This window comes from Oncorhynchus clarkii, chromosome 22 (assembly GCF_045791955.1).
Source record: "Oncorhynchus clarkii lewisi isolate Uvic-CL-2024 chromosome 22, UVic_Ocla_1.0, whole genome shotgun sequence".
Classification (NCBI taxonomy): Eukaryota; Metazoa; Chordata; class Actinopteri; order Salmoniformes; family Salmonidae; genus Oncorhynchus; species Oncorhynchus clarkii.
Window position 1 is genome coordinate 9,941,873 of NC_092168.1, and position 133,908 is coordinate 10,075,780.

The 133,908-nt window shown below is 42.4% G+C and overlaps 1 protein-coding gene across 2 annotated transcripts; it reads right to left on the minus strand.

Moving 5' to 3' along the window:
- Positions 1–21,710: 21,710 nt before the first annotated feature.
- LOC139380323 (polypeptide N-acetylgalactosaminyltransferase 13) lies at positions 21,711–106,562 on the minus strand. Of its 2 annotated transcripts, XM_071122923.1 has the most exons (12): positions 106,070–106,562; positions 97,994–98,252; positions 74,743–74,911; positions 70,584–70,750; positions 69,919–70,126; positions 67,065–67,235; positions 65,857–65,974; positions 65,530–65,710; positions 48,994–49,133; positions 47,857–47,955; positions 47,516–47,650; positions 21,711–29,947 (listed from the first exon to the last, which is right to left on the minus strand). In XM_071122923.1, exons 2-12 carry the CDS (start codon positions 98,133–98,135, stop codon positions 29,807–29,809), a joined length of 1,671 nt encoding a protein of 556 aa, XP_070979024.1. In that variant the 5' UTR covers positions 98,136–98,252; positions 106,070–106,562; the 3' UTR covers positions 21,711–29,806. The 2 variants fall into 2 exon arrangements, with proteins under 2 accessions (XP_070979024.1, XP_070979023.1); XM_071122922.1 differs by lacking the exons at positions 21,711–29,947; positions 106,070–106,562 and adding an exon at positions 42,463–42,677 and having other exon boundaries at positions 97,994–98,227.
- Between the last annotated feature and the right edge of the window lie 27,346 nt (positions 106,563–133,908).

Here is a 133,908-nt window from a genome sequence, read left to right on the forward strand (position 1 = left end):
CCAATGGCTAGGATGCGGGGATGGAGCTCGGGCCGATTCCGGTGTGAGTTATCTGGCCCAAATGTATTACTTTGTGCTCGGACCGATTCTAGTGAGAGTTATCTGGCCCAAATGTATTACTTGGGGCTGCTTTATATAATTAACATTTCATTATTTATTTATTTTTTCCACATTTTCTCATTGTTTCTGTGATCAAACATTACAATTAGCATTTCAATTAAATTCTTTATGATTCCTGTTTAAGTAGTATATTAGTATTTTGATACTTTGTGCAAGGCAATTGATAAGCATTAAAAGTGGTGCAATGGTCTAAGACACTGCATCGCAGTGCAAACTGCGTTACTACAGATGCTGGACCCATGCCGGACGCGACCGGGAGACCCATGAGGCGATTCTGGTAAGATTCCAGCAAAGTTGGCTGAATTCCGTTTAGATGGAAACGTCCCGATGTACTTGGGCCGATTCTGGGCAGTTATTCTTTTTTGATTCTGGGCCAAGTCCGACACCCGATTCCGGGTCGATTCAATCAGTTCCGCCCCCCTGGAAGAGGGCCGAATCCTCATTGCTAGCTGGGAAGGTACAACTCCGATATAAAGTTTTATTTTTTCTCAAAGCTGCTGGGATGTCACGTGTCCTACTTATATCAGGACACTGTTAACAACCTAATCACTACGAAATTTATGTTCAATCAAATAAGCCACATGTAGCAAATAAGCCATTACATTTTTATTTACCAAATTCGACACTATAGCCATTGAACTGTAGCTGACTTCCAATAAAAAACGTTCTGCTTGGTGAGCGTTATTTTATTTTTACACCACCAGCTGGAAATGTGTGTGTGTGTGTGTGTGTGTTTTAAGGCACTGCTGGAAAAGACAGATTTTGGGCCCAGTTATCCCTCTCACTTCGCTGCTTCCTCTCTGATTCTTTTAATTTTTAATTTGTATTTTTATTAACAACAAATCAATACATAAAGCACATGAAGGAACACAAGCATACATAGATTACAAACAATGGACAATCGAGCTAGGGGGTACAATATCACATTACAATTACATACACAAGGATCTTAAGGGACTTGCATATACTTACAATTCTAACAGCTTTTTTGTTAGTATAGCATTTAATCGTCTTAAAATACAGTTTAATTTCTTTTTGTAGGGTACGAAAATGTGGTTTTCTGTTTGTAAATTTACATTTGTGTATATGAAATTTGGCCAAAAGAATAATGAAATTAATTACATAAAAATGTTTCAGCTTATTTCTATTGTATGTAAAGAATCCAAACAGTACATCTCTCCACAATAGTGTAAAATCTTCATAAATGTGTTCAATTATAAACCTACTGATGTCTTGCCACAGTTTTCTTACATGCATACAATGCCAAAAAAAAGATGCACACTGTTTCTGGGTGGTCATTACAAAAGGAGCCATTTGAGTTGATGTTTTCCTTCAACTTCTTCATATAGTGGTTGGCAGGATAATATTTATGAATAATTTGAAAGGAAACTTCCTTAATTTTGTTAACAAGTAGGTATGTGTGTGGCAACATCCACATTTTTTCCAACAGATATTATCAATAAATCCATTCCAATAAGGCATGACATAAGGTATAGATACAACATCCTGCTGAAACAAGGTTCGTATCGCTCTGTTGTTGAATGGACCAAAAGAGAAACAAATCTTTCCTACTGATGAGTCAACAGGGTCAACAGAAGGTAGGCTCTGAGGGTCAGGTCTTGACATGTTCCTGAATAACATGGCAACACCTGAGGGAATGTCATCTAAAACAATTGCAAAATCTTTAGATGTTACAGGGACCTTGTAAAGTGATAAGAATTCTTTATAACTGAGTAAAAGACCCTCTGCATTTACCAGTTGGCTCACCAATAGGATATTATTTCGGAACCAATATTCTAAAAACAAAGAAGTATTTTTATACAATATATCCCGATTATTCCATATATAATATCTGTGTGAAGAAAAATTGTGTTTATAAATTAAGGACCATGACAAGAAAACCTGCCGATGAAAAGCAGAAAGTTTCATGGGAATTTTGTCAATATTATAATTGCAAAACAACATGAAGTTAAGGCCACCAAAAGTAGAGAAGACATGATGAGGAATAAAATTCCAGATAGAAGTGGGTCTTCTTAGGAATTGTTTAATCCAATTGATCTTAAAAGTCTTATTTAAAGTAGTAAAGTCCAGAAAATGCAGTCCACCATTTTCATAAGTGTTCATTAAGTGTTCTGACTCAACTATGTTGAATTGGCACAAAAGTGCGTAGAGCTATGTGGAGCGCTATGCAAACGAAGCGCCGTCGGGCTTATTACGGAAACCTCGCGTAGGCTGTGTGGAGCGCTATGCAAACGAAGCGCGGTCGGGCTTATTACGGAAACCTCGCGTAGGCTATGTGGAGCGCTATGCAAACGAAGCGCCGTCGGGCTTATTACGGAAACCTCGCGTAGGCTGTGTGAAGCCCTTTAGCCAACTTGTTCTAGCTAGCTAGCTTACTAAGAAATAGGGTGTCCAATCAAAAATCTTTTGACAAATTGGTAAAATAATGTTAACTGTGTAGATAATCCTCTAAAAAAAACATTGGTTCAAACTCTGTCTCTATCATAATCCACTCAATGTAGACCAGATAAAAAAAGTGGTCTAAATCAGGAAAATTGCATTGTGTCAGCAAGGCTGGATTCTGTGCAAGAATTAAGGCTACAGTCTACTTTTTTTTTATTTAATTTTTTTATTTCACCTTTATTTAACCAGGTAGGCTAGTTGAGAACAAGTTCTCATTTGCAACTGCGACCTGGCCAAGATAAAGCGTAGCAATTCGACACATACAGTACAACAACACAGAGTTACACATGGAATAAACAAAACATGCAGTCAATAATATATATATATTTTTTAAACATACAGTCAAGAAAAAAAAAGTCTATTTACAGTGAGTGGAAATGAGGTAAGTTAAGGAAATAAATAGGCCATGGTGGCGAATAATTACAATATAGCAATTAAACACTGGAATGGTAGATCGGCAGAAGATGAATGTGCAGGTAGAGATACTGGGGCGCAAAGGAGCAATATAAATAAATAAATACTAGTATGGGGATGAGGTAGGTAGATATATGGGCTGTTTACAGATGGGCTATGTACAGGTGCAGTGATCTGTAAGCTGCTCTGACAGCTGGTGCTTAAAGCTAGTGAGGGAGATGTGAGTCTCCAGCTTCAGAGATTTTTGCAATTCGTTCCAGTCATGGGCAGCAGAGAACTGGAAGGAAAGACGACCAAAGGAAGAATTGGCTTTGGGGGTGACCAGTGAGATATACCTGCTGGAGCGCGTGCTACGAGTGGGTGCTGCTATGGTGAAAAGTGACCTGAGATAAGGTGGGGCTTTACCAAGCAGATACTTGTAGATAACCTGTAGCCAGTGGGTTTGGCGACGAGTATGAAGCGAGGGCCAACCAACGAGAGCATACAGGTCGCAATGGTGGATAGTGTATGGGGCTTTGGTGACAAAACGGATGGCACTGTGATAGACTGCATCCAGTTTGTTGAGTAGAGTGTTGGAGGCTATTTTATAGATGACATCACCGAAGTCGAGGATCGGTAAGATGGTCAGTTTTACGAGGGTATGTTTGGCAGCATGACTGAAGGATGCTTTGTTGTGATATAGGAAGCCGATTCTAGATCTAATTTTGGATTGGAGATGCTTAATGTGAGTCTGGAAGGAGAGTTTACAGTCTAACCAGACACCCAGGTATTTGTAGTTGTCCACGTATTTTAAGTCAGAGCCGTCCAGAGCAGTGATGTTGGACGGGCGAGCAGGTGCGGGCAGCGATCGAATGAAAAGCATGTATTTAGTTTTACTTGCATTTAAGAGCAGTTGGAGGCCACGGAAGGAGAGTTGTATGGCATTGAAGCTTGTCTGGAGGTTAGTTAACACAGTGTCCAAGGAGGGGCCAGAAGTATACAGAATGGTGTCGTCTGCGTAGAGGTGGATCAGAGAATCACCAGCAGCAAGAGCAACATCATTGATGTATACAGAAAAGAGTCGGCCCGAGAATTGAACCCTGTGGCACACTCATCGATACTGTCAGAGGTCCAGACAGCAGGTCCTCCGATCTGACACACTGAACTCTATCAGAGAAGTAGTTGGTAAACCAGGCGAGGCAATCATTTGAGAAACCAAGGCTGTCGAGTCTGCCAATAAGAATGTTGTGATTGACAGAGTCGAAAGCCTTGGCCATGTCGATGAATACGGCTGCACAGTAATGTCTCTTATCGATGGCGGTTATGATGTCGTTTAGAACCTTGAGCGTGGCTGAGGTGCACCCATGACCAGCTCTGAAACCAGATTGCATAGCGGAAAAGGTATGGTGGGATTCGAAATGGTCAGTAATCTGTTTGTTAACTTGGCTTTCGAAGACCTTAGAAAGACAGGGTAGGATAGATATAGGTCTGTAGCAGTTTGGGTCTAGAGTGTCACCCCCTTTGAAGAGGGGGATGACCGCGGCAGCTTTCCAATCTTTGGGAATCTCAGACGATACGAAAGAGAGGTTGAACAATCTAGTAATAGGGGTTGCAACAATTTCGGCAGATCATTTTAGAAAGAGAGGTTCCAGATTGTCTAGCCCGGCTGATTTGTAGGGGTCCATATTTTGCAGCTCTTTCAGAACATCGGCTATCTGGATTTGGGTAAAGGAGAAATGGTGGGGGCTTTGGCGGGTTGCTGTGGAGGGTGCCGGGCAGTTGACCGGGGTAGGGGTAGCCATGTGGAAAGCATGGCCAGCCGTAGAGAAATGCTTAATGAAATTCTCAATTATAGTGGATTTATCGGTGGTGACAGTGTTTCCTAGCCTCAGAGCAGTGGGCAGCTGGGAGGAGGTGCTCTTATTCTCCATGGACTTTACAATGTCCCAGAACTTTTTTGAGTTAGTACTACAGGATGCACATTTCTGTTTGAAAAAGCTTGCCTTAGCTTTTCTAACTGCCTGTGTATATTTGTTCCTAACTTCCCTGAAAAGTTGCATATCACGGGGGCTATTCGATGCTAATGCAGAACGCCACAGGATGTTTTTGTGCTGGTCAAGGGCAGACAGGTCTGGCGTGAACCAATATTTATTCCTAGTTCTACATTTTTTGAGAGGGGCATGCTTATTTAAGATGGTGAGGAAGGCACTTTTAAAGAATAGCCAGGCATCATCTACTGACGGGATGAGGTCAATGTCATTCCAGGATACCCCGGCCAGGTCGATTAGAAAGGCCTGCTCGCAGAAGTGTTTCAGGGAGCGTTTGACAGTGATGAGGGGTGGTCGTTTGGTCGCAGACCCATTACGGATGCAGGCAATGAGGCAGTGATCACTGAGATCTTGATTGAAAACAGCAGAGGTGTATTTGGAGGGCAAATTAGTTAGGATGACATCTATGAGGGTGCCCATGTTTACTGATTTGGGGTTGTACCTGGTAGGTTCATTGATCATTTGTGTGAGATTGAGGGCATCAAGCTTAGTTTGTAGGATGGCCGGGGTGTTAAGCATGTCCCAGTTTAGGTCACCTAGTAGCACAAGCTCAGAAGATAGATGGGGGGCAATCAGTTCACATATAGTATCGAGGGCACAGCTGGGGGCAGAGGGAGGTCTATAGCAAGCGGCAACAGTGAGAGACTTGTTTCTGGAAAGGTGAATTTTTAGAAGTAGAAGCTCAAATTGTTTGGGTACAGACTTAGAAAGTAATACAGAACTCTGCAGGCTATCTTTGCAGTAGATTGCAACACCGCCCCCTTTGGCAGTTCTATCTTGGTGGAAAATGTTATAGTTAGCAAATTGCACTAGGTTAGCTTCCTATTAATTTCATACAAAGTGACTAGCTTAGAGCTACATTAGCAAGCTAATGGACAAATTTAAGCTAGGTGCCATGCTCATTATCAAACTCCAGAAATACTGCTCATTCAAGCACCAAACTTCTTAGCTAGATATAAAATTGAACGACTACGACTTCCTCAACAACAACAAAAAATCACAATCAATTACGGATTAATTGTTTTAGCTTATATTAATTTGGACGATTTGAGGGTGAAATTTGGGTCATAAGGCGATGTCACCTAGGTAATATTTTCAAATGTAATGGCAGCCCATTGTAGCCAGAGTACTTTTGAGCTATCTCATTACCTTTTGCGAGATACGAGACAGATCAGTGCACAGGGAATTTATGTGCTATCTGATATAAGAAAATGGATCCATTTCTCAATTGTGTTATATAATACATACGATACACTGAATGCATTTACATTTTAAATTCACACAAACCCTCTGTAATGTCTGGGATTTAACAAGGATAAATGAGGATATGAAAAAACTCTGTGGAATGTCTCTTTCTCTCCAGTCACACTGTAGCTATTAGCTAACTGGAAAGCAGACCTGGGAGTGTATTCAGCAACTCAGAACCTTTTATATCATAATGGACAGGGAGGACCTGATCCTAGATCAGCACTATACTCTGAGGCGCATGACAAATACAGGCCCTGATCTCTACATGTACTTGGTCTTGGGAGACAATGATTGATATCTCTTCCATTCGCTATTACTCTCAGTCAACTCCACTAACAGGCACTGACAAACCCTCGCTCCCCCTCAACCCCATCCTTTCCACTTTTATTCCCAGATTGCTTTTCTTCCTCGCAAGAGCTGCGGAAAGAGTAACAGGTTATGCAGACAACACCACCTGCTGAAACTCATTGCAAACTGTTGTTCCCCAGAGACGGAGAACATAGAGGGAACACAAGTCACTATTCAAAACTGATGCACTGCTCATATCCCCCCCCCCCCATTACACACACCACACACGCACATAGGTATGCAGGCATGCACACACGGACGAGTGCACGCACACACAGACTCGCACGGGCACACACACATGCACACACGTGCACACACGCAAACTGGCACCACCACACACGGAGCCAAACTGCCATATATACTGTACAACCCTTTGGAAAAGAAAAGCCATTCAGAAAAAGAGACACCATGTTAAAGTGGAATGGAATGTTCATACATAGCTGGAATGGAATGTTCATATTCTGTATATTTGACTGTGATATGTGTCTCAGCTAGCTACTGTATCTTAAAGATGAATGCACTTACGGAAAGTCGCTCTGGAAAAGAGCATCTTCTTGACTAAAATGTGAAATGTAAATGTTTTACATACAGATCTCATATTGCTGTATTGAGGAATAAAAATACAATTGTTTTTTATATTGATGTCACAAATGTATCATTTGTAAATTTCTTTATTAATACTGTAGTTATTTGTTTCATTATACTGTGTAAAACCTAGCAGTAAACTGATTTCTCTGAGAGTTTGCAAAAAAAAAACGTGATTATTTGAGTTAATAAAGCCGCATACAAACATACAACATCTCTTTTTTGTTTTCTTGAGTCAGGCAACTCCAAAATGCAGGTGATTCAGCCTAGTTCAGTGCTTTTTGTGGTGGTGGGGCAAGCCAGCAGAAAATACGGAGCGTTGCGCCGGAATTGGGTCAGTTTTCTGTCACTCATGGGGACACTATGTCACGGCCAAGTCTAAGGGTAGAGCTTTCAAATTCTAGCCCCTTGAGTGCTGCCACAGAGTTACATTAGAAGTGCCCATCCAAGAAGGCTACAGGTCATTGGACCCAGATGAAATGACGTCAAATCACGGTATATCTACATTAGCTTTGATTGGACATAATTTTAAAATCTTAGCTAGCAGTCATCATCATGACTCAAGTCGACAATCAACTGGAGAATCCTTTTTAATCCTTGTCATATGAATAGAAATAATGAAGAGAAATTACAGATAAAACGTATCGGTGCTCATTGGCCATTGGACAATAACATTACACAACAAGTTGGAAATCGCAAATTCAACAATGAGAGGTTTGGAAGGAATCAGTGGCTAACTGCAAGCATTGCAAAGCAATCATTAGCCTGCTATTCAGTGGAGTGGTTGTCTAAGATTAAGGGTCTCTTTTCCAAGTTTAAAATTATAAACATTCAACATTGGCCATGCTGTCAATGAAGCATGATTTGTGACACGCTAAAAACAACTGTTAACTCGGAACTGCAAAATCAGACTTTAGTGAGTTCAAGACAACTGGGAACTCGGGAAAAACAAGCTACGACTGGGAAAATACGCTTTGAACATTCATCCTACTCGGAATTGTAAATCGGGAACTCGGGCCTCTTTCTTGAGCTACAACCTGAAGATCACTGACGTCATTATGATTCAAAGCACCATAAATCCAGAGAATGCCAGTCTTTGATGACAAAGTATGATGACAACATTTTCTGACGAAGGACATCCGTGCCACCTTCCTGTTCAAGTGAGCACAGCACAAAAATGTATTCTATGCTGCTGCATAAATTATGTAATATGCCAAGAAGATATGAATACTGTAGCTAAGAAAGTAATACTAAGTGTATGTTGTTAGTAAGCTGTTAGTAGCCCATGTGCCTCACCATAATAATTTGGTCTATTTTCACCTATTAATTTTGTTCTAACTTGGTGGTGCCTATAACCTATTTTAGAGAAACGTAATCATAGAATATTGTAAGAGTTTTCATTGTCTGCTTATTTAGCCCCTTTATTTATCCTACGGTTCTGACTTGGTGTACAGGGAGTACACTTTAAGAACGGCCCATGTTCTGAATTCTGTCGCTGTACATTTCAAAAGTCCCGAACAAATAGTTATATTGACTACGTCCGTCGTCACTCGCTCCTTAAAGTCTTAATCAAAATTACGGATTGCCTCTTATCCAATCGTCGTGAATTAATGCCATAGTTTGAACATCTCAATTGTCAGTAGAAACCACATTTGTTTCAGCAAGTCAGCCATATCAGCTATGCTTTTTTTAAAGGCAGTAAACGAGTCTAAATACACTGTTTCGATGCCAGACAAGGCTCCGCTGATAGCCAGGTGTAGCAGTGGTAAGGTGTTGCGACTGCTATTGGGACAGCTTTATGTAGGGTCTAACAGTTTGTGGGCACCATTTGTCACCGTTATAGTGCAATTAATGTTTTGTTTAGTGTTGTGTTGTGTAGTGGCTTTGCTGGCATGCATCCGACATTGTTGTTTTTGCCCCACCAAGATTTACATGCTAAAATCGCCACTGATTTTGAAAAATGTATCATTTGAATTGAATGCCATTTTAACATATATTCATTGAATTATTGATATCGATAATCCTTTGTATATCAAAAATACTATTACTGGTATAAAACGTTCTATGAATGTACAGTATGTTAACACGTCTTTCCATACACCTCGTTATAGTACAAATGAGTACATTCTAAAAACAGCACAGAGCCTGGGGCTGCCTAACACCAGCATACAGTGCCTTGCAAAAGTATTCATCCCCCTTGGTGTTTTACCTATTTTGTTGCATTACAACCTGTCATTTAATTGGATTTTTATTTGGATTTCATGTCACGGACATGTTATGTGTTGCATGAATATCTATCCACCCCCTTTGCTATGAAGCCCCTTAATAAGATCTGGTGCAACCAATTACCTTCAGAAGTAACATAATTTGTTAAATAAAGTCCACCTGTGTGCAATCTTAAGTGTCACATAATCTGTGACATGATCTCAGTATATATACACCTGTTCTGAAGAAATATTTGGCATCTTCATAGTGGTAGGCATGTTGTGTAAATCAAATGATACAACCAACCCCCCCCCCCAAAAAAAACAAATCTATTTTAATTCCAGGTTGCAAGGCAACAAAATAGGAAAAATGCTAAGTGGGGTGAATACTTTTGCAAGCCACTGTAACACTTGTAACAGCTAACACTGGGCCGGATCTGTATGTCAGTGCACTTATGATGTGCCTACAATAGCAGCATGTGTCCGAAGCAATAGTTCAAGCCTCTCGAGGCTAGACAGCAGCCACCAATGTCTTCATTATACCAAGGTAGAAGATGAAGAAGATTATTTATCTTATGTTTGTTGTGCAGTAAATATTTCTGCTTTTATTTTCATTGCTTTTGATTCGTTTTTTTCCCCCCTGTAAACCACATTGTGTTGCATTCCGTGTCTGAAATATGCTGTATAAATAAATCTTGATTTGATTTGAATTGTTTTGATTTGAAGAAAAAGAAGACAAGCTAACTGCAGCATTCTGTCGTTTTATAATGACTATGGGGTGACATATTCTTCCCCTCATTATGAGGAATAGGCTACTTAAATACTTTTCTGTGAAAAGACCAAAGCATTAGCTTTGGCTGGACAAAGTCTGCTCTGTGCTGTGAGCTAGAGATTTTTAATTGCTATATTTTCAGACACAGCTAAAATTAGGCCAGACATCCTTACACTGTCTTGACTATGTCTACACTTTTAGTAGACAACATGCTACATAGGCCTAACTGGATAAATGTGTGTCCTTGTTTATTGAATCACTATTTTACCCTATTGTGTTCTTATTACTGTGTAACTGTTGTTGTACAGTGTATCAACAGTGATCATGATATTTGTTGCACTGTGTAAGAATAGATACACAGTAAGATGATCATTAGCAGGAATAAGAAGACTGTGAAGTGTTACCCTCTTCTGTCATATTGTTTCTGTCCAATTCAGACTGTGTTAGGATAAAACATCTGCTCGTGGATGAGGATTTACTCTAACCACACAGACATCAGAATTAACGCAAGTCAATTACACAGCTAGCATTGGCTTTGTGGTGCAAGGGAGTCTGCTATTGCATGGCTATTTATGGCCTGGCCCCGGCTAGATCAGTGACAAGGAACAATTTGAAAATGCCGTCTGAATAATCCCTTTAATTGTGAGCAATCCCTTGAACCCTCACACTCACTCACACACACACACATGATTAGTTTTCAATTTCAAGTTTCACATTGCACGTCACTCAAAAGTACTTAGAACATGTGGGTTAGAGGTTGATCGGAGTCTTTTCACAGAACACACTGAAAGGCTGTCGAGCTCTGCAACATTGTGCACTTAACTGGAAGATGTGCAGACTTGTTCTCGTCTCAAGATGATCCTAGATGGGTGATGGGTTGAGAGTAATGCACATTGCAAGAAGGACAGAGAAAAACGTTCGCTAGTTGTGATCGCACGTGTAAAAGGATGATTGATATCAGGGTTGGTATTTCAGATTCACATCATAGAGGAATCCTGTGAGGGTATGTTATTCTTGCTACTGAAGATACTTTGATTTTTTTGGGGCCAATATACCGTCTCCCATCAGAGTTTGATGTGCTTATGTCCCATTTAACAAAAATAGCCTGGGCCTGATAGGAGGGCTGGGATTGATTTAATAATCTAATCAGAGAGACGTAGGGGAGATGCACTTATTGTGCACTTTATATCAGCAGAGATGGCACTTGAGGTCATTCGCTGGGAGGAACAGCCAATCACTTCACAAGACATTCTCTAATTTCCCATCTCACCCCATAATCTCTCCGATCAGGGACACTGCATGGGCCGTGTTGCTGGTTTAATATTTGCTGGTTGATGGATTTGGAGCCTTGTTTCTCACCAATGCCGTTTACCTCTATTTGAAATACTATACAACCTTGTTTTTCGTTGGGACAATATTGATTTCCTAATGGAGCTCAAGGTTGATCAAAAATCCTCTATCCATGAAAGAAATGGGCTGTGATTTTCTCAGCGAAGACGGCGTTTTAACATTATCTAGGACATAATCTCCATCCCGAGTGTCACACTATTCCATAGCGCAGTACTTTTGACCAGAGCCCTGTGGACCCGGGTCAAAAGTAGTTCACTACCTAGGGATAGGGTGCCAATTAGGATGCAGCCATGGCCACTCCATATGGAAGCAATAATAGGCCATCGCACATTCTTCTGTCATGTAACATGAGAGCATGTGGTGGATACTATAGTATCCCTGAGTGATTCCATGGAGCATCACAACTGGGTCAAATGGATAGAGCAACTGAGACAGACAAGAAACTGTCAACATATTGTGGTTATCAAATAACATCTGTCCAAGAGTTGGGATGATTTTGTTATAAAGATCATCCATCCTTCATTAACATAACATCATGCATAATATGCTCTATATAGTATGCATTGTTGAATACAGTGAATAATTACTGTACTGCAAAAAAAAGTGATATCTAAGCAAGACTACATATCTTATATTGAGGGATAATTAGCTTATTATTTGAGTTTCTTGTGTGTTTTTTCTTACCAAAGCTAAATTATCTAGCATCATTTGCAGACGATTTTGTTTTGCCAGTCATTTATTTTATTTCAATAACTGTTTCAATATATTTTATCTTAATGTGACGACTAAGGTAAAATATCTTGAAAAATATCTTGACATAAGATACATTTTACGTTTCATATATCGATTTCATATATCAGTTATCATACAAAAAACTGTATCAAGACATAAAAAACCCCGGATGATACTAAAGGAAATCATACTTTAGTAAACAGTCATTTTGCAGGGATGTCTTATATGGAACAGCTAGTCATATATGGAACAGCTAGTCTTATATGGAACAGCTAGTCATATATGGAACAGCTAGTCTTATATGGAACAGCTAGTCTTATATGGAACAGCTAGTCTTATATGGAACAGCTAGTCATATATGGAACAGCTAGTCTTATATGGAACAGCTAGTCATATATGGAACAGCTAGTCTTATATGGAACAGCTAGTCATATATGGAACAGCTAGTCTTATATGGAACAGCTAGTCATATATGGAACAGCTAGTCTTATATGGAACAGCTAGTCTTATATGGAACAGCTAGTCATATATGGAACAGCTAGTCTTATATGGAACAGCTAGTCATATATGGAACAGCTAGTCTTATATGGAACAGCTAGTCATATATGGAACAGCTAGTCTTATATGGAACAGCTAGTCTTATATGGAACAGCTAGTCTTATATGGAACAGCTAGTCATATATGGAACAGCTAGTCTTATATGGAACAGCAAGTCTTATATGGAACAGCTAGTCTTATATGGAACAGCTAGTCTTATATGGAACAGCTAGTCGTGTATGGATTTTGTCATTCTCTACAATGTCATCACAGGGCTTGTTGCTAATGTAGCAGTTTCTGGGCCCAGTTTTTTAGTTATCTGTTCGGATTTCAGCAGTCAGATAGGATTAAATGCATAGAAGTAGAATGAATATACCTTGGCATCATTCTCTTGAATGGGGACTCCGGTTCTTTTAATTTTATTTATATGAATTTAATCCTATTTGAATGACAAAATCTGATCAGATAACTTTTGAAAAACTGGGCACTGTTGACGATTGAATACCACACAATAACTGTAGTTAGAAGCATGACTTCACTGCCTAATCATTGCTTTACTGTTTAAATGCTATGATCACAAGGCTCCTCCTCCTGTTTTACTGTTTAAATGACTATGATCACAAGGTTATTCCTAATCACTGTTTTACTGTTAAAATGGCTATGATCACAAGGCTCCTCGTTATGATCACTTCCATTCAACATGTCAATATCCAGGATGCACCAAGGATTGCAAAACCACGTAAATTGCAGGTTATCTAGCAGCTGTGTCCCAAATGGCAACCCTATTCCCCTATATAGCGTGCTACTTTTGACCAGGGTCCATGGCACTAGCCCTATAGGCCATTTGAATTGGGACGCAGCCAAGTTCTGTACATTTTAATTGATGTACTACTACAGAGAGACACCTCTCCTGTGGCAATGGATCAGTCTCCCTAGTCTCCCACAGAGTCTAGCCTCACCATCTCTAATTAAAGCTACTTTTCATTCCGGGCACAGTGGAAGCGCAGGTCCCCATAACAATTAAGGGCAGGCTTCTTCCTCTGGTCCTCTGTGAGAAGAAAGGGGCCCTCCAGGGCACTGATTATCCCTCCACTCTCCCCATTATTGGATTCACTTCTCTGCCTGAATAGAATCCCATATATCGAGCACCAGCAGGGAGAGAGAGGCTGGCAGACCCACACACAATCAAGCATATATCAGACACAAGGAGATAGAGAGGACAAACACATACAGTGCCTTGCAAAAGTATTCATCCCCCTTGGCGTTTTACCTATTTTGTTGCATTACGACCTGTAATTGAAGTGCATTTTTTATTTGGATTTCATGTAATTGACATACACAAAATAGTCCAAATTGGTGAAGTGAAATGAAAAAAATAACTTGTTTAAAATTTAAAATTAAAAAAGTAAAACGGAAAAGTGGTGCGTGCATATGTACGGTATTGCCCTCCTTTGCTATGAAGCCCCTAAATAAGATCTGGTGCAACCAATTACCTTCAGAAGTAACATAATTAGTTAAATAAAGTCCACTTGTGTGCAATCTAAGTGTCACGTGATCTGTTACATGATCTCAGTATATATACACCTGTTCTGAAAGGCTCCAGAGTCTGCAACACCATTAAGCAAGGGGCACCATGAAGACCAAAGAGCTCTCCAAACAGGTCAGGGACAAAGTTGTGGAAAAGTACAGATCAGGGTTGGGTTATAAAAAAAATATCAGAAACTTTGAACATCCCATGGAGCACCATTAAATCCATTATTAAAAAATGGAAAGAATATGGCACCACAACAAACCTGCCAAGAGAGGGCCACCCACCAAAACTCATGGACCAGGCAAGGAGGGCATTAATCGGAAAGGCAACAAAGAGACCAAAGATAACCCTGAAGGAGCTGCAAAGCTCCACAGCAGAGACTAGAGTATCTGTCCAGAGGACCACTTTAAGCCGAACACTCCACAGAGCTGGGCTTTACTGATGAGTGGCCAGAAAAAAGCCATTGCTTAAGTAAAAAAATAAGCAAACACATTTGGTGTTCGCCAAAAGGTATGTGGGAGACTCCCCAAACATATGGAAGAAGGTACTCTGGTCAGATGAGACAAAAATGTTGCTTTTTGGTCATCAAGGGAAACGCTATGTCTGGCACAAACCTAACACCCCTCACCACCCCGAGAATACCATCCCCAGGATGTTTTTCATTGGCAGGGACTGGGAAACTGGTCAGAATTGAAGAAATGATGGATGGCACTAAATACAGGGACATTCTTGATAGAAACCTGTTTCAGTCTTCCAGAGATTCAAGACTGGGACGGGGGTTCACCTTCCAGCAGGACAATGACCCTAAGCAGCTGTAATTGCTGCAAAAGGTGGCTCTACAAAGTATTGACTTTGGGGGGCCGGGGTGAATAGTTATGCACGCTCAAGTTTTCAGTTTTTTTGTCTTATTTCTTGTTTATTCCACAATAAAAACTATTTTGCATCTTCAAAGTGGTTGGCATGTTGTGTAAATCAAATGATAAACCTACCCCCCCAAAAAATATATATTTTAATTCCAGGTTGTAAGGCAACAAAATAGAAAATTGCCAAGGGGGGTGAATACTTTCGCAAGCCATTGTATAGGACCGTGGCCTTCCTTCCATACATTAAATTGTAAGGGTGTTTTTGTCTTGCCATACAGTAGTCATTACACCCACTTGATGTTTGGAAGAAAATAAAATGAATCATGTGAATAGCGGCACTTGTTATAAAAAGAAGCAAGCATCTAGTTATTTCTATGTGGGAAAGGGGATGGTGAATCTAGTAGTCGAGTGCTGTAGTAGCTAATACACTGCCCTTTCTTCGTACCCCTGCACATTGACTCGATACTGGTACATACTTCCTGTACTGTATATACCCATGTTATTTTTAATCATTATTTTTATTGTGTATTCAATGTGTATTTCTTCCTTGTGTCACTATTTCTTTCTTTTTTCTTTATCTCTGCATTGTGTCACGCCCTGACCTTAGAGATCCTTATTTATTCTTTATGTTTGTTTGGGTCAGGGTTTGACTCGGGTGGGAAAATCTATGTTTTCTATTTCTTTGTTGTTTTGCCGAGTGTGGTTCCCAATCAGAGGCAGCTGTCTATTTTTGTCTCTGATTGGGGATCATATATAAGTTGTGATTTTCCGTTTGGGTTTTGTGGGGTGTTATTTTCTGTTTAGTGTCTGTGCCTGATGGAACTGTTCGCTTTCGGAGTTGTTATTTTTGTTTGAGTGTTTCTTGTAAATAAAGATCATGAACACTTTCCACGCTGCGCTTTGGTCCACTCTTCCTTCCACTGACGACGAGCGTTACACATTGTTGGAAAAGGACCCCTAAGTAAGCATTTCATAGTTCGTCTACACCCGTTGTTCACGGAGCATTTGACAAATAACATTTGATTTGATTTTGATATGATTCAGGACACTGGATGTGAAATGTCTCTATCATCACAACCACGGAAGCTGGTGTATAATGGTCCATGAATCGTGTGAGTATTGAGGCTTTTCCAAAGCAGGCATGTCAGAATTGCAATCCTTTCTGTGTTAGTCTGTCCCTGATGGTACAGGAGACAAACGGGAAAAAAAGTGTTAAATCCATGGCTGTCTCCATGGTGAGGGGCACTGATCATGCAGTGGCTCCCGAGTGGCGCAGCGGTCTAAGGCATTGCATCTCAGTGCTAGAGGCATCACTACAGACCCTGGTTTGATCCCTGGCTGTATCATAACTGGCTGTGATCGGGAGTCCCATAGGGCGGTTAACAATTGGTCCGGGTTAGGGGAGGGTTTGGCCGGGGTAGGACATCATTGTAAAATAAGAATTTGTTCTTAACTGACTTGCCTACTTAAATGAAAAATGCTCTACCTCTTAGAGCCACAGCAAGCCCAGTCAGATAACGTTTCCATTAGGCCATTATTTTAAACCATCTCACCCTGTAATGGACTGGCAGCCCTGGTCCCTGTGTGGCTATCTTATCCCCATGTGTCCAGATCTGTCTGTCCAGGCCCTGCAGCTGCCCAAAGGTGTGAGCCTGGCTGATTGCTGCTGGCTTAGTGTGCCTGCCTCAGAGTGCCTTGCTGCCTACCGCTGTGCAGAGGTGCTGAAGTGTTGCTCAGCCTAACTCAGATTGGGCCCCATGAGGAGTCGTTAATTACACTGGAGTGGTTGCCTTGGAGAGGTTTACTAATGTTTATTTTTTTTCTCTGATGTGGGCGGGGAAAATAGAAATATACCGTAAAGCAATTAAGTTGTGGCATCGAAATGTTACATACCAATTATGCAAATGTCCTTTGAGACAGTTATACAGCCATGTACGGCCTCTATAAACCAAATTGGTGTGAAATTGTTTGTTGTCAAGAGATTTGTTGTCCCGGCCCCAGGTTTATCTGGACTTCATCCATAGCCTAACCCCTAACACCTAACCCCTAGCCCTGACCTAACACCTACAGTATAATGAGCCTATTATTGAGCCATAGTTAAAAGCGCTGCCAGCTTCCTAGTAGCAGATATTAGGGTTGAGTCCCAAATGGCATTCTATTCCCTATATAGTGCACTACTTTTGACCAGGACCTAGATTCCTATAGGCCCTGGTCAAATGTGGTGCACTATATACGGAATAGGGTGCCATTGAGGATGCATTCCCAGTAGATTAGAGATAAGAAGGAAGACACACTGGGGCCTTAAAAGTTTCAACAGAAAGGTTTAATCAACAACAAATGTATTGTTGTTCACAGTTTTATTCATGCGCATCATCACCAGTAACAAAATGCGTGATTCCATCTAGCCTTTTTTTAAACATTTTTTTATTGCTGCTTTTTATTTGACAAAAATGTACGAACAGGTAACATACATCACTTTAGACCAATAAATGTACAGTGTAACAGTTCAAAGTTGAAACAATCTGTAGTACATTCCTATTGTAGTACCATGCACATATATATATAACCTACAGTAGGTCAAAATATAAACAATAAATATATATGAAGTTCATTCAATTCGAGTCTGAATGCCAAACAAACAATAGGCATAGATATGACAGTGTTCAAGCATTGATATAGTTTCAACATAAAAACAAATGAAACAGAGTAATAATCTCTTGTGTACAGTAATGTCCATTAGGTCATTTGTGGGTTTGTGTTGATGGGAGAGCTGATGAACCTCATAAACCCCAAGAAAGCATTATGTGTTTCATTGATATTTCTAAACGGCGCACAGCAATGCCTTCAAATACATAACCATGCCACGTTTTACATTTCAATGGGGCTTTCAAGTTTTACAGCGTGTTAGAAAAATAATTGGTTCTGTATGTACAGTTACTGTGATGATTGACAGCGTTAGTTATTTACAGTACACATGTCAGCTGCTCCAGGTCGACAATCCATTGAAGAACAAATAGTTGTTCCACTTTCTTAAAGGAGCTAACACGTTGCCCATATCAAGCCATTTTGTGTGCGTCCCAAATGGCACCCTATTACCTATATAGTGCACTACTATGAGACCTGGCCAATAGTGTGATATATAGGGTACGATTTAGGATACACATGTTTGACTGATGATCAAAATGGTACAGTAAATTGGTTAAATAATATGATGAGTTTATATATACCATTATACTGTTGACATTGTTCATATTGATTTATTCACTAATGCTCGATGTTTCGGAGATCTTTATACTAAATATGACTCAATTTCACAATAGCTTAATTCAATCAACTAGAAACTTGATATTCAGTCAACATTCTAAAATAATTCACTACCTTTATATGTCTTAGGGTCATTTTTGCTTTATGTTTCGATCGGGCAAAAGATTTGCCATAAAGAATCCAACATTTCGGGGAGCTAACAATGATATAGTGCATTAGGAAAAAAAAAAAAACTAAATATTTCCATGTAAAAATGGTCAAAACAAATAACTGCATTCTGTGATAAATATTCCGCTTGACTTATTGAGGGAAAGCAAACTGATTTTCTTGGCAGCTACATGCATCCATACATGAGTTCTGTATCACCTCCAATGTTTAGTTTTTTCATCCTCTTAATGTACCCATCAACAACAACGAGGCACGTGCACAGCTAGGGGTATACCTATGTCAGACCCCTGGGACTTTGCTTTTCAATATTGGGTGGTCACTCATTCTTTTTTTTTTTGTATACAGTTCTTGTGGTTGTTGTTCTGAACCCACTGCCCCCCAAGTCCTCAAGTTGGCCACCCCCCACCCATCCGTTGGTCTGCCCTGTATGGAGCTCATGTGCACCTGGTTGTGCATTTTACCCAGTCTACCCTGTACGGATATTGCGCGCGCCCGGTATCCAAACATGCATGGCTTGTGATGCGGCTCACCAGTCGAGTGTGTGTAGCAAGCTATCTAGTTTAAATATCAACAGTACTGCCACACCGTAGCAGCATAACATTTGATTAACACTTGATATCGCTTGATTTACATCATCATCAATATTCGGTCTGGTTGGCTGATATGCAGCAGCAGTTCATCATTTATTTCCTCATAGAATCATAGCCACGGGAAGGGTGCTGGAGGTGCTGCAGGACACCTGATACATTTAAATACATTTGGCAACGTTCTAGAATTACTGCTGTCTGTTCAGAAATAAATTAAATAATTCAGAATAGCCTACTGCACCAAGAGTAGGCCTATAATTTAGCCACAAAGGATCAATAGGACATTTAAAAAAAAATGTTCAGCTGTTGATTGTGTGTAGCCCAGTCATAGTCTACAGTCAGGAACGCGCTGCAAATCTGTCTGTGAACAGCATATACAATTGCGGGAAACACAGGCTGGAAAGCAAATGGCTCCTGCTGAAAAGAGAATACTCAAATCTGTCTGCTGTAGGCTACCACAACATTTTATTAACTTGCAAATAGGCCATTTGAGCAAACATTATTTACAAGAGAGGGATCAGCTTTTGGCACGAGTGCATCAGCCATCATTGGGTGAGTCAATGACACTGGAAAGCTTTTTTACGACTATAATGTCCTCCCCATATAGTAAATATGTGTGTCTCCACACACCTAGGCCCAGGCTATTGATGGGTTCAAGACAAAGTTGTTTTTATTGAGCTCAGATTCTGTTTGTCAGTGTCAAAAGTAGCCTGTCTTTTGGTAATTTGTGTGGCATTAAAAAAGATTCTGCCAAAAGTCTCCATTCATGTAAATTTACATAGAGTTGCATGACATGCATTTCTAAAAAGGCCCAATTGTTTTCGGACACTACGTTACTAAAAAATGTTTCCCATGTGTGCAACTTCTGTAATCACCTCTACTCTACTGCTCTATGCCACTAGGGAAATGTCCAGAGAGGACATATGAATAAAAAACAATTCCCTCGTTCTGTCGAGAATCACAACTTATTTCTCTCATGATCACTACATAACAACAGTTGTTTTGTCGAGATCACGAGATAAACTTTACAAATAGGAGTGGACGTATTGATGATAGATTGACAGTATGGCTGAGGCGTCAGAGCCCACGGTGGATCAGCGCATATGTTTTTATTGATTGCTACACTAAGGGATGGTACATTTCATGTTAACATCATGCTTTCATTTGTATTTGGAGCTCATTATCAGTTTATAAATTGGAATGCTAGTAAGCTCAATGTCCCTTACCTTGAGCTAAGCCCTCGTGGGGCATTTAAGCCCTGAATGATGCCTGACAGGCAGCCCAGACCACTGCAAATCGCATGCTAGCAACAACGCTAATCTTGTGAGCGAGCTAGCTAGCTAGGTAGTGTTGTTAACTATGCTGGTTGTGAGTTTGCATAATTGATATGTGTATATTTGTAAGGGACACTTATGGATAATATAGAAATGTACAGAGTGGATGAGCTCCATTCCTGACAGGCAATCAGATTCAATAGCAGCCTCAGAGGCTGATAAATCAGCATGCTGTCTTGTAGGCAGTTTCATTGGTGAAGCTCCTTGCAGGCAGATTAACAGTCAGTCCATTATATATATGATCAAGAGCTTTGACAGCTAATCTGCCTGCACAGAGGCTTAACTATAAAACAGCATACAAGGCAGCATCCTGATTTTACCAGCCTCTGAAGCTGAATTATCTGGTCAGCCTGTCAGGAATAGAGCTCACCCACTGTCAATTGTAAAATGATCCACAAAACATGAAGTGACCCATATAATTATATAGATATCAGTTGTGCAAGCTAACAACCAGCATAGATAACAAGCTAGCTGTCTAGCCAACAAGACTATCTAGCTAGCTCACAATTACTAGCCAAGTTAGCTGCGTTGTTTCTTGCATGCGATTGGATGTGGCACACAGCCTAGGAGACAGTGCTGCCTGTCAGGCATCGTCCAGGGCTTAAATGCGATCAATGCAGCCATAGGGCTCCTTGGTGAGTTGGTTATTGTTTACAGCGGCACTGCCAAGGGATGGCCAGGGGGGACCACGGCCACCCTAATACAATTGCTGGCCCCCCAACTTGTCCCCCCTCGCAAGTCGCATATGCTTCTGAGTATGCATAATATGCTTCTGATATTTTACATGAGGTACAAATCATATAAATCAATCATGTTTATTTTTCATAATAGTTCATGTGAAAGAAAATAACAAATAAATGGCCAGCCAGCCGCTTTTGACCATCTGTCACTGCGTCACACTTCGACCCCTGTTCCCCCCCATTGTCACGCCCTGACCTTAGTATTCTGTGTTTTCTTTATTATTTTGGTTGGGTCAGGGTGTGACATGGGTGATATGTGTTTTTGTCTTATTCTAGGGTGTTTGTACTGTCTACGGGTTTTTTGTAGATTTATGGGGTTGTTTTCATCTATGTGTAGTTGTGTAGTTGTGTGTCAGCCTGTGTCAGCACTCGTTTTCATAGCGTCACGTTCGTTTTGTTGTTTTTGTTTAAGTGTTCTTTGTGTTTTTCGTCATTCAATAAAAGAATGGATTCACACCACGCTGCGCTTTGGTCTGCTTCTTACGACGATCGTGACAGAATAACCCACCAACAATGGACCAAGCAGCGTGGTAACGGACAGCAGCAGCAATCAAAGGACTTCTGGACTTGGGAGGAGATTCTGGACGGCAAAGGACCCTGGGCACAGCCAGGGGAATATCACTGTCCCAAAGCAGAGCTGGAGGCAGCGAAAGCAGAGAGGCGCCGGTATGAGGAGACAGCACGGTGGCGCGGCTGGAAGCCCGAGTGGCAGCCCCAAAAAATTATTGGGGGAGGGCACAGCAGGAGTGTGGCGAGGTCAGGTAGGAGACCTGCGCCAGCTCTCCGTGCTTAACGTGGAGAGAGAGGGCGTTGTACCGGGCAGGCACCGTGTTATGCGGTGGAGCGCACGGTGTCCCCGGTGCGTGTGCATAGCCCGGTGCGGTACATTCCAGCTCCTCGTATCGGCCGGGCTAGAGTGGGCATCGAGCCAGGTGCCATGAAGCCGGCTCTACGCATCTGGTCTCCAGTGTGGTCTCTTCGGGCCGGCATACATGGCACCAGCCTTGCGCATGGTGTCCCCGGTTCGCCTGCACAGCCAAGTGCGGGCTATTCCACCTCGCCACACTGGCCTGGCTACGGGGAGCATTCAACCAGGTAGGGTTGGGCAGGCTCGGTGCTCCAGATCTCCAGTGCGCCTTCTCGGTCCGGTCTATCCGGTGCCATCTCCACGCACCAGCCCTCTGGTGGCAGCCCCCCGCACCGGGCTCCCTGTGCGTCGCCAGAGCCAGGTTCTCCCTGTTCCTCCTCCCCGCACTCGCCCTGAGGTGCGTGTCCTCGGCCCAGTACCACAAGTGCCGGCACCACGCACCAGGCCTACAGTGCGCCTCATCTGTCCTGAGCCGCCAGAGTCTCCCGTCTTTCCTGAGCTGCTAGAGTCTGTCCTGAGCCGTCAGCCAGCCAGGAGCTACCCTTCAGTCCTGAGCTACCCCTCAGTCCTGAGCTACCCCTCAGTCCTGAGCTACCCCTCAGTCCTGAGCTACCCCTCTGTCCTGAGCTGCCCCTCAGTCCTGAGCTGCCCCTCAGTCCGGAGCTGCCCCTCAGTCCGGAGCTGCCCCTCAGTCCAGTGGGGCCCTTTAGTAGGGTTATCAGTCCTAGGTTGGCGGCGAGGGTCGCCGTTCCTAGGAAGCCACAAAAGCGGACTAAGACTATGGTGGAGTGGGGTCCACGTGTTTTTGTCTTATTCTAGGGTGTTTGTACTGTTTAGGGCTTTTTGTAGATTTATGGGGTTGTTTTCATCTAGGTGTTTATGTTGGTCTATGGTGGCCTAGATTGGTTCTCAATTAGAGGCAGGTGTTTATCGTTGTCTCTGATTGGAAACCATATTTAGGCAGCCATCTTCTTTGGGTATTTCGTGGGTTATTGTCTATGTGTAGTTGCCTGTGTCAGCACTCGTTTTCATAGCGTCACGTTCGTTTTGTTGCTTTTGTTTAAAGTGTTCTTTGTGTTTATCGTCATTCAATAAAATAATGGATTCACACCACGCTGCGCTTTGGTCCGCTTCTTACGACGATCATGACACCCATGGCCTGCTGCTGCACAGTGCACTGCCAGATGACAGTCTGCCTCATGGACCGCAGCATCGGAGCTCAGCCTTGTGTCTCTGGTGGCATCATCAGAAGCTAGCCTAGCTGGCAGCTGCCTGCAGAATTGAGTTGAGACCACCAGACTGCTAACGGGTAAGTAAGTCATACAATACTACTTATAGTAAAAAAAATAAAAATTATTCAGTAAACTGTTTGTTTTTTGACAGCGTCGAATTACCTAGCTAGCTAGCTTACGTTAGTTAGCTAGCTAAGTTAGCTAGTTAAATTAAGTATTGGGGGGCATAGCTAGCTAGTTTATACATTAATAAGGTTACTCTGCAGCATAGAGAGAAAGTATTAACTCTATAGTTAGAGTTATCGTAGCTTTCTAGAATGATTTTTAAACCACTTGATGAACTTAGGACTGCCAGAGCATCTAGCTAGCTGACGTTATGGGCTGGTATAGTGTTAGTTACAGTGACTAATCGTAGCTAGTAAGCTATATAAACTTGCAAACAATGAAAAAGTCCACAGATATCTCTTCTTTCTTTGAGAAGAGGAGTAGTACAGGGGAGCAGCAGCAGAGGGTTAACTTTAGTGAGGATGCAGTCGAAGATGATGATAACATCATTGAGCAAGCCAATGAACAGGCGGAGGCAGCGAGAGAGCATGACAGAACAGAGGCAGAACATGACAGCGACGAACAGGCACAGGCAGCATCAGTGACAGAGCACAGTGAAGAACAACAGACAGCAGCATGGCACAAAAGTGCAGAACAGGCAGCAACAACAGTTTCTCAGGTTATAATTATTATTGTTATAAAATCAGAATAACTGATTTTGCCTCGTTTCATCCGAGATATATCCCAGTCAAGAGCAGAGAGGCCCAAACAGCCATATCTGAAGTTTTTCGCTCTGACCCTTCAGGGGGATAGAAGATGGGGCTTCATGAAAGAGTGGTACAGTAAGCATACAGTGCCTTGAGAAAGTATTCACCACCCTTGGCATTTTTGCTATTTTGTTGCCTTACAACCTGGAATTAAAATTGATTTTTGATAGATTTTTTGTATCATTTAATTTACACAACATGTCTACCACTTTGAAGATGCAAAATCGTTTTTTATTGTGGAACAAACAAGAAATAAGACAAAAAAAACTTGAACTTGAGCGTGCATAACTACCCAAGTCAATACTTTGTAGAGCCACCTTTTGCAGCAATTACAGCTGCAAGTCTCTTGGGGTATGTCTCTATAAGCTTGGCACATCTAGCCGCTGGGATTTTTGCCCATTCTTCAAGGCAAAACTGCTCCAGCTCCTTCAAGTAGGATGGGTTCCACTGGTGTACAGCAATCTTTAAGTCATACCACAGATTCTCAAATTGGATTGAGGTCTGGGCTTTAACTAGGCCAATCCAAGACATTTCAATGTTTCCCCTTAAACCACTCAAGTGTTGCTTTAACAGCATGATTAGGGTCATTGTCCTGCTGGAAGGTGAACCTCCCAACACCTCTCAAATCTCTGGAAGACTGAAACAGGTTACCCTCAAGAATTTCCCTGTAGTTAGCGCCATCCATCATTCCTTCAATTCTGATCAGTTTCCCAGTCCTTGCAGATGAAAAACATCCCCACAGCATAATGCTGCCACCACCATGCTCCACCATGAGGATGGTGGGGATGGTATTCTCGGGGTGTTGGGTTTGCACCAGACATAGCGTTTCCCTTTACTCTCATCTGACCAGAGTACCTTCTTCCATATATTTGGGGAGTCTCCCACATGCCTTTTGGTGAACACCGAACATGTTTGCTTATCTTTTTCTTTAAGCAATGTTTTTTTTCTGGCCACTCTTCCATAAAGCCCAGCTCTGTGGAGTGTACGGCTTAAAGTGGTCCTATGGACAGATACTCCAATCTCCGCTGTGGAGCTTTGCAGCTCCTTCAGGGTTATCTTTGGTCTCTTTGTTGCCTCTCTGATTAATGCCCTCCTTGCCTGGTCCATGAGTTTTGGTGGGTGGCACTCTTTTTTTATAACCCCACCCTGATCTGTAGCTCTCCACAACTTTGTCCCTGACCTGTTTAGAGAGTTCCTTGGTCTTCATGGTGCCCCTTGCTTAGTGGGGCCTTTCAGAACAGGTGTATATATACTGAGATCATGTAACACTTAGATTGCACACAGGTGTACTTTATTTAACTATGTGACTTCTGAAGGTAATTGGTTTCACCAGACCTTATTTAGAGGCTTCATAGCAAAGGGGTTGAATACATATGCACGCACCACTTTTCCGTTTTATATTTTTGAATTGTTTTTAAACAAGTAATTTTTTTCATTTCACTTCACCAATTTGGACTATTTTATGTATGTCCATTACATGAAATAAAAATAAAAATGCATTTACATTACAGGTTGTAATGCAACAAAATAGGTAAAACGTCAAGGGGGATGAATACTTTTACAAGGCACTGTAAATGGCTGGAATACTCTCAGACTAAAGACTGTCTACTTCTATGCCTACCGGCACTTCAGTCTCCCCTCCTCAGGTGATTCGGTGTTTACATCTCAAGAGGGGTTAAGAAATTGGAAAAAAGCAACTTACAAAGATGAGGGATTTGTAGGCCATGCCAAATCAGAATAACATGCTATGTTAACATGGGCAGAATATGAAAAGTCGACTGCAATCAAATGCTCTCTCTCAGCCGCCTTAAATGCAGAGTATAATAAATTAGTGAGGGAAAATAGAGAGTACATTAAAACTGTTGGAGAAACCCTGCTCCTCACAGCTATGCAAAACTTTACACAGAGAGCACATAAAGAAACGGAAGGTCAGAATAAAGGACATTCCCTCTCTATTATGGAACTGCTAGCCAAGCATGATCACACAGTCAAAAGAAAAATGAAGTCAAAGAAATCAAAGAAATGTCAAAGAAATGCAACATACTTTGGGCATAGTACACAAAACAAAATAATTGATTGCCTGGTCCGAAATGGTCCGCACCTCAATAATTAGTGAAGTTCCACAAAGTGAGGCTTTCAGCATTATGGTTGACGAGATCAAAGACATTAGCAAGAAGGAACAGATGTCCTTAGTATCGAATTGCAATTACAATGGGTCAATATGTGAACGTTTTCTCACCTTTGAAGCAGCAGAGCGCCTGGATGCTGCAGCACTTTCACCGAAATTTGTACAAATACTGCAAAAGTATGGCCTTGACTACAGAAACCACCTAGTAGGGCAACTATATGATGGTGCCTCTGTCATGAGCGGAAACAACACAGGTGTGCCAGCACCCATTAAATCAGAGGCCCCATTAGCTTTGTATGTTCACTGCAATGCACATTGCTTAACTGTAGTATCAGTGTGAAATGCATCCCTGAAGCATATTGCTTCAGTTTCTTTTCTCTTTTGCAGAAAATGTATGTCTTTGGGTCAGGGTCATATGTGCCACAAAGGTGGCAAGAGGTACAGAGGGAGATGTTTCAGGGGGCCCCGAGAGAGTTACAAAGGCTGAAGAGAATATTTCCTAAAGAAAATTGTGTCATCATGCAAGGGATGCAAGCCTTGAATCTCTGCAGTCACACATTTTGTGAGAAAAATGTAGTGTTTCCATTTGCCTCATAATACAACTGCAGCACTGAGGATCTGGAATATGAGATCCCTCAGCTTAAGCGAATTCTTGATAGGAACCAAACTACTGGCTTGGAAACACCAACTCGTTTAAAAGAGCTCACAGTCTTCCTTGAGCCATATAGGGAGGTGTTCCACAAGATGTTTAAACTGCAAAATGACACTTGCATTACCTGTGAGCACTGTAGCATGTGAGCACAGTTCAATACAACAGCACAATACAACGAGTGACGAGCGATTGAGCAATTTGGGGGTGTAGAGTCAAGAAGGGCGAGGGCCATAAATCTTGAGGATTTTGTGGATGTGTTTGCCAAAAGACACAGCAACAGGCAAATAAATCTGTATTGAAAATAATGTAGCCTAATAAAGCAGGGATATGAATAGGTTGTGAGTAGGCTATAGTAAAATAATCCATAATTATGTTTTTTGTTTTGTTTTTCATTTTTGGACATATTTCATATTTTTGTTTATAACAAGACACAGCAACACCCAAATAAAGCTGTATTGAAAATAATTCTAGGCGTTTTTAAACCTGAGTAGGCTTGTTCCCAGTAAATGTTTTGCTCCTTGCAATCAATGTACTGATTTCAAATTAAAGCTGTATATTTGTCTTTCTAAGGAAAAGGGCAACTAGCCCATTTGAAGAACAATTGCCTAGCACATGTATATACAGATACATAACACATTAAAACAGGATTGTTGTGGAACTTAAAATGTTAACTGTACTGGTGTTAGTCTATGCACATCAGATAAATAGTCACATTTAACTGTGAAATAAGAAACCAAAGTATATCAGTATGCAATTCCTTAACTCTAATATTGACATAGTTTCCAACTAGCCTATATACTACAACAGCATAATAGAATTCCTCAAATTCAGTGACGGCTTTTGGTTTTGGTGTGCCACCCCAAGATTTTCAGTGGCCCCAACCGGCCACCCACCCCTATGAACAATTTCTGGGGGCGCCACTGATTGTGCGTCTGAACAAATGAATGGGTGATGCGTGGTACTTCCGATTATCTCGTGATCTCGACAAATCAACTTTTGTTATATAGTGATCGTGAGATAAGTAAGTAGTGATCGCGACATAACGAGGGAATTCTTTATTTTGATTAATATGTCCCCTCTTGACTTCCGTAATGCCATGCTTTATTATAAAGAGGATTTTTTCTTTCTCATGAGTTCTGGTACTTCAGAGCTCCACTGTTCACCCCTCTCTCTCGCACTCACTTTTTGCTCCGGCACCTCAAGATTGACAAATTAAGCACTGAACACAGGTAGTATAGAATCTGGCTAACCACCATATACTAAAATATACACACAAACCACCAGCCAGCCAGCCATACACTGAGTGTATAAAATATTAGGAACACCTGCTCTTTCCATGACAGACTGACTAGGTGAATCCAGATGAAAGCTATGATCCCTTATCGAGGTCACTTGTTACATCCACTTCAATGAGTGTAGACGAAGGGAAGGAGACAAGTTAAAGAAGGATTTTTAAGCCTTGAGACAATTGAGACGTGGATGGTGTATGTGTGGCAAGACAAAATATTTAAGTGCCTTTGAACGTGATATGATAGTAGGTACCATGCGCACCGGTTTGAGTGTGTCAAGAACTGCAACGTCGCTGGATTTTTCACGCTCAACAGTTTCCTGTGAGTATCAGGAATGGTCCACCACCCAAAGGACATCCAGTCAACTTGACACAACTGTGGGAAGCATTGGAGTCAAAATGGGCCAGCATCCGTGTGGAACGCTTTCGGCACCTTGTAGAGTCCAAGCCCTGGCGAATTGAGTCAAAATGTGTGCAACTCAATATAAGTAAGATGTTCCTAATATTTTGTACACTCAGTGTACATCACGAGTTAGATTATATATATTATATTATGTAGTTATTATTTAAGAGAATTGAAGATAAATCACAATTTGTAAAAAAAAATAATTGAGGTAGCTAACTAGCAGATTTACATCAATCATCAACATCCCTCTTTTCCCGATGTCAATCATGTCTTTCGGAGGCACTGTAGCTAACTAGCTCGCTTACAATTTGTGATGGGTGAGTGTGTTGCTGAAATAAATAGGCCTATGCTCAAAAATGTTTGTTATTCATTTTGAGATCTGAATTATGAAAGTCTTATATTTGGGGTGAGAGGGGGTTGGCTTTGTTCATTTTGAGCACCTGCTCCCTGAAAGGTCTGTGCATGGCACTGACAACAACCCTTACCCTTAGACCCTTCATCCTCAGATTTACAGGTGGTTCTGACATAAATATGAATTGGGGGTGTCCAATATCACAGAACAGAATAATCGACCTTTATACAAAACACTTATGTTTTGTATAAGAGAGTAGATTGTCTATGAGGCCCCACAGACGCATACTACAACGCTCTGTCTAGGAAATGCTATCCTGCTATTGGTGCTTCTGCTGTACTAAAGTCTGAACACTGACCTCACACATGACCAGCCCTGAGAGCCATCAGACATATACAGTATCACTGATTCCAGCTTCCTCCACGTGTAAAAGTGTTAGTCACCATCACTACAGACGCGCCCAGATGATTCAACCATACAGAGAGCTCTGGCTGAGAGTGTGCCAGTCAACCTCTAGGCAACCACTTTGTGTAATATTGACTGAATGGGAGGAGCAGCATCTCAGATAAAGCCCTTGCAGAGCCTCAGAAGCCCCATAATAAAATACTACAGGCTGCTGCCTGCCTGCTTCTTCCCCACCCGCGAGTGCTGAAGGAGGCAGGAACACGTGCATGACAAAAGACACCTGGTGGAGCGAGGTGAGGTCGTGGCCAGTTTAGGTGGGGGCGAGTCTGGCCGGTGTGGTGGTGAGTGAATGTGGAGGTCCTACTCCTGGGTCAGATCAGAGCGTCAGTGTCATGTTGCGGAGGAGCCACTGCTGGGAGCGGCTGCCTGTGCAGTCTCTCAGGGTGGGCACCATCTTGTCCTCCTCAGTAGGCATGTCCAGACATTGGTTACTGTTGACATGCAGCAAGGTCAGCCGCTGGGGAGAGAGGCGCAGGCAGACAGGCAGAAACAGGCACACACACACACACACACACACACACACACACAAACACACGGGTGAATGAGCATTACGCACTAAACACATGGGCACTGCAAAAAGTGAGCCGCGATTCTGGCCTCTGCTCCACCTGCAGCCAGAGAGATGGTTTCTGGGTAGATTAGATTACAGATGAGCACCACTTCAACATATTTTAAAATGGATGTTTTCCACCCACTCATACAGATTTTGCAGTATCTTCCCCAGCAGCTTGTATGTGGATTACACTTCATTTACATAAACGTCATCACTGGGTATTGAAATGATGCAGACTTGTGTTCGGCCAAATAAATGTCAAACCTTTCAAAATAAATGTTGTGATTAAAAAAAACAGATGCTCCTGAATGTACCCAAGGACTTTCACCTCAGGAGGATTCGTTTGGTAGAAATCAATCTTTTGAGTGCCGTCACAACGATGCCTGTATTCCCCACGTCGATACCTAAGCCCCAAAACGAATGGCAAGGAGAGGAGACATAAAAGCTCTTAATTAACCACTTATGGCCACTGTCTCTCTCAGAGGTAATGTACTTAGCCAGTTTATACCTCCGTTGGCGGTCGTTACTCTTGTCATAATGACCATACAGAGTGCAGACGGCAGAATCCAATTCTTACCGTTATGGCCGCGTTTTACTTCTTAAGGACGGAAAATGCAATTCTCTTTCCAAGAGCCATGGCATTCATTGTAAAACAACATCAAAAAAGTATGTAGGTCTGTGAGGGGGGGGGGGGGGGGGGGCAACAGCCCAACCAGTAGTGTAACCCGTCAGAACAGATTTCCCCATTATGAATCTCCAGCTCATTGTGTGTTGTGTTTTCTTCTTGTTATCACCATTTCAATTAAATTCAGGCCAATTTCTCTCATGAGATGACCTATTGGTAACAGAGAGGGATTCCCCCCATTTACACCTTGTGTTCTGACCTGTAAGCCCGTGGCATATGAGGCTGATTCTCTTGTTCTTCTCACATACTCAATTTCACACGGACAGATTCTGTGAGAGGGGCCATTGATTTGAAAATCAATAGGTAGGCTACTGAGAGGAGATGGGAGGAAATGGTTGGGAATCAGACCGACTTGAACGGTGTCAGGTGCTGCAGGTGTGTGTGTGTGTTAATGTGATACAGCTCTGTGTGCGTTGGGACACCAGTCGTCGTGCAGAGCCATTGTAGAAGTACAGTAGAGAATGCTCAATCTGCAATCTGTCCCTCCTTGTGTACCGTACAGTAGAATAGCAATCAGATGAGCTCGCAACTTTAAGGTAATAGAGTGTTTGGCATCAATAGCTAAACTTTTAATAGGAAGACAGACTATTTTATGTTCTTTTGGCACATCATTCACACATCCCAGGAGGTGTTTTCCAAAACAATGTGTGACTGGTACACACTAAATCAAAGTGACACCTTGAGACCAATGAGACCAATGAGGATTGATTTTGTATTATAGGTTGACAGAATGCTAGAATCCTTATTCCCCATTCCTATTGCTTAAGGGTTTGATTAAATGCAATGAGTTTCCTTCCAGGCAGTTTTTCCTGGCCATTGTGCTCTCACCTCTGCTTTGCTCTTTGGGGTCTAGGCTGGGTTACTGTAAAGCACTGCGCGACAACTTCTGATGTAAAAAGGGCTTTATAAAATCTATTTAAATGAATGAATTAATACACTTTCCTGCAGTGTAACTGAGAGGCATAAGCATTGTTACCGTCAAGTTAAATGAAAATCATTAGTAATATGAGGTTTTAGTAATAATCAATAAATGAATACAGCACATGACTAAGAACACACTGATTCAACGATATAAAATGGTATATATGTAGACTTTGCAGCAATGATTGTCTTTGACTTTGAGGCAGTAGTGGTGCGTGGGTAAAATCACCAGGGAAGTCAAACCAGAAAAAAAAGCCATATTAAAACCTGTGTGTTGTGATAACTGCGTTGTTTGCTCTATAATCTGTTAGTTCCTATACCTTAACACCGTGATATGTAGGCCTAAAGGCCGAGACAATAAAACGACACAGTGGCAGAATAAATTCTAATAGTACACATTTGTTTCATTACAAAACCGGAGAGCAACATTTATCCGGGGAAGTCCACCAAAACATATTGCATGTAACAAACAGTTACATGACCTACAGCATGGTCAAGCAAGTTAATGTTTCTGACATTTTCAGACTACTAAACAGCTATTGAGTTAGAGTTACGGCAAGTCGTAAAGAAAACAGGAGCTGCCTCCACTACTCCAGCACCATTTTAACTTCAACTTTTCAACATCTAATCACCTATGCTTAGTCTAGGACAGTGACAACTAAAAGATACCAAAAACTATTCAGTCCAATCAACGTAAGCTAAATATGATGTGGCTGTCCATGGCACTGATTTTTGTGTGAGTGCATGCAAGTAGAAAAAACCTGTTGACTCACCCTACTTACAGAGAAACGGTAATGCCATCCTTCTCTTTCATGTTGCCTAAACGGTCTATGACTCTGTCATACAGTGCACACTTTTAGTTTTTGTTGTCCTAAGCTACCAGGCTAAAATACTTGCTCTCTAGCCTAACTTCCTTTCATGGCCAACGATACGCCAGGCCAGCTAGTTAACATTAGCCTACTACATCTAGCTACATGTTGAACTTCCATCTTCTCAGGCCAGGAGCACAATGTATGAAATTATGGTTGGATCAGAATTGCCATCATAATCATTGGCAGTACAAAGGCTTATGTAAAACCACAAGTTCCTATCTCCAACGGTGGTTAATTTAGGAAAGGGATGAGGACAACAACACAACAATTCAATTTTTTTCTGTCAATAAGGATGTTTGGCTTGTGATGTGATTGGTCTTAAACCAAATCCAAACTGGCTTCCCTTGACACTTTTTTTTTTGGTGCGCCAGGACCACACACAGCTGAGCTCACGTAGTTTAGCTCAATGCTGATTGGCTATTATTTTATATATTTTTATCAAGTGAGGCCAAATGCTTGCTGGCTTCCCTTGCATTCAATGCTACGGGCGGCAACAATGCCATACACTTTCTGACCAGACAGCATCAGATAGACACTCTACACATACTGAGACAGAGGGGCGCTGTTTCGTTCATTCGAATGCTTTCTCCAATGAGATACATACAGCCGCTTGTGAATTGAATTTTTTTAATGAAAGACAGAGAGCCCAATTTTTTTTTATTACTTTTTTTGGGGAAGCCTGGCTTCCCTTGGCATCCATGAATACACCGCCACTGCTTTCAGGTAAGTTTGTCCTGAAGCTGTATAGGGCATTTTCAGATCCATATACAGCCTTTATATTTTGAATGGGTAGCACAAACCAAGATGGTTTGTTTGTGATTGTGCATATTTGAGCTTGTGCTTCCTTCAATGCAACAATACACAGAAGGGTCTCGCATTTACTCTACCTACAGTGCCTTTGGAAAGTATTCACACCCCTTGACTTTGCCAACATTTTGTTGTGTTACAGACTGAATTTAAAATGGATTAAATGTCACTGGCTTACACACAATACCCCATAATGTCAAAGTGGAATTAAGTTTTTAGAAATGTTTAAAAAAAGCTAAAATGCTGAAATGTCTTGAGTCAATAAGTATTCAACCCCTTTTTTTATGGCAAGCCTAAATAAGCTCAAGTGTAAAATGTGCTTAACAAGTCACATAATAAGTTGCATGGAATTTATCTGTAAGGTCCCTCAGTCTAGCAGTGAATTTCAAACACAGATTCAACCACAAAGACCAGGGAGTTTTTCCAATGCCTAGCAAAGTAGGGCACCATTTAGTAGGGTAAAAAAGAGAAAGCAGACATAAAATATCCCTTTAAGCACGGTGAAGTTATTAATTACACTTTGGAAGATGTATCAATATACCCAGTCACTTCAAAGATACAGGCATTCTTCCATACTCAGTTGCCAGAGAGGAAGGAAAACGCTCAGAGATTTAACCATGAGGCCAATGGTGACTTTAAAACAGTTACACAGTTTAATGGCTGTGATAAGAGAACTGAGGATGGAACAACAACATTGTAGTCACTCCACAATACTAACATAAATGACAGAGTGAAAAGAAGGAAGCTTGTACAGAATAAAATATTCCAAAACATGCATCCTGTTCGCAACAAGACACTAAAGTAAAACTGCAAAAAATGTGTCATAGAAGTTAACTTTATGAACTTAAACTGCACTCAACGAGCTGTATACGGCCATAAGCAAACAAGAAAATGCTCATCCAGAAGTGGTGCTCCTAGTGGCCGGGGACTTCAATGCAGGTGTCATGACTCTCCTGGTCGAGGATCCAAGGCCTCAGATCAGCTTGGCAAATGGCTGACAGATAGCCATACCCATCTCTATCCCACAAGAGGAGAGGGGGGCTGGGCCAGTTTTATGACACCTCACGGCAATCGTAAATCTTATGCAGCAGAGAACCCTTGCCTGCTCTTCAGTATCAACCAAAGGAATGCCTTTGTCTAGAGAGACTGTTACCCGCTCAAAAAGTGAATATTGGAAAAATATTTCTAAGATAGGAATGTTAGGAATGGTCAGTGGGGATCTAAAGAATAATCATGTCATATTGTTGTTCATTTTGTGATGTCATTAAAAACTGTATAACAAAAATACTGTAACTTGAAGAGCTTTCACACTGTATGTCAGGTTTACATCCTTTACGCTGTGTAGGAAATATGAAGAACAATGAAACTGTTTTTTATTAAGATAGGAATGTGATTTTATTTTTCTAAAGAGATCATAGTTTTCATGTGTCTTGCACATTAACCAAGCCACGCCCCGAATGAGGTCAGAAGAGCATGTCAGTGTGATGAAACTGTCCTTTTCGACCAGAGTGCTTAAAAGGACTCGCTAAGAATTAACATATCAGACCAGCAGACGTGAAGCGTGAGCTAAACGTTACAAATGCTTGAAACTCCCAGACCAGAAAGCGTGCAGCTGTGGCTACACGTTGAAATGGTTGGAAACTCAAACTCAACACGAGGTGTAGAAAAGAAATTCACTTTACACACAGCTGTGCATGTAAAGTGATCTAGAACCTTGACTATCTACCCGAGGAAGAAAAGAAGCTAAAAGCTCACCTCAGACAATCAATGGTACATCCGATTAGCTGTCTTACGTCAGATATCGAGAAAGGGGAATCTAAATTACTATCCTTCTACAATCATCACCATTGGAGACCAGACCACTAAGAAGAAAGACATTGTGACCTCTGGTGGACAACCAAAGCCTTACACCTATCGAGCCATTCCCCATAGAAGGATTGATTGGTTTCAACAGAGAGACGACGAACAAAGACATCTACACATAAATACATTGCATTTCTTACCCAAATGAGCCGCGGCTTGTGTGTAAGGTCTATGGTTACTGTGAGCGTAGTTTCCAACTGTACGATAAATGTCCCTTTTTCCCTATCTCTCTATATTCCCCATCCCCCTTTCCATCTCTGTATAATAAGCCGTCATATCTTGTCAGTCCACTAGGGACATTTGCCTCATGTAAGTGTGTATGTGTATTCTGTGTTATTATTTAGTTAGTTAGTAAATAAATCCTTAAATACATTTATGTAGAACTGAATAATGAGAAAAGGATGGGGTTCTTGCGGATTCAAGAAGTCTGTGAAGTTCAAAATGAGACTGATTTGAGGTAACGATTAATAAACGACTGCTATCGACATATCTTATAAATATCCTCTTGAGTTTAATTCGGGAGATGATAACTCATTAAACAACTTCTTTTGTGGTGCCCCAAATTCCTAATGAGTTAATTGTTACATGATTAATTTAATCAAGTAGCAATTAAATATAGTTGGTTAAATCGATAAATAAAAATCATCACATTAATCAAAGTCACGTCACGACACAGGCAAACTTAAATCTGTTTTACCTAATTTCTACCAGCATGTCACATGTGCCACCAGAAGAATAAAAAAGCTCTAGACCACCTTTACTTCACACACAGACACACATACAAAACTCTCCTTCGCCCTGCATTTGGCAAATCTGACCATAATTCTATCCTCCTGATTCCTGCTCACAAGCAAAAACTAAAGCAGGAAGTACCAGTGACTCGCTCAATACTGAAGTGGTCAAATGAGACAGATGCTACACTAAAGGACTGTTTTGCTAGCACAGACTGTGATTCATCCAATGGCATTGAGGAGTATACAACATCAGTCACTGGCTTCATCAATATGTGCATCAATGACGTCGTCTCCACAGGTACCGTACGTACATATCCCAACCAGAAACTATGGAATACAGGCAACATCCGCACTGAGCTAAAGGCTAGAGATGCCGCTTTCAAGGAGTGGGACACTAATCTGGACGCTTATATGAAATTTCTCTATGCCCTCAGTATGGCAATCTAACAGGAAAAGCACCAGCTGTTCCGGATGACTCTGTGATCACACTCTCCGCAGCCGATGTGAGCAAGACCTTTAAACAGGTCAACATTCACAAGGTGGCGGAGCCAGATGGATTACCGGGATGTGTACTCAGAGCATGCGCTGACCAACTGGCAAGTGTCTTCACTGACATTTTCAACCTCTCCCTGGCTGAGTCTGTAATACCTACATGTCCCTGTGCCCAAGAACGCCAAGGTAACCTGCCTTAAATGACTACCGCCCCATAGCACTCACATCTGTAGCCATGAAGTGCTTTGAAAGGCTGGTCATGGCTCACATCAACACGGAAACCCTAGTCTCTAATTCGCATACTGCCCCAACAGATCCACAGATGATGCAATCTCAATTGTATTCCACACTGCCCTTTCCCACCTGGACAAAATGAAAACCTATGTGTTCATTGACTACAGCTCAGTGTTTAACACCGTAGCGCCCACAAAGCTCATCAATAAGCTTAGGACCCTGGGACTAAAAACCTCCCTCTGCAACTGGATCTTGGACTTCCTGACAGGCCGCCCCCGGGTGGTAAGGGTTGGCAACAACACATCTGCCACGTTGATCCTCAGCACAGGGGGCCCCTCAAGAGGTGCGTGCTTAGTCCCCTCCTGTACTCCCTGGTCACCCACGACTGTGTGGCCAAGCACGACCATCATTAAGTTTGCTGACGACACAACGGTGGTAGGCCTGATCACCAACAATGATGAGACAGCCTATAGGAAGGAGAACCTCTAATTCAACAATCTCTCCTTCAATGTGAACAAGACAAATGAGCTGATCGTGGACTATAGGAAAAGGACAACTGAAGACACCCCCATTCACATCGATTGAGATGCAATGGAGCGAGTCAAGAGCTTCAAGTTCCTTGGTGTCCACATCACCGACAAACTATCCTGGTTCAAACACACCAAGACAGTCGTGAAGAGGGCACAACAATGTCTAATCCCCCTCAGGAGACTGAGAAGATTTGGCATGGGTCCCCAGATCCTAAAAAAGTTATACAGCTGCACCAACGAGAGCATCATGACCGGTTGCATCACTGCCTGGTATGGCAACTGTTCGGCATCCGACCATAAGGTGCTACAGAGGATACTGGCCATCTGGCCCAGTACATCACTGGGGCCAAGTTTCCAGCCATCCAGGACCTCTATACTAGGCGGTGTCAGAGGAAGGCCCACATTTTTTTTTAAGACTCCAGCCACCCTAGTCATAGGCTGTTTTCTCTGCTACCGCACGGCAAGCAGTACCGGAGTGCCAAGTCTAGTTCCAAAAGGGTCCTTAACAACTTCTACCCCCAAGCCATAAGACTGCAGAACAATTAATCAAATGGCTACAAGGACTATTTGCATTGACCCGCCCTTTATTTTTTTTTAACACTGCTGCTACTCGCTGTTTACTATCTATGCATAGTCAATTTACCACTACCTACATGTACATATCACCTCTATTACCTTGACTAACCCGTACCTCCGCACATTGACTCTGTACTGGTACCCCCTGTATATAGCCTTGTTACTGTTATTTGATTTGTTTTACTTTAGTTTATTTAACTCTTATTTTCTTCACGCTGCATTGTTGCAGCCTGTAAGTAAGCATTTCATGGTAAGGTTTACACCTGTTGTATTCGGCACATGTGACAAATTAAATTTGATTGGATTAATTTGATATGTCCTGAAAGCAAAAGGCATTATGTTTCGGGAAAATGTTGGTGGCTGCATCATGTTATGGGTATGCTTGTCATCGGTAAGGACTAGGGAGTTTTAAAAAAATGGAATAGAGCTATGTACAGGCAAAATCCTAGAGGAAAACCTGGTTCAGTCTGCTTTGCAACAGACACTGGGAGACAAATTCACCTTTCAGCATGACAATAAGATAAAACAAAAGGCCAGAGTTTTTAAAGATATCACGAAGAACTGCATAAGTGTTGCTAATGCTCTCCACTTTCTGGAGGACCGAGTTTTGACATCAATGGAATGCTCAGTGGAAGCAGAGTATGCTAACTAAGGAGATAGGGACTATTTGAAGAATATAAAATATAAATATAGAAAAATATGAATCTAATATCATACAACTCGGAATTGTATATCAGGAACTCGGGCCACTTTCTAGAGCTACAACCTGAAGATCAATGACATCATCATGATTAGACCTTGTTTTTTCAGTTCCCAGTTGTCTTGAAAGCACCATAAATCCCGAGAATGCCAGACTTTGATGACAACATTTGCCCACGAAGGACCACCGTGCCACCTTCCTGTTCAAGTGAGCACATCACAACAAGGTGAGTCCAAAAATGTCTTGTATGCTGCTGCATAAATTATGTAATATGCCAGGGAGATATGTATACTGTAGCTAAGAAAATAATACTAAGTGTATGTTGTGTAGTAAGCTGTTAGTAAACCATGTGCCTCACCCTAATAATTTGGTCTATTTCGCCTACTGTTCTGACTACTGTGCTGACTGTTCTGACTTGGTTGTGCACATGTAGCCTATAACCTGTTTTAGAAATGTAATCATTGAATTTTGTAAGAGCTTTCATTGTCTGCATACATGCCCCCTTTATTTATCCAACGGTTGTGACTTGGTGTACTGGGAGAACACTGTAAGAAGGGTCCATGTTCTGAATTCTGTCGCTGTTCATTTCAAAAGTTCTTAACAAATAGTTACATTGACTACGTCCAAAGTCGCTCCCTCATTAATGTCTTAATCAAAATTTCGGATGGCCTCTTATGCCCCTTATGCCATAGTTTGTACATCTCAATTGTCAATAGAAACAACATTTGTTTAAGCAAGTCAGCCATATCAGGTATGTTTATTTTAAAGGCAGGAAATTAGGTTGAATTAACTGTTTCACTGCCAGACAAGGCTCCACTGATAGCCAGGTGTAGCAGTGGTAAGATGTTGGAACTGCTGTTGGGACAGCTTTATGTCGGCCCTAACAGTTTATGGGCACCGTTTGTCACCGTGAAAGTGCAATTAATGTATTGTTTAGTGTTGTGTAGTGGCTTTGCTGGAATTCATCCCACTTTTTATCTTTTTTTTTTGCCCCACCAAGATTCACATGCTAAAATTTCCACTGCCTTGGAGTAAGGGTAAAGGGTAGGAATTTTCTCTGCTATTCACTTTATGTTTTAATTATTATTTTGGGTATAGGGGAAGGTCACTTGTTTTTTTCCAAATGTTCAGGGAAGGTTGGTAAAAATGTATTTTACTGAAGGGAGGGTCACCCATTTTAATTTCAGAGAGGTACGATATTCTCCAGGTACAGTATCCCTCATTATACATAACGTACAGTCCCTTATCCAGAAAGACCCACAGGTGTAATCACTGCCCAAGGTGATTCTAACATGTATTGACTCAGGGGTGTGAGTACTTATGTAAATGGTTACTTCTGTATTTCATTTTCAATAAATGTTCAAAAATGTCTATGTTTTCACTTTGTCATTATGGGGTATTGTGTGTAGATGGGTTAGAAAAAAAAATATTTCATCCATTTTGAATTCAGGCTGCAACACAAAAAAAAGTGAAATCAATACTTTTTAAAGGCATCACACAGTGCATCTCTCTCTCTCTCTCTCTCTCTCTCTCTCTAACCATTACTTCACTGGAGGGGGAGATGACCTGAGCATTACAGTAAAACCAACCACCTAGGCAGGTTTTCGTGCCAAGGTTTAAAAAATACAACGTTCTGCTTTTAAAATGTATAAAACAAATTCATGTCCTCAAAACTATAGCTGTCCAAATAGTATTACACTATCAAGCCAAAATTGTAGTATCTGCCATTATAGTCCTGTACCTGTAAATAGGCCTATGAATCTCCACTACACTAAAGCTTATTTATTAATCATAAGAACATGTCTGGGGCAATAATGGAGATGCTATTTTTGCCATCCCTGAAAGATCCCGCCATACTTCAGTGCAGAAAAGACAGCATGAAGAAAATATAAGAGAGGAGGAAAACCAATCCATATTTAATGAAAATATTAGACATGTGAGGGACGTGTCCTCTCTGCTCATAATTATTTCATTGCTCCTCAGTGGCAGTAAAAACTCCCATTACAGCTGTTGCAGTCCCAGAGTGTGGCTCATGAGCTCTGTGCCGTGTGTGTGCACAGCTGAGACCTGCTAATTAAATGAAGATGGTCTCCAAGAGCCGGCCCAGGGTGAGGAACATTTATCCTCTATGTCTCAAAGAGTCGGCGGCAACCTGACAGATGCAGGATCCCTTTTAAATGTGTGTTTGTGCTGACACTAACAACGCTTAAAAACAGAGTCTGGCGTGTAACAAAAAATCTACACAGTACCAACAGATTCAATAGAAATGTGTTTCTTGGCATTCTGCCATTGGAGGGAGCCACGGCGGTTAGATAGTGTGGCTGTTCAGTACGGATTGACCAAGTGTGTATCCCAAATGGCACCCTATTGCCTTTATAGTGCTCAACTGTTGATCGGGGCCCATAGGGCTTTGGTAAAAAAGTGATGCACTATAAAGGGAATAGCATGCCATTTGGGACACAGCCACTGTCTAATTGTGGACCCAATATTGTCTGTTCAGAGAGCGTCGTGCAGTGTTAATCTCAAGGACAGAGACTACGGTAGGAACAGAACAGGGAATGAGGCCATCTGACAGCAGGCTGCTCTAGCACCGTCAGGTTTACAAAGAACAATAACCCTGAGCGCAACTCACCCAATTTAACCAACAGTATTCCGAAAAGGAGAGCACACAGCAATGAATATGTTCTTTACCAGGCAAACGTCAACTGCTTAACAGACAAATAAACTCCAATGAATTACAGAGGTACTGTAGAAAGGTAACTGGCTAAAGTTAAGGGAATGACAAATAGAAATACTGTTCATATATCAAACAGAAGCCGGTAGCTTCTTGCAGCGAGCATCCAGACTCGATTCAGTAGATGTATATAGGTAAAATGGAAATGAGTGGTGATTAAAATTCAACCCTCAGACACTGAGAACACGCTGTGTGCTGAACACAGCTGTTATGAGGCCATAGGAGTGTGTTCAAAATGCAGCCCTCACTTTCCCAAGGCCAGAGCCATGAAAGCACAGCTCACAATGAGGGATCACTTCAAAAGAGCTTGTAAACAAAGGCGAGCCCATTTCAATTTGCCCATCGCATAGATAATCAGCTAAACATAAAACCACCTCGCCTCCTCAGCTCTCATCCAATGAGGGCCTCCAGTGAATTTTCGCATCTAAAATAAAATATTGATGTAGGAAAATAAATGTAAAATGAGATCAAATTTGGTGAAGGAGGAAGGCTGGATACATTTCTTGCAGATAGCGTCGTGTATACAGCACCATCTAAAGCTGTCGAGGGACGTTTATTATTGCCCGGTGTGCCTCTGTGTTTCTGTCGTTATGCATTCACATCAAAAGGCCAGTGGTAATCGCTACTGAAACTTCTTTGCGTGGCAGACTTTTACTAACGTTGGAAAAGTCCAGCATCGCAACAAGCTGCAGCTCCAAAAACATCTCATAGCGGAGGTAAAGGAAACGAACACAAACATACCGCGAGGTAAAGGAGCTACTTACTAAAGCAAAGTTGAACGCATATTCCGCCACAGTCATACAACTCCAGCTCTACAGGCTAGACAGTACACACTAGACGATTGCACACTAGCCAACACAGCTGGTTGCTGGTGAGCAGAGATAAAGCAGGACGGGCTAATTTCAAAGGCCGGAATTCCATTACAATAAACCCTTCCTCCGATATCTCCGACCACCAGCCACCACTGGACTACACACTAGACGACATACTACTCACTAGACTACTACACATTAGAACACTACACACACTACACACTAGAACACTACACACTAGATGACATACTACACACTAGATGACATACTACTCACTAGACTACTACACATTAGAACACTACACACACTAGAACACTAGAACACTACACACTAGACGACATACTACACACTAGATTACGACACATTAGAACACTACACACTAGAACACTACACACTAGAACACTACACTACTGCACACTAGGACCTCCACAAGGTCTGGTTGTACAGTAAGTTACTGACCTGTGGTGGCCCATGCAGGAAGACAGCCCCTACAGAAAGTAATCAGTGGGGCTGTAGTACAGCTTCCTAAACACCTCCAGCCGGGTGAAGTTCCTCAGGACCCAGGCTTGTAGGGGGCTATTATTACAGTACTCCACCGTGGGGCGCCAGCTGCCGTCCTCCAGCCTGCTGACGGTCAGACACGACTGTGTGATGATGTGGAGGAACGTGTGCTTCTGTGGATGGACATCCAGATGGAGGATGTCATGCATGGACATGAGGAGATGGGAGTGGTGAGTGAGAAACGCTAGGAAAGAGCCAGACTCAGGCCAGACAGGCCCAACAACAAGATCACCAACAGTACTGTAGACTTACAGTGGGGCAAAAAAGTATTTAGTCAGCTTACCAATTGTGCAAGTTCACCCACTTAAAAAGATGAGAGGCCTGTAATTTTCATCATAGGTACACTTCAACTATGACAGACAAAATGAGGGAAAAAAATCCAGAAAATCACATTGTAGGATTTTTAATGAATTTATTTGCAAATTATGGTGGAAAATAAGTATTTGGTCACCTACAAACAAGCAAGATTTCTGGCTCTCACAGACCTATAACAACTTCTTTAAGAGGCTCCTCTGTCCTCCACTCGTTACCTGTATTAATGGCACCTGTTTGAACTTGTTATCAGTATAAAAGACACCTGTCCACAACCTCAAACAGTCACACTCCAAACTCTACTATGGCCAAGACCAAAGAGCTGTCAAAGGACACCAGAAACAAAATTGTAGACCTGCACCAGGCTGGGAAAACTGAATCTGCAATAGGTAAGCAGCTTGGTTTGAAGAAATCAACTGTGGGAGCAATTATTAGGAAATGGAAGACATACAAGACCACTGATAATCTCCCTCGATCTGGGGCTCCACGCAAGATCTCACCCCCTGGGGTCAAAATTATCACAAGAACGATGAGCAAAAATCCCAGAACCACAGTGAATGACCTGCAGAGAGCTGGGACCAAAGTAACAAAGCCTACCATCAGTAACACACTACGCCGCCAGGGACTCAAATCCTGCAGTGCCAGACGTGTCCCCCTGCTTAAGCCAGTACATGTCCAGGCCCGTCTGAAGTTTGATAGAGAGCATTTGGATGATCCAGAAGAAGATTGGGAGAATGTCATATGGTCAGATTAAACCAAAATATAACTTTTTGGTAAAAACTCAACTCGTCGTGTTTGGAGGACAAAGAATGCTGAGTTGCATCCAAAGAAACCCATACCTACTGTGAAGCATGGGGGTGGAGACATCATGCTTTGGGGCTGTTTTTCTGCAAAGGGACCAGGACGACTGATCCGTGTAAAGGAAAGAATGAATGGGGCCATGTATCGTGAGATTTTGAGTGAAAACCTCCTTCCATCAGCAAGGGCATTGAAGATGAAACGTGTCTTTCAGCATGACAATGATCCCAAACACACCGCCCTGGGCAACGAAGGAGTGGCTTCGTAAGAAGCATTTCAAGGTCCTGGTGTGGCCTAGCCAGTCTCCAGATCTCAACCCCATAGAAAATCTTTGGAGGGAGTTGAAAGTCCGTGTTGCCCAGCAACAGCCCTAAAACATCACTGATCTGCATGGAGGAATGGGCCAAAATACCAGCAACAGTGTGTGAAAACCTTGTGAAGACTTACAGAAAATGTTTGACCTCTGTCATTGCCAACAAAGGATATATAACAAAGTACTGAGATAATGATTTTCTGGAGAAAAAAAATCTCATTTTGTCTGTCATAGTTGAAGTGTACCTATGATGAAAATTACAGGCCTCTCTCATCTTTTTAAGTGGGAGACCTTGCACAATTGGTGGCTGACTAAATACTTTTTTGCCCCACTGTATATTCCAAAAAAACACAATGCCACACAACCCATTTAAAGGGTAAATGGACTATGTTGGAGTGTTGCTCAGAATGGAACCACCTTTGCCTACAATCAGAAAATCTACAACCAGATTTCCTAGTTTGATAAAAGTGGATGGGAGTTGGTGGGATGGTGGCACTGATATTCTATAGTCCTATGAAAGGAAGAGCAGGGAGGGATTGAGAATAGGAGGTGACTAGAGAGATGGCTCTGACCAGTACTTGAATTGGACTGTTACATACTGGTACTGAGTACCGGCACCTCGAATTTGTTACTGCTTGAGTACCAGTACCTCTTGAAGAAAATTGGCTTAAAAATATTGCAAAGTACCCGCACCTAAATATAAATGGGTACCCAAAATGACTACCGACAGCTATTTCAGTTCACTTCAAGCCCAGGCTCTGACCACCTGGAATATGGAGATGATGTAAAAGTCAGGTATTTCTCTCTGTCTCTCAGATGCTGAAAATGATGACCATATGAAATGTTAATGGTACGGCTGGGATCAGTAGTATCGTCTGTCACACTGTTCCTAAAAATAATCAGGCTGTTGACAGCGGCATTGAAACCTCACTGCCGTATACGTCAGGGACATTTCCTAATGCATGAATTATTCATGTTTTCATATTACATATTTAACTAAAGCACAAAGTGTAATACCTGGATCTCTCCCAGGGTTTGTACAGGAATAGATGAGCCTGGGGGCTTTTCAAAGTTGACAGTGACATGAGAGATCTTAATCAATGACAGGTGACACCATACTGGAGCAGGTAGCAGGGGGCGCAATCGGCCGTTTGCGTGGCTGAATTGTAGAGGACATTTTAGAGGCCCCCGTAGAGATATATTTTTTTATGCCAATTCCCTGCAGTTCTACACATTTTGCCATTAAGCTGAGAGAGAATGTTCCAGTTTCAAAGAACATTTTATGCGATTCGACATTCTGCAATGGAGCTGAGAGAAAATGTTGCAGTTCTAAAGCAAATATTCTGCAATTCTACGCATTTTGCCATGGCTAATTGTAATGAACATGAGGGGAGACAGAGAGCTGGGTTTAAGTGCAGGGCGCAGCAGGTGTTTATTGCAAAGGACCACAGGAGGAGGCAGGTAGCTGGGTCCAGATGCAGGCAGAAGGTCATACACAGGGGTCCAAAGGGCAACAGTACAGGCAGGGAAAAGGCTAGTAACATAGTCCAGGAGATCAGGCAATAGGTAGATAACAGGAAATCCGATAGGTTAAAGTACAGGCAGGGAATAGGCAAAAGGCATTGTTAGTGAGGCAGGCAAAAACTATCATACACGGGAGGAGTAAATCATGAGAAACACAGAGCTCTGAAAGACATGTGTCACAATACAAACAATACCTCACAGTGATGGGATGCACAGAACTGAACTAAATAGTGTATGATAATGGCATACAGGTGTGTGAACAGGTAATTATAATTCAGGTGATTGGGATCTGGAGAGTGAGCTGCGTTCAGGGGATCTAGGTGTTTGAAAGTGTGAGCTGGAAAGTGAGCTGCGTTCAGGGGATCTATTTGTTTGAGGGTGTAAGTTGGAAGCAGATGTTACACTAATGCAGTGTTATTTAGCAGTATATATTTTGTTATTATGCAAAGTTAATTGTTGTTGAATTTTAAAATCTCTCTGTCTAGTTTTTATTTTGGTGATTGTTAGCTCTCAAAGATTATATTATTTTAAAAAAAAAATATATATAGCATAATTTTTTACATTGTTTATATCTGGTTTTAGTTGTTTAATTTTACTCTGAAAGCGTTTTTCCATCACACATTTTTGGGGATAAAACGCTTAGACGGCCCGCCCAAGGACTCAAACATATGAATATGTCCCAGTGGAAGAAATATAACGATATGAATTGTTAATATTAAGGCTGCTTTGAGAATACACAATTGTTGTATGCTACAGTTTCCCTGTGGGAATGTATATGCTTTATTCTATGTGCTGTGCTAGTATGCTGTGCTAGTATGCTGTGCTAGTATGCTAGTATGCTGTGCTAGTATGCTGTGCTTGTTTCAAAGTCTGATACACATTGTACTGGCATAGATGATTTGCATGATATAAATATTATGGAGATATCTCAAAGTGTACTCAATTCATCAAGTCCTGGATCATTGAAATGAAAACCAAATCTGTTGGAATATCATGGACCATTCAGTAGTGTCTAATATGCTTGCAAAATTCCAGCAACTTTCCCAAAATGTCCAAGAATTCCATTAATCTTCCACCCAGGACTTCTGGAAAGCCAGGGAATTTTGGAAAGTTACTGGAATTTTGCAACTCTATGTCTGAGTCGACATGTCATTAGGCTCATAACTGGGACAGTGGAGTCTGTTCGGTCCACAGGTCTGGCTAACGAGTCACATTCCCCAGAGCATTAAAACCTATAAGCTGCTAACACAATTTCACAGAGGACTTTGTAGACTACTGAGAGAAAAAAAACATGCAGGCCTTACAACCACTAAGAACAAGATACTACTACCTACCAAAGACAGGACTTATACACTGTCTACGTCGACTAGATGACGACATTCACGAGCGCCAGGTCAGAAAGCTTACCTCAAAATCATATTCCCACTTGCCAACATACTACATGAGAGAAGAACATTTGAATAAATGGGGGAAATTATGGGCTGCAACGTGCACTGAGCTACAGAACGATGGCTACTGTACAGGATCTGACAGGAAGCCTGACTCCTGACATGTAGCACCATCTGGTGGCTTAAAATAATCCGACCATTTTTGAAGAATTCTAGATGTATTTGTACAGGTGTGTCATTATACACATGAAAAATCTTCCTAGGTAATAGTGCAGAAATTACTCTGGACAATCAGTGTGTGGCAAAGTTGTGTGGGCTCCCGAGTGGCACAGCAGTTAAAGGCACTGCATCTCAGTGCAAAAGGCATCACTACAGTCCCTGATTCACATCCGGCCATGATTGGGAGTCCCATAATAGGGCGGCGCACAATTGGCCCAGCATCGTCCGGGTTTGGCCCAGGGTAGGCCGTCATTGTAAATAAGAATTTGTTCTTAACTGACTTGCCAGGTTAAATGAAGGTTAAATAACATAATCTAAAAAAATATCATAGTCACAAGTTATCGCACTCCTGTCATGACTCACACAGTACAGGAGGAGTCTTGAGTTTGATCTTTACCTCTGCATCATACTCAAACATCTGATTCCCCTTCATTTGATGACACTTCAGCATGACCACAGGTCCATGGGGACGAGACACGTCCAGACACAAGTCATCTGTCCGGATCTCCTTATCAGCTGTGTAGGAAAACACCTAGCAGAGAGAACAAGACATTTACTGTATCTACTCGTCCATAGCTCTCTCCTTGTGTTGCAAAATTCTGGTAATTTTCCAAAATCCTGGCTGGAGGATTCTGGATTTCCTGCTAATTCTCTCCATTCCAAACTGGATTTCTGGGAAAACATAGGAAATACGGGAAAGTCCATAGCTCTCTGCTCTCTCTACTGCAGTCTCCTTACCTGATTCCCACCCATGCCATGGCAGTTGAAGAAGCCAACTTTCTCGTTTTCCTTTCTGCCCATGTTGTCCACACACTGGTTTGTTTCAACATTTCTGATCTAGGGGTAGAAAGGAATAAAATGAGAGATTCAACATTAGATTCATACTTACTCATAATTACCATCCTTCAATCCAACTTGGCATATTTACAGCTGACAAAAGCTACTGCTTATAGAGGTGGAAGAAATGAAGTCCCGCTCATCAAACACTGGCACATCATTTCCAGGTGACAAAATCTGTTGCCCAGATGTCAAATCTAATTCAATATTTACTATTCAATAAAACTAGCAATCTAAACTCATTAGCCCACCGGCGATGTAACTCATGATGCGGGACCTTGCTTAGCAACGCAAATGGCTGCATACATCAGACCTGTTGTGATCTATGTTCCCAACCCAAATTCTTACTTAATGATTCCATAATCCAATGAGCCATCTAATGTCTAACTAATATACTCCTAGAGGCATGCTATATGTGCTAGGTGTTGGATAAGGTGCTTACTATGCAGGAATGGTACCGTTCATAATTAAATGATATAAAAGCTAATGACTGGAGCTGTGAAAAGTGGGATGTGTGCTGTGTGCTGTGGAGTGAGTTAATCATGGAACAGACGGGAGGGCAGGAAAGGGAAGACTGAGGGCACTGCTGCAGTTCCCTGCCATAGGCAGCTTTTACTGCAGTACATTGGATGCAGGCTGTAAAATCATGGAGCCTCAGCAGAATTAAACTTGGGGATTACAACCTCCTCTCCAAACTCCCAACCCGTCACATCATTTAACAGGCTCTCTATCAATCATGGCCTTCCTCTTTTATTGTCATATGTCATCAAGAACATTCCCCTCTTTGCCTCATGCTAACCTGTTATCTAGAATGTTGTTAGCTAACTCTAGCCCGTGCTTGGGTTTGGGTCAACAACTAAACCGATGACGCCAGTTATCGTCCCTGACTTACTTTAAAGAGAAGTAGGGTAAATGGCACCCTATTCACTATGGGCCCTTGTTAGAAGTAGTACAGTATATAGGGAATAGAGTCCCATTTGGGATGCATACACAATCATGAGAGGTACATTGGGCTGTAGAATCTGAAATGCTTCATACTTCACCAAGTGAGTAGTATCGCCTGGGGATCTGAGAGTCGGGGTAGATGTTCTCCAGGTACCAGGAGAAGGGTTTGCACTGCAGAGCTTCACGCAGGGCCTTACGAGAGGACACGTCTCCATAGCCCACCCGGGCCACACCTGCAACACAAACCAAGACCACGGAGCCATGTGTATCGAGCATGTCAGACTAGTAGTGGATCAGTTTTTGAGCTAGGATCAGATTTTACATTCGAGATTATGATGAATGGACAGAGGGGACCTGATCCTAGATTAGCCCTTTACTTTAAGATGATTGATACATACAGCACCTGGTGCAAGTAAGGGGACACATGCATTGAAATATCAGCCAAAGACAACAAGAGCCCTTACCGCTGACAAGCAACAACGTTTGATTGGTGGGTGTGGCAGCTGTGGCTGAAACACCAATGACGTTAGTACTCTGGCATCTATTGTCTGACTGCACTGCCAAAGCTGTACACTAGAGGGACCTATCCATCGTTACATATTTAATGGCTGCCTCTAGTCTACACCACTGGAGGCTCCTCCTCAGAGGAAGGAGAGGACCATCCTTTTCAGTGAAATTTCATAAAAATAAAAATAGTGAAACATTTAAAAAATTATACTTTTTTAGATAAAACTATACTAAATATATTGTCATCAAATAATTGATTAAAACAATCAATTATTTGTCTATAGCAACTTCAACAACACTCTAGCTTCTGTCCTCCTCTTGGTACATTGACTTCAATACAAAACCTAGGAAGCTCGTAGACCTCACCCCCTTCCATTGGCCTACATGGTAATTATGACAACTTCTGGAGGACGACCTCCAACCAATCAAAGCTTTTGCAATATGAACTGACATGTTGTCCATCCAATCATAGGATTAGGATCATAGAATGAACCGAGTGTGTTGTATTGGGGTTGTGCAGCAGAGCATTATTGGTGACATTATTGGATAGAGATTGAGAGTGAAAAGTGAGAGTTGAGCATTTTTAGGATATTATTCATAAATAGTTTTCTATAAATAGTTTTCTTCTTTGGTTTATTTTTGTGTCCAGATAGTGCAATTCATTTCATTTTGCCTTGCTAAATTCAGTAGCAAGTGGCAGTAGCTAGCTAGCTAACAGCGTGAGCATGCAGTTCTCGCTGGTAGAATGGTAGAAGCTACCAAAAATGTTGTTGACTTTTTGTGAAGAACCCCTGTCATTCTCTGGAGTACACGGAAAAGGTTAGAATTAAAACTAAGGGTCGACCTCTGCCTGAAATCAGTTTCATGAAGAAGGAGGAAAAGGTGAGGGCGTTCAATACCAATTGGTATCAAAAGGGTAGCTGGTTAACAGGGAGCCTTTCATCAAGCCACCTGTATTGCTGGCCTTCCCTGCTTTTAGGAAAGTCTGAGTACAGTGACCTGAAGAACATTGATCTTTTAGCTAAATAGCAAAACAAAAGATGGGAGCATATACATTTCAATCGCAAAGTATTCAGACACATTGAATATTCCACCTTTTGTTACATTCCAGCCTTATTCTAAAATTGATTAAATTAAATGTTTTCCTCATCATAATGACAAAGTGAAAAAATTGTTTTAGAATTTTTTGCAAATGTATTAAAAATAAAATCAACAGAAAGACTTTATTTATATAAGTATTCAGACCCTTTGCTATGAGACTCGAAATTGAGCTCAGGTGCATCCTGTTTCTATTGATCATCCTTGAGATGTATCTCAAACTTGATTGGAGTCCATCTGTGATAAATTCAATTGATTGGATATGATTTGGAAAGCCCCACACCTGCCTATATAAGGTCCCACAGTTGATAATACATGTCAGAGCAAAAACCAAGCTATGAGGTCGAAGGAATTGTCCGTAGACCTCCGAGACAGGATTGTGTCAAGGCATAGATCTGGGGAAGGGTACCAAAAAATGTCTGCAGCATTGAAGGTCCCCAAGAACACAGTGGCCTCCATCGTTCTTAAATGGAAGAAGTATGGAACCACCAAGACTCTTCCTAGTGCTTTCCGCCCAGCCAAACTGAGCAATCGGGGGAGAAGGGCCTTGGTCAGGGAGGTGACCAAGAAACCTACAATCACTTTGACTGAGTACCAGAGTTCCTCAATGGAGATGGGAGAACCTTCCAGAAGGACAACCATCTCTGCAGCACTCCATCAATCCGGCCTTATGGTAGAATGGCCAGATGGAAGCCACTCCTCAGTAAAAGGCACATGACAGCCCGCTTGGAGTTTGCCAAAAGGCACCTAAAAGGACTCTCAGACCATGAGAAACAATATTCTCTGGTCTGATGAAACCAAGATTGAACTCTTTGGACTGAATGCCAAGCATCACATCTGGAGGAAGCATTCACTATGGTGAAGCATGGTGGGGGCAGCATCATGCTGTGGGGATTATTTTTCGGAGGCAGGGACTTGTCAGGATTGAGGCAAAGATGAACGGAGCAAAGTACAGAGAGATCCTTGATAAAAACCTGCTCCAGAGCGCTCAGGACCTCAGACTGAGGGCGAAAGTTCACCTTCCAACAGGACAACGACCCTAAGTACACAGCCAAGACAACGCAGGAGTGGCTTCGGGACAAGTCTCTGAATGTCCTTGAGTGGCCCAGCCAGAGCCCGTACTAACATCTCTGGAGAAACCTGAAAATAGCTGTGCAGTGATTCTCCCCATCCAACCTGACAGAGCTTGAGAGAGCAAAGAAGAATGGGAGAAACTCCCCAAATACAGGTGTGCCAAGTTTGTAGCGTCATACCCAAGAAGACTCAAGGCTGTAATTGCTGCCAAAGGTGCTTCAGCAAAGTACAAAGTAAAGGGTCTGAATACTTATGTAAATGTGAAATTTCAGTTTGTTTTTTGACAAAATGTTCTAAAAACCTGTTTTTGCTTTGTCATTATGGGGTATTGTCACGCCCTGGCCATAGAGAGGCTTTTATTCTCTATTTTGGTTAGTCCAGGGTGTGACTAGGGTGGGAATTCTAGTTTCTTTATTTCTATGTTTTCTGTTTCTATGCTTTGGCAGGGACAGTTGTCTATCGTTGTCTCTGATTGGGAATCATACTTAGGCAGCCTGTTTTGCCACCTTAGTTGTGGGTAGTTGACTTTGTTAGTGGCCTGTATAGCCCTAGTCAGCTTCACGGTCGTTTTGTTGTTTCTTGTTTTTGACAATTTAATCCATTTTAGAATAAGGAGGGGTAGGGACAATTTAATCAATTTTAGAATAAGGCTGTAACAAAACAAGGGATCTGAATACTTTCCCGAATGCACGGTAAATGCCCACATCAGATTCAAGCTTCTGGGATAAAGCTTATTCGATAATGTAACATACGAGGATCTGCGTCTTCGATTGAGAAAGTAAGAAAAACAGGGATGTTCTCAAGTGGTTTATCGACACCACTGCATTTTAGGGCATGCAAGTATTGGCTTTTGGAGGACACGACAAGAGGGAACATTCTGCTAACAAGGGAAACTACAAGGAGCTTGCAGAGGTAATTGCACATCACGATGCTTTACTTTCTGAACATATGGAACCTTCGACTGTCTTTTCTGGGATGTCGAAATCAATTCAGAATGATTTAATAGCTTCCATCGCATCATCCATTAAAAGTGAGATTACAGAGAGGTTGATGCAACACATCTTTTCACACGCGCTCAAGTAGGCTTTCCACGTTCCTTCTGTATTTATTTAGCAAAGATGATAACACAATCAATCCGGACAGACACAAGCAACAACTCATTGCATACAATTGAAGTCGGAAGTTTACATACACCTTAGCCAAATACATTTAAACTCAGTTTCACAATTCCTGACATTTTATCCTAGTAAAAGTTCCCTGTCTTATGTCAGTTAGGATCACCACTTTATTCTAAGAATGTGAAATGTCAGAATAATAGTAGAGAGAATGATTTATTTCAGCTTTTATTTCTTTCATCACATTCCCAGTGGGTCAGAAGTTGACATGCACTCAATTAGTACTTGGTAGCATTGCCTTTAAATTGTTTAACTTGGGTCAAACGTTACGGGTAGCCTTCCACAAGCTTCCCACAATAAGTTGGGTGAATTTTGGCCCATTCCTCCTGACAGAGCTGGTGTAACTGAGTCAGGTTTGTAGGCCTCCTTGCTCGCACACACTTTTTCAGTTCTGCCCACAAATTGTCTATAGGATTGAGGTCAGGGCTTTGTGATGGCCACTCCAATACCTTGACTTTGTTGTCCTTAAGCCATTTTGCCACAACTTTGGAAGTATGCTTGGGGTCATTGTCCATTTGGAAGACCCATTTGCAACAAAGCTTTAACTGATGTCTTGAGATGTTGCTTCAAAATAACCACATAATTTTCCTGCCTCATGTTGCCATCTATTTTGTGAAGTGCACCAGTCCCTCCTGCAGCAAAGCACCACCACAACATGATGCTGCCACCCTGGTGCTTCACGGTTGGGATGGTGTTCTTTGGCTTGCAAGCATCCCCCTTTTACACCGTCTTTTTTACGGCGGTTTTGGAGCAGTGGCTTCTTCCTTGCTGAGCGGCCTTTCAGGTTATGTCAATATAGGACTCGTTTTACTGTAGATATAGATACTTTTGTACCTGTTTCCTCCAGCATCTTCACAAGGTCCTTTGCTGTTGTTCTGAGATTGATTTGCACTTTTCGCACCAATGTACATTAATCTCTAGGAGACAGAATGCGCCTCCTTCCTGAGCAGTATGACAGCTGCTTGGTCCCAAGGTGTTTATACAGATGAACGTGGTACCTTCAGGCGTTTGGAAATTGATCCCAAGGATGAACCAGACTTGTGGAGGTCTACAATTATTTTTCTGAGGTCTTGGCTGATTTCTTTTGATTTTCCCATGATGTCAAGCAAAGAGGCACTGAACTTGAAGGTAGGCCTTGAAATACATCCACAGGTACACCTCCAATTGACTCAAATTATGTCAATTAGCCTATCAGAAGCTTCTAAAGCCAAGACATAATTTTCTGGAATTTTCCAAGCTGTTTAAAGGCACAGTCAACTTAGTGTATGTAAACTTCTGACCCAGTGGAAATGTGATACAGTGAAATAATCTGTCTGTAAACCATTTTTGGAAAAATTACTTGTGCCATGCACAAAGTAGATGTCCTAACCGACTTGCAAAAATTAGAGTTTGTTATCAAGACATTCGTGGAGTGGTTGAAACACTTAGGTTGGAGTCATTAAAACTTGTTTATGTAAACTTCCGACTTCAACTGTAAATGTTGCAGCAGCTTAGGCTACACCTAACCATTAAAGATGGGATAAAAACAAGACGATTTTTCAGTCTGATCAACTGTAGGCTACTAATAATGGCAGCTGCAAACAGCCTATGCACCCAGTCCATCTGGTCAGGGTAAACAAATTGGAAACGTTATGTATTTATAATCCATTTGTGTGTCAGGAGAAAATGTGAATGTGATGAAATGTGGTTTATATTCAAAGTTGGGCTGACTAGGCTGCCCATACCTTTTCAATCCAAAATTATTAACTGGAATGAATCAATCAACATAATAGTGATGACATAGACTGTGAGTAAATGATTAATTAGAACTACAGTTGCATAGGCCTGCATGATGCAAACATGCATAAAGCAAGCTCAGCCATGTGAGTTCTATTGTCTATCCGTTGTTGTGTAGAGGAAATCCACCTCTTAATCTATTTTACAACTGATTAATCACTGTCATACCTTATAGGGTCCAGAGTTTTTCTGGTTAGGCTAACAGATAAGGAAAAACTCTGGGCCCCAATTGCCCCACCACTCTGGGAACTATGGTGCTGCCAGTCTGCTTGTAGTTGTCAGAATTCTGAGATGTCTGAGTTTAACTTCATGTTAAATATTAGTCACCATCGGGAGCCACCATCAGTTATACCCACATACAGTACATTTATAACTGTCACTTTAGTGAGTTTGTATAGTTGTTCTTGAGGGTCGCTAGCATTAGGATCATATTAGGTTAATGTTGTGCAAGAATTTGGAACATGTAGTCTATTTGAATCAATATGGAACTCAGACCACGCTTAGCAGATTAAATCTGGAGCTTGGTTCACGATGACTGGACCATTGTCATGCAGTTCCATGATTAGTGAGGATTAGGGTAGATTTATAAGACTATTGTTCAAATCTTATTGTACTATTTTTTTTTCCACCTTCCAATATTTCATGGATTGAATTTTACAACATTAATTTTTGATTCATCAATATATTTGTTGTGTTCTCTTGATGTATTCGAGTCTGTTGACTAAATTCTAATTAAAAGGTACACCGTTTTTAAAGGGATGGTTTAAGATAAATTTACCGAAAACCCTATTGAATGAGAAATACACAACAAAATATGTTGGCCAGCAAGTGGGAGGGTTTTCAGCGATTTAATTAAATGTCTTCAGCGTGCGCAAGGGAATCACGCCTGCAAAGCCTGTTACGCACCAGCATAAGGTAAATCTGAATACCAACTACGGAGAAGTGCATAGGAAAGGTGTGCATAGGAAAGGCTAACATTTCCTCAATTGGAATCAGGCCAATAGTGCAGTACTTTTGACCAGAGCTCTGGACAAAAGTATTGTAGACCTATATATAGGGCAGAGGTGGGCAAACTACGGTCCGCAGGCTTGATCCGGCCCGCAAACCCATTTAATCCGGCCTGTGGGAGGTTTGAGTAAAAAAAAAAAATGATAATAATGATTGGGCAAATTATTATTTTTGGTTAAAAAAATACACCAGGCCACACTTGAATGCCTAAAACTAGAGAGAAAGTCTGTAGAAATGTATAATGGACCTACATATTTTCAAATAACTTTTTCTAGCCCGCAAATTGATTTTGACAAACAAATCTGAGCTACCCTTGGTTGAATTTAGAAATCCCGGCCCTAGAACCAAAAGGTTTGCCCACCCCTGATATAGGGAATAGGGTGCAATTTGGAATGCACACTAACAGTAGAGCTGCTCTGACCTTATCATCCCCTCTAATATCCTGGAGAGGCAGACTGAATGTCGACCAGGCTACACTAGACAGGGTGGCTCATCTATCACAGCCTCAGCACTGTCTCTCTCTCTCTGCTGCCTGCCTGGCTGCAGCCTTCAGAGGATACTGCGAGCATGCTTTTCCAAAAATGACTTAGGTACTGGGCCTGCCTCTAACCCTCAGAAGACAGACTGAAGAGCATTCTGGAAACCTAGAAAGGGTGCCTTGCCTTCCATGCAAAACACTTAAAATACAATTTTATTTATCAAATGCGCCGAATACAACAGGTGTAGACTTGATCAATGTGCAGGGGTATGAGGTATTTGAAGTAGATAGAGTATGTAAATGAAGGCAGGGTAAAGTGCCTAGCCATCAGGATAGATAATAAGAGTAAAATAAAAACAAGTGAATACGTTGTGTGTGTATGTAGTGTATATGAATGTGTGTGGATTTTGTGTGAGAGTGTCATTGTAGTGTGTGTGAGTGAGTGTGTGTATATACACAGTAGTGTGTATATACACTGAGTGTACAAAACATTAGGAACACCTTCCTAATATTGAGTTGCACCCCCTTTGCCCTCAGAACAGCCTCAATTTGTCAAGACATTGATTACAAGGTGTCGAAAGCGTTCCACAGTGATGCTGGCCCATGTTGACTCCAATGCTTCCCCACAGTTGTGTCAAGTTGGCTGGATGTCCTTTGGGTGGTGGATAATTCATGATACACACAGGAAACTGTTGACTGTGAAACCCAAGGAGCATTGCAGTTCTTGACACACTCAAACCGGTGCGCCTGGCATCTAGTATCATACCCCATTCAAAGGCACTTAAATATTTTGTCTTGCCCATTTACCCTCTGAATGGCACACATACACAATCCATATCTCAATTGTCTCAAGGCTTAAAAATCCTTCTGTGATTGAAGTGGATTTAACAAGTGATATCAAATCAAATTGTATTTGTCACATGCGCCGAATACAACAGATGTAGATCTTACTGTGAAATGCCTTCTACAAGCCCTTAACCAACAATGCAGTTCAAGAAAAAGAGTAAAGAAAATATTTACTAAATAAACTAAAGTAAAAAATGTAATAAAAAGTAACACAAGAAAATTATATAACAATAAGAAGGCTATATACAGGGGGTACCGGTACCAAGTCAATGTGTGGGGGGGGTACAAGTTATGTATGTGTGGGGACCCATGCCAAATCTCCTGAGGGGGAAAAGGTGTTGTAGTGCACTCTTCACACCTCTCTTTGTGTTTTTGGACCATGATAGTTTGTTGGTGATGTTGACACCAAGGAACTTGAAACTCTCGACCCGCTCCTCTACAGCCCTGTCGATGTTAATGGGGGCCTGTTCGGCCCTCCTTTTCCTGTAGTCCACAACCAGCTCCTTTGTCTTGCTCACATTGAGGGAGAGGTTGTTGTCCTGGCACCACACTGCCAGGTCTCTGACCTATTGCCAGTTGGCCCACGCATGCTTTTGAGACACAACCTTGTGGCTTTGTGAATGTTGACCTGTTTAAAAGGTCTTGCTTACATCAGCCACGGAGAGCGTGATCACACAGTCGTCCAGAACACCACGAAGTTAGCTCATCTGGTAGGCTCACGTCTCTGGGCAGCTTGCGGCTGGGTTTCCTTTTGTAATCCGTAATAATTTGCAAGCCCTGTCACATCCAACGAGCGTCAGAGCCGGTGTAGTAGGATTCAATCTTAGTCCTGAATTGACGCTTTGCCTGTTTGATGGTTCGTCTGAGGGCATAGCGGGATTTCTTTTGACCGTCCGGATTAGTGCTCTAGCCTTTAGGTCGGTGCGGATGTTGCCTGTCATCCATGACTTCTGGTTGGGATATGTACGTAGTCACTGTGGGGATGACGTCGTCGATGCACATGTTGATAAAGCCGGTGACAGGTGGTATACTCCTCAATGCCATTGTATGAACCCTGGAACTTATTCCAGTCTGTGCTAGCAAAACAGTCCTGTAGTGTAGCATTGAGCGAGTTACTGCTACTTCCTGCTTTAGTTTTTGCTTGTAAGCGGGAATCAGGAGGATGGAATTATGGTCAGATTTGCCAAATGGAGGACGAGGGAAAGTTTTGCATGCGTCTCTGTGTGTGGAGTAAAGGTGGTCTAGAGTTTTTTTCCTCTGGTTGCACATGTGACATGCTGGTAGAAATTAGGTCAAAAATGTTTAATTTTCCCTGCATTAAAGTCCCAGGCCACTAGGAGCCATTAAAGTCCCAGGCCACTAGGAGCCATTAAAGTCCCAGGCCACTAGGAGCCATTAAAGTCCCAGGCCACTAGGAGCCATTAAAGTCCCAGGCCACTAGGAGCCATTAAAGTCCCAGGCCACTAGGAGCCATTAAAGTCCCAGGCCACTAGGAGCCATTAAAGTCCCAGGCCACTAGGAGCCATTAAAGTCCCAGGCCACTAGGAGCCATTAAAGTCCCAGGCCACTAGGAGCCATTAAAGTCCCAGGCCACTAGGAGCCATTAAAGTCCCAGGCCACTAGGAGCGTGGCTTCTGGATGAACATTTTCTTGTTTTCTTATGGCCTTATACACTCAACGAATTGTATATGTCAATAAGGGATCATAGCTTTCACCTGGATTCACCTGGTTTGTTTGTCATTGAAAGAGCAGGTGTTCCTAATGTTTTGTACACTCAGTGTACAGTATAGTCTTGTGACTGTGCATAGAGTCAGTGCAAGATAGGGTCAGTGCAGATATTTAATTAAATGGTTACCCGGACTATTTAGCAGTCTTATGGCTTGTGGGTAGAAGCTGTCTCGGAGCCTTTTGGTCCAAGAGCCGATGCTCCGGTACCGTTTGCTGGACGGCAGCAGAGTGAACAATCTACGGCTTGGGTGGCTGGAGAATTTTGCAATTTCTCAGGCCTTCCTCTGACACCGCCTAATATAGAGGTACTGGATGGTATAGAGCTCGGCCCCAGTGATGTACTGGGCTGTTCGCACCACCATCTGTAGCACTTTGCGGTCGAGGGCGATGCATTTGCCATACCAAGAGGTGATACAGCCAGTCAAGATGCTCTCGATGGTGCCGCTGTATAACTTTTTGAGGATCCTAGAACATTACTTGGCTCAGGCAGCCAGATGAATACTGAGCTGTGGTGACAGCATTGTTCCGAGTCTCCCGTGAGATCTCCAACCCATGTCATAAACAACATCTCGCATGAATATGTGAACGCAAGTTCAGAAAAGCACCCGTCTTGAAAGATACTCACAGTAGTACAGCGCTTTCATATGAATAAAAGATCAAATGCCTTGTCCTGCACGTCAAGAGCAACATCAAAACTCAATGGAAGACGAACGCAAAGAACAGTAGAGTGAAGACATGAGACTCAGTGAGACAATGAGGAGAAGAAACGTGAGGTAGATTAGAGCAAGATACAGTACCGGTTGCTTCCCTTTCAAACCAATTTGTTACATATAATCTAGTTACAGAGCTCACGGCATACAGTAGAGTCCAGAGGAGAAATGACCCTATCCTGAAGAACATACAGTAATGAGGAAATGACTGTGGAATGAAGATTCTGGAGGATATTCCTATAAGACATAATGATAGGTCTTATGGTGCCTAACACGCATAGTATTGGCATAGGAGGCTACACTAGCCAATATAGGCAAATATTTTATATTCTGTGTGTGTAAGCAGGGGAATAAGTCACGTGGTGAATGCAAAACGACATGAGCAGTCTATTTTCAGATAATATAATATAATAATAATAATTTCCCTTAAAATTAAGGTTTTAAAAAACATAGTTTATTGTCACTATGTCTAAACAACTCAAAATGTTAAATGGCCACTTTCAATTTTGAGTTCATATCCAATTTAATGAACCATTTCATGTATTAGTGCCTTGAATTTGCCTGCTGGTGTGACATTACAATTCATGTTAATATTATAAAGGTTTAATGATTCCAAAATAAACAAGAAAAATATTTTGACTCATTATTTAGAGACATATGTCTGTAAAAATCATTGATCACATTCTTGCATTTCAAATGAAATACAATTTCCTTGTATAATGATGATAACTAAGTGTCTCGCTATTACATTTTGGGTATGATTCACAGCAACTTCATTAAATCTAGATAAAAATACACTTTTTTTCCCTTGCATTTGTTGGCGTTACCCCATAGGACATTATGTCACGCCGATGGATAATACACAACAGGCAGTCACATTTTACTGTTAAAACATAATCAATGGGACACTTTCAGAAGTTTCTGACTAAAAAATGCTTCTTAACATTAGTTCTATACATCAGTAATGGATCCTATTTAAAGGATTTTAAGTGTACTAGTTTTAATTACACGGACTTCAAGTGTCCTGTATTATAATTTTTTTATCCCAGCCCCCGTCCCCGCAGGAGGCCTTTTGCCTTTTGGTAGGCCGTTATTGTAAATAAGAATGTGTTCTTAACTGACTTGCCTAGTTAAATAAAAGTTCAATACAGAATTTTTCATCACTACCTCCGCAAATCGGGAGTTGATCATTTGTGTGCCTGCTGCCTTCCTTGTATGTGGTAGCCGTTTCTCAGACTCAGACTCTCCGGAAATCAAATTCTGATTCTCCGTTACCCATGGTAGGCACAGAAACTACAATCCAAAGATGATAGGGCAGACATTCGAATGAGACACCAGTGCCACGGTCCGGAGTACCTGTATGGGTTTTGAGTCTGATAAATGCACGTGTGCCCAAAAGTCGGGACTTGTTGGCATATTTTAGCACTAGAATTGCCACAGTTATCCAAGTAACACTGGAGCGATTCATTAAACCATAACTAGATTTAATGAGCCATTCAGTTTCACTGCATCGACCATGTGTACTAAGACTAGTATGGCTTAATATTTGGGACAAGAATATGGCAGGATCAACCAGGTAGAGCAGGGGAGGGGGAACAGTCTCCAAAAGAGGCACGGATAATGGGGGCCCTCCCAGGGTGGATCACGTATGCCCATCAGTCAGGAGGAGTGAAAATGTTAGGACAGACATAGAGGGACTAAGGGGATGGATGAGAACCAGGAATGGGAGCACCACAGCCAGCCCCCAATATGTGTCTGCATCGTCACTAGGCCAGGTAAAATAACTAGACCCTCCCTAGAGGGCAGAGACAGACCCAGAGGTCTCCAGAACAATGTTCACATGATGAGAGTGAGAAACCAGGCGTGGGAGAATGAATACATATTGCACTTAGAATCACTTAAAAGTATCAAAATTGCAAGAGAATACAAATAGTCTAATTCAGTGTTACTTCATGAAAATTTGGGTCTAAAAAGGTCATTATATACAGTACCAGAAAAAAGTTTGGACACACCTACTCATTCAAGGGTTTTTCTTTATTTTTACAATTTTCTACATTGTAGAATAATAGTGAAAACATCAACACTATGAAATAACACATATGGAATCATGTAGTAACCAAAAAAGTGTAAAAACAAATCAAAATATATTTTATATTTGAGATTCTTCATAGTAGCCACCCTTTATGACAGCTTTGCACACTCTTGGCGTTCTCTGAACCAGCTTCATGAGGTAGTCACCTGGAATGCATTTCAATTAACAGGTGTGCCTTGTTAAAAGTTCATTTGTGGAATTTCTTTCCTTCTTAATGTGTTTGAGCCGATCAGTTGTGTTGTGACAAGCTAGGGGTGGTATACAGAAGACAGCCCTATTTGGTAAAAGACCAAGTCCATATTATGGCACGGACAGCTCAAATAAGCAAAGAGAAACGACAGTCCATCATTACTTTAAGACACGAAGGTCAGTCAATCCGAATTATTACAATAACTTTGAACATTTCTTCAAGTGCAGTCGCAAAAACCATCAAGCACTCTTATGAAACAGCTCTCATGAGGACCACCACATGAAAGGAAGAACCAGAGTTACCTCTGCTGCAGAGGATAAGTTCATTAGAGTTACCAGCCTCAGAAATTGAAGCCAAAATAAATGCTTCACAGAGTTCAAGTAACAGACACATCTCAACATCAGCTGTTCAGAGGACACTGTGTGAATCAGGCCTTCGTGGTCAAATTGCTGCAAAGAAACTACAACTAAAGGAGACAAATAAGAAGAAGAGACTTGCTTGGGCCAAGAAACACGAGCAATGGACATTAGACCTATGGAAATCTGTCCTTTGGTCCAAATTTGAGATTTTTGGTTCTAACCGCCGTGTCTTTGTGAGAGAGTAGGTGAACAGATGATCGCTGCATGTGTGGTTCCCACCATGAGGTGTGATGGTGCTTTGCTGGTGACACTGTTGGTGATTTATTTAGAATTCAAGGCACACTTGTGGTAGCATGGCTACCACAGCATTCTGTAGCGATACGCCATCCCATCTGGTTTGCGCTTAGCGGGATCATCATTTGTTTTTCAACAGGACAATAACCCAACACACCTCCAGACTGTGTAAGGGCTATTTGACCAAGAAGGGAGAGTGATGGAGTGCTGCATCAGATGACCTGGCCTCCACATTCACCCAACCTCAACCCAATTGAGATGGTTTGGGATGAGTTGGACCGCAGAGGGAAGGAAAAGCACCCAACAAGTGCTCAGCATGTGTGGGAATTCCTTCAAGACTGTTGTGAAAGCATTCCAGGTGAAGCTGGTTGAGAGAATGCAAAGAGTGTACAAAGCTGTCATCAAGGAAATGAGTGGCTATTCTGAAGAATCTAAAATATATTTTCATTGTTTAACAATTTTTTGGTTACTACATGGTACCATGTATGTTATTTCACAGATATGTTTTCGCTATCATTTAATGTAGAAAAGAGTAAAAAATAAAGAAGAACCCTTGAATGAGTAGGTGTGTCCAAACTTTTGACTGGTACTGTATGTTTATTAATGGGTTATGTCCGGTGGAATGACAGCTATTTCCTCTGGTGTGACACATCTTCATGTCACACCAAGGGAAAAAAGCTTTTCACACCGTTGGAAATCTCAGGCAGTATGGTCCAATGTGGGCCTTATTGTTAACAGTAAACCTATATGATGTCCCCACAACATGTTTTCATTGCTTTTTGTACTTTATAAAAAAAATATATGGATAAACAGTGCCTTCTGAAAATATTCAGACCCCTTGACTTTTCCACATTCTGTTACGTTACAGCCTTATTCTAAAATGGATTTAATATTTTTTTCTCAGCAATCTACACACAATACCCCACAATAACAATGCAAAAAACAATATTTTGAATTTTTGCAAATGTATTAAAAAAAAATAATCTACAGAAATACCTTATTTACATAAGTATTCACACCCATTGCTATGAGACTCGAAATTGAGCTCAGGCGCATCCTGTTTCCATTGATCATCCTTGAGATGTTTCTACAACTTGACTGGAGTCCACCTGTGGTAAATTACATTTATTAGACATGATTTGGAAAGGCACACACCTGTCTATATAAGTTCCCACAAGCCATGAGGTCAAAGGAGTTGTACGTAGAGCTCCGAGATAGGATTGTGTTGAGGCAGGGGTATCAATGTCTGCAGCATTGAAGGTCCCCAAGAACACAGTGGCCTCCATCATTCTTAAATGGAAGAAATTTGTAAAGACTCTTCCTAGAGCTGGCCGCCCGGCCAAACTGATCAATAGGGGGAGAAGGGCCTTGGTCAGGGAGGTGACCAAGAACCCGATGGTCACTCTGACAGAGCTCTAGAGTTCCTCTGTGGATATGGGAGAACATCCCAGAAGGACAACACTCTCTTCAGCACTCCACCAAATCAGGCCTTTATGGTAGAATGGCTAGACAGAAGCCACTCCTCAGTAAAAGGCACATGACAGCCCGCTTGAAGTTTGCCAAAAGGCACCTAACGAATCTCAGACCATGAGAAACAAAATTCTCTGGTCTGATGTAACCAAGATTGAACTATTTGACCTGAATGCCTGCCGTCACGTCTGGAAGAAACCTGGCACCATACCTATGGAGAAGCATGGTGGTGGCAGCATCATGCTGTGGGGATGCTTTTCAGCGGCAGGGACTGGGAGACTAGTCAGGATTGAGGCAAAGATGAACGGAGCAAAGTACAGAGAGATCCTTGATGAAAACCTGCTTCAGAGTGCTCAGGACTACAGACTGGGGCGACGGTTCACCTTCCAACAGGACAATGACCCTAAGCACACAGCCAAGACAACGCAGGAGTGGCTTCGGGACAAGTTTCTGAATGTCCTTGAGTAGCCCAGCCAGAGCCCGGACTTGAACCCGATCTAACATCTCTGGAGAGACCTGAAAATAGCTTTGCAGCAATGCTCCCCATCCAACCTGACATAGCTTGAGAGGATATGCAGAAAGGAATGGAAGAAACTTCACAAATACAGGTTTACCAAGCTTGTAGCGTTATATCCAAGACTCCAGGCTATAATCTCTGCTTCAACAAAGTACTGAGTAAAGGGTCTGAATACTTATGTGAATGTGACATTTCAGTTTTGCATTTTCAATACATTTGCAAACATTTCTACAAACCTGTTCTTTCTTTGTCATTATGGGGTATTGTGTGTAGATTGATGAGGCGGAAAAAAACAATTGAATCAATTTTAGAATAAGGCTGTAATGTAAAAAAAAAAAAATGTCAAGGGATCGGAATAATTTCCGAAGACACTGTATACTGTATACAAAAGGCATCACACCAAAGGACTAAGAAACTGACCGCCTTTATGGCAATGGCAGAGGTGCAATATATTGATAAAAAAATTCTGATAACACAATCTGTTCAGGCCATGTGCTCATTTCAAGAGAACCCTCCTCAGTGCCGTGGTGCCCAAATGCTGGCTCGTTGTTTAATCACAGAATTAGGTCACACCAAGTGGACATTGCTTTTAGGGACAACATGTAATCAATCAGAACTATTTGGAAATATCATGAATAGACTATTGTTTCTTGAAATAAACTTCTGTGTTATAACTAAAAGAGTAGGCGAATGGAATTTTGTTCATTTTTTCATTAAATGACTTAAGTTCAAAGTTGCACAACCTCACCTGGGACAGTCACACCACTGGACAATTGCCACGTTTGGTTCAAAATCGTAAGAAAACAAATTATAAAGTGCATGAATTTACTCAAAGATTTGACTATTATATCACAATTTTAGCCAATTTAAGTGAAGTTATATTTGTGTTTGCCATCATGGACAAAAAACAGGGGCCTCACGTCAACTACCCACATGCCACTTATACCCAACATGATAGGCAGGGACTGATTCCACACTTAAAGTACATCCTTTGAACTCAGCGATTTACACTGAGGCCATAGGCATTGCCACTCCATCAGATCTGTGTTGAACTACTATTTTAAATCTTTTAAATCCCTTTACCGTTTGCTTTAGTCTGCATGGAGTCCCAGGTGGGTGGGGTGTACCATTTTCCAACAATTCTATTGGTTCTATTGCGCCAAGAAACTCCAGCTTTAACCCAGCTTAAGTTTTTGAAATTATTTCAAATACTATTTGAACCCAGGTCTGCATTCCCAGTCCAGTCCATATGTATTCCCACCCGCTGAGAGACAACAACAGATTAAAATGGAGGCGTGATAGCGTACCTGGTGATATGATATAGAAGAAGTCTTTGAAGCCGTCCATCCACACCTCGGCCAATCGCCTGTTGTTCTTGTTGATGACTTGACCCGTGCCCCCAGGGAAGCTGTAAGGGGTGGCCTTTCGGAACACGTGACCCACATGGGAACAAGTGATAATCTCCAGAGAGCCGCCACACTGCCAGATCTGCACAAACAACAGCAAGAGGTCACACACACATACACAATACACACACACAAACAAACATGCATGCAAGTACGCACACACACACAGGCCACTTTCATTGTCATAATAACCCAGCAGAGCTCAGCCCTCTATTATCAATCACTCACCCTGAAAGACATCTCCAAGTTCTCTCCGCCCCAAATGTCCATCCCTGGATCGTATGTGCCTATTTCTTCAAAATATGTCCGGTCAATAGAGAATAACCCTCCAGCCATGGTAGGGGTTCTGTAGGAGAAAAAATGATGAGTGTGGATAAAGAAATACATCTTGCAAGAGACACGTATCTTACATTGAGAAACATGTCAGCTCGCAAATAATCAATATCTATGGCATACAGTAATATTACATTATTATAATAATTTCTGGGGGGAGGAACTATGGTTTTGATTAGCAAGGCATGATTAAATCACCTTGCTGCACAATTGTTTAAATGTTTTCATCAAACGAATGGGCACTTTGGAAACTACTCTTTCACACGAACAAGCCTGACCTCGACTGGCCCAGTTAAAAGACATGGATGCCGTGGAACAGACAATCTCAGTGCAAAACCACTCTCGTTGTTTGAACCACTCTCTGCCATTTTCATTCTGCTAAAGAAAAGCAAACAGACACAGCTAGGCCTTGGAGATAATCCTATCATTTAACGATAATAGAAATCAGATTTATGAAGCGTTGAGTGACACCATCGTAACACCATGTTGTTGCTCTGACCCAATGTAATATGATCGATGGAGAACTTAGTCAATATTTTGCAGCACCGGCTCCATTTAAGTCCTGCTTTAGTATTTTCCTGTTTGACAATGGAACTAGTTGCAACATGAAACTACAAATATATATCAACTGTATCAAATAATAAAACAAAAAACAAATGGACAGAAATGCAATCCATTTCTATCTGCAAATGAAAGCCATCAAAGCTGCAGTTATCAGAAGAAAAGGCTTCTAAAGAAATCCACATCAATGATGTCAACTCTGCAGCTTCCCGGGCATTTCAAACAACCTATTCTCAGCTGAAATGACAACGCTAGAGCTAACATTTGTTTTGTCTGATGAGATTCTCAATAAACTGTTCTTTAATGTTACTGTCCTCTCCTTGCTGACTCTGATCCACCAGCCCCTGGCTTGGCTGCACTGTGATAACAAAGCATGCATCCCAAATGGTACCCGAATCCCTATATACTGTAGTGCACTACTTTTACAAAAGTAGTGCACTATAAAGTCAATAGGGTGCCATTTGGGACGTAGACAAATTCTTTCAGTACAAAGAAATGCATTTCAACATGGCCACAGAGGAAGGTATGTATCTTGTGTGCACCTGAGAGGGAGTGTCCTGTCCCCTTTGCGCCTGTCCATCTCTCTCTGAGGCACGGGATACCAACGGAAATTCAGCTTCCAGTTAAATCCTCCGTAGGTCATGTCTGAGCCTGCCATATATTCAAACGTCTCGTCGCTGATCACATCGATTATAGGACACACCACAGATCTCCTAAACAACCATGGAGACCATAAGGCTTTCATTTAACAAGAAACACAGTGAGAGACTAACCATGGAGAAATCAGAAGAGTTAGTTTTACAGGAAATAGTGGAAGAAAGCCCTTTGTAGAACTCTAATGCACTCTCCAAAATGTATTCCTTTTGTTCCCTTAAACGCTGAAACTTTGTGTTATTTCCGTTAATAACATTCCACATCTGATTATATTAAACTGATTGGCTGGCAGAGCCAACAGCATCCAAGCAATGAATAATAAATGAATAAATAATTTACAAAGGTAATGGTCCCCTAACCGTTGTTTCTTCAGGTGAGCGCAGAGAAAAAATGAAAGTAGCTAACTAACTGCTGACCACGCATTTCTACAGCGGTGGCATTATTCCTGGCTTCATTATGAGATTATTTCAATATTAGTCCATCATTGGCTGGTCCATACACATTATAAACATATCCATTAGGTTAACAGCAATGACCAGAGGTAACATATTGCATTAGTGAGAAGCTACTTACAGTCAAAAGAAATTGAAAATATCCATGTAGATTATGTTGACAATGACAATGTATGGATAACTGTCACGCCCTGATCTGTTTCACCTGTCTTTGTGATTGCCTCCACCCCCCTCCAGGTGTCGCCCATCTTCCCCATTATCCTCTGTGTATTTATACATGTGTTCTCTGTTTGTCTGTTGCCAGTTAGTCTTGTTTGAAAAGATAACCAGTGTTTTTGTCTCAGCTCCTGCTTTTCCCCAGTCTCTCTTTTTCTCGCCCTCCTCGTTTAGACCGTTGCCTGTCCTGACTCTGAGCCCGCCTGCCTGACCACTCTGCCTGACCTGGCCCTGAGCCTGCCTGCCGTCCTGTACCCTTGCCCAACTACTCTGGATTATCGACCTCTGCCTGTCTTGACCTTTCGTTTGCCTGCCCCTGTTGATGTAATAAACACTGTTACTTTCAACACAGTCTAAATTTGGGTCTTACCTGAAACGTGATAGATAACTGCATCCCAAATGGCACCCTATTTCCTAGTGCACTACTTTTGACAAGGCCAATATAAGGTACTGCAGGGTGTCTGCGGCCAGATCCCAAAATATATATACAGTATGTTTTAATCTTTGTTTTTTTGTTTGTTTACATTACATTCTTTCAATGAATATTACTGACAACAGATTAAACAAATTTTGGCAAAGGGATATGTGGTATAAATTTAGAGGGTGTAATACAATTTTTTTTTACAGAAATGCACTGTCAATGCAGGATATTATCTTTAAAGCTGCAACAACAACAAAAATTCTCTCTGCCCCATGACAAAATGTGTTGAATTGCAGGAAATAAGTTTGAAAAGGGCAACATTTTCTCTCCAATGCCAAGACGCGGGCCTTTAAAATGTTCCTTCTCAGGGCCGAGACTTGGTTCGTTCGTGCCATGCACTGCCGAAGTCATACTAAAACTCCTTGTAAGCAAAAAATGTTTATCTCATTCGAGCTTTGTTCTGATTATGAAGGGGTCCCAAAAGTTTTCATAACCCCTGATGTAGGGAATAGGGTGCCATTTGGGAGGCTCTATGTGCTGCAGGCGATTCATTCGACACATCCCCCTCACTCAGCATTCACTTCACTTCCTGGTCTAAATCAAATCAGTCTCCGTGCACTTTTGTGCTCCTGCACATCCTTTTACACATCAATAAATGTGCAGGGGGCATAAAGGTGTAATGGCTCTATAATATAATCTCCTTGGTATTACAATATGAATTTCTGCCTGGCACCTGAGGCAAAATGGGTGAATGTCTGACCCCAGTTTTCAGAGATAATGGGGGAGGGGGTGCATTTATCTTTAGTCATCACCTGCAACGTCTCCCTTTTCCGTAGAAGGAACCCTTCACCCACCGAACAAGCAAGTGCAATCCTGAAACAGGATTAGAATTACCCCACCATTACAGGATAACAATTACCACAGATACCAGATAATAGATTTGAAACCCTGCTGTCACTTAAAATAGCCGCCATTTAAGTTATTCCGTGCAATCACATTCCACTGTATCTACTACGGTGTAAAGACATGACAGACCGCGCCCTGACAAAACAAGCTGTAACGTCTCCCATTCAGCTATTTGGCTTACTTTTGAGAAACATACTGTACCCCAATTGACCCCAGTCACTTTCTCATTGCTCGTCGTGCAGTATCAGGGCGTGCAAAATGCATTCACAAAATCTCCAAAAACACCCAAATACGTCCTTTTAGAAACAGAAACGCTGTCAGTGTAGTGATGTAGGTCTTCACATGTTGTACACATGAAATCTTGTTTCTTTCACCAGCCATGCTGCGCGGGCTGTGTCCGTGTAGGGACACGCTTGGCCTGCACAGCTGATTGGGGGGGAAACAGCACGACTCGACCAACATGGATTATAACGTTGCAGATAAAGTTCTCAAAACCAAGCCAAATCACACAAAGAAATGTCTGGACCCTTCTATAACATGCCGGCTTACATCAAAAATACATCTTTTGATTATTTTCCCTTTAACATCAGATCAGTTTTCAGATGACACAGAAAATCGCATCCCACTGAGGCAGCAAGAGCAGAACAGTGCGGAGATGATTTGTGACAAGCATCAGCACCGCCATGTCTCTCCATTGCTGCCTGTTCCATTTACATTGAGGGGTGGTAGTGACACTGAGTTCCTTACCGATCCTCTTTGATCCTGGCCAGCAGAGGCTCCAGCCAGCCCGTGGTGCACTCACAGTGGGCATCCAGGAAGGTGATGACCTGCCCCCGTGTGGCCGCAGCCCCCCTCAGCCTGGCCCGGATCAGCCCCGTCCGCTGCTCCATCCGCAGGACCCGCACGGGAACCTCCAGGGTCCGACCATAGTTCTCCAGCTTCTTTCCCAAGAAGTCTGACAGAAGAGGAGAGGACATGCTTCAAACTCCTGAAGAACTTCCTTATTTGGTTATATTATGACCCAATACTAAGAACTATATGAACTAATCCTAGATTGCACCTTTAAACCCAGTAAAGCTAGTGAGTTGATGGGTTTATTTGATTTATTTGACACTTATTTAACCCTTATTTTACTAGGTAAGTTGACCGAGAACACGTTCTCATTTACAGCAATGACCTGTGGAATAGTTACAGAGAAGAGGAGGGGGGGATGAATGAGCCAATTGGAAGCTGAAGATGATTAGGAGGCCATAACGAGGGCCAGATTGAGAATTTAGCCAGAACACCAGAGTTAAAACCCCTACTCTTACTATAAATGCCATGGGATCTTTTAGTGACCACAGAGAGTCAGGACACCCGTTTCAACGTCCCATCCGAAAGGTTTAAGTTTAGGCTGGACCCAGCTACAGTACCTCTCTCACTGGCGTCGTCCACCAGCAGGATCTCCTGCAGTAGGTAGCGTGGCGAGCGGTTGATGACACTGTGGACAGTGCGGAGCAGGGTGCTCCACGCCTCGTTGTGGAACACAATCACTATGCTGGTGTTGGGGAGATCGTCCGTGTACACCTTGGTCTTGCAACTGATGGACAGAGAACGAGAGCTCTGGTTAGGAGATCAAATGTGCTGCTACTCCTGACGCTTGTCTACATTGGAATTCGATCGAGACTGAGCATAGTTGTGTGATATTTCTGTACATACAGTATAGCCTACTATACGTGGTTGAACATTAGAGCACCGGAACAAAACAAACCGCTTCGAAAAACAAAACCAACATTGACAAGAATTTATATGGTGTGGTCATCGGCATGCTGCTCCACACACACAGGCTATATCTCAAATGGCACCCTATTCCTTCCATAGTGCACTACTTTTGACCAGGGATCATATAGGGAACGTCAGACAACAACCTTATATTCAATCGAATAAAACAAAAATAACAGGTGTCAGAATAAAAATTCCCAATAACAACAATAACGTCAACGACATCAACAATAACACAAAGCTCATTTGAGTATGATCCCTCCAACGTAAATAAGTTAAAAATACAACAAATATATAGAGCCGCAACAACCTCTTTGACTACAGTGAGATAAATGACATTCCCTATATGGTGGAGCGGAAAGCAGGGGTATCCTGTTCACCCCACTACGGGTGACAGGACAGACTGACAGAATGGGGGCACCAGGGTAGCTAGCTACTAGCCACTGAACAAACCTCTTCTTTCTCTCCACAACTGGCTACTACACCACACGGCACTCTCTCACAGAAGTTCACGTTTTTTTTCAACGTCAAGCTTTAAAAAAAAAAAAAGTTTTTATAACGTTCCAAGGGGTATTGGCGAGTCGTTTGAGGAAAATGTAGAGATGCAATTAGTACAATTACGCAGCATGGCACTTTTGGGGTGAAATAAAATCACTATTTAGATCTACAGTATTGTTTGTTTGCTCTCCATTTTGTACAAATTCTTCAATATGGGACTCTAGTTTGTATTTACGTGGAATTTGTCATTAGATATGACTAAAAGCATCGTGCTTAGCACATTCCTGGTAGATGTGTGAAATGGTGTGCATGCAGTGTTTTACATGTGTCTTTATCAACTCAGTTTGAATCCAATGTAAAAACCCATGGTGGACAGTCATACAATTGAGTGTCAATACACATTCAATATATTAAACATACAGACCATGTTGACAGCATTGGTATATGTTTATATTCTCTGCATCGTTATTTATATTGTTGTATTGAAAATGTTCCTATTTTCCTACAACATGAGAGACCTTGGGACTGCAGCGCAGGGCACTTTGTAAAGAACAGTTGATAAGAAATGCTCTGTAGAAATACATAAACATGAATCACGGCGATGTCGCCAGGAGAGACTGCCTCTAGATCAGCTGCTCAAGACGAATGTGGGTCATGTTTCACACAAATTGCTCTTTGGGTTTTCATTATCCAGCTCCAGTAGGTCTTGGGTGACAGTAAACAAAGCCCTTCTCCCATTCAGACTGTCACGGCTGATGTAATGGGTCCAACACGGCTAAAGAGTAAGTCTAATATTCTTCAATTAGAGCAGTGGTGGCTGGTGGCACTTTAAAATCAGAGGACGAGCTCATAGTAAATCGCTGGAACGGAACGAATGGCGCGGTAGGAAAAACATCAAACACATGGTTTCCCTGAGTTAGATGCTGTTCCATTCCGGGCAAAACTATGGCCCCTCGTCCCCCTCACCAGCCATCATTGAATTAGAGAATGTTGCATCATGGAATGAATCCTAAGGAATCCGAGGACTTAAAAGGGTTTTTTCATCAAAGTTAACAAATTGGTTGGTTCTGGACTATATCAAAATGTTCTGTTGGATATAAGTTATTTGGTAGATAGTCTCTTATTGCTGTTAATACTCTGCTTGCGGCTGCTCCTAACATTAAAAGGAACCCCATGCTGTTATTGTCAACATTGTGCTGTCAGCTGTGCTTTCTTGAATTCATTGAATTTTGCTGAAGTCTCTAGACTAAAACAACAACGAGTAAAAAAATAAAAAAAGAGGCAGAAAGTAGATCCAAAATGGCAGCCCTTTGATAACAGGAATATGTTGCCATGTGAAGTGGACAGAGTTGATGACTCAAGTCACATGACATGGACTCGAGTCACAAATTGGATGACCTAAGACTTGATTGAAAATAAAATAACTTCAGACTTGACTTGGACTTCAAGACTTTAAGCCTCAAGACTCGGGACTCGACTTTGGCTTGAAACTGATAACGAAATTATCTAGCCAGGTTCTGTCACTCATTTTGTGGCACATGCCGCGTTTACGTGCTAGTCTGAACTAGGAAACTGACATTTCTGACTTGCTAACTAACTGGTTGTAGTTATACACATGCTACGGTCAACTAAAAGTCTGACATTTCAGATTTTCCTAGTTCCGACTAGCACGTGAACGCGGCAACAGACTAGAGACTCCCTGGATTACTCTCCACGCAGCCCAAGATGGTAACCGCAGCCTTGCCCAGATTGCTGATTTGCTGTACAGCTATAGAATCAGGTGCAGATAAAATGTCAAATCGTAGGGAGAGAAGTGGTGGTCAAGAATATTAACTGTTTACTTTACGAGCTCAACAGCAAGGGGGCATCAAACAACAACTACTATCATGGTCTTTGCAATGTCAAAAATCTATTATTACTCTGGTGTAGATACACCATAGGTGCCATCTTGTGGAAATGTTTGCTGTTGATTTTTATGTATTTATTTAACCTTAAATTTAACTTGGCAAGTCAGTTAAGAACAAACTCCTTCACTCGTTTAAATGCATATGTGGTAAATCTATTTTCCATCTTACAATAATTGCTAGTGTTCCATCATTCCATCCCCATGGGGGCAGCAGGTAGCCTGCCACCGAGCAAGGCAGTTAACCCACTGTTCCCCGGGCGCCGTGGATGTCGATTAAGGTAGCCCCCCCGCACCTCTCTGATTCAGTTGGATTAAATGCGGAAGACACATTTCCGTTGAAGGCATTCAGTTGTACTGACTAGGTATCCCCCTTTCCATACTGTTGCAGCATGTGTCCTATCTTTCTATCATTTTGTTTGCGCGTAATAGGAGTGTGTGCGCCTCAGTGCACATAGAAATAGGCTACGTGGCCTGCGCGCCTCGCTTTCTGAGTCAGTACGTTGAGTAAGAGAAAAATGATTGTTCCATGTATGAATGGTGAGGAAATATCATTAATAATCATTAAGTCTGATTAAGACGAATGTATGTATCATTGGATGTGGAAAATGCCTTTTACATTATAGAACCAGTTTATTGGTTGTAATTGCCAATTGGGTCATGGGTAACTGTATGGTCCTGGGAAGGGGCCAAGTACTAATACATGTATGTACCTGTTTGAGGTCCTGCTAGACAGATTTGATTTGGTTTCTCCAGCAGATGCTGTTCAGTTTGGCCCTCTACCTGTGTTCGTTCAGCTAGGACAGGTTAACCCTGATAATGAGGCTATATCCTTTGGGCTATTGCCGGTGCCTAATTGGTAAATCTACTCATATTTTATATGGTATTTTGCTTTCACCATTACACTGCCAAGACCTGTAAATAAATCTACGCTGAGCATGTCAACCTGCCTTTTGCTGATTTCATTCCCTTACTACGACTGCAAGGTACCTATTTCACAATTACATAACCAAAATGTGTTGAAGACAAAATAATGAAAAGGGCTGCCTGGTTGCCTCAAAAAACAGACAGAGATTTGTAGTTGAACAAGTCATTGCACGTATAGATTTTTCTGTTTTACTTATATTGAGACTTGATTTGGAAAAAAATTGTGACTCGAGACGACTTGCTCTCAGAATACACGACTCGAGACACGACCCGTTCTACTTGGGACTCGACTTGAGACTCAGACCTTGTGACTTGCTTATGACTAGAATAATAGTGACTTGGTCTCACTGGTATCAAAGCTTCTGAGAGGGAGCGGTGGAAGGTTACAGCGTTGTTAAAGTGGGCGGTGCGTGCCGTGCCGAGTAAAGAGGTCAGTAGTGCGATTCAGAGTGTGTGTCTGGGAAATGGTCAAGCTCACTCACCCGTCCAGTCTCACATCCGGCAGACTCCTGTTGAGCGCAATCATGTCACTGGCCATCAGATTGAACTGGTTAATCTTAAAGAGCTCCTTCATTTTCTCCTGCTCGTCCTTTGCGATAACCACCGCCTTCCCCATCTCCCCTGGGCCCTCGTGGGTCCGCGATATGACCGCTGCAATACAATGGGGAGAAATGTTACATATTTAATACTCACGATGTGATTTCACAGTTATTTCAATGGGAGCGGAAGGTCACACATACAATTCCAGCTACCGAATAAGATGAAAGAAATCTGTTAAATGCAGCTAGATCTATTTTATTGTATCTATTAATAAAGATACAGTACTGTGGGAAGTCCATGAACTTAAAAATGAACCGTGAGCAAATGAACCATGGTATAGAGTGTGTCTAAGAGAGAAAGACTGGCCTCAGATCAGTGTGAGATTATGGCCACATTATCAGGCTTTGAATGCTGAGGCCATTAAAATGTCCCAAACAGCAAATGAAATCCTGATCAGTCAGACACTGGTGCAGCTTCCCCAAGTATTCTGTATCCATTAACCATGCTATTCTCAGGGCCGGATTACCGAACAGGCACACAGGGCATGTGCCCCTGGGCCCCCGAACCTCCAGTGGGCACCCAAGCAATTACATTTTTAAGGTTATGGGCCCCTGGAGGACATTTGTTTGAAAACTGCTCAATTCTCTCTGAGCCTCATGGCAAAATGTGTAGAATAGCAGGAAATTAGCTTTAAAACTGAAAATGTTGTCGTAACCTCATAACAAAATGTGTAGAATAGCATTATAAAACTTTACTTTTTATCAACACAAAATGTGTTATCCGTTTTACCCCAAAAACGTCGGTGCCCCGGGGCCCCAAATGCGGTAGTCCGACCCTGACTACTCTTGCCATACAATCATGCCCCCTGCCCTCCATCCTCCTGAATTTTTTTTGTACATAACATTTCCTACTAGCAGAGACTTTTCTGATAACCCCTTTATGTAGGAAAAATGTACTTACTATGACTCTGATATGTGGTTGTCTCACCTAGCTGACTTATGATGAATGCACTAACTGTAAATCGCTGAGGATAAGGTCTGCTCAAAGACTAAAATGTCAAGTATCATCTAGGTCTGTTGGAAAATCCCATATTTGTCCAGGGACTTGGGGCTAGCCCTCCTCTCTGTCATTGATGAAGGAGTGAGAGAGCATTATAACAGCTGCCCTCTGCTGTTAAGAAATATCAGCTCATAATCTGATCACTCGGCATCACTAAGGATCCATTGAAGCTTTGAGAACAGCGGCACCATCCCAAGCTGCATCTGTTGCACACCGCTCTACACCGCTTCACAATGATCCAAAGGTAAATAACCTCTGTGGATTTATGCTCCGCTCTCCAATAATCTCAAGCAGAGTGATTTCCATGGGGGACAATTGAGAGAGAGAGAGAATATTCAGGTGAATGTCTTGTGATTTCTAAATGAAAACATGTACAGTTTCCTCACAAGTTCAAGTGAACGGAGGGGTATACTACAAAGCAGAATTAATGAGTTAGGCAGCTTACATTGATAAACAACCAAAAATATCTACAGATTTTCAGGTTCATTAAGAAATCTAAAATGTAATGTGTTTTTGGTTGTTGAGTCAATTAGACCAAGCCCATTTCCATCTTTTCTTTGTAAACAATGTAAAGCTATTTCAGAATATTTAGGCAAATTAGCTGGCTACTGTAACTTACTGATTCTGCTTTGCAGCATACCCCTCTGGTCAATAGTATTCTCGAGCTTAGAAATAACAAGACTTTGGTATCTTCCCTTTCTCTGGCTCTTCAGCCCAACAAACACATCACTGATCCCCTGACATGGGCCACGACAACAGTAACTCTATTCTAAGGCCCATAGGTCTTATGCCCTGGTCCTGTCCAGTGACTTTGTCTGAAATGATATTATAGGGTCTTCACCCTCATATATAATGGGTCTGTAGAGACATGGTCAATAGTGTTGAGCTAAAACAAGAGTGCTCTATCAATCCTGTTTCCTGTGAACCATATCTTTACAGTTTTTGGGGGGGGACATAAATAATGGAGATCAATTAGCCTAACTTCTGTGAGTTATTAAATATGTATTTTAAATTGAAAAATAAGTATGAATTAGGGGTGTGAACGTTTAAATGACAATCCTTAATGTTAAGAAAAACATTCAAATCATAGTGCAGTTATCACAAAACATTATTTTCCATTTTATACATTTTATAGCCTAAGTAGACTACAGTGCCTTGCGAAAGTATTCGGCCCCCTTGAACTTTGCGACCTTTTGCCACATTTCAGGCTTCAAACATAAAGATATAAAACTGTATTTTTTTGTGAAGAATCAACAACAAGTGGGACACAATCACGAAGTGGAACGACATTTATTGGATATTTCAAACTTTTTTAACAAATCAAAAACTGAAAAATTGGGCGTGCAAAATTATTCAGCCCCCTTAAGTTAATACTTTGTAGCGCCACCTTTTGCTGCGATTACAGCTGTAAGTCGCTTGGGGTATGTCTCTATCAGTTTTGCACATCGAGAGACTGACATTTTTTCCCATTCCTCCTTGCAAAACAGCTCGAGCTCAGTGAGGTTGGATGGAGAGCATTTGTGAACAGCAGTTTTCAGTTCTTTCCACAGATTCTCGATTGGATTCAGGTCTGGACTTTGACTTGGCCATTCTAACACCTGGATATGTTTATTTTTGAACCATTCCATTGTAGATTTTGCTTTATGTTTTGGATCATTGTCTTGTTGGAAGACAAATCTCCGTGCCAGTCTCAGGTCTTTTGCAGACTCCATCAGGTTTTCTTCCAGAATGGTCCTGTATTTGGCTCCATCCATCTTCCCATCAATTTTAACCATCTTCCCTGTCCCTGCTGAAGAAAAGCAGGCCCAAACCATGATGCTGCCACCACCATGTTTGACAGTGGGGATGGTGTGTTCATGGTGATGAGCTGTGTTGCTTTTACGCCAAACATAACGTTTTGCATTGTTGCCAAAAAGTTACATTTTGGTTTCATCTGACCAGAGCACCTTCTTCCACATGTTTGGTGTGTCTCCCAGGTGGCTTGTGGCAAACTTTAAACAACACTTTTTATGGATATCTTTAAGAAATGGCTTTCTTCTTGCCACTCTTCCATAAAGGCCAGATTTGTGCAATATACGACTGATTGTTGTCCTATGGACAGAGTCTCCCACCTCAGCTATAGATCTCTGCAGTTCATCCAGAGTGATCATGGGCCTCTTGGCTGCATCTCTGATCAGTCTTCTCCTTGTATGAGCTGAAAGTTTAGAGGGACGGCCAGGTCTTGGTAGATTTGCAGTGGTCTGATACTCCTTCCATTTCAATATTATCGCTTGCACAGTGCTCCTTGGGATGTTTAAAGCTTGGGAAATCTTTTTGTATCCAAATCCGGCTTTAAACTTCTTCACAACAGTATCTCTGGACCTGCCTGGTGTGTTCCTTGTTCTTCATGATGCTCTCTGCGCTTTTAACGGACCTCTGAGACTATCACAGTGCAGGTGCATTTATACGGAGACTTGATTACACACAGGTGGATTGTATTTATCATCATTAGTCATTTAGGTCAACATTGGATCATTCAGAGATCCTCACTGAACTTCTGGAGAGAGTTTGCTGCACTGAAAGTAAAGGGGCTGAATAATTTTGCACGCCCAATTTTTCAGTTTTTGATTTGTTAAAAAAGTTTGAAATATCCAATAAATGTCGTTCCACTTCATGATTGTGTCCCACTTGTTGTTGATTCTTCCAAAAAAATACAGTTTTATATCTTTATGTTTGAAGCCTGAAATGTGGCAAAAGGTCGCAAAGTTCAAGGGGGCCGAATACTTTCGCAAGGCACTGTATATGGCTATAAAGGCCTGGGGAAAGGTGTGTCATTTAAATAAAACCAGAGAGAAAGAGGCTAACTAGGCTAATTTGGTGAATTTGCGAGGCATGCAAGACAATTTAAGGCATTGCAGACTACCAAGACATACAGTATGGGCATGGTTCTGCCTGCCTCTCCTCTCTAATGCTGGCCTGCCTGCTCTTTCTCTTCGCTAATGACGCAAGTGTGTCTGTTGCGAATAGAATATCCTAGTTAGGCTATTCATGGAACCGATGTTGCCGGGATACAGAGGTATCCAGTCTTACGAGCAAGGGTTTGCTACTCTTCGTTGAGCAAAAGCTCAATCCAGGTGGGAGATCACATTGATCTGCAGCCGGCTCTGATTATATTATCTGATTATTTTAGTTTAGTTCCCCACATCCTCAAGCCATTTCTATGCTTAATTTACTTTGCAGAAGAGAGTGGAAGGGGAGTTTGGCCTGTTCAGGTTTGGTGAGTTAGAGACTGGGAGCATCTCAAATGGCACCCTAGTCCTTATATAGCGCACTACTTTTCCGCAAGGACCATAGGGCTCTGGCCAAAAGTAGTGCACACTATAAAGGGAATAGGCTTCCATTTCGGTCATACACTGAGTATAAAAACATGAACCCCCCAAAGAACGTCCTCACTTCTTCAGGCCATGGACTCTACAAGGTGTTGAAAGCATTCCACAGGGATGCAGGCCCATGTTGACTTCAAAGCTTCCCACAGTTGTGCCACATTGGCTTGATGTCCTTTGGGTGGTGGACCATTTTTGATACACAAAGGAAACTGTTGAGTGTGAAAAACCCAGCATCGTTGCAGTTCTTGACACAAACCGGTGCACCTGGCACCTAGCATACTTAAAGGCACTTAAATCTTTTCTGAATGGCCGACATACACAATCCATGTCTCAAGGCTTAAAAATCCTTCCTTAACCTGTCTCCTCCCTTTCATCTACACTGATTGAAGAGGATTTAACAAGTGACATCAATATGGGATCATAGCATTCATCTGGTCAGTGTACGTCATAGAAAGAGCAGGTGTTCATAATGTTTTGGACACTCAATGTAGACGCTGTGTTTTTGGGGCAGCTCCCCTCCTCCTCCTGTCCTTCCTCTCTCTCCCTTGCCTCCTGCTTCCCTGTTTGACCCAGTTGGCAGGTCATGTATTCGTGCAGATCCTACTGGGCAGGGGATCACAAGAGCCCAACAATGCACTTCTACTGTTTGTTTCAGGGATAGCACTTACAGTGAACTCACTCTCAATTGGTGTCAAATTCAATTCCTGGAGGGCCAAGTGTCTGTGGATTTGCAATCCTCCCTTGTACCTGATTGATGAATTAAGGTCATTGATTAGTTAGGAACTCCCCTTACTTGTTTGTTAGGTTTGAATTGGTCACGAAATGAAAGAAACAAAAGCCAGTACACACATGGCCCTCCAGGAATTTAGTTTGACACCGCTGGCTGGCTAGTACTTACACTGCTTACACTTTCTCAACATCGCTCATCCTACAGTTGAAGTCGGTAGCTTACATACACCTTAGCCAAATACATTTAAACTCAGTTTTTCAATACTCCTGACATTTAATCATAGTAAAAATTCCCTGTCTTAGGTCAGTTAGGATCACCACTTTATTTTAAGAATGTGAAATGTCAGAATAATAGTAGAGAGAATGATTTATTTCATCACATTCCCAGTGGGTCAGAAGCTAACATACATTCAATTAGTATTTGTTAGCATTGCATTTAAATAGATTAACTTGTGTCAAATGTTTTGGTTAGCCTTCAACAATAAGTTGGGTGAAATTTGGCCCTTTCCTCATGACAGAGCTGGTGTAACTGAGTCAGGTTTGTAGTTGTACTTTTTCAGTTCAGCCCACACATTTTCTATAGGATTGAGGTCCGGGCTTTGTGATGGCCACTCCAATACCTTAACTTTGTTGTCCTTAAACCTTTTTGCCACAACTTTGGAAGTGTGCTTGGGGTCATTGTCCATTTGGAAGACCCATTTGCAACCAAGCTTTAACTTCCTGACTGATGTCTTGAGATGTTGCTTCAATATATCCACATATTTTCTTCCCTCATGATGCCATCTATTTTGTAAAGTGCACCAGTCCCTCCTGCAGCAAAGCACCACCACAACATGATGCTCTCACCTCCGTGCTTCGCGGTTGGGATGATGTTCTTCGGCTTGCAAGCCTCCCCCTTTTTCCTCCAAACATAACAATGGTCATTATGGCCAAACAGTTCTATTTGTTTCATCAGACCAGAGGACATTTCTACAAAAAGTACGATCTTTGCTCCCATGTGCAGTTGCAAACCATAGTCTGGATTTTTATGGCAGTTTTGGAGCAGTGGCTTCTTCCTTGCTGAGCGGCCTTTCAGGTTATGTCGATATAGGACTCTTTACAGTGGATATTGATACTTTTGTACCCATTTCCTCCAGCATCTTCACAAGGTCCTTTGCTGTTGTTCTGAGATTGATTTGCACTTTTCGCACCAAAGTACGTTCATCTCTAGGAGACAGAACACATCTCCTTCCTGAGTGGTATGACGGCTGCGTGGTCTCATGGTGTTTATACTTGCGTACTATTGTTGGCACAGATGAACGTGGTACCTTCAGGCATTTGGAAATTGCTCCCAAGGATGAACCAGACTTTCATTGAATCCCATGCGCAATGGAAACTTTTATATGTTGTGTTTGAAAGAATGGTGCAGCTTTGGAAAGCGGACGTCTTATGGGCTCCTGACTATGGTTGCACATTTTGGAGAATATTCAGGTGGAAACTTTCAGTGGGAATTAACGGGAATATATGGGAATTAATGGAAATATATGCAAATTAATATTATATTTAAATGTATATGTTTTTTGCATTGGATGTATTTACCATATCATATGGAGACAAACATAAACCTTTTACCTTATCATGAGTAGACATAATTGCAAATTATTAAATCCTTCAAATATAAATAAAAAAACAATTTAGTGATGAATTTAACTTGAGTGAATTGAGTTGACTCTTCACATAGGATGATTTCACTGAACAAAATAAATGGAATATTGAATGATCACCAATGATCCATTGCTTTTCCCAAAAACGTTTTCAACATACATCTGTAAAATGATAGTCTAGAAACTAAAGCTTTTGTTGTCTTTCTCTCAGGATTCTATGTCTTCTCCCTGGACCTCCTCAAAGTCCACCTCTTGAACATCAGACTCTGAAGCCTCATCTTCACTGTCACTTTCCAACCTTATTGAGGATGACTCGTTGTCAGGCTAAAAAAAAACTCAAATTTGCCAGTATGGCCACCAATTTTTCAACCCTTGTATTGGTCAGCTTGTTGCATGCTCTGGTGTGTGTGTTCCCAAAGATGGACAAGTTGCGTTCTGAAGTGGCTGATGTTGGTGGGATTTGCAGGATGATAGAGGCAACAGGGGAAAGAGCCTCATATCCATAAAGTCCCTTCCACCAGGTGGCTGATGAGATACAGTGCCTTGCGAAAGTATTCGGCCCCCTTGAACTTTGCGACCTTTTGCCACATTTCAGGCTTCAAACATAAAGATATAAAACTGTATTTTTTTGTGAAGAATCAACAACAAGTGGGACACAATCATGAAGTGGAACGACATTTATTGGATATTTCAAACTTTTTTAACAAATCAAAAACTGAAAAATTGGGCGTGCAAAATTATTCAGCCCCCTTAAGTTAATACTTTGTAGCGCCACCTTTTGCTGCGATTACAGCTGTAAGTCGCTTGGGGTATGTCTCTATCAGTTTTGCACATCGAGAGACTGACATTTTTTCCCATTCCTCCTTGCAAAACAGCTCGAGCTCCGTGAGGTTGGATGGAGAGCATTTGTGAACAGCAGTTTTCAGTTCTTTCCACAGATTCTCGATTGGATTCAGGTCTGGACTTGACTTGGCCATTCTAACACCTGGATATGTTTATTTTTGAACCATTCCATTGTAGATTTTGCTTTATGTTTTGGATCATTGTCTTGTTGGAAGACAAATCTCCGTCCCAGTTTCAGGTCTTTTGCAGACTCCATCAGGTTTTCTTCCAGAATGGTCCTGTATTTGGCTCCATCCATCTTCCCATCAATTTTAACCATCTTCCCTGTCCCTGCTGAAGAAAAGCAGGCCCAAACCATGATGCTGCCACCACCATGTTTGACAGTGGGGATGGTGTGTTCAGCTGTGTTGCTTTTACGCCAAACATAACGTTTTGCATTGTTGCCAAAAAGTTCAATTTTGGTTTCATCTGACCAGAGCACCTTCTTCCACATGTTTGGTGTGTCTCCCAGGTGGCTTGTGGCAAACTTTAAACGACACTTTTTATGGATATCTTTAAGAAATGTCTTTCTTCTTGCCACTCTTCCATAAAGGCCAGATTTGTGCAATACACGACTGATTGTTGTTCTATGGACAGAGTCTCCCACCTCAGCTGTAGATCTCTGCAGTTCATCCAGAGTGATCATGGGCCTCTTGGCTGCATCTCTGATCAGTCTTCTCCTTGTATGAGCTGAAAGTTTAAAGGGATGGCCAGGTATTGGTAGATTTGCAGTGGTCTGATACTCCTTCCATTTCAATATTATCGCTTGCACAGTGCTCCTTGGGATGTTTAAAGCTTGGGAAATCTTTTTGTATCCAAATCCGGCTTTAAACTTCTTCACAACAGTATCTCGGACCTGCCTGGTGTGTTCCTTGTTCTTCATGATGCTCTCTGCGCTTTTAACGGACCTCTGAGACTATCACAGTGCAGGTGCATTTATACGGAGACTTGATTACACACAGGTGGATTGTATTTATCATCATTAGTCATTTAGGTCAACATTGGATCATTCAGAGATCCTCACTGAACTTCTGGAGAGAGTTTGCTGCACTGAAAGTAAAGGGGCTGAATAATTTTGCACGCCCAATTTTTCAGTTTTTGATTTGTTAAAAAAGTTTGAAATATCCAATAAATGTCGTTCCACTTCATGTTTGTGTCCCACTTGTTGTTGATTCTTCACAAAAAAATACAGTTTTATATCTTTATGTTTGAAGCCTGAAATGTGGCAAAAGGTCACAAAGTTCAAGGGGGCCGAATACTTTCGCAAGGCACTGTATGTTGGCATGACTGCCATATTGTATCTCCATCCCAAACCCCTTGCTTGGAAGTGTACTTCCACAGACAGCCAAGACCCTTGCCCTCATCCAGGCCAAGGTGGCGAGACACGGTAGTGATGACACCATAGGCCTTGTTGATCTCTGCACCAGACAGGATGCTCTTACCAGCATACTTGGGGTCCAACATGTAAGCTGTGGCGTGTATGGGCTTCAGGCAGAAGTCTTCACGCTTTTTGATGTATTTCAGAACTGCAGTTTCCTCTGCTTGGAGCAACGGTGAAGTGGGAAGGGCAGTACGGATTTATTCTCTTACATCTACAAGTAGAGTCTGAACATTAGACAGGATGGCATTGTCTCCCTCAACCCGTGCAATGGCTACTGTTATAGAATTCAGGCTGCTTACCACTCTCTCCCAAAATACATCATCCAGGAGGATCCTCTTGATGAGGCTGTCCATTTCGACAGACTGTGATATGGCCATTTCTTGGATAGACTCCTTCCCCTCTGGGAGACTGTCAAACATGATGACAACACCACCCCAACGGGTGTTGCTGGGCAGCTTCAATGTGGTGCTCTTATTCTTCTTACTTTGCTTGGTGAGGTAGATTGCTGCTATAACCCTTCACATACCTAACCATTTCCTTGGCTCTCTTGTAGAGTGTATCCATTGTTTTCAGTGCCATGATGTCCTTGAGGAGCAGATTCAATGCATGAGCAGCACAGCCAATAGGTGTGATGTGCGGGTAGGACTCCTCCACTTTAGACCAAGCAGCCTTTATGTTCACAGCATTGTCTGTCACCAGTGTATATACCTTCTGTGGTCCAAGGTCATTGATGACTGCCTTCAGCTCATCTGCAATGTAGAGACCGGTGTGTCTGTTGTCCCTTGTGTCAGAGCTCTTGTAGAATACTGGCTGAGGGGTGGAGATGATGTAGTTAATTATTCCTTGCCCACGAACATTCGATCACCAATCAAATATCTAAATATCTACGTCTGTCACACCCTGACCATAGTTTACTTTGTATGTTTCTATGTTTTGGTTGGTCAGGGTGTGATCTGAGTGGGCATTCTATGTTACATGTCTAGTTTGTCCAGTTCTATGTTCGGCCTGATATGGTTCTCAATCAGAGGCAGGTGTTCGTCATTGTCTCTGATTGGGAACCATATTTAGGTAGCCTGGGTTTCACTGTGTGTTTGTGGGTGATTGTTCCTGTCTATGTGTTTTCACCAGATAGGGCTGTTTAGGTTTTCGTTACGTTCATTACGTTCTTTAATTTGTAGTGTTTGTATTGATTCGTGTTTTACGTTTGTTTATTAAAACATGGATCGCAATCTACACGCTGCATTTTGGTCCGACTCTCCTTGTCATATAGAAAACCGTTACAGAATCACCCACCACAAAAGGACCAAGCAGCGTGTCAACAGGCAGGAGCAGCGCGAGGAGATGCGCAATAAGGATTTCTGGACATGGGAGGAAATCCTCGACGGGAGAGGACCCTGGGCTAAACCAGGGGAGTGTAGCCGCCCAAAGGTGCAGCAGGAGAAGAGGCAACAGGAGCAGCCCAAAGAGGAGGTATGGACATGGGAGGACGAATTTGAAGGAAGAGGACCCTGGGCTCAGCCAGGAGAATATCGCCGCCCCAAAGAAGAACTGGAGGCGGCGAAAGCTGAGAGGCGCAGATATGAGGAGGCAGCACGACGTAGCGGATGGAAGCCTGAGAGGCAGCCCCAAAAATTTCTTGGGGGGGGGCTAACAGGGAGTATGGCTACGCCAGGTAGGAGACCTGGGCAGACTCCCTGTGCTTACCGGGGGGCTAGAGAGACCGGACAGGCACCGTGTTATGCAGTGGTGCGCACGGTGTCTCCAGTGCGGGTGCATAGCCCGGTGCGGTATATTCCAGCTCCGTGTGTCGGCCGGGCTAGATTGAGCGTCGAGCCTAATGCCATGAAGCCGGCTCTACGCAGCTGGTCCACAGTGCGTCTCCTTGGGCCGGCTTACATGGCACCAGCCTTGCGCTCAGTGTCTCCGGTTCGCCTGCATAGCCCAGTGCGGGCTATTCCACCTCGCCGCACTGGCAGGGCGACCGTGAGCATTCAACCAGGTAAGGTTGGGCAGGCTCGGTGCTCAAGAGCTCCAGTGCGCCTGCACGGTCCGGTCTTTCCAGTACCACCTCCACACCCCAGCCCTCCGGTAGCAGCTCCCCGCACCAGGCTTCCTGTGCGTGTCCTTGGCCCAGTACCACCAGTGCCAGCACCACGCATCAGGCCTACAGTGCGCCTCGCCTGTCCAGCGCTGTCGGAGCCCTCCTCCTCTCCAGCGCTGTCGGAGTCTCCCGCCTGTTTAGCGCTGTTAGAGCCTTCCTTCTCTACAGCGCTGCCGGAGTCTCCCGCCTGTTCAGAGCTGCCAGTTTGCAAGGAGCTGCCAGTTTGCAAGGAGATGCCAGTTTGCAAGGAGCTGCCAGTTTGCAAGGAGCTGCCAGTTTGCAAGGAGCTGCCAGTCTGCAAGGAGCTGCCAGTTAGCATAGAGCTGCCAGTCTGCAAGGAGCTGCCAGTCTGCAAGGAGCTGCCAGTCTGCAAGGAGCTGCCAGTCTGCAAGGAGCTGCCAGTCTGCAAGGAGCCGGCAGAGCTGCCTGTCTGCAGGATGCCGCCAAAGCTGCCAGTTTGCAAGGAGCCGCCAGAGCTGCCAGTCTGCAAGGAGCCGCCAGAGCTGCCAGTTAGCATGGAGCAGCCAGGGCCGCCAGTCAGCATGGAGCAGTCAGGGCCGCCAGTCAGCATGGAGCAGCCAGTCAGCATGGAGCAGCCAGAGCAGCCAGTCAGCATGGAGCAGCCAGAGCACCCAGTCAGCACGGAGCAGCCAGAGCTGCCAGTCAGCATGGAGCAGCCAGTCAGCATGGAGCAGCCAGAGCAGCCAGTCAGCATGGAGCAGCCAGAGCAGCCAGTCAGCATGGAGCAGCATGAGCTGCCAGTCAGCATGGAGCAGCCAGTCAGCATGGAGCAGCCAGAGCTGCCAGTCAGCATGGAGCAGCCAGTCAGCATGGAGCAGCCAGATCTGCCAGTCGACCAGACTCTTCCAGATCTGCCAGTCGACCAGACTCTTCCAGATCTGCCAGTCGACCAGACTCTTCCAGATCTGCCAGTCGACCAGACTCTTCCAGATCTGCCAGTCGACCAGACTCTTCCAGATCTGCCAGTCAGCCAGACTCTGCCAGATCTGCCAGTCAGCCAGGATCTGCCAGAACCGCCAGCCAGCCAGGATCTGCCGGATCCAACTACCTGCCTGAGCTTCCTCTCAGTGCTGAGCTTCCTCTCAGTGCTGAGCTTCCTCTCAGTGCTGAGCTTCCTCTCAGTGCTGAGCTACCCATCAGTCCCGAGCTACCTCTGTCCCGAGCTGTCATTAAGGAGGGTAACCTATCTAGGGACGCTAAGGAGGTGGACTAAAACTATTATGGAGTGGGGTCCACGTCCAGCGCCAGAGCCGCCACCGCGGACAGATGCCCACCCAGACCCTCCCCTATAGGTTCAGGTTTTGCGGCCGGAGTCCGCACCTTGGGGGGGGGGGGTACTGTCACACCCTGACCATAGTTTACTTTGTATGTTTCTATGTTTTGGTTGGTCAGGGTGTGATCTGAGTGGGCATTCTATGTTACATGTCTAGTTTGTCCAGTTCTATGTTCGGCCTGATATGGTTCTCAATCAGAGGCAGGTGTTCGTCATTGTCTCTGATTGGGAACCATATTTAGGTAGCCTGGGTTTCACTGTGTGTTTGTGGGTGATTGTTCCTGTCTATGTGTTTTCACCAGATAGGGCTGTTTAGGTTTTCGTTACGTTCATTACGTTCTTTAATTTGTAGTGTTTGTATTGATTCGTGTTTTACGTTTGTTTATTAAAACATGGATCGCAATCTACACGCTGCATTTTGGTCCGACTCTCCTTCTCATATAGAAAACCGTTACAACGTCGGCACTGACGAAAATGGCCCAAACCTGGGAGATCCTCCACTCCAGAGAGAGAGGGTCCCATCTGGATAAAAGATATGCACGGAGTTGAGGCAACCAGGGACATGCTTACCCAAAGTGAAAGCATGTGCGCACTGGTCCCCAGCAATAGAGCCCCACAGTGGAGGTGTCATAATACCCATAAACCTTTTTATTTATTTTATTTTTTTATTTCACCTTTATTTAACCAGGTAGGCTAGTTGAGAACAAGTTCTCATTTACAACTGTGATCTGGCCAAGATAAAGCATAGCAGTGTGAACAGACAACAACAGAGTTACACATGGAGTAAACAATAAACAAGACAATAGCACAGTAGAAGAAAAAAAAATCTATATACAGTACATTGTGTGCAAAAGGCATGAGGAGGTAGGCGAATAATTACAATTTAGCAGATTAACACTGGAGTGATAAATGATCAGATGGTCATGTGCAGGTTAGAGATACTGGTGTGCAAAAGAGCAGAAAAGTAAATAAATAAAAACAGTATGCAGCGATTGGTTAGCTGCTCAGATAGCAGATGTTTAAAGTTGGTGAGGGAGATAAAAGTCTCCAAGTTGAACTATTTTTGCAATTTGTTCCAGTCACAGGCAGCAGAGAACTGGAAGGAAAGGCGGCCAAATGAGGTGTTGGCTTTAGGGATGATCAGTGAGATACACCAGCTGGAGCGCGTACTATGGGTGGGTGTTGGCATCGTGACCAGTGAACTGAGATAAGGCGGAGCTTTACCTAGCATGGACTTGTAGATGACCTGGAGCCAGTGGGTCTGTCGACGAATATGTAGCGAGGGCCAGCCGACTTGAGCATACAGGTCGCAGTGGTGGGTGGTATAAGGTGCTTTAGTAACAAAACGGATGGCACAGTGATAAACTGCATCCAGTTTGCTGAGTAGAGTATTGGAAGCTATTTTGTAGATGACATCGCCGAAGTCGAGGATCGGTAGGATAGTCAGTTTTACTAGGGTAAGTTTGGCGGTGTGAGTGAAGGAGGCTTTGTTGCGAAATAGAAAGCCAACTCTAGATATAATTTTAATTTGGAGATGTTTGATACGAGTCTGGAAGGAGAGTTTACAGTCTAGCCAGACACCTAGGTACTTATAGATGTCCACATATTCTAGGTCGGAACCATCCAGGGTGATGATGCTAGTCGGGCGTGCGGGTGCAGACAGCGAACGGTTGAAAAGCATGCATTTGGTTTTACTAGCGTTTAAGAGCAGTTGGAGGCCACGGAAGGAGTGTTGTATGGCATTGAAGCTCGTTTGGAGTTTAGATAGCACAGTGTTCAAGGAAGGGCCAGAAGTATACAGAATGGTGTCGTCTGCGTAGAGGTGGATCAGGGAATCGCCCGCAGCAAGAGCAACATCATTGATATATAAAGAGAAAATAGTCGTCCCGAGAATTTAACCCTGTGGCACCCCCATAGAGACTGCCAGAGGACCGGACAACATGCCCTCCGATTTGACACACTGAACTCTGTCTGCAAAGTAGTTGGTGAACCAGGCAAAGCAAACCTAGCGATCAAACAGGGAAATGGTTCCAATCCTTTTCCCACCATTTATTTTTCACATAGCGGATTTTAGAAACACTTCAAATAAGGTCTGTGGTTCGTGTAGACTTAATCTGGCGTGACGATGTAAATCTCTCTCGGAAAAGGTGACTTTTATCAATATATTCGGCTCTATTTACTCTGATTCGAAAATGCTAATTAGCATCAAAGTAGACATAATGCAAGGCTACTAATCCCTGCAAGCCATTTTTTATTTCATTTAACCCTTATTTTACCAGGTAAGTCGACTGAGACCACGTTCTCATTTACAGCAACAACCTGGGGAATAATTAAAGGGGAGAGGAGATGAATGAGCCCATTGTAAACTGGGGATGATTAGGTGACCGTAATGGTATGAGGGCCAGATTGGGAATTTAGCCAGGACACCAGGGTTAACACCCCTACTCTTACAATAAGTGCCATGGGCTCTTTAGTGACTACAGAGAGTCAGGACACCCATTTAACATCCCATCCAAAAGACAGCACCCTACACAGGGAAATGTCCTGGAGGAAAGAGTGCCTCCTACTGATCCTCCAACACTACTTCCAGCAGCATCTGGTCTCCCATCCCGGGACCAACCAGGACCAGTTTAGCTTCAGAAGCAAGCCAGCAGTGGGATGCAGGGTGGTATGCTGCTGGCCTAACTGACACCTTTGCTAACATGTGTTCATTTAAAACATGCACAAGACAGTTCACAGAATTGTCAATTTAAAGAAATGTACCCAATTTATTAATTTACTACATTTCACTAACATTAACAGCACAAGCCGACCCCAAAAAAAACAGGGGGAAGCGCCTGAGCGCCAGATACTCCTGGTAATTGACATTCAGTGAGCGCCGCACCAGTGTTCATACTCCCGAATCGAGGTGCCTTCGTACAGCGCACCCCACCCATGGGGGGATGTGGCTGTCGTGATCACTTTGCGGGATACAACTCATTCCATGGGTGCCCCCTAACAATAGCAGACGGCCATGGCCCGTAGCCTTAACAGGGACACCCGAAGCAACCGGCTTAGGCTGTGAGATGCGTTCAGGTAAACGGCTACCACTCAGCGCTGGAAAGGCCGTATCAACAATAGCCCCACAGGAACAACTTCCATCACAGAAGCCATCATCCCCAGTAGGAATAGGCACTGGCAAAAACACACTTTGTGACCCAGACAAAATTTGTCTAAGCAGAGCCGGAACCCAAACACGCTCCGTGGGGATAGAAAAGCGTGCTATGCGAGTGAGTTGATTTGAGTCTAGCTCGAGACCCAGAAACAGAATGCACTGAGATGGAGTCAGACAGCTCTTTTTCTTGTTTTTTATGAAGTCTGGAGCAAGATGGCACCGACAGAGAGGGTCGCCTCGCTTCTAGTCCTTAGGAAACTATGCAGTATTTTTTTTTTTATATATTAATTTTTACATTGTTAGCCCAGAAAATCTTAAGTGTTATTACATACAGCTAGGAAGAACTATTGGATATCAGAGAGACGTCAACTTACCAGCACTACGACCAGGAATACGACTTTCCCAACGTGGATCCTTTGTTTGAACCACCCAAGGCATTTGAACTGTTTCCAGAGGCTGAACCAAAACAATGTCGCCACAGGAGAGGTAGACGGAGCGGCCTTCTGGTCAGACTTCAGAGACGCGCACACCACCCACCACTTCCGAGTATTTTACTCGTAATGTCCAGTCTCTAGATAACAAGGTAGACGAAATTAGGGTGAGGGTTGCTTTACAGACAGACATCCGGGATTGTAACATACTCTGTTTCACGGAAGCATGGCTCTCTGGGAAAATGCTGTCGCAGTTGGTACAGCCACTGAGATTCTTTGTGTGTCACACCAACGGGAATAAACATCTCTCAGGGAAGAAGGGTGGGGGTGTATTTTTCATGATTAATGACTCATGGTGTAATTGTAACAACATACAGGAACTCAAGTCCTGTTCAGTGGACCTAGAATACCTCACAATCAAATGCCGTCCTTATTATCTCCCCCAAGCCGTATATCCCCCCCAAGCCGACACGACGACCGCCCTCAAGGAACTCCACTTCTCTATGCAAACTTGAAACCATATATCCGGGGCTGCATTTATTGTAGCTGGGGATTTTAACCTGTTGGATCTCTAGGGGCGCTATTTCATTTTTGGATAAAAAACGTTCCCGTTTTAAGCGCGATATTTTGTCACGAAAAGATGCTCGACTATGCATATTCTTGACAGTTTTTGAAAGAAAACACTCTGAAGTTTCAGAATCTGCAAAGATATTGTCTGTAACTCATTCTACAGGCGAAACCAAGATGATGCGTCAAGCAGGAAATGAGCAGAATCTCTGAAGCTCTGTTTTCCATTGTCTCCTTATATGGCTGTGATTGCGCAAGGAATGAGCCTACACTTTCTGTCGTTTCCCCAAGGTGTTAGCAGCATTGTGACGTATTTGTAGGCATATCATTGGAAGATTGACCATAAGAGACTACATTTTCCAAGTGTCCGCCTGGTGTCCTGCGTGGAATTCGGTGCGCAAACGCCAGCTGCTTGTACTTTTCCATTTGATTGAGGGGAGAAACCATGCTTCCACGAACGATATATCATTGAAGAGATATGTGAAAAACACCTTGAGGATTGATTCTAAACAACGTTTGCCATGTTTTCAGTCGATATTATGGAGTTAATTTGGAAAAAAGTTCGCGTTTTGAGGACTGAATTTTCGTTTTTTTTTTGGTAGCCAAATGTGATGTAGAAAACGGAGCTATTTCGAATTCACAAAGAATCTTTTTTGGAAAAACTGAGCATCTGCTATCTAACTGAGAGTCTCCTCATTGAAAACATCCGAAGTTCTTCAAAGGTAAATGATTTTATTTGAAGGCTTTTATGTTTTTGTTGAAATCTTGCGTGCTGGATGCTAACGCTAATGCTAACGCTAAATGCTACGCTAGCTAGCCACTTTTACACAAATTATTGTTTTCCTATGGTTGAGAAGCATATTTTGAAAATCTGAGATGATAGTGTTGTTTACAAAAGGCTAAGCTTGAGAGATGGCATATTTATTTCATTTCATTTGCGATTTTCATGAATAGTTAACGTTGCGTTATGGTAATGAGCTTAGGTCTGTAAATAGAATCCCGGATCCGGGTTTGGTCGACGCAACAGGTTAACAAAGCAAATTTGAGAACAAGGCTACCTAAATTCTATCAGCATATCGATTGTAGTACTCGGGCTGACAAAGCACTGGATCATTGCTACTCTAACTTCCGAGATGCATACAAGGCCCTCCCTCACCCTACGTTCGGCAAATCTGACCAGGACTCCATTTTGCTTCTCCCCTCCTATAGGCAGAAACTCAAACAGGATGTACCCATGACAAGGACCGTTCAACGCTGGTCTGACCAATCGGAATCCATGCTTCAAGATTGTTTTGATCATGCGGACTGGGACATGTTCCGGGTAACCTCAGAGAATAATATAGATTTATACGCTGATTCAGTGAGTGAGTTTATAAGGAAGTGCATAGGAGATGTTGTTCACACTGTGACTATTAATACCACCCTAGGGTTCCCGAGTGGAGCAGCAGTCTAAGACACTGCATCTCAGTGCAAGAGGTGTCACTGCAGTCCCTGGTTCGAATACAGGCTGCATCACATCCAGCTGTGATTGGGAGTCCCATAGGGTGGCGCACAATTGGCTCATCGTTGTCCGGGTTTGACCGGGGTAGGCCGTCATTGTAAATAAGAATTTGTTCTTAACTGACTTGCCTAGTTAAATAAAGGTTAAATAAATAACCAGAAACTGTGGATAGATGGTGGCATTCGCGCAAAACTGAAAGTGCTAACCAACGCATTTAACCATGGAAAGATGACTGGGAATACGGGCGAATACAAACAGTGTAGTTATTCCCTCCGCAAGGCAATCAAACAAGTGAAATGTCAGTATAGGGACAAAGTGGAGTCGCAATTCAACGGCTCAGACACGAGACGTATGTGGCAGGGTCTACAGGCAATCACGGACTACAAAAAGAAAACCAGCCACATCACGGACACCGAAATCTTGCTTCCAGACAAACTAAACATCTTCTTTGCCTGCTTTGAGGATAATACAGTGCCACCGATGCTACCAAGGTCTCCCTTCTCAGTGGCGCCAACGTGAGTAAGACATATAAACGTGTTAACCCTCGCAAGGCTGCCAGCCCAGACAGCATCCTAGCCACGTCCTTAGAGCATGCGCAGACCAGCTGGCTGGTGTGTTTACAGACATATTCAATCTCTCTCTATCCCAGTCTGTTGTCCCCACATGCTTCAAGATGGCCACCATTGTTCCTGTACCCAAGAAGGCAAAAGTAACTGGTGTGAATGACTATCGCCCCGTAGCACTCACTTCTGTCATCATGAAGTGCTTTGAGAGACTAATCAAGGATCATATCACCACCTTACATGTCACCCTAGACCCACTGCAATTTGCATACCGCCCCAATAGGTCCACAGACGATGCAGACAATGCAATCTCCAAACTCATCATTAAGCTTGAGGCCCTGGGTCTCAACCCCGCCCTGTGCGATTGGGTCCTGGACTTCCTGATGGGCCCGCCCCCAGGTGGTGAAGGTAGGAAACAACCTCTCAACTTTGCTGATCCTCAACACTGGGGCCCCATAAGGGTGAGTGCTGAGCCCTCTCCTGTACTCCCTGTTCACCCATGACTTCGTGGCCATGCACACCTCCAACTCAATCATCAAGTTTGCAGACGACACAACAGTAGTAGGTTTGATCAACAATGACAAGACTTTGACATAGGGACCACTCAGATTGCCTGCTTCTTGTGGCACCGTCATAGGATGCCAACTTTCCAACAACTCAGTTTGAAAAATGTCTGCCATGCTAGAGCTGCCCTGGTCAACTGTCAACTTGTGAAGTGGAAGCATCTGGGAGCAAGAACAGCTCATCCGCAAAGTGGTAGGCCACACAAGCTCACAGAACGGGACCGCCAAGTGTCCTCAGGTTGCAACACTCACTACTGAGTTCCAAACTGCCTTTGGAAGCAACATCAGCACAATAACTGTTCATCGGGAGCTTCATGAAATGGGTTTCCATGGCCGAGCAGCCGCACACAAGCCAAAGATCACCATGGGCAATGCCATGCGTCGGCTGGAGTGGTGTAAAGCTCGTCGCCATTGGACTCTGGAGCAGTGGATACGCGTACTCTGGATTGATGAATTATGCTTCACCATCTGACAGTCCGACTGACGAATCTGGGTTTGGCGGATGCCAGGGGAACGCTACCTGCCCGAATGCATAATGCCAACTGTAAAGTTTGGTGGAGGAGGAATAATGGTCTGGGGCTGTTTTTCATGGTTAAGGCAAGGCCCCTTAGTTCCAGTAAATACAATGACATTCTAGATGATTCTGTGCTTCCAACTTTGTGGTAACCTTTTGGGGAAGGCCCTTTCCTGTTTCAGCATGACAATGCCCCCATGCACAAAGTGAGGTCCATACAGAAATGGTTTGTCAAGATTGGTGTGAAAGAACTTGACTGGCCTGCACAGAGCCTTGACCTCAACCCCATCGAACACCTTTGGGATGAATTGGAACGCCAACTGCGAGCCAGGGAATTTATTTTTAACATGGGGGTTACCCTGCCGACCTGTACATAGGTACTGGCGATAAAGCACCTTGTAACCTAGCTGCGAATGGGACAGACAGCTCTGAAAAATGGACCCCATCTCTTTGAAATTGTATCTTATTCCTAGGAATGAAAAGTGTTAGGCTGGAGACAGACAGCTCATTTGGGTGCTCATATGAACCAGAGAGACTACATGTAGGATAATAGCGTGATGATGTCTAACCCTGCTCGTTCCCTCGACTCCGCTTCCAACAACTAATCGTCCATAACCTGTATCACATAGGGACTAGTGAGGTAAAGGCAGGAATCAGCAATGAATCCCAGTAATGAGACACTAATGCGGGAGGTGCACCCGCTTGTGGACAGTGACCCAACTTGTTACGCTCACCCTGGGGAGATTGAACTCCTTGAACCCTGTGAACACTGGAACGAGGGTAACTATATAGCCTGCATGAAGCCCCCCTCCTTTACGGGCACAGGGGGCTCTGGCAATGGCTGATGTAGTACCCTGTTTAACAAACGTGGAGGCACTGTTGTCACAGTACTGTTTTTGCGGAGGGGAGCACTGGTCATTCAGACCCGTGCCAAGGACCCTCGCTCTGGGGGTTACTCCAGCCAAGTGCTCGGGGGGGCTGATTTTTCATCGAAGGTGCACGCAAACCCTGTGCACCTCGAGTAGCCTCCCGTAACTGGCGACAGAGTGCACAGGAGCCAGGCAGCCACCGCATACCCCACGCCCAGGCAGCCACCGCATACCCCACGCCCAGGCAGCTACCGCATAACCCACGCCCAGGCAGTCACTGCATACCCCACGCCCAGGCAGTCACCGCATACCCCACGCCCAGGCAGCTACCGCATACCCCACACCCAGGCAACCACCGCATCTGTTCATTTTACTTTGACTTGGAGTCCGTGGTAAATGCCACGACAACCGATGACTGGGGGCATGATCTCGACCCCGAACCCGGCTTAGCCATTGTCGTATTGGTCGTTTTCTTAGACATCTTACTCATTGCAACAGCAAATTGAAGAATAAATAATTGTTTGTGATTAGAAAATGTATGAGAACAAGTCCAACTTTTATCACAGAGGTACAGTACAGAGGGTGAGCACGCTCTACCACTATGGCACAACCTAAGACAGTCTCGTCTTCCAATTGTTTGTTTTAGTAGCGTGAATCACTCCTGTTCACGCTGAGGGGAAGAGCGGAATAATTGAAGGAATTAATCAGAGCTTATCAACTGTGGAAGGCGGGGCTTCCAGCGAGGTGCGGATTTCATTGGCCATGTCAGGCATGATGGTAGATCTTTCAACCAAAGTCGCAAGAGTGCGACTCCCCATTGTATGTTGTACTAAAGTTGACTGACTGAAAGGGAACAACTTTTGTTGTGTCATGATCATGAAATAATTATCTTGTGATAACGACAAAGCAACTTTTGTTATGTCGTGATCATGAGATAAATAAGTTGTGATCTCAACATAACGAGGGAATATCAAATATACAATACTACACATAAACTGTAGTATTTCAATCTACTAGTCATAAGTGTACTGGGTTAAAGGGATTCAATCAAATTATAAAATTACATGTTGGTGAACTATCCCTTTAAGAATGGCAAAAAAGGCCTAAGCTAAATAAAAATTAACATTGTGATACAAGGATCAAAAACCATTAGCCAACCAAATCAATTTGACGATGTTCATTGGAGACTCTTAAAGCAGACTCTTAAAGCAACAGTAAATCAGAGAATGGGTGACAGACTGCCAAAGGACAAAGCCATCCATTCCCCCAAAAGCTTACACTGATATATTTAGAGTCTGAAAATAACTCATTGCCGAGCACATGTATCAAATCGGCTAACACCATTTAAATTAAACTAAGAGCATAAGTAAATCGTATGTAACTGTTGTGATGGAAATTAGTCTGGAATCCAGAAGGCCACATAGATTTTTAGCTTCTTTCTGGAGTTTCTCTCCCCATTCTAACCTTTGAAAGCAGCTTAGCGGGCCATTTGTAAACTTGCTTATTGGAAAGGGCATGTAAGGAAATGCTGGGCCAAAGAAGGAAAGGACACTCCTGTGGATAAGGTTGATTAACTAGGGCAGTGCTGTTTCTAGGCACAAGTGACATAAATATACACTTAGGGCACCGCTGCCACTAGGGACCCCCAACCAGGAAGTAAGGGCCTCAACTTACTGTTAGCGAGGATAGTGGAATACACAACGAGCAATTTCAAAATTTGGTAGCGCTTCATCAGTTTCCCTCTTGTTATGTCAGGTATTGACAGTCACTCAATTAGTCCATGTCAGCTAACATTTTATAAGTTAGTCTACCCTACTATCTAAACCTTGTAATAATCATGGCCCAAATTACATGCAAGGCACCTGCCCAAGGGCCCTGACAGCCAGGGGGCCCCCAATGATTTTGTTAGTTACTCTCACTCAAATATCATAGGAACATGGCATAAGTCATGGCAAAATGTGTAGAATGGCAGAACATTTACTTTAGAACTGAAAAAATTCCACTCCATCCCATGTCAAAATGTGTAGAACTGCAGGAAATCAGCATTAAACTGCAACATTTTCAAACCATCCCATGGCAAAATGTATAGAACTGCAAGAAATGAGCTAAAAAAAATGCTAGAAACGGCCCTGAACCAGTGATTTGAGACTTACCTTTTTTTCCTTGAGAGTGAAAACCATGGTTATCTTAATTCTGCACTCAGTCTGAGATTCAACCAGTAACTCTGTTGCTTTTCTTTGAAGTTTACTGTGGTATTTGTTCTCCAAACATTCCCCAAATGTAATAGCAATGTAATAACACAAGAATAGTGTTCATTTGTATTGGACTACCGTGTGGAGTTGGCAAATCTGTCATGGTGACTGCTTCGCAGGGCAACCAACCCATATCTACAGAGGAAAGTCTATTCTATTGAATCCATTGGCTTCTATAGAAGTTATGAGTTGTGCTTGTTTCACCAGACATCAGTGCTCTGTCTGTTTGTGTCTGAAGTATGCATTGTTGTTGTTGTGTCTTGCTGGTGACAAATCCAATTTCCCCCTGTGGTATTAATAAAGTTTATTCAATTCAAGGGCTCACCTCTCAGAGCAGGCAGCATTGAGCGATCCTTCCTGTCGTCACATTTGTTACATTCACTGAAGTAGAGCAACAGGAAGACATCCACCAGCACCCAGACCAGCGAAGTGGTCAGCACCACCTTACAGTAGACAAACCGCCGCATCGCCCTCTACGTGACGTGGTGTCGGGGAGGAATCAGCAGGCGGGCCCCTGACAGAGAGCAGGAACTCAAACCAGCGGAGGGGAGATTGAGCGTGGGGCACACAGGGACAGCATCCCGCTACATAGAGATGAGAGCAAAACCAAACAACATGGTTAGATAGAGAACTTTAACAACCGTACAAAAGTAAACTTCACTTATGGAATGTTAATATTGAACATTGGGACAATGACACTGAAGTGAACAAGACTTGTTGAATTTAGTGATTCCACCGCTTACTTCCTTTGAAGATGTACAGTTAACTGCCAAAATAAAGGAAACTCCAACAGCGTGTTTTAATAGGGTGTTGAGCCAGAACAGCTTCAGTGCACCTTGGCATAGATTCTACAAGTGGCTGGAACTCTATTGGAGGGATGTAACGCCATTCTTCCAGAGAAATTCCATCATTTGGTGTTTTGTCGGTTGTAGAAAATGCTGTCTCAGGCACCGCTCCAGAATCTCCCATAAATGTTCAGTTGGACTGAGATCTGGTGACTGAGACAGCCAGGGCATATGGTTTACATCGTTTGCTCATCAAACCATTTAGTGACTACTCGTGCCCTGTGGATGGGGGCATTGTTATCCTATGGGGGCATAGCCATGGTAGCCAAAATAATGGCCTGACCAGCATTTTTATACATGACCCTAAGCCTGATGGGATGTTAATTGCTTAATTATCTCAGGAGCCACACCTGTGTGGAAGTGTAACGAGTGCGCTGGGTAGCAAGTTCAGGGAGTGCATAATTTAATGAACAAAACAAGAAACGCAGACAGGAAACAGAAACAATAATGCCTGGGGAAGGTACCAAAGGGAGTGACATATATCGGGAAGGTAATCAGGGAGGTGATGGAGTCCAGGTGAGTCTGATCAGGCGCAGGTGCGCGTAACGATGGTGACAGCCTGAGTGCCTTAGAGGAGGGAGAAGGAGCAGCCGTGACGGGAAGCAACTGCTTTCAATATACTTTGTATCCCTCATTTACACAAGTGTTTACATTATTTGGGAAGTTACCTGTACATTTTGCATGGAACATAGCTGTTGACGATGACTTAGTATTTTTCCAGTTCAGAGGAAAGCAGCAAGCTAATTCCTCCCTCAGAGTCTGCTTATCCTCTCTGGTGTTATTGGCTGCTTTGCCTGGACCAGGCAGATAGATTTCAGTCCAATGAGAATGTTTGTGGGGAACAGAAATCTCAATGGAATTAACTGAATGCCTCACTAGTATTCAACATGAAAAACACCATAATTTCCTCTGGAATATGACTTTCTCTGACTGGAATTATAGGCTTACAGTCAGAGGCAACAAGCTGCATTCAATTCAGCCTGTATGAAACCGTGTGCATGTCAAATGGCAAAGGAAAAGACCGTTCTATAAGAAGCAGCTGTCAGTCAGAAGACAACAACATGGAGACATTACTCGTAATATGAACCATTACATAGCTACCTGACAACAACTCTGGCAAGATAGTGATTGATTAGATCACAACTCAAATAGAGCATGCTATATTTTCCTTCTAAAAATGTCAATCTCCAATCCAATTTAATGATGAACAGTAAGGCTTGTGTGACTGAAACATTTGCATTATTGTAAAGAAATAATATCTATGATGCCAAAGTCTTACATTTTTATTTTGGTGAGGCAAGGAGGCCATAATGACATAATAGACTATCAAATATTTTGTGTCTTACACACAAAATCTAGTATTGGACTGTTCTGTGGTGCATTAAGTTTCTAGAAACTCGATCATCTAACCACGCAAAAATAATACATGTAAACAGAAACAAGACTGTGTGTGTGTGTGTGAGCATGCGCGTGTTTGTGTGTTTTTGCATGTGTGTTTGTGCGTGCGTGCGTGTCATTGCGTTTTTGTTTACCCGCATTCTCCAATATGCTCAAGGCCCCCGTGCCAATGGGTGATTCTTGTAACACCCTTCTAGGCTCCTCCCCACAACATCTGACTGATCTCATGTCCGTATCATTCTCCTGCAGCATAGGGCAGTGTAGTGTTGTCTTTGTACTACCAGCATCATATCTGCTCTCTGTCTATGTCCATCACAGTAGATGACTAGCCTGCCCTGGGCTAACTGTTGCCTCATCCAAAAACAAGCCAGGGTGTCCATATCGACATTATACAATTTTTAAAATGTTGTTTTTACAGGAACTTACTGGCAGCAGGTTACCTTTAAGTTACCGTAAACAAAAGTACAGTATGTTACCGAAAATGTCAAAGTACTTTTGGTTGAACTGTCATAAGTAGGCCTACAAAGCTTAACCAGATGTGTAGGCTATGTAAGGTTGGACACTACCCCCAAAAGGCTTTGAGAATGACAGTCCAATAAAAGAAAGACTCCCTTGTGTGCAATGTTGTCATCAGTCGCAAAGGACTTTCCCAAACCATACAAATGTATACCCATGTATCGATTTTGGTGATAAGGTATTCAGATCTAAATCTAATCATGTATTTCAAAAACTCCATGACTCTGCTTGATATCCAAGACACCAACACCTAGTAACACTGGGCATGGAACCTTACACTACCTTCACCATATTTAATTTGATGGTCATTTCTGCTAACAAAAAATCTGATAATGTCTGCTGCGTCCCTGCTCGACCATCTGCTTGGTACTGTCGAGTGCTATGTTAGGGTCTGGTGCCACCAACTACGCTGGAGGTGACGATAGCAGTCCCCTCTGAAGCGGCTGGGTCATTAGTCCAACCATCTGCACAGATTAATATTTCCTGTCTGTTGAGCAGTGCACTGCAACAAGGTCTCTCCTTCATTACTAGAGTGTGCGGCTCTCCTTTCATTTTTTGAAATGAGCACCTCGCCTAAATAGGCGTGCGTTTCTTTCGCCTCTAGACTCGCCCTTCATTACAGCACACAATTCAGCTGAAACACTTGTCTAAACAACATCAAACATTATTGACTTCACCAGAGCTTTGGTGCTTTACCCACGGATGTGGTTGACAGCTCAGGCTCTGTGACAGTTACAGTATCCATAGGCTTCTACTCATCAAGCAAGGCTGCTCAAACAATGGCAATTGACAATTCGCTTTGCCCCAGAAGTTTGGGCAACCAATCCCAGATCTTGAATGGATAGCAACTGTCATCAAGTCCAAAACCTCTGGCAAGTTTACGTTTGAATCACATCAAAACCACTGAGGCATTACAAAATCAAAGAGTTTTCATCCAAAAGCGAGTTGTTTAAATGACTAAATAATTGAACAGTGCAACAGGGGTACTTGCTACTGTGATTTCTGAAATGCAGAGACTGTTGATTTAGTATTTTTAGAATCCAAAAGTATACTTTTGTTACATTGTTTGCTAGCTCAGCTAGTTAGCTAGCTAGTTCTCAGTCTTATTGACCACCCAATCTTGCTAACGCTAGCTAGCCAGTTAATATAATTTTCTAAATATATGTTAGAATGTTATGAAAACAACCTTAATCTGCTGTCAACATCGGGATATGATTTAAGAGCACTATTTAGCTCCAAAAGTGGTTAGTAACTTTGGCTGCATGCTGACAGTGTATTCAGAGCCATCCAGTGGCTAGCCACACTACAACCTTCATTTTACCAGGTTTCTGTGTAGCAACTGTAATGACAGTCCACCACAACATACCAGGGGTAGTCTGTGTTTAATTTCATTGTGTATTAAAAACACAGTTTGAGATCATTTTGAGGGGATTTCGCCAGTGGTTAGAAAGGGGAATTGGGCTTCCTGTTGTTGTCTGAGGTTGTTGTCTGAGGTTGCAACAGTAACCAAGGGGGGTGGGGCTTAGCGAAGGGTCAATTAAGGTCTAATACTCTCTACCATTTCTGTCTGGTTTATTCTTAGATCACAAACACAGTTATCGGAAGTACTTGAGTACAATCCAGAAGCAGACTGAACTTCTCTCGTGTACAGGGACCTGATGTCAGCAATTATGACAGAGAGCACTTTGAGCCCAATCTTTCTCAATTTTCAGAATATGAGAAATCAGCACAAATCATCCAGCATTGGGCCTTCAGGACACAGGAAATGATTATCAGGATGGACTATAGGGCTGATACTCTTAAATCTGTCCATCGCTCCAATCCAATGGGTTGCTGTGACAGCTTAAATAACAAAGGGAAGAGGTGTGCTGTGCTACTAAAGTACATGAGGGAACACTAGTGTCATATCTATTGGAAACACTTCTTTAGTGTATGCAGGGCTGCCAAAACCCTATCCTGGAGTTTTACTGTCCTGTAGGTTCAGTCAAACCCTAATCCAACATACCCGAAACAGCTAGTTAAAGCTGAGATCGGCGAAAGGTGAAACAGCGCCACTGGTCGCCCCAGGTGCATTTGTAATTGTTTTTGTTTTGTTGACTAAACTGAGGTGAGCAGCATGGTAAAAAATAATTGCAGTATATTTTGCTGTTCTATTGCATCCTGATCTGGTGAGCGTATATATACACTGAACAAAAATATAAATGCAACATGTGAAGGGTTGGTCCCATGTTTCATGAGCTGAAATAAAATATCCCAGTAATTTTAAATACTCACAAAAAGCTTATTTCTCTCAAATTTTGTGCACAAATGTGTTTACATCCGTGTTAAGTGAGCATTTCTCCTTTGCCAAGATAATCCATCCACCTGACAGGTGTGCATATCAAGAAGCTAATTAAATATCATGATCATTACAAAGGTGCAATAAAAGCTGGTGCTGGGGTTAATGAAATGTGCAGTTTTGTTACATAACACAATACCATAGAAGTCTCAAGTTTTGAGGGAGCATGCAATTGGCATGCTGACTGCAGGGATGTCCACCAGAGCTGTTGCCAGAAAATGTATTGATAATTTCTCTACCATAAGCCGCCTCCAACGTCATTTCAGAGAATTTTTCATTTAGCCCATGTGTAACCACGCCACGTGTAACCATGTTACGTGTAACCACGCCAGCCCAGGACTTCACATCCGGCTTCATCACTTGCGGGATCATCTGAGACCAGCCACCTGGACAAATGATGAAACTGAGGATTATTTATGTCTTCAATAAAGCCCTTTTGTGGGGAAAAACTCATTCTGATTTGTTGGGCCTGGTTCCCCAGGGGGTGGGCCTGGCTCCCCAGTGGGTAGGCCTATGCTCTCCCAGGCCCACCCTTGGCTGCGCCCCCTGCCCAGTCATGTGAAATCCATAGATTAGGGCCTAATTTATTTATTTCAATTTACTGATTTCCTTATATGAACTGTAACTCAGTAAAACAGTTGAAATTGTAGCCAAAGACATGTATGTAATCTCGCGAGATCAGCATGATCATATAAGGAAGGCTATGCTTTATTAGAGTTGGACTTAAAACCTACAGGACAGTAAATCTCATGGAAGAGGGTTGGTCAACCCTGGTGTAACGTAAATATAGTATCACTATTGATTAAGACCATTATAAAGTGAGAGACAACCCACAGGGTGTGATATGGTGGAAAGCCAAGAACACACTCCTTGGGCGGCAGGGTAGCCTAGTGGTTAGAGCGTTGGAGCAGCAACCGGAAGGTTGAAAGTTCAAATCCCTGAGCTAACAAGGTACAAATCTATTGTTCTGCCCCTGAACAGGCAGTTCCTAGGCCGTCATTGAAAATAAAAATGTGTTCTTAACTGCGCTCTAGCGACTCCTTGTGGTGGGCTGGGCACCTGCAGGCTGACCTCAGTTGTCAGGTGAACGGTGTTTCCGCCGACAGATTGGTGCGGCTGGCTTCCGGGCTATGTTTCAGAGAATGCTTGACTTGACCTTCACCTCTTGGGGAGTTACAAGAGTTACAACGATGAGGCAAGATCAAAATTGGAGAGACATTTTTTTTAAATACAAATGTTTTTTTTTGCTATGTATTGTTTCAAATCATAAGTGCATAGGTCTATGCCTATTTGGGAAGCATGCAATTTGGGCAGTGTGCGTGGCAATATGGCTAGATGATTATTGAGTTGCTGCTGTCAGTGAAAAGCATCTCTAATGTGTGAAGACAATGTGTCTTTGAATTTAATTTTAAATGTTGAGACAAGAAGAAGAGGATATGGCCTGTCTCTCTCCAGATTGCATGCATTCAGCTCTCCAGAATTGGCTCAGCTGTCTCCCACCAATTCTTGAGCATTCATTGTGTGAATTGTTTTCCCCTTGATTGTTTATTTCCCCCATTACATATGTCACCAGTAGGCTTACTAAATGTACCCTTAATCTCCATAATTTGGTTCCACTAATTTATGATAATACAAGTATTAATGACAGTCATTTAATGTTACCATTTTCATTCTCGGAGTGGAAATGCTGTTTGAAGGGTTTATTCATAACCATAATTTACGAGTTTTGATTTGGTTCCTGATTGTCTTAATTAACTCACCACGTCCATAACTAATATGCTTTGCTTCTCATGGCTGTTTTCTTCAACTCACACAGTAAGTCAATGAAGTCTCTTTATATTCAGTGGAACGTTGTAAAAAAAACAGCTGTCTGTCCCGAGCTCACTGGCGCGGGAAACTCTGAGGAACAAAAATAGGCTGCTTGATACAATGTAGCACTTCACATAGCGCTAGCTCAAGAAAACCGACAGAAAGGGAGGCAGACAGGCGGAGTAGAGCGGAGTAGAGAGATTAATGCGATTGAAAGAACCTTCATTTTCATCTGGATATTTTCTACTGTTTTTATTTGTCTGCTTTAGGCCTGTGTATTTTACTTAATTGACTAAGTTATAGGCCTACTGCTGTATTGGCCTGGGCTATAGGCTATCTCTGAGTTCCAGGCGCTCATTTCTTTTGTCGCCAATGGATCAGGGTATATCAATATGGTAGAGGCTGGTGCTCTTGCATTAGTTGAATTTTAACCTTCAGATTTATATCATTTTAATTCAGATTTTTATGATTCACCACGTGACAATGATTTTGAGAACGGAAAATGTTATTAATGAAATTAAACTTTTCCACAAAAATGCGCATATGAATATAATCATAACTGGCATGCAGATAGGTATAAATGGTAGGATAAATTGTAAGCTTCCCCAAACTTGAAACTCAAGAGCCGCTTTGAGTCTTTACTATAACACCCATAAAAAAAATGTGCCACACATAAGAGGTCACTTGAAGAATACATGCCTGCCCATAGAAATCAAATGCCCATCCAACTGATTCGTTCTGGCGCCGGTCCTGCAAATCCTTTACTGTTACCAATGCCTCACTGAAGGGGTTGGTTCAATGTTAATACAAGGCAATCTATTCAGGAAGTAAACTGAAATTCCAATTAAATAATTGAAGGCCATCTACTTTCAATTACTGTTCAATAAGCTCAAAAAGAGAAGCGCTGTATGTTCAAGATTTTTCAATTTTCGGGATTTAAAATTCAAATCACTTCTTGAATTGCCTGACTTCGAATGGACCCCAACCCTAAGTCACACCTATTTCTCTAGAGGTAAAATACTACCACATTGTATGACTACATTTTATCCATGATATCTGACCTCCACGATAAAACAGTCATTATGATGGATGAGTAGGCTACTGACTTCAAAACGCTGCAGAAGTAAAGGTGTAGCCTATATCCAGGCGACAACTTTGGCCTGCTTTCTCTGCCAAGACTAAGATATTCTAATTGGAATGCTAGTAACAATATTACAACAAATGTTGATAGGCTACAACTTTGGCCTGCTTTCTCTGCCAAGACTAAGATATTCTAATTGGAATGCTAGTAACAATATTACAAAAAATGTTGCAAATATGTATTAGTATTCAATCAAACAAGAATACCCACATGTCTTGTAATATCTAATAGACAGTCTAGACTTAATATATAAATGGAACACTGTCCCAAACGAATGCTGAAAGATGAAAACACGTCATTCATAAAATGTAATTTTGTAGGCTACAGTAAAAATAACAAAACTTCAATACTTACAGAAAATACGTATTCTGTGAATCAATAAATGCAATGATGGAAGTCTCTACTGCCAACAACATGTTGCATTGGGTTAACAACACTAATAGCCTAATTCACAAATAATGTTTGATTGCTTGAAATGATCGGCCTATTAGGCTACTTCGATATTATTCAATTTACATCAAAGAATCAATCCAAAGGTCCCGCAGACAGGAAACCTATATATGAACGAAGAGCATAATTTCACGTCCCTATGATGTTGCTGGTTGGCAACCGTTATTGCGTGATACCTATTAACGTTTCTCCTGGTCCCTCTTCAGAATGCATTGCAGTAGTCACGACCCGACCCGTACCGATACATTGTAAACGAGTTCCCTTGCATTCTATTTGATATGCAGCGCAAATGATGTCTTTGGATACACCTATTCTCCGAAATAATCATATATAGCCGGGTAACCGCAGACGAACAAGCGATACGTTCTGGTACAATCTAACGTGAAAGCAGTACAGGCAAATGTAAATTTTCTCATCCGTGGTTGGCTGTAAGTCTTGTCGATCATAAAGCCATGCTCATAGCACCAAGGGCGTATGGTAAATGTATTTTTCTCCGTGTCCATCACATGGGAAATAGCCTACGCACAATACGCAAATACTGTACATACACCTTCCTAATTTTGAGTTTAATATGAATGATATGTTGGCTATATGAGAATGTAAGTACTGTAGTTTTTACACAGTTAATTATTTGTAAAAATGTAGGCTGTGTAAATCATGAATAAATAGTTATAACCCGTTGGTTGAAATTGTGTGACTGTAGTTTGGTGCTTCCTGAGTAATGGGTCAATATAGCCTACATGAATAATAATATTAATTATTATATGCCAGTTAAACCTAGATAAATATAACACATTTTGTACATTACAAACCAATATTACCCAGAATAATTAATAATTTCTCATTCTGGCATTGATTATGATCACAACAAAACTGAACTGATACACAGATAATGTGTTGAGTATGCCAGCTTTGCAACCTAGACTTTCTTGGCACAGCTCTGTTCACAAACAGTGGTGTCACTTTTCTACATCAAATAGTATAAAACACTGCCATCTGCTGATGATTTACCGGTAGTTGCGAGCCAGGGATGGCCAGAGGTGTAGCCTAAAATATGCCTAATAATGTTCATGTCTATTGTCCCAATAATGGAACATTTAGTAATCTTTCAGCTTCCGAAACGCATTACATTTAGAAGTATTTTAAAAGTTAGGCATGCTTATCAATACAACAAATGTACAGTAGGCTAGGTCTTTGAGCTATAGTTCTGTCCAAACATTGGGCATAATAATAATTTAAAAGATATGAATAGTTCAGACCAGAATGGTCCCTTTGCCCATGAACACCAAGGTAACCTGCCTAAATGGCTGTCAACCCGTAGCACTCACGTCTGTAGCCATGAAGTGCTTTGAAAGGCGGATCAACACCATTATCCCAGAAACCCTAGACCCACTCCAATTTGCATACCGCCCTAACAGATTCACAGATGACGCAATCTCTATTGCCCTCCACACTGCACTTTACCACCTGGACAAAAGGAACACCTACTTTAGAATTCTATTAATTGACTACAGCTCAGTGTTCAACACCATAGTGCCCACAAAGCTCATCACTAAGCTATGGACCCTGGGACTAAACACCTCCCTCTGCAACTGGATCCTGGACTTCCTGACAGACCGCCCCCCAGGTGGTAAGGGTAGGTAACAACACATCTGCCACGCTGATCCTCAAAATGGAGGCCCCTCAGGGGTGCGTGCTCAGTCCCCTCCTGTACTCCCTGTTCACACATGACTGCATGGCCACGCACGACTCCAACACCATCATTAAGTTTGCTGACGACACAACTGTGGTTGGCCTGATCACTAACAACAATGAGACAGCCTACAGGGAGGAGGTCAGAGACGTGGCAGTGTGGTGCCAGGATAACAACCTCTCCCTCAATGTGATCAAGACAAATGAGATGATCATGGACTACAGGAAAAGGAGGGCAGAGCGAGCCCCCATTCTCATCGAATGGGGCTGTAGTGCAGCAGGTTGAGAGCTTCAAGTTCCTTGGTGTCCACATCACCAGCAAACTATCATGGTCCAAACACACCAAGACAGTTGTGAAGAGGGCACAACAAAGCCTATTCCCCCTCAGGAGACTGAAAAGATTTGGCATGAGTCCCCAGATCCTCAAAAAGTTTGACAGCTGGACCATCGTGAACATCCTGACCTGTTGCATCACCGCCTGATATGGCAACTGCTCGGCCTCCGGCCACAAGGCACTACATATGGTAGTGCGTACAGCCCAGTACATCACTGGGGCCAAGTTTCCTGCCATTCAGGACCACTATACCAGGCGATGTCAGAGGAAGGCCCTAAAAATTGCCAGACTCCAGCCACCCTAGTCATAGACAGTTCTCTCTGCTACCGCATGGCAAGTGGTACCGGAGCGCCAAGTCTAGGTCCAAAAGGCTTCTTAACAGCTTCTGCCTCCCGTAAGACTCTGGTCAGGTGGCTGCCCGGACTATTTGCCCCCCCCCTTTTTACACTGCTTCTACTCTCTTTTTATTTTCTATGCATAGTAACTTTACCTACATGTACATGTTACCTCAATTGCCTCGACTGGTCCCCACACATTGACTCTATGCCAGTTCCCCCTGTATATGGCCTCTTTACTGTTATTTTATTGTTGCTCTTTAATTATTTGTTATTTTTCTATTTGCTTCTTTTTATTATTCTTCTTTTTAAAAAACATTTTTTACCTCAGTTTATTTTAGTAAATACTTTCTTAACACTTATTTTTCTTAAAAACTGCATTGTTGGTTAAAGGCTTGTAAGTAAGAATTTCACTGTAAGGTCTATACCCCTCTACACCTGTTGTATTCAGGGGCATGTGACAAATAACATTTGATTTATTTGATTTGATTTGAATTGATGCGTTTGGATGTAATTGGAAAACGAAAATGCATGCATATAATCCTTAAATGATTTATAAATCATTTACATTTATAAATTTAATTAATTCATTAATGTTAGATATCCTACATGACATCCACTAGATGTCAATAAAAGTATTGAACATAACGTGGACTTGATTTAGCGTGCCAGAAGTGCAGGGACGACAGAGTTTGGCCTTCACGTCCATTAGGACCAATGGAATGATTCCGAAATAAAAGCAACAACCCTGACTACCCGACGTGTCGTGTGAGCTAGTTCAAGCACATTGTACCCACATCTGAAATTAGAGTTTAAGAATGCGGGTTCGACAGTGGTAAAGACTGTGATGGTAGGCAACAATAAATATTTGCTCAACTACATTATAAAAAATCATAGTGCTAATGGAAATGTAATCCAAAGTTTAAAGTTTTCACCAAATTGCATGTCTTTTTCCCATTAATGGGATGGATGGAATGGGCAGTCGCATGGGCTCCCGAGTGCCGCAGCGGTCTAAGGCACTGCATCTCAGTGGTGTCACTACAGTCCCTGGTTCGAATCCAGGCTGTATCACATCCAGCCGTGATTGGGCGACCCACAATTGGCCCAGCGTCGTCCGGGATAGGCCCTCATTGTAAATAAGAATTTGTTCTTAACTGACTTGCCTAGTTACATTTTTTTTAAATAAATGGTTTTCAGCCATACAATTACGCATGGTTCATGCTCATGGCGGCGCTATTGCTGTATGCTCTTGGAAAACAGCAGTCTCCTGTGCTTTCTGAAATGGTTTCACCCAACCAGGTATAATAACCACGGGTTGCTGTAAGTAACATCATAAATGCACTGAGGCTGTGAAGAGGGAACTTGGAAACGTCTAGTAATGCGACGCCAAAGCAGACTGATAGACACCAGAACAAATATAGTCCTACCTGATTTAAAGGTGTTTACTCACTAACCATCTTTTTCTACAGTTGTGGGGAATTTCTCTGGATTTTTTTAAATCAAGTGCTCTTTTGGCTCTTTTTGGTTGTGCCAACTGAAAATTGAAAAGTGGAGATGAATTCTACCGCTTTCAATCAAACGGACAGTGCAGGACTTTTCAATAAGACTGAAGATATATTTTGCTGTAACTTTTCATCAGTGGTGACTGATAATGGCTTCGTGGCGGCGACTCCGGATGAGAGAAGTCTCTTTCTCATGAGAGTTGTCCAGATAGCAGTTATGTGCGTGTTATCGCTCACGGTGGTTTTCGGTATATTCTTTTTGGGCTGCAATCTTCTCATCAAGTCGGAGGGAATGATCAACTTTTTGGTGACGGACAGAAGACCATCCAAAGAGGTAGAAGCAGGCATTATTGGGGCATATTAGTAGCCTAAAGGGCGCTTTGGGAGACTTTGTCAAAATTACTTGTCCTACCACTGATGCCCAGATGATGAATCCACTTTTCACCAACAGCAGAGACAGAGACAGAGATACATGAATGGTCAAGTATCCACATAAGAACCAGTTTCTATTGTTCTGTTCTCGACAGTTTGCGAAAATGTAGGACAGAACAGGCCTATACTTAGACACTGTAGACACGCATATCTCCAATAATTAGCCGAAATTAGCTCTCACTTGTTTGACAAACACTCACGTAATTTAATATCTAGACGCTCTCTAATTGTTATAGCCCTTTTGTCAAAGTGACAATCGTTTTTTTTACTTCAAATACTGTCTCATATTGCTAAAGCAATGGGGATAAATGAATGTTTGAAAAATGCATATTGTAGGTTTTTTGCATACATGCAAGACAGTATAATGATTTGATCAGTGTGCCTAACGCGTTTCCTATTGAACAATTGTAGATAATGAGTGGTTAAATGTATGAACGTTGGAGATATAACAATACAACAACAACACTAGCTTTGTTTATTAGAATAAATGAATCCCCTAATTATGTTCAAGATTTTTTCCTTTTGATTGATTCAGCATTTCCATCAATCTGTTCTCAGGGTTAATTTGTGAAAATCATGGCTACAGTAGGACTAGTTGTTAGAGCGTGGCGCTTGTAATGCCAAGGTAGTGGGTTCGTTTCCCGGGACCACCTATTCGTAAAATGTATGCATGTATGGCTAAGTTGGATAAAAGCATCTGCTAAATTGTATCGAGGTCATTCTTATTACAAAGCCTTTCAAAATATAACAATTCTTCAACACCAATATATATATTATTATATAATAATATTATTTATTATTCTCATATCGCAAACTAAACATTTTTATATATTCTATTCAAAGTGTGCAAATGGCATTCATTTGACAGGGCACAATTGAAAGAGAATGTGTGACATTTGCGCCTTGTTGTCTTGCAGCCTAATGGTAGACCACTGAAACCAATGTGATGATAAGGGTTGGTTTTTCCACAATTGATGTGTGACGTCCTGGTCCCATTGATCATTCTGGGTTTTAATGGAAACCTGCCTGACTGTGTTTGTTCCATATCAGATGCTCAGGAAATATATACACTCTAAATGCTGGGTTAAAAAGCAACCCAACTATTCGTAGGGTGTAGGATATGCATTATGACCAAAATGAGAATTTAGACCACCATTTGTCTGGGGACCTTAAACATGATCAGTTGACAAATGTATGGCGTTAATCCGCTAGGACTTATCATGCTTTGGTCAATTCATTCTCTCTGAAGTGATGGACTGATGTTTTTTTTATTACAGTCTTACTGTCTTAGACATAGGCATATATGCACATTATTTACATTCATTATATAAACATAATTTTTTTTGTGTGGTGTAGATGGTTTAAAATACATGTAATTTTTACGCACATTATTATTTATTGCACTGCAGTGACTGACATTTTCTCATTTTCTGTCTGCATTATAAAGTTGTTCCTGTATAGACCATTGTGCGGCTTCTCTCCCCTCAGTGAAAGCATCTGTTGTTCTGCTCCTGGCTCACCTCATCTGGGCATCAGCACCACCCCCAGCTCCCCAGGGGGAACCAAACAGCACCTCCACAAAATGATTTGTCTTGTCAACCCAGACCAAGGAGGACGAAGCCACAGCACAATCTGCTGCATTCTGATAGGCCACCTGTGTCCCTGTGCTCTATGGACAGAGTTAAAACTAAAAAGCGACTACAGTCGTTTTACTTCCTCCAAAATCATGCTTCCTGCCTGCCTGGTGGTTGAGGACAAATCAATCTGGCGACCCATCAGAGTTAACTGAATTGCATTTGACATGGCCCATTATGATGTGTTATGATTGATGGACGGCAGCATAGCCTACGGGATGCGTCTCCGGCCAAAGTCCCCAGCCACTGTCTCACATATTAATTACAAATAGGACATTTTGTTTGTTAAATGGTCTTTAAAACTAATAATATGTCATTAGGCATTTTATGGGCAGCCATTACAGAGAAATTCATGATATTGCCATTTTCCCTAGATAAAATCTTCTAAGCACAAAAATGTTAATAGTATCTCATACATAAGTGTCAATTTGGTTGAACGTGAGTATACATTCAACACTATACTCTGAGTAACTCAATGAAGTTGAGTTAACCCAATGAAGTGTTACCCATTAGTTGAAATGGTCAGCCAGTAGTCATATAGAGATGGATGATTAGATTACCCTGAATACATTTGTGGTAGACTATGAGTTGTGAAAACTGACCTAACCTAAACTATGTTTAGCATCATCCAGTTATTAAAGCGGATTTAAGATTGTATCATTTTTGTTACTTTCATCAAAGCATCTTCTCTCTTCCTGTATTTAATTGTATTGTATTCTAATCATTTATTGCATTATTAAACATTTATTTCATTTATTTGAATGATTGCAATACTTGGTCATTTCCTTTATAAATTGGGGCGTATGCATCTGTAACTTGTAGGGCTGAGAATAGGTAAGGTACTGGCTCAACAGACAGGGTTGATTAAAGAAAAGGCAGCTGTAGTACGCCACACCTATTTATAACTGCCTTTGAAAGTGTGTGTGTGTGTGCGTGTGTGTGTGCGTGTAAAGCTCCCACTGAATAACTAATTGGTGAGGAGCCACATTCAAATTGTAGATCATGAGTCACGAGAAAAATATAATTAATGGGAAAACGGCAATTACCGGGTGCCGGTTTCGATTGAATAGTGCCCCTGCTATACTTGACTTTCCACTAAAGAAACTAAAAGCACACCTAGATGTTTACCTACTTGATTAAGGTAGTCCATTGCTTTTGATAATACGTTCCATTTCTGCCTATTGACGAGTCTTAGTGTGGCTTTATAGTCCAATCCTTGAATTAACCGCATCTCACACAGATCATGCGTGCACACTCTCTCTCTCACACGCACACACACACACAGTCTTGTAGAACTAACCTTGTGGGGACACACAATTCAGTCCTATTCAAAATCCTATTTTCCCTAACCCTTAACCCTAAACCTAACCCTAAACTTAACCCTAAGCCTAGCTCCTAACCCTAAAACTAACCCTAAACCTAATTCTAACCTTAACCTTAAACCCCCTAGAAAATAGCATTTGACCTTGTGGGGACTAACAAAATGTCCCCAGTTGATCACATGTGTTTGTTTACTATAATAGTATAGTTAAACACACACACACATGCATCCACACACACACATGCATGCACGCACACACACACACACACACACACACACACACACACACACACACACACACACACACACACACACACACACACACACACACACACACACACACACCATTTTAGCCTCATTCCTCCAACAAAAAACATAATCATGCGGCGACTTTGTTGAGATGTCTAATTTAGATCACAATAGTAGGCCGTATGTTTTTCTGGATATAATACTGAACCTCCCCTTCAGCGCAGTGTGATTGTTTCATGAACGAGTTGCTGTGAATCGCTCGCAGGAGAATGTTGTGGAGCAGTTTAATATCCAGCAGAGAACAATTTTCAGTCTGCTGAAGCACCACAGTAATGATGTCACTGAGCTAGTGGGGGGATCTCACACTGTGATGCAGACTTATACTGATACTGATGCTTTTGCCGACACGTTTGATGGTTTCATTCACAAAGACTGATTCGGGCTAGAAATGCAACTAATAATTGTAATGTGTTTGGTGATAATTCATAATTATAGGGTGGTGATGATCATCATTAACAGGAGGATAGTAGCTACAGATAATCGTACTGAGTATTGGTTGTTTTGTAGATCATGATTTGATGAAATGACATGTTGAATTGTTACAGCTATACTCTGGAGTACAGCAACACTCTGGAGCGTGGCATGAGAGCATCCCATCTCATCCTGAATCTCTGACAGTTTTCTGTTTTGAGACAGTGGTTTATGGAGGATCTGATGGTATGGTGGTATACACAGAGCAAAATGTAGAATCCATGCACATTAAGGATTCTTGCTTCACGGCCTGGCTGTCTGTCAAAAAAAAACATTGCCATGAAGAATTGCAGCAATAGGAATCGATGACTGACGCCTTTACACCCAGAAACAGTGAATCCCCAGTCTGGTTTCAGAGAGCTATTTATAGCCCATGGTGTTGTGCATCAAATCACCAAAGTGCCCCTCCCAGGCCTTAATGTGCAGCTGCTGCTGATGTACAGTATGTCTCCCAAATGGCACCATATTCCCCACTGTACATACTGGGCCCTGTACAGTATACAGTATAGGGCAGGGGTATTCAACTCTTACCCTACGATGTCTGGAGCCGGCTGTAATCTCTGTTCTACCCAATAATTAATTGCACCCAACTGGTGTCCCACGTCTAAACCAGTCCCCGGTGAGAGGTGAACAATGAAAAAAAGCAGTGGCACTGGCTTCGAGGTTCAGAGTTAAATTTGAGGGGAATAGGGAGCCATTTGGGACGCAGGCAATGACTAGTGTTGAGGGACAGGGCATCTCCAGGGTGTTGATTATGGCAAAAAAAATGCCTCAGGTCTGAGCCTGCAATAGACCTGCTGATTGGTGCAGAGCTCTGATGATTGGTGGAGGTAGTCAATGATCTCGATCGCCACTGACAGCTCCAAATTGCGGCAAGACAGACACAATCATCTCCCCTGTTCACTCCTTCCACCTAATTGGCACTGGATCCCCTTCTCCCACTACTTCCAAAGGCCATATCATGAGTCTGAGTCTGAGTCGAAGAAAGAAACACACAGAGACTCCTGTCACACGGAGACAAGGTAGTGAGTCAAATGAAATCACATTTTATTTGTCACATACACATGGTTAGCAGATGTTAATGCGAGTGTAGCAAAATGCTTGTGCTTCTAGTTCCGACAATGCAGTAATATCCAACGAGTAATCTAACCTTAGTCTAAAATAAGCACTGGGTAATGTCTCCTTGCCTCCTTCCGTAATGATTCACCAACATCAGTAATTGTGGGATTCAAGCGAGGGTGACAAATCCCTTTGGACTGGCTTTGGGGCAATTCCATTATATCTCATCTCAGCTGGGTGCCAGCGATGGGAGGATTGTTTCCAACCGAAATATCAAAGGGATTTAGTGTGTGTAACTTCTTGGTCTTAGGTGTCACAAAATTAGAAAAAATGAAATTGACTAGCGTAGAATATTGAAAATAATGCATTTCACCCATGGAAACATTCAAAATAATAATACTGTAGCCTACTGAAGTTCATAGATACAACGTGATTGCACTCCATGTAGATTTTTGCTGAGCTATACAGATACCCCTTTTCAAGTCCGTTTCACAGACACAGATCAAGCCTAGTCCTCATAGACTCAAAATCATTTCCGATGGACTGAAACTCTGCCCGGGAAACCGTCCTTAAGCATAGCCACGGGAAGTAAGGGTGCCGAGGGTGCTGCAGCAACCCCTGAACAATCAGCACCCTCCAAAACATTCTCAGCACCCCCCCCCCCCCCCCCATTTACAGTGCGTATTATGCAGTATACCACCCATTCCTCACAATATCACACACATCAATCAGTGCATGTTGCTTTAAAAGTCTGTTCTATTATGCCAATGCGATATTGATCTTGAAATCCATTTCAATTCTAGAGTAAGAGTGTTTGTGGGTGTATCGATCTCATGATGATCATCCAACTCTGTGCCAGTTAGTTTTCACTTTTATCATAAACTCATCACAGAGAATGAACTATTGCCATATTCTACTACTCTTGCTTTGAGATAAACACTTCTACATAGTAATTCCTTTTCCGGACACAGCTTTAAAGTATCTCCTTATCCGGACATAACTTTGAGCACAGCTGGCAGTTTGAGAGGACCTACAGCCTCTTCGCTTGCTGATGATCTTCAGCTAAACTTTTGAAACCCCTTTTTGAACATCGAGGCCACCCAGTTGATTGAATGCATAGCAGTGTTTATTCTGTCTAAACACTAACGTGTTTATAGTTTTTAGGGAACACCGGAGCACTGTTTACGCATAGTCTACTTCTACAGATTTTCCATGACGTTCATAATACTTCTATAAAAATCCATCATTTTACAGATCTAGAGTTACACAGTAGAACAATGACTGAACAGAAAAGCTTCGGTTTGCAATCCCTTTTGGGGTTTTGCCAACAGTAGCGGCATCAATAATAAATGGTGTGACTGAGGGAATCCTCATCAAACAAGGTGTTTAATAGAAATATGAATTATTTATCCACGGCTTGTTGCAGTGCACATGATCATCGTCTTTCTACTGTTTATACATTCGCTCATTTATATTTAATCACCTGTGTTGTCCAACACCTAAGAAGCGTAGCGGGTCCAACATTATTGGCGCCCTTGATAAAGATAAGTAAAAAATTATGTATAAAATGAATAATACAAATACTGAGCAATGTTTTTATTTTGTTATTTTTTAGGGGGTAAATCAGCTTTAATATTGTAGATAGATTGTAGCTTCCATCAATTAAATTGTCTGCACAACTTCCAATCCCCCATATATTTTTTTGCAAATATATATATATATATATTTATTTATTTTTCAAATATACACATACATTCATACACATATAAATACATGCATATATATACACTACTGGTCAACAGTTTTAGAACACCTACCCCTTCAAGGGTTTTTCTTAATTTTTTACTATTTTCTACATTATAGAATAAGACATGAAAACTATTAAATAACACATATGGAATCATGTAGTAGCCAAAAAAGTTTTAAACAAATCCACATTTATTTTATATTTTGTATTCTTCAAATAGCCACCCTTTGCCTTGAGGACAGCTTTGCACACTCTTGGCATTCTCTCAACCAGCTTCACCTGGAATGCTTTTCCAATGAGTTCCCACATATGCAGAGCACTTATTGGCCTCTTTTCCTCCACTCTGCGGTCCGACTCATCCCAAACCATCTCAATTTGATTGAGGTCGAGGGATTGTGGCTGGTCATCTGATGCAGCACTCCATCACTCTTCTTCATCAAATAGCCCTTCACAGCCTGAAGGTGTGTTGGGTCATTGTCCTGTTTAAAAACAAATGATAGCTCCATTAAGCCCAAACCAGATGGGATGGCGTATCACTGCAGAATGCTATGGTAGCCATGCTGGTTAAGTGTGCCTTGAATTCTAAATAAATCACAAACAGTGTCACCAGCAAAGCACCCCTACACCATAACACCTCCTACATGCTTACGGTGGGAAATACACATGCAGAGAACATCCGTTCACCCACACCGCGTCTCACAAAGACACAGCGGTTGGAACCAAAAATCTCCAATTTGGACTCCAGACCAAAGGACACATTTCCACTGGTCTAAATCAAATCAAATCAAATGTTATTTGTCACATACACATGGTTAGCAGATGTTAATGCGAGTGTAGCGAAATGCTTGTGCTTCTAGTTCCGACAATGCAGTAATAACCAACAAGTAATCTAACTAACAATTCCAAAACTACTGTCTTATACACAGTGTAAGGGGATAAAGAATATGTACATAAGGATATATGAATGAGTGATTGTACAGAACAGCATAGGCAGGATACAGTAGATGGTATCGAGTACAGTATATACATGAGGTGAGTATGTAAACAAAGTGGCATAGTTAAAGTGGCTAGTGATACATGTATTACATAAGGATGCAGTCGATGATATAGAGTACAGTATATACGTATGCATATGAGATGAATAATGTAGGGTAAGTAACATTATATAAGGTAGCATTGTTTAAAGTGGCTAGTGATATATTTACATCATTTCCCATCAATTCCCATTATTAAAGTGGCTGGAGTTGAGTCAGTGTCAGTGTCAGTGTCAGTGTGTTGGCAGCAGCCACTCAATGTTAGTGGTGGCTGTTTAACAGTCTGATGGCCTTGAGATAGAAGCTGTTTTTCAGTCTCTCGGTCCCAGCTTTGATGCACCTGTACTGACCTCGCCTTCTGGATAATAGCGGGGTGAACAGGCAGTGGCTCGGGTGGTTGATGTCCTTGATGATCTTTATGGCCTTCCTGTAACATCGGGTGGTGTAGGTGTCCTGGAGGGCAGGTAGTTTGCCCCCGGTGATGCGTTGTGCAGACCTCACTACCCTCTGGAGAGCCTTACGGTTGTGGGCGGAGCAGTTGCCGTACCAGGCGGTGATACAGCCCGCCAGGATGCTCTCGATTGTGCATCTGTAGAAGTTTGTGAGTGCTTTTGGTGACAAACCAAATTTCTTCAGCCTCCTGAGGTTGATAAGGCGCTGCTGCGCCTTCTTCACGATGCTGTCTGTGTGAGTGGACCAATTCAGTTTGTCTGTGATGTGTATGCCGAGGAACTTAAAACTTGCTACCCTCTCCACTACTGTTCCATCGATGTGGATAGGGGGGTGTTCCCTCTGTTGTTTCCTGAAGTCCACAATCATCTCCTTAGTTTTGTTGACGTTGAGTGTGAGGTTATTTTCCTGACACCACACTCCGAGGGCCCTCACCTCCTCCCTGTAGGCCGTCTCGTCGTTGTTGGTAATCAAGCCTACCACTGTTGTGTCGTCCGCAAACTTGATGATTGAGTTGGAGGCGTGCGTGGCCACGCAGTCGTGGGTGAACAGGGAATACAGGAGAGGGCTCAGAACGCACCCTTGTGGGGCCCCAGTGTTGAGGATCAGCGGGGTGGAGATGTTGTTGCCTACCCTCACCACCTGGGGGCGGCCCGTCAGGAAGTCCAGTACCCAGTTGCACAAGGCGGGGTCGAGACCCAGGGTCTCGAGCTTGATGACGAGCTTGGAGGGTACTATGGTGTTGAATGCCGAGCTGTAGTCGATGAACAGCATTCTCACATAGGTATTCCTCTTGTCCAGATGGGTTAGGGCAGTGTGCAGTGTGGTTGAGATTGCATCGTCTGTGGACCTATTTGGGCGGTAAGCAAATTGGAGTGGGTCTAGGGTGTCGGGTAGGGTGGAGGTGATATGGTCCTTGACTAGTCTCTCAAAGCACTTCATGATGACGGAAGTGAGTGCTACGGGGCGGTAGTCGTTTAGCTCAGTTACCTTAGCTTTCTTGGGAACAGGAACAATGGTGGCCCTCTTGAAGCATGTGGGAACAGCAGACTGGTATAGGGATTGATTGAATATGTCCGTAAACACACCGGCCAGCTGGTCTGCGCATGCTCTGAGGGCGCGGCTGGGGATGCCGTCTGGGCCTGCAGCCTTGCGAGGGTTAACACGTTTAAATGTCTTACTCACCTCGGCTGCAGTGAAGGAGAGTCTGCATGTTTTCGTTGCAGGCCGTGTCAGTGGCACTGTATTGTCCTCAAAGCAGGCAAAAAAGTTATTTAGTCTGCCTGGGAGCAGGACATCCTGGTCCGTGACTCGGCTGGATTTCTTCTTGTAGTCCGTGATTGACTGTAGACCCTGCCACATGCCTCTTGTGTCTGAGCCGTTGAATTGAGATTCTACTTTGTCTCTGTACTGACGCTTAGCTTGTTTGATAGCCTTGCGGAGGGAATAGCTGCACTGTTTGTATTCGGTCATGTTACCAGTCACCTTGCCCTGATTAAAAGCAGTGGTTCGCGCTTTCAGTTTCACGCGAATGCTGCCATCAATCCACGGTTTCTGGCTAGGGAATGTTTTAATCGTTGCTATGGGAACGACATCTTCAACGCACGTTCTAATGAACTCGCACACCGAATCAGCGTATACGCAATACGAAACATGTCCCAGTCCACGTGATGGAAGCAGTCTTGGAGTGTGGAGTCAGCTTGGTCGGACCAGCGTTGGACAGACCTCAGCGTGGGAGCCTCTTGTGTTAGTTTCTGTCTGTAGGCAGGGATCAACAAAATGGAGTCGTGGTCAGCTTTTCCGAAAGGAGGGTGGGGCAGGGCCTTATATGCGTCGCGGAAGTTAGAGTAACAATGATCCAAGGTTTTTCCACCCCTGGTTGCGCAATCGATATGCTGATAAAATGTTGGGAGTCTTGTTTTCATATTAGCCTTGTTAAAATCCCCAGCAACAATGAATGCAGCCTCCGGATAAATAGATTCCAGTTTGCAAAGAGTCAAATAAAGTTTGTTCAGAGCCATCGATGTGTCTGCTTGGGGGGGATATATACGGCTGTGATTATAATCTAAGAGAATTCTCTTGGTAGATAATGCGGTCTACATTTGTTTGTGAGGAATTCTAAATCAGGTGAACAGAAGGATTTGAGTTCCTGTATGTTTCTTTCATCACACCATGTCTCGTTAGTCATAAGGCATACGCCCCCGCCCCTCTTCTTACCAGAAAGATGTTTGTTTCTGTCGGCGCGATGCGTGGAGAAACCCGCTGGCTGCACCGCCCCCGATAGCGTCTCTCCAGTGAGCCATGTTTCCGTGAAGCAAAGAACGTTACAGTCTCTGATGTCCCTCTGGAATGCTACCCTTGCTCGGATTTCATCAACCTTGTTGTCAAGAGACTGGACATTGGCGAGAAGGATGCTAGGGAGTGGTGCACGATGTGCCCGTCTCCGGAGTCTGACCAGAAGACCGCCTCGTTTCCCTCTTTTTCGGAGTCGTTTTTTTGGGTCGCTGCATGGGATCCACTCCGTTGTCCTGGGTGAAAGGCAGAACACAGGATCCGCGTCGCGAAAAACATATTCTTGGTCGTACTGATGGTGAGTTGACGCTGATCTTATATTCAGTAGTTCTTCTCGACTGTATGTAATGAAACCTAAGATGACCTGGGGTACTAATGTAAGAAATAACACATAAAAAAACAAAACACTGCATAGTTTCCTAGGAACGCGAAGCAAGGCGGCCATCTCTGTCGGCGCCGGAAGAAGTCCATTGCTAATGTCCATTGCTCGTGTTTCTTGGCACAAGCAAGTCTCTTCTTCTTATTGGTGTCCTTTAGTAGTGGTTTCTTTGCAGCAATTCAACCATGAAGGCCTGATTCAAACATTCTCTTCTAAACGGTTGATGATGAAATGTGTCTAATACTTGAACTATGTGAAGCATTTATTTGGGCTACAATTTCTGAGGCTGGTAACTCTAATGAACTTACTCTCTGCAGAAGAGGTAACTCTGGGACTTCCATTCCTGTGGCAGTCCTCACGAGAGCCAGTTTCATCATAACGCTTGATGGTTTTAGCGAATGCACTTTAAGAAATTTGAAAAGTTCTTGAAATGTTCCGTATTGACTGACCTTCATGACTTAAAGTAATGATGGACTGTCGTTTCCCTTTGCTTCTTTGAGCTGTTCTTGACATAATATGGACTTGGTCTTTTACCAAATATGGCTACCTTCTGTATACCCCCTCCCCTCACATCACAAGTGATTGGCTCGAACGCATTAAGGAAAGAAATTTCACAAATTAACTTTTGAAGGCACACCTGTTAATGAAATGCATTCCAGGTGAATATCTCATGAAGCTGGTTGAGAGAATTCCAAGAGTGTGCAAAGCCTTCATCAAGGCAAAGGGTGGCTATTTAAAGAATCTACATTTTTTGGTTACTACATGATTCCATATGTGTTATTTAATAGTTTTGATGTCTTCACTATTATTCTACAATATAGAAAATAGTAAAAATAAAGAAAAAGCCTTGATTGAGTAGGTGTTCTAAAACCTTTGACTGGTAGTGTACATACAGTGCCTTGCGAAAGTATTCGGCACCCTTGAACTTTGCGACCTTTTGCCACATTTCAGGCTTCAAACATAAAGATATAACACTGTATTTTTTTGTGAAGAATCAACAACAAGTGGGACACAATCATGAAGTGGAACGACATTTATTGGATATTTCAAACTTTTTTAACAAATCAAAAACTGAAAAATTGGGCGTGCAAAATTATTCAGCCCCCTTAAGTTAATACTTTGTAGCGCCACCTTTTGCTGCGATTACAGCTGTAAGTCGCTTGGGGTATGTCTCTATCAGTTTTGCACATCGAGAGACTGACATTTTTTCCCATTCCTCCTTGCAAAACAGCTCGAGCTCAGTGAGGTTGGATGGAGAGCATTTGTGAACAGCAGTTTTCAGTTCTTTCCACAGATTCTCGATTGGATTCAGGTCTGGACTTTGACTTGGCCATTCTAACACCTGGATATGTTTATTTTTGAACCATTCCATTGTAGATTTTGCTTTATGTTTTGGATCATTGTCTTGTTGGAAGACAAATCTCCGTCCCAGTCTCAGGTCTTTTGCAGTTTTCCTGTATTTGGCTCCATCCATCTTCCCATCAATTTTAACCATCTTCCCTGTCCCTGCTGAAGAAAAGCAGGCCCAAACCATGATGCTGCCACCACCATGTTTGACAGTGGGGATGGTGTGTTCAGGGTGTTGCTTTTACGCCAAACATAACGTTTTGCATTGTTGCCAAAAAGTTCAATTTTGGTTTCATCTGACCAGAGCACCTTCTTCCATATGTTTGGTGTGTCTCCCAGGTGGCTTGTGGCAAACTTTAAACAACACTTTTTATGGATATCTTTAAGAAATGGCTTTCTTCTTGCCACTCTTCCATAAAGGCCAGATTTGTGCAATATACGACTGATTGTTGTCCTATGGACAGAGTCTCCCACCTCAGCTGTAGATCTCTGCAGTTCATCCAGAGTGATCATGGGCCTCTTGGCTGCATCTCTGATCAGTCTTCTCCTTGTATGAGCTGAAAGTTTAGAGGGACGGCCAGGCCTTGGTAGATTTGCAGTGGTCTGATACGCCTTCCATTTCAATATTATCGCTTGCACAGTGCTCCTTGGGATGTTTAAAGCTTGGGAAATCTTTTTGTATCCAAATCCGGCTTTAAACTTCTTCACAACAGTATCTCGGACCTGCCTGGTGTGTTCCTTGTTCTTCATGATGCTCTCTGCGCTTTTAACGGACCTCTGAGACTATCACAGTGCAGGTGCATTTATACGGAGACTTGATTACACACAGGTGGATTGTATTTATCATCATTAGTCATTTAGGTCAACATTGGATCATTCAGAGATCCTCACTGAACTTCTGGAGAGAGTTTGCTGCACTGAAAGTAAAGGGGCTGAATAATTTTACACGCCCAATTTTTCAGTTTTTGATTTGTTAAAAAAGTTTGAAATATCCAATAAATGTCGTTCCACTTCATGATTGTGTCCCACTTGTTGTTGATTCTTCACAAAAAAATACAGTTTTATATCTTTACGTTTGAAGCCTGAAATGTGGCAAAAGGTCGCAAAGTTCAAGGGGGCCGAATACTTTCGCAAGGCACTGTACATATACATACATATATATATATATATATATATATAGATATATATATTTATTTTTTTCCCCCTTTATTACTTTCTAACCCTACCACCCCTTCCCTAATTGGAGTAAACTAGTGAACCACAACGCTTAGGCTTCTACTTCCAGCATATACAGTTGAAGTTGGAAGTTTACATACACTTAGGTTGGAGTCATTAAAACTCGTTTTTCAACCACTCCACAAAATTATTATTAGCAAACTATAGTTTTGGCAAGTCGGTGAGGACATCTACTTTGTGCATGACACAAGTAATTTTAACAACAATTGTTTACAGACAGATTATTTCACTTATAATTCACTGTATCACAATTCCAGTGGGTCAGAAGTTTACATACAGTAAGTTGAATGTGGCTTTAAACAGTTTGGAAATTTCCAGAAAATGATGTCATGGCTTTAGAAGCTTCTGATAGGATAACTGACATCATTTGAGTGAATTGGAGGTGTACCTGTGGATATATTTCAAGGCCACCTTGAAACTCAGTGCTTCTTTGCTTGACATCATGGGAAAATCACATGAAAAATAAAAAATAAAAAATAATTGTAGACCTCCACAAGCCTGGTTCATCCTTGGGAGCAATTTCCAAACACCATGGGACCATGCAGCTGTCATACCGCTCAGGAAGGAGATGCGCTCTGTCTCCTAGAGATGAACGTACTTTGGTGCGAAAAGTGCAAATCAATCCCAGAACAACAGCAAAGGACCTTGTGAAGATGCCGGAGGAAACAGGTACAAAAATATCTATATCCACAGTAAAACAAGTCCTAAATCAACATAACCTGAAATTCCGCTCAGCAAGGAAGGAGCCACTGCTCCAAAACTGCCATAAAAAAGCCAGACTACGGTTTGCAACTGCACATGGGGACAAAGATCGCACTTTTTGGAGAAATGTCCACTGGTCTGATGAAACAAAAATAGAACAGTTTGGCCATAATGACCATCGTTATGTTTGGAAGAAAAGGGGGAGGCTTGCAAGCCGAAGAACACCATCCCAACTGTGAAGCATGGGGGTGGCAGCATCATGCTGTGGGGGTGTTTTGCTGCTGGAGGGACTGGTGCACTTCACAAAATAGATGGCATTTTGAGGCATGAAAATTATGTCGATATATTGAAGCAACATCTCAAGACATTCAGTCAGGAAGTTAAAGCTTGGTCGCAAATGGGTCTTCCAAATGGACAATGACCCAAAGCATTCTTCCAAAGTTGTGGCAAAATGGCTTAAGGACAACAAAGTCAAGGTATTGGAGTGGCCATCACAAAGCCCTGACCTCAATCCTAGAGAAAAATTTGTCGGCAGAAATTAAAAAGCATGTGCGAGCAAGGAGGCCTACAAACCTGAGTCAGTTACACCAGCTCTGTCAGGAGAAATGGGCCAGCTTGTGGAAGCTTGTGGAAGGCTACCCGAAGCATTTGACCCAAGTTAGACAATTTAAAAGGCAATGCTACCAAATACTAATTGAGTGTATGTAAACTTCTGACCCACTGGGAATGTGATGAAAGAAATAAAAGCTGAAATAAAATATTTCTCTCTACTATAATTCTGACATTTCACATTCTTAAAATAAAGTGGTGATCCTAACTGACCTAAGACAGGGAATTTTTACTAGGATTAAATGTCAGGAATTGTGAAACTGAGAAGGTATTTGGCTAAGGTGTATGTAAACTTCCGACTGTAAATAACATTCTATTGGTTGCAAGAATTTTGCATAATAAGTTTGGAATCCATGGTCATTTTGCATATCAGTTCATAAACAATGTGCCATGGAATCGGTACTGTATTTCAAAAATCTCTTCCCAACAAATTTGTTTTGAGCTCTATTGTACGCAACATTTTCTGGGACAAATATATACTTTTTTACTAATACATTTGCTCAGAGAAGGGGGAGGGGGTGGGGCGCTGTTGGAAATATAAATTTTTGGAAAAAAGTTTAACTAAATGTGTTTCTATTTGAGTGTAAGCTATAAAAACGAAGAGAGTCGCTAACTCCATATAATATAACCTCCCAATAACTTATTTGGTAAAAAAACAAAAATGTTTCGGCATCACTGTGCCTTCTTCAGGGTAATGTCATGAATGTTGAACCAGGTTATGTAGACAAACAGTGCAATTAGTGCAACCAATGACAATGGTGAGGGTGTGTCGTAATTGCTACGTAGGTTGATCAGAAAGAATTGAGCGAAACTGTTAAAAGACAATAGCCCACAGCATATTGAACATATTATGGCATCGTTATCATTAGCATAACGTTAGCGTCAACATACATTATTCTTTCTTTTAATTTGAACCTATATATTTAAATATTTCCAATTTCATTAAACACTTTTGTTTCATCTTTTGGTTCAACCATAATGCATAATAAGCATCATCAACTGGGGGAACATATTGGGTGTACTCTGATGTGCTGTAGAAAGAATATCTTCGTTTACAAGACCTGATCACAGATAATAGAATTGGTCCTAAGAACGGCCTGAGATCAAAGTCAATATTCAGACCACTAGGGGTCAATGTTTTTAAATAGGATATCCAGCACACCTCCCTTTGTAGTAGTAGGATCTCGACGTTACCTCCTCTCCTTGGTAGAGCAACATGCTCAATGCCTGTGTATTTGAGGGAGGAGATGGGATGGTTAGCTTCAAGAAAGTGAGTTGCGATTGGATAGTCTGTGTTCTTGCACCTGACTGAGCTGCGGTGTTCAGCTATGCGTTGTTTTAATTGTCTTTTTGTTTGTCCGACGAAGGCTTTTCCACATGAACAGGTGATGAGATAGATTACTCCCTTGGTCTTGCATGAAATGATACCCAAAACAGGGATTTAAAAAAAAACCTGTATGTAGGTGTCTGAAGAAGGATGTTTTTGTAGTGCTATTGCACTGTGCGCATGAGCCACATTTGTAGTTCCCATTTGGAATGGGTGTCAAGAGTGTCTGAGTGGGCTCAGGGGGCAGGTCACTAAGCTATCCCCAATATTGCGACCACGCTTATAGACCACCAGTGGGGGCTCCTTGAAGAGTTGGGCAATTATTTTGCAGAATATGCCAGTGCTTTTTCAGGATTGCTTTCATTTTCTCTGAACACTCGGTGTACTAATAAGTGCAAAACACTGTTGCGTTGTTTTTTATTCTTTGGTTTAGTTTTTAGCAATTCCTCTCTTGGTTTTTGAGATATTGTCGTCATCGCAGCGTTAAGAGTTTTGTCCTTGTAGCCTCTCATTTTGGATTGATCTGTCATTTTCTTATCATTGCTGTCATTCTGACTGGTGGCCACATATTTGTTTAACCCTGCATAACTGGCTATATGGTAGACTATTCTTGAGGGGAAGGGGATGAATATTATTCTCATATATTATGCAGGGTGTTATGGTCTGTGGGCTTTGTGTATAGGTCTGTGTGTAACGCGTCATTCTCTGTGATGATCCATAAGTCCATTTGTTTTTCTCTCATCAGTCTGCATGGTGAATTTGAGATATTCAGACCTCTCGTTGAGTAGAGTTTGGAATTCTTTTCGTTCCTGCTGACTTCCTCCCCAGAGCACAAAGACAACATCTATGTACATTTTTAGGCGGTCATTGTAAATAAGAATGTGTTCTTAACTGACTTGCCTAGTTAAATTAAGGTTAAATAAATAGATGTGTCTCTTCCATTGTGGGATTTTAGAAAGTAGGGGGTATGTCTCTGTTTTGTAAACGAGGGCTTCCTCGAATTGTCCCACATACAGGTTCGCATTGTTGGGGGGCAAAAGGGGAGCATTTGTAACTTGAGTCTGATAATTATCTGTACAAAACAGTTAATCTGATAATACTTGTGTAATATAAAACATTTCTTGCTTGATATACATTTTCCAGTTTCTGGAAATACTTTGCAAATGCAACTTATTTCTATGTGAAAACTGAAATGTTTCCTTTCATTCCTTTGAGCAGGAATTAGAGATTAGAATGAAGATCACAAAGAAAATGACAGGGCGACAGCTCTTAAAATTCCGACTATACTGTTCGAAACTATACAAGTACCTTTCCTGCCAAAGCAGCAAAAAAAATTTAAACTTGCGTTACAGATGTCTGGTTCCCGAATGGCGGAGCGGTCTAAGGCATTTGCATCTCAGTGCTAGAGGGGTCACTACAGACCCTGGTGTGACTCCAGGCTGTATCACAACCAGCCGTGATTGGGAGTCCCATAGGGCGGCGCACAATTGGCCCAGTGTCTTCTGGGTTTGGTCAGGGTAGGCCGTCATTGAAATAAGAATTTGTTCTTAACTGATTTGCCTAGTTAAATAAATAAATTGGTCTGCTAATAAAAGTCCAATGCACTACATTTGTGAAAAAGGTATTTCCCCAAAAAAAGATTTTATTAATATTTGTGTTTTATTACGATTTTTCAGGGGGTGCTGCAGTACCCTCGACACCGGTACCTCCCGCGGCTATGGAGGCAACCAGGTTTTTAGCTAAAATGCACTGGTACTGGGTAAAGTTTATGATGCCTTTAATCTTAATAAGGGGCCCAGTAGGCATTGAAAGGTATTGAAAACAAGGATGCCAATAATTTTTACACCTATCTTTTTGAGAATAACTATTATTACTTGTTAAACAACATTTATTTCTCCGAGCAATTGTATTAGGATAAAATCATAGAATTGTGCATTTTCTTTTTTGAATACAATATAGCTCAGAATATTTTCATGCAGACTTTTTTTTGCTCATCTTTATCAAGGGTGGCAAACATTTTGGACCTGACAGTATAATTAACCTGTTGTGTTGGTGGGGGTATACTGCAGACCCAGTAGTAGGACTTCGGCATTCTATTCCTTCCTTCCTTCTATTCCTGTCCCTTCTCTGACCCAATCCTGTGCTAGCACATACTCCAACACATTTCAGTGCATAAACTTTACAACTGGGAGCTGATAAAATACATTTTGTTCCAATACAGTAGTTATTTTTACAAACTATGGTCAGGCCGAGATGACTGTTACTTGGGCAGCCTGAAGTCCCTCCCTCCTCTTTCTTTCTATCCTTGCCTCCCCGTCTCCCTCTCTCTCGCTCATCGACTTCCGAGCTGTCACCATGACGCAAGTGTGTTGGGAACATGGATTTTTTTAGCAAACGGTTCAAAAGGCTCCACTCTGAGATGGTACTGGTACTGCCTGGAGCTCACTCTGTGCCGAGCACAGTGGTGCTCTGACAGGGCCATCTCAGTCTGGGTAGCAGTGATGAGGCCCCTCCAGGAGACCTTCATTCATCTACAGGTGCATCATGGCATCAGAAATGCAGAACTCACTCACGCGCCACATGTCATCCATCCAGCCCCTGTCTAGACAGAAGGAAAACGTTTTTTTTTTCTAGCAAAAGATACTCCGATCAGTTCAGCGTAAGGTGAAACGTTACTAAAGATGCTGCAGGTCCTAGAATACATTAGTCCTTTCACAGAAGCATCTCTTTCAGGTAAAGTACATACTGTGCCTAGACATTATATTACCTATAAAGGTATTGTAGATGATCATTGTTATTCCATGCTGTCCATCTAACATTCGAAATGTTCTTTTGATTCTTGCTCATGGATATGTTATATTTGTAACTGGAAGAACAATGTGCAAAGGATAGCGCTATGAGCCAGCTGTGTGTAACAATGTATAAGGTCTTCTGTATAGCGTATAGTATAATGCAATGCGCATTACTGTATAAATCTCTCAGCACAGTGTAACAGCCCATGGCATATAACAGCCTGCACAGTATGAATCCATTGTCTGTGATGCATTCATTATGAACTACAAACAGGTGGTTCACAAGCGTGGCTGAACTCAGACAGGAGTCAAACCAGGACAAACAAAACAAGTCAACAGAAACAGAAACAAAGTGTAATAAACATTAGTAACAGCTTGATCCAAAAATACTAAAATGTCATATTTCCACACATCACCGCCAATGAACTCAAGGATGAGCAATGTTACAATAACGAATTGTGTTCTGCTCAGACCTCGCCTTGGAAATCTCTAGTGACAGATCGGACCTGGCTGAAAACCAACGGTGTCCTGGCTGGCTCTTCAGTGCACTCCAGTGGTCCCCAGCTGTCAGCTGCACTCAGCACACTGTACAAGTAATATGCAACCTTTGGCAAAAACCTAACCTCCTAAGAGGACAACAGTTGGACTCCGAACCTTTAAAAACACGTCAGACTCACTGCTTTCAGTACCCTATATTTGGTGAACAGTTTTGATTTATTTTACCTTAATTTAACCAGGTAGGCCAGTTAAGAACAAGTTAGGTCAATTTGGCAAAAAGCTAGACAACTGGATCGGTTTACAGTTCAGATTCAGTCAGGAGATTGTAGTCTCAATTGATATGGTTGGTGTCATGCTGCACCCAAATAATAACTATTTACATGTTAGTATAAGGGAGAAAATAATTGCAAAAGATGATACGTAGTCATAAAGTACGTTGTAAAGCATTATACATATGTACTTCATATGAAAGTATTACCCATAATAGTTATAGGGCTCCAGTAGGGTGTGGCTACAGGCAGCAGCTCAACAGGGGCAAAAATAAGAAATTGTCAACGTACAGTGCCTTCAGAAAGTATTCAGACCCGTTGACTTTTCCCACATTTTGGTAGGTTACAGCCGTATTCTTACATTGATGAAATAGTTTTTTCCCCTCATCAATCCACACACAATTACCCCATAATGAGTTTTTTTGAAATTGTTGCTAATTTATTAATAATAAAAATGGAAATATCACATTTACGTAAGTATTCAGACTACTTTGTTGAAGCACCTTTGGCAGCGATGACAGCCTTGAGTTTTCTTGGGTATGACGCTTGGCACACCTGTATTTGGAGAGTTTCTCACATTCTTCTCTGCAGATCATCTCAAGCTCTGTCAGGTTAGATGGGGAGCGTTGCTGCACAGCTATTTTCAGGTCTCTCCAGAGATGTTCGATCGGGTTCAAGTCCAGGCTCTGGTTTGACTTGCCCCAAAGCCACTGCTGCATTGTCTTGGCTGTGTGCCATTGTCCTGTTGGAAGGTGAACCTTTGCCCCAGTCTAAGGTCCTGAATGCTTTGGAGCAGGTTTTCATCAAGGATCTCTCTGTACTTTGCTCCATTCATATTTGTCTCGATCCTGCCGCTGAAAAACAGCCCCACGGCATGATGGTGCCACCATCATGCTCACCGTAGCGATGGTGCCAGGTTTCCACCATCTTTTCTTATGGCCTGAGAGTCTTTAGGTGCCTTTTGGTAAACTCCAAGTGTGCTGTCATGTGCCTTTTACTGAGGAGTGGCTTCCGTTTGGCCACTCTACCATAAAGGCCTGATTGGTGGAGTGCTGCAGAGATGGTTGTCCTTCTGGAAGGTTCTCCCATCTCCACAGAGGAACTCTAAAGCTATGTCACAGTGACCATTGGGTTCTTGGTCACCTCCCTGACCAAGGCCCTTCTCTCCCAATTGCTCAGTTTGGCTGGGCGGCCAGCTCTAGGAAGGGTCTTGGTGGTTCCAAACTTCTTCCATTTAAGAATGATGGAGGCAACTGTGTTCTTGGGGACCTTCAGTGCTACAGAAATGTTTTGGTACCCTTCCCCAGATCTGTGCCTCGACACAATCCTGTCTCGGAGCTCTACAGACAATTCCTTTGACCTCATGGCTTGGTTTTTGCTCTGACATGCACTGTCAACGGTGGGACCTTATATAGACAGGTGTGTGCCTTTCCAAATCATGCCAATCAATTTAATTTACCATTTAGATATGTAGAAACATCTCAAGGACGATCAACGGAAACAGGACGCACCTGAGCTCAAATTCGAGTCTCATAACAAAGGGTCTGAATACTTATGTAAATACCATATTCCTGGATTTTTGTTTTTAATACATTTGCAAACATTTCTAAAAACCTGCTTTTGCTTTGTCATCATGGGGTATTGTATGTAGATTGTTGTTTTATTGTTTTATTTAATCCCTTTTAGAATAAGGCGGTAACGTAACAAAATGTGGGTAAGGGGTCAAGTCAAGGGGTCTGAAAACTTTCTGAAGGCACTGCACACCATGCCAACAGTACAAAGGCTATAGCATAGACACTTTGATTTGCCATATGAGCAAAGTGTCTTGTGTTTAAGAGCTCCAGGGTAGCGCTCCTATTTTGGGAATGCCATGCTTAATAGGCCACTGCCTAGATCTGCTTTATGATAAAACATCTACAGGTAATGACTTATGGAACTTCCTCAAATTGCTTCTCACTGTGCCGGAAGCAGTCCTCATTGTGCGCTGGCCTCGGATCCATTATCGCCTGCGTCTGGAGGAGCACCACCATCACAACATCAATGTCTGCTTCCATTAAAGCAGCTGCTTACATCCAGAAGAGGTTATTAAGGCAGCAAGGCTGCTGGTCCATGATAAACCCTCATCATACTAGATGAAACAAACAGGTGCAGAGCAAAGATCGGGGTTGCAAAATTCAAATTCCCAGGTTTTCCAGAAATTCTGTTTAGAAGATGAAGTAGGATTTCTGAAAAAAACTGGGGATTTTGGGAAAGTAGGCAGAATATGCAACCCTAGAGCAGACACAGAGACGCTGGATGTGTTAATAAAGAGGGTAAACAGAACAGGGAGAGAATAAATTTAGCTGAAAATAAGGACATAACAACAAATACAAAGTATTCAGACCTCTTGACTTTTTTCCACATTTTGTTACATTACAGCCTTGTTCCAAAAATTATTAAATAGTTTTACCCCCTTATCAGGGGTCTGAACACTTTCCGAAAGGCACAGAATATCTCTCCTTTGGAGAGAAACCATCAAGTTCTGGGACATGGAGACAATGTGCCAATACACAGAGTCCATTAAAAGCCAATAGAAGAGCTCATGAGAAGAATGAGACGCGTGATACTGTTGCGCTCCACATGTTGGCATGCCATTGATTGTGGATCGGAATATGATGAAGTGTGTCAACCCTTTTTTGAAAGGTCTATATGACAACAATTGAGAAACAGTCTGTTTCCTGTACAGGCACATTTAGTTTACCTTCGAAGGAAGATGCCTTCATGGGACAAAACACCGTGTAGGAGGAGAACAGAAAGTTATCCCGGCGGATGACATTTATCAGCAAGCAGTTTGAGAAAGGAAGGAAGAGGGAGGGATGAATCTGCTGGCCTTTGCAAATGATATAATCTGAGGAGACAGAAAGAGGCTCAATCACTCACAGACTGAGTCACAGTCACAATCAGCCTCTTCGCAAGCTGCATGTGGGCTAGTTAACATGACAAACAGCAAGCTCAGAAACAACTGGAAAAACAAGATAAACTACTGCAAGTCTTGTCTATGTCAATACAGCCAATACACTTTTTGGCCTGAAAATGGTGTGTTTTTCAAAATATTGAAATAAATTTGACACTAAATGGGTTATATTAGTTTGATCCGGGGCCATTGCCGGGTCCGTTGGCGTGTCGACAGACGGGTGGTGCCCACAGTGAGTAAGAGGCAGGGAGTGTGAAGCGACAGGCAGCCGCAGCACTGCCACACCTTCAAACGTGCACCAGCTGCCACAAAAGATCAGCGTACGCTGCACAGAGGGAGCCGCTCTCCAAAAGAGCACCGTTGTTCTGTTGTCCTTGTACGTTTATCGTTACAAATGAAAGGTCACCACGCAATAGGATGCTGCTAGACTCTCCCTCCCTCTGACAGTTTAGTCTCTACGCAGGTATTGTCGTGGCCAAATGCGCATTATTCATATTCGATACAGAAATATTCAACAAAAAACAAAAAATCTATCCCTTTTAAAACCGCCTAACATTGTATTATCTGTTGTCAACAGAGCAGCCATCTGGGCGGGTATACAGATCAAAGCTGTATTCTGGGAGAGTTGCACCTGGCTGAGGTCAATTTGAGTCTTTGATCTGTATTCCAATTGTTTCCTCCCTTTGTAACCATTATATAACCAGTATACTCCTCTCCCAGTGAAAGGGCCAAAGATTCAATTGATCAGTACTTAAAAAGGGATGTCACAGCCGAGCAGACGGTAGTCGGAAACAGCTTTCCTCCAGTGTTGCTCGAGGACTGAGGTGACGAGGGGGGCAAAGTGGTTGTGACAGAGCAGTTGGGTGTTTAAGGTGGTGACAGGTAAGTCTGGAGGACACTGCTACTGTGGGAGAGGTGTAAGAGCACAGCGCTCTGCCACTGCCTCAGCCATTCATCTCAGCCAACGTGTCTGCAGCTGGAGCCACAGCTCGGGAACTTAGTGGCGTGACCTCGCCAAT

Excerpts from the sequence above, each read along its gene's own strand:
- LOC139380323 (XM_071122922.1), bottom strand. The coding sequence starts at position 98,135 with ATGCGGCGGTTTGTCTACTGTAAGGTGGTGCTGACCACTTCGCTGGTC. Across the intron at positions 65,975-67,064 it reads GACAGGACACTCCCTCTCAG|AACCCCTACCATGGCTGGAG; the intron begins GTGCACACAAGA and ends TTTCTCCTACAG. Across the intron at positions 42,678-47,515 it reads TGTTTGAGTATGATGCAGAG|AAGCACACGTTCCTCCACAT; the intron begins GTAAAGATCAAA and ends GTCCATCCACAG.